Source organism: Kickxella alabastrina (genome assembly GCF_025024165.1).
Source record: "Kickxella alabastrina strain RSA 675 chromosome Unknown BX661scaffold_25, whole genome shotgun sequence".
NCBI lineage: Eukaryota > Fungi > Kickxellomycota > Kickxellomycetes > Kickxellales > Kickxellaceae > Kickxella > Kickxella alabastrina.
Genome location: NW_026251496.1, coordinates 1 through 133421, shown reverse-complemented (window position 1 = coordinate 133421; position 133421 = coordinate 1). Strand labels below are relative to the sequence as shown.

Sequence of the window (133421 nt, the reverse complement as noted above, 5' to 3'; positions counted from 1 at the left end):
TTGCGAACGCGCGCAGGCAGTGGGCCACCGGCGCAGCCTCAGCAGCCGATGGCCGCGCGGCATATGCGCGCACGCGTAGCTCCAGACACGTGCCGAGGGCGGCCATCAGGCGCGCGGCGATTTCGGCAGACTGCCTTCGGGCGTCCTCGAGAAAGGCGTGCTGCGCCAGCCCGGGTGTGTCCGAGGCTTTGGCCACGTAGTAGCGGATCTGCGCGTGGTCCGCCGCCGCCCTCTCCAGCGCGTCGACCTCGTTGCTCTCCTGCATTGCGCCCTTTGCGCGCCGGATCAGCTGCGCGATGTCCAGCAGCATCCGCAGGTGCGCGCGTTTTTCGCGAATGCGCGCGCGGTATGCGAGCTTGCGGTCAATCAGGGCGAGTCTGCGGGAGAGGTCGGAGTGGGTGTGGTGGATCGCCTGCGTGATTTGCTGCAGCTCCGGCTGTGTCTCCTGGGCTATCGTCGTGTCGATGCCGGTGAGCTGCGTGCTGAGGTTGAGGAAGTCCTTGTAGCGGCTGCTTATCAGCTGGTGCAGCTCCTGTTGGTTCTGCTTTTGCTGATGCGCTAGCTCGGAATGCACGTCCGAGAGCGTTTTGCTCTGCGAGTGCCGCGCCGCTGCGTATGAGTCGACGTCGAACGGCTGCGTCATTAAAGGAATCCAAACTTGATGAGTTAGCTTTTTTAAATGCGAATTGTTATTTTGTTGTGATGAGAAAGGAAAATGAAATGCGCCTCGACAAAAGATGCTTGAGCAGCAGAAAGCGGGGATAGGTTTGTGTGGCTGGGGAAGCTGCAAGTAAAGCTTGATCACGATTACAGAATTACCTGCCCGTTCAATCACACTGATGCTTATTCGTTTTCTGTGGTTTGTAATTTTAGCGATAAGCGAGCAGCAAGTTTGCCGCACAACGAACGGAATGCAATCTTCAATCAATCAATTTTATTTTCACTAATAATTTTTTTATTCCCCCTTTCGATTTGAATTCAAATTTACACTTTTTTTATTACAATTACAATGCTGGAGCCCATCGCCCGTGCCGTTCAGAGCAACTCTGCTTTCCGCGCTATCTGCCGCCCTCTCTCCTCCGCCTGGGTCAATCTTTCTGGTTACCGCCGCTACGGTAAGATTTGCCCATTCACACAAACATACAAACACAAAAACATACCAAAAAAACCTTTAATTTTGAAACTATGAGCATACATTTGTACTAAAAAAAAACCTCCCATTCCATTATAATTATTTTCTATCTTAGGTATGAGGTACGACGACCTTTTGCGCGAGGAAACCCCTATTATTCAGGAAGCCATCGCTCGTCTTAATCGTGACGAAACCGACGGCCGTGTGTATCGCCAGAAGCGCGCTTTCCAGTTGTCACTTTCGCACCAGGAATTGCCCCTTACCCAGTGGACTAAACCCCAGGATGACTACAAGTACTTGCAGCCATTGATTGAGGAGGTTCGTCTGGAACATGTTGAGCGTGATGCTTTTAACTCAATGACTTTTGTCAAAAAGTAGAATATATATATATATATATTTACTTTTCAAATTGTTTTTCTCTTTTTTCATTGGAATAAGTGAACAATAAATATTTATTTCATTTTATCCGTATAGAAACAACCCAAACTGAATACAAAATATAATAGCCTTTACATTAGGAATGATTTTAAATGAACAGGGTGACCATGGGGGCAATAGAAACCAAATAAATGTATAATATAAAATAAGCTGTGGAGGCAAGCAGGCGGCCAAGAATAAATAGAGAGCAACATGTTCTTTATTTTCTTTTTACTTGCTATGTCCAGAATAAAGTGACGTTCCATGTTTTTTTTCACGGTACCACTTTTATTTTTTGTGAAAATATCATTTGTTTTATACTGCTATTGTAAACCTGGCCAAATGGGGGCCAGTAAAGAGACGAGACAGACAACTACTAGTAAACGCTGTTATAATAAAGATAAAGTATATTAAAAAACAATGTTCTCGTCCTCACAGTAAGAGCGTCTTAGTATATATAAAAAGCAACCTACGATAGCTGCACGACATCTGTGCTGCACACATGTACATAAATATCAAAAGAAACGACAACAGCAAAATAAATGCTATTTTGATCCACCTCGAAATTCTATCAATTTCTACTATCGTTAGGATCTGGCAAAAACAGGTGCAATCATAAACACCAAATGGCTTTGCAATTGATGTGATTGGATCAGGGCATTGGGTGACATCCTTAAAACGTGACAAGATGATGAATTTTGTGGAAGACAATGTTAATTGAGAGGTGTTGAAAAGTTATAGCTGTTTATTTATCCAACTAATTTTCTAAAAGTGAATGTGGTTTTTTTAGAAGACAAGGAATCCAGCTCCTTATTTGTATCACCTGGAGAAAATGAATGTAGTTGAGTTTGCCATGGGCAGCAAGAACCATTGGTCACCAATTCTTGTAAGAGGATTGTTGACACCTGTATTTAGTCAGAACGTTTCTATTGAATACAATAAAATGAGCCGTTGATTTCCTGCCCATAAAGCACCAATGAAATCAGCAATGAAACCTGCAGCATAACAGTCCTGGATCTTTCTGATGCACCTGTATGCGCCTGTAGGTTTCAGCCCAGGTCACTGGCCTGATTCACAGCCCCCACCCCCCCCCTTCGAGGGGTTCTCAACATCAATAATAATATATTATTATACCATTGTCACCAATACAATACAATACAACATTACTATTGTTATTATTTTTAATTAATTACACAAACGAAAAAGTATGCGTCAATATATGTTTACCATCAATATTGTCATTGTTCATAAAAAATATGTCGCTCACTTTTTTAGGTTTGATATCCTTTGCAAACTTAATTAGCAAATCTACAATTTTTGTAGTTGGGTTATAAGCTATATCTCTTAGAAATTTGTGTTTTTTGCTCGGGTCATGATACATGCAAAGTGCATTTATAACACCATCAGCTTCGAGCTCCGTACAACGATTATATTTAGTTAAATAATTTCTAATAGCTACTAAAAAATCTTTAACTGTAGCTTCTGATGAAATACTTTGAATCATTACATTATTAGGATATTTTTTTACGTCTATACACGAATATATAAGTTGTACCTCGTACATTATTATGTATTATATGCTTTAAATGTTTTGAATTATAAATTAAATAAAATGAGATAAAATAAAATGCAAATAATAAAAATGGATACAATTACCTTTTCTTTTATACCTGTAAGATAAAGATATTTTATGAGTAAATAATAGTTTATACTTTATACATTTGAACTAATAAGATAAATAACAAATTTTAATGAAGTACTTTTGGATGCTTTTCTTCTATTATTAAACTTTTTTATTGTTTTGATGAAAGGAGCCGTACTTATACAAAGCTATTTACTTTCTTTAACGCTATTTCTATTTAACCCAATCCGTTTATTATTTGATAATTTGCGCGCCTGTGTATTTCTGTTTAATTTTAGCAATATTTACATTTTTAGCATCTATTTTTAGTTTGTAATGGTTGTTGGATTAGCTGATTGACCTGCCATTATTGTTGTTATTAATCTACAAGAGCTGAATGCAGCCAGGCATGATTACACCACATTGCTTATCCTTTTAGCCACACAGTAACACACATCACATAGTTGTTTCTTAACTTTCCAGTTCATAGCACCCATAGTATACGCTTTATTAAATACATAGTACCATATTATCTTTAGCCCGTTTATAGAACAATAACGTTTTAACAGGATTTCTTCAGACCTAGGTCTAATTGCCCAGTAGTGGAAGTGTCCACCATGGTGCCAATAAGCCTTTTAAACCTGCGCACTTGATCTGCCAGCTAGAGCACCAATCATGGCCAGATAGCTAGTGTGCATATCTGCCGTCTTCATAGCTGTTTGTCCGTGACCACTTTGGCAGGCCTTCACCTTTGTCTTGTCACGGATTTGGTATTTGGGATGTTTGTTGAGATTGGAGTTATCAACAATCGGCGTTTCTTAGGGATCAATGATCAATTTGTTTCCTGTTTAAGCTGAAGGCTGCACTGTTCCTTGTACCAATCATGCTGTTTTGTATGATCTCGTTTACAAACATTGTTGCTTGTTCTGTGCATCCCCTTGGAGTTTATTGACTAATGTTGTATGCCTGCGCTTTGTCAGCTCCTTCTAGGCGCACCTCATAGCTAAGTCCAGCTTCTTGTCATAGTAATGGGCGTCCACACGCTCCTCGAGTTCCTCCAAAATGACATTTGTGACATCAAAAATGGGGCTTTGTCACGTAACATTATAGACCCATGAAATATGTTTATGATATTTCATGTGAGCAGCGATTTCTGGATAGTAAGCTCTTCAGCTTTTTCAGTCTCATTTTATTAATATATATTATATAACCAGCTCCATTTCTATTACACATAGGCTGAGCTCCCACATCTGTCTGATGTATCTGTGTGTGCTGACAGGTCTCAGCCTGGGTCACTGTGTGACTTATTGTTTGTGTGGCTAAACAGCCAAGACTGGTTAATCAGTTGATCGCCATCAACTAATAAAGTTACACTTTGGTGTGGACAAAGCTATACCCAGGTAGTCAGTCAGCATGCATCATATATACATTGTTCCCATAAGGGGGTTAAATAAAATAGCTTTAGGAAAGCTGGCCTGGGTCAAGAGCCTCCTATAGTTTTCAACACCAGAGAAGAGCACACAATTTGTTTTCACAGCAGCGTTCATGCCAAAAAATACAACTGCCACTACCACATGAACTGTTTGTTTTAAATCATTTTTTGCTACATATTGGTTGTTGAATTACACAAATACACTAGACTAGCCACTTTGCTAGTTTGTCACCTGTCTAATTTCTGCTACTCTATTAAATAAAATAAATGTAAAAAATAATTGGCGAGAACTGTAGATTGAGCAGAAAAGGATTATATCGTTTTATATTGTTCTTGGGGGTTCTTGTAATAATATTGCAAAAATAAAGTTCAGAATGAATGGAAAGTATGCGCACATGAAAATATTTTTTAGAAAGCTGCTTTTTTTGTTTAACAATAATTTATACAACAAAAATAAAATAAAAAAGGGTGTAGGCAAACAAAGGTTGATTTTTAAAAATTGTGAGCAAAAAAATGTAAATACAAAGAAATACAAAGACAAGAATACTGCAAGAAATATTTTGTGTGTCACAAGTGAATGATGAATAAAAATGAGGTGACATTCCTTTTTTCTTTATTCCTTACGTGCTGCAAAAATATATAATTTATTAAAATATTTTGTAGCTGCTAAAAGTTACACATGTGCAGGTATATAAAGACTCAAATGGGGGATAGCGCCTTTTTTTCCAAAAAAAAGTATTATTATTATTTCTTCTCCCAACTGCTTGTTATTCCTCATCCAAACTCATAATTTAATACATGCGCGGTCGTATATAGTGCTTTAATAGAACAGAACAACACGTACACATATAAAACAATTTACACATATAATACATTTCTTTAATGTCAGACTCTGAAACGTATTTTTATTATTTAATTGCATGCTCAATTAACAAAAAAATTACATACAGTTGGGGAAAAACAAAAGAAACACATGAAATCAAAGCTATAATTACAAAAACAATAGAAGCTCTAAAAAAAATTAAGTTTATCAGTCAAGATACCGATGTCACTTGGGATACCTTGCAAAATACATTGTCCTTTAGCCAAAAACCCTGCAAGGGTTCTGCAAAAGCTATGAATAATAATGATTCCAAGTTTTTCAAAAAGAATGTAAAGTCCGGCGATATTCCACGGTTAATGGGATACCCTAAAGGTAAAACAACTGACTACCAGATTGTCAATGGAACACTTCAAGACCCACACTACTTTGTTATTCAATTTTACGATGAAGTCGCACTAGGGGCTTTGTTCAATAAAAACACACCAAATGGTGCAATGAACAATGGTAGAGCTGACACTGTGTTACACACTGATGAGCCCACACGAGCAAGACTATAGAACCTGTAGGCATACAGTTAAAAATGATTAGCATAGTAATTGCCGGCATGTCAGCACCGGCTATTATTTTTAAGAAATAATATACAAACAAAACAATTGTATCGGCTTAGTCAAGTTCATTCATCATCACCATTCTCTTTTTTGAACCGTTTTTTCAATACATTTTAATAATGTGCACTTCGTATACAGCCGAAAAGAAAAAATAAGTTATATTTGGCATGGTTTCCAAAATAAGCCTCAATCCATATTCAGTGTATCCTTTTTCATTTTTAATTGCTATTACCAAGCCACAATTTCTTGTATTTATTGTTGAATTTTCTATGTATAGTGTATATAATTATATTGTTGTTCAGGTCAGTGTTTTCTAATATACTTTTTATTTTTCTCAGAGCATGCTAATTGAGCGGAGAATAAATATTTTCTTTAAAAACCCATCAACTTTTACCACACATTTTTAATTACTGCTTATTCTTTCTGGAGAGCAGTTTCAACTTTGAAGGCCTAAGAAATAAAAGTGAAGGTGAGAAGTAAGCAACCATTCTCCCCCTTTTTTCTCTCCTCTATCCCTTCTTTTTTTATCACATTTTTCTATATTTAAAATACCTTGGGGCATAACAAAAAAAATAACAGGCGCATACAATAAAAAAAGCAAACCTACTCCAACAAAAAAGAACACGCGTTGCATTTCATTCTCCTTCATTCCTTTATCTTTTCATTTCATTATATTTTATTTTTATTTTTATTTTTATTTTATTTATATTTCTTAGCACAACATGGATGCCACTTTTATTCCAGCCAGTGCGCGACTTCCTACAGAACTTCTACTGGCCATTTTCAGCAGACTCACATCATACCAGGACGCACTCCACGCGTGCATCCTGACCTGCCGACGCTGGTCGCAAATAGCAATTCCGCTTCTCTGGAAACAACCGTATTTCTCTCGCATAAGCAAAGTATCACTATTCGCCTTTACTCTCGTATCCACATCCAGCGGGCAGACGCCGAGCCCATACGCCAAACTCATCAATACTTTGTCGTTCAGTGGGATGCCGGAATGTGACCGGAACAATCCGCGTTTGGGGTTACTTTTAGACACGATTATTAGCTGTATGGCAGTTCGACGCAGTGAGCAGCCGGGTTGTTTGTCTGGAAAAGGTTGGCAGGAGGCGGCAACGGCTCCAATGATTAAGAGGTCGCGCAGTCTGTCGAGAACCACGGAGAATACGGGTTGCACCAGGCCGCTGATAACGGCAGTAGATGTTGGAATACCAGGAGATTCCGCCGCGGTGGAGGCAGCGGCGGCGACCGTAGCAGGCAACCACACGGTGGCGCATCTGTCGCGGCTCGACGGGTTCCAGGAGGAGCCGCCAGCGCTTTCGCTCACAATGGACAGCGCGCAGCCAAGCTATGATCAGCACATGTCCACGTGTCCGTCCATTTTGCGGCTCGCATCCTCAACAGCAGACCACACATACATGTCATCCCTGCAGAATCTCGACCTGAGTTTTTGCAAGGGCACGCGTAACTATATGCTGCAGCGACTTGCGCCCAAACTGGCATCCTTGCAGGTACTCAATCTGGCGGGCGGGCAGCGCACGGACATTACAGTGTCAAAGCTCGCGCAGCATATGCCTGGCGTGCGTCGCGTGTCTATCGCTTGGACTATGAATTTGTCAGATTTTGGGGTCAGCGAGCTTGTGCAGAAGTGTCGTGCTGTGAGTGTTCTGGATCTGACGTATTGTACCCAGATTGAGGATACAGCGTTATTTTCGATTGCTCATTGCTTAAAGGATAGCTTGATGGCGTTGAGCGTGGCATATTGCGCGGGTGTGACAGATATTGGTGTAAGGGAGGTGGCGACGTCGTGTGGGCGGCTGGAGGTTTTGAATTTGGTAAAGTGCTTGAGGGTTACAGAGCGGATGCGGCGGTTCTTGGAAGGCATGAACGTGGTTACGCAGTGTGACACGCGTAAGCTATTTTCAATCAATTATGGTGTGTCCAATAAGCGCAAATGAAATACAAGGATATTATAATGGTGTATTTTTGTTGTTGTTTTATTGTTTTGTAAACAAGAAACATTAGAAAAATTAATTAATTTAAATGCTGTTATTAGGATCCGCACGTGGTTATAATTGTTTTTATCCCCATTAAACAAGTTTCTAAATGATAATCCCAGCCACGGCCACGGCGTACACGAAGGCAACCAGCAGATCACTCTGTAGATGCACGCCTTGCGAGTGATGGCTCATAACGGCGATACGTTCTTCCATCGAGCTATCCTCGGAACCGTCACTTTTTTCCGTATCACTCTCATCTTTGTCTGCGCTTTGCTCATCGGCACGTCCCAGAGCATAATGCTGGCCGGGTTTGTTGGGCGTGTACTTCTGGGGGGCGTAGAGTGTCGGCTGAGGTAAAGTGGCAGCAGCGGCCTGAATGTTGTTCTGAAGGTCGCTGCTGGCGTGGGCGAGTGAATGGTTGGCAATGAGCGCGGAAATGACCACGGTCAGAGAGAGGATGAAAACAGACGATTGCTTGAGGAACATTGGACACTGACGGTGAAAAATAAATAGAAAATATACTTGGTTGGTACGTGGGGTGAAATTTGAGAAGGGTGTTGGTTTTGCTGGTTCGTATCGCCACGTCTTGAGCCGAGTTTGTGCTATTTAAATTAATTTCAATTTCATAAAGAAAATAACTTATTATGCATGTTTTTTTGTTTTTTTGTTTCAGCCACTTGTTTTGTCATCAAATATTCATATTCATATGAATTAATTTTACAGGTGGATTGTGTTGGTTACGAATAACAATACAGCTAATTTGTTTTTGGATTGAATTGTCTATTCATTTTGTTGTTTTTGTTTTTGTTTTTATTTTCGGCTTTGGCTTTGGCTTTGGCATTTTGAAATTTTTTAGCACTATTGATTTTGACTATTTGAATTGTCACATGGCTCAAGCCCCTTAAGCTGAGTCACAATCAAACTAATACTGGCAAGCAAGAAAAGAAAATAGCTCTCAAGAAATACTTTTATATTTGGACAATCAAAATATCCAACCACCAATGCCACCTTAAAAATCTATATTTTTATTTACATTTTACATTATCAAAAATAAACAAAATGCTATTGTTCCGTAGTGCTTCATACTGCAAACAGGCGCATTTGCCAGCCATCTCCCATCTCCATTATATCCGACCCACAGGTTCTCGCATATTCCACAGCACCACCCAAAAGCAGCAGCAGCAGCAGCAACCACCCACCCCCTTACGTATTGTATTCTTTGGCACCAGCGATTTTGGCAAAAGCATCCTCAGCCACCTCCATGAATCCCAGCACCAGGGAACGCAAAACACACAGAAAACACAGTTAATCCGGGAACTCCTCGTAGTCTGTCCACCCAGCGCAATACCCCGAAACCCCCAATCCACTTATAAAAAAAAACACCAGCAACCCACCGTTGTTTGGGAGTCGCCAGTGGACGCATACGCGCGCGAATTTGATCTTCCTACAGAGCATGTGCAAAGCCGAAACCTCAACCGCTGGGTGTTTCCCTATACAGGGGGGCGGTTTGACCTCGCAGTGGTTGCCGGATACGACGCCGGGATTCCCCCTGCTCTCGCAGGGCAGTTTCCCAGGGGCGTGCTCAGCGTACACGCGTCGTTGCTGCCTAAATACAGGGGCGCAGAGCCAGTGGCAGCGGCAATTATGGCAGGGGACTCTGTGACTGGCGTCACGGTGTGCGAGTATGATTGTGCGCAGATGGACGGCGGCCAAGTACTGGCGCAAATCCCTCTGCCACTGTCGCCAACGATGACCCGGTCGGACATCCTGCGGGATCTCGGGCACTTGGGCGGCCAATTATTAGTCAAGTGCCTAGAGAACCTAGATTTTGTACGCGCGCATTCGGTTGAACAGGATCACAAGAGGGCTTCGTGGGCGCCGGTGTATGCGCGAGAGGAGGCAAGGGTGTGTTGGGAACGGATGGGCGCAGAGGAGATAGTGCGCCGGTACCGTGCGTTCCACGGACTATGGACAATGCATACGGTGCTGCGCAAAAAATCCCAGATGCGTGAGCTGTTCCTCCACAAGCTCTACCTGCCCGAAGAGCCGCCCGTGAAGCTACCAGTGGGCTCGTCCACCCCGATCAACCCACTGGAGCCCCTGGATCCCAAGTGGGCGAATTATCCGCCTGGGTCAATGTTTTACCGCCGCAAGATTCCGTATTTGGAAGTTCCCTGTGTGGATGGCCGAAGACTGCATGTGCGTATGCTGAAGGTCAAGGGCCGGACTATGATGACTGCGCTACAGTTTGTTAATGGGTATTTGAGAAAATCCGGCGCTATGCGTATGCTGTCGGAACCGGTTGGGTCGAAGATGCTAACGCCTGACTTTGTTTACCCTGTTGGCCATCCGAACTATGTGGATCCTGAGGACAGGGAGAGGAGGCGGAGGGAGCGGCTGAACCACAGGCGCGCGGAGAAGGCGTGCGATGGCCATGAGGACAACGAGAATGATGCCAAGGAGGATGGTGATGAGGAGGTGGACCATGACGACACGCATTTCGACGTGCTCGAAGAAATCGACGAAGACACGATCGACAGCGACAGCGACAATGGGCCAGTGGACCGCCCGCAGCCTGCAGCCCGCAAATGAAATAAACATACAGCAATATATCAATTGAAAATCAAATCAAATCAAGAAATCAAGGGTAATTTACGGCCTCAGAACTGCCAGCTCTTCGATTCCCTCTGGGTCCACACGCGCGCGCCACTGCACATTGGGCGGCGCCACTGGACTGCACAGTGCCACAGCCCAATTGGCCAGGCACGATCCCTTAGAATAAGGGCTAGCGGCGGCCAAAAAGTATGGTTTTCGGCTGCCCGTCATCGGTCTGCGCCCACCACCAGGGCCATCCTCCGTCTCGTGCGCCTGCGGCATCGCGTGCTTGGCCCCCAGCACCTCATGCGTAGTGATATTGCGACTAATCAAAATCGTATGGTACCCGAACAACCCGCCGACCATACTGAATGTCAAAAACACATATATAACCATTGCGAGCACCACAGGGTTATGCCTAACACTGTGTGCGAACGACTCGTACCCGGGCTGCTCCCTATGCACAGGCAAGATAAGCCGCACGAGACTGAAAGCAATAATGTACAGCGCAGTCACCGTTGTGGCAAACAAAAACGAGTAGAAGTAGCGGTAGTTACGGCGCCCAATGCAGTTGTTGAGCCAGATACAGTGATGGTCCTCGTTCTCCACACAGTTGTCGCAGAATCGGCAATGTGAGGACCGGGGCGGTCTGTAGATCCGGCAGGTCTCGCAGTACTTTAGTCGCACTTGGGTGTTGTTCACCGTCACCATTTTGGTCATTGGCGGGTACGCCAGGTATGGGTCGTTGGACGGGCGTTGGCCGGGGGCTGCCGGAGGATCGTAGATGCTCAAGGGTCCGCCAGTCTGACCAGGCGATCCCACCTGCACCCAGGGCGGCGGCAGCTTGTAGTGGTACTGCAGCGGCGGCTGGTCCTTCGCATGCTTGTGTCGCAGCGAGTCTCCCGCGTCATTATCAGCGCCAGCGCCGCCGCTGCTCACCAGCGTGCCAGGCTCAGCCTTCTCCGCCGCCTGGGCGCCGCCATTGGAATTCCCATTGTTGCTGCAGTTGCCACCGGCCACCACGTAGTTGTCGGGTGCCGTGATCGCGTCCAAGTTGCGTGGGATGATCCCAGGATCTGTAAACGACGACATCATCATTGAAGTATAGGTCAGCGCCGCCAAGTACGCAAACACAATAACCGCAGCCTTATGCACATGTACCCAGAGGTAGGGACACACCAGAGCAGCAAAAAGCGACACGGGCGCTGAAATGATCAGCACCGAGACGACAAACGGCGCTGGCCGACTGCCCGTGACTGACCGCCCACAGAACGGATGCCAGTTGTCGTGGTCGTACAGCTGGTAGATCGGCTCCTTCAATCGCTGGCCGTCGGTCGTGTATCTGCCGGGATGCTTCCGCCGAGTCTTCTCGTCCACCGGCTCGTAGAGCCCCACGGGCTGCGGGACGCGCCGCAGTGGTGTTTGGCTGGCTGTCAGGTCCGTGTCATTGCTGTTGCCGCGCCCATGCGGTGACGCGTCCTCATAGCTGATCTGAACCAAAGGAACGCGCTCATTCATTGACATGCGCATGACTGTTTGGCGCTGCGGACCCAGAAACCGGATGCTATTAGGCTGCTGGTGCTGGCTGCTACTACCGTTGTTGTTGGAGGAGGCCTGCTCCCGCCCCAGAACCTGTGCTGCTGTCCTTGATGGGCTGCCCGCAGAGTGCACACTGGTGGGTGACATTGGCGGCGACCTCCCTGAGAGACTCAGCTGAGAGTATGACTGGCTGGCCAGCAGCGGAGCCTGTTGAATCTGCATGGGCTTAAGCGGCGGCGAGAACTTGATACCAGCATCTCTCGGCGGGTAATCATGCGCATACCGCTTCTGCCCCCCACTACTACCTCCAGCTGCTGCTGATAAATCAGGGCTGAAATAGGGGGAGGTCTCGACCTTGTGCGTGCTGGGCGTCATTGAGTCGCGGCCCTGCTCCGGCCTCTGTACAATTTCTCCACCCTTAAATTGTCTTTGCTGTAGTATTTGCTGTTGCTGTGCCTGGTTGGGCTCGTACAGTGCCTGGGCAAAGGAAATGTTTGATGTGCTCGGTGTTTCTGAGTACCTTTTGGTGCTGCGTGCTGGTGAGGAGGGTGTCAGTTGGACTATTGTCGGCCGCCTTGGTCTCGCCTCATGGTGGCCTTGTGGTGACGGTAGTGGGTTGGTCATTTTATTTATTTATTTTCTGCTGCTGCTTTCTTTATATTGACAGAAAATAATAATATAAAAGTGTATATGAATTGAATAGAAAAATAAATGTACAAAAAAAATAATAAATAAAAAGAACTGAAGAATGAAGAATGAAGAATGAGGCGGGAGCACTATGGCCAATTAAGATAATATAATGTGGGTTGCAAGAAAAACTAGAACGCCCCCCATGAAAAAAGTATAAAAAAATAAATGTTAAAATTGAAAAAAGCGCAATAAAAAATAAAATAAAAAAGCTAAAGTGAAAGAAAAAAAGAGGTAAATTTAAATTCCTATAGAAAATAAAAATAAAAATAAAAATAAACAACAATCAACTTTTACTACGTGAAAAGAGAATGAAAGACAAAAATAAGGTCTTTTTTTTCTTTCTTTCAGAGAACAACGTATTTTTTTTTTTTGCTTTCTAAGCTAACCAAAATAGAAATATATATAAAAGAGGGATTGTCTTTCTTTTTCTTTTTCTTTGTGCCCCTCGTCTGCGCGAATGTACGTATTTTTTTAAAAGAGTGCTAAAGTGACAAAAATGAGGCGTCTTTCCACTGTTTTTTTTCCAGATGTCTGTTCCTCACTCACTCAGCATCTCCCACCTACTTGCCCCCTCCAATTCATGCATCTATTTGGTGGGTAAAGTTTTTTCATCATGTTTCTTTTTCAACAATTATTTCCAATGTGGCAATTTCTGAAATAGACAAAAAGACATTCGATATAGTGCTTAATGCAAGGAGCGATAGATGCAAGCAGCAATTTGTTTTATTGTAAATGAAAAAAGGGGAGAGTATACTGCAAGTAAATCATTCGTCTGTCTTTAATTTATTTATTTATATGTTGAGAAAAAAACATTCATAATCTATTCTAATCCTTACGTTCAATACGTACAACAAAAAACAAAGTTGATCGTACGAGACATAATATGTTTTTAAATTATTATTCCGATTAAGCTAAATAATGGTCATTTATAATTTTGCCATAACAATCCCAATTGTAATATCACCGCCGATTGAACTAAAACAGGTTTTTTTGGATTATTTGTTGTTATTTTGATTATGAATAGATTTAGTTTTTTTCTTCATCTGCTGCATTTACATTCCTCTTCCCTATCCACCCGCAACGTCTCGGCTTGTTTAAAGCAAGTTTAAGAGAATGAAATAAAATCATTACCTCATTTGTTTATTAACTTGTTTGTTTGTTTACGATAGACAGCCTCTTTCAATCAATTATTATATCTCTCATTCAATATTCACACTGCCAAATAAATGTACATATCCTATGCGCTCCGCCTACGCGCCCAGTCCCGCACCATATCAAAAGCCCTTCAGCAGCAGCCCAGGCGACACCAGACAACGCACACGCTGCGGCCGTACCAAAACGAATGCATCGACCAATGTCTTAGCAAGCTCAGCGCCGGCATACGGCGACAGGCAGTGTCACTCCCAGTGGGCAGCGGTAAAACTGTGATCTTTTCCAGCCTTCTCCAGCGCATTCCCAACCCAACCCCACAAGCGACAAAAACCCTCGTGCTCGCGCACCGCGAGGAGCTCCTCGTGCAGGCAGCGCAGCAAATCCATCGCGCAGCTCCACACCTCGTGGTGGAGATTGATCAGGGCGCAAGGGTAGCCAACCCTGCAGCGGACGTTATCATTGCCAGCGTGCCGACCCTGGGCCGGCGCGGGTCTGAGCGGCTGCAGAGGCATGATCCGCGGAGATTCAAGTGTGTGATTATTGATGAGGCCCACCATGCGGCGGCAGAGTCGTACGCGCGGATTGTCGAGTACTTCGACTGCACGGGTGATTTATTTGTCTGGGGGTGCTCAGCAACGCTGTATCGCGCGGACGGGCTGCGGCTAACAGGGGTGTTTGACGAGATCACCTTCCAGAGGCATTTTGTGCAGATGATCAAGGACCGGTGGCTGGCTAGCTTGCGGCTGGTTACGGTGCGCACCGGCGGTCGGCTGGAGGGCATCCGGTCGTATGCTGGGGACTTTGCCCCGGGCGCGCTGAGCTCCGCGGTGAACACCGAGGAGCGCAACGTGGCGGTGGTCAAGGCGCACCAGACGCTGGCAGCGGGCCGTCGCAGCACGTTGGTTTTCGCCGTTGATGTCAGGCATGCCAAGGACCTGGCGCTGGCGTTTGTGCACTTTGGCGTGCCGGCCGCTGCCGTCCTGGGCACGACGCCGGTGGCCGAGCGCGAGCGGCTTTTGGCCGAGTTCCGCGCCGGCACTTTGGGCGTCCTGGTCAACTGCGGAATTCTGACCGAGGGCACGGATATTCCAAACATCGACTGCATCATGATGGCCAGGCCGACGAAAAGCGCTGTGCTGTTCCAGCAGATGATCGGCCGCGGGATGCGCTTGTTTCCCGGGAAAGCAGACTGCCTTGTGGTAGACTTTGTCGACTCGTTCAAAAGGGATCTGACGCAAGTCACCGTGCCCACGCTGCTCGGGCTTGACCCTGCGCTGGTTCTTAAGGAGACTGACATTCTGGATGCAGATGCCTTGGACAAACAGAACCGCGACTTTGTGTTCCATGGCCTGGAGCCCGAGGCGATGAGCGAGGACGAGCGCGAGCTCAGTGGCATTATGGAGAATCAGCGGGTCTTTGAGCAAAATGAGGTGCACGCGACGGACGCCGGTGAGCCATTGGCCTTTGGCGGCGAGCTGCCGGACTCGCTGGAGGCCATTGGGTTTCGCGCCAAGGAGCAGCTCGACCCGTTGGGCTTCTTCACGCTCCAAGGCCAGATCCCAGACACAGCGCAAATGGACAGGTGCCAGCAGCTGGACGCGCTGTCCTGCGGTAGCCGCAACCTGCGCAGGCTCAGCTCGTTCTCGTGGGTATGTATCTCGTATGACCGCTACTTGCTGAGCCAGAGCAGCAACTTATTTTTTCTCACGCGCGACCCGAAAACCAGCCTCTGGCAGGGCACCAAGCGCAAGCGGCTGGTGATGGCTGGAGTTGAGAGCAGAAAGTTTATCTACAGTGTGGAAAAGCCGCTCGGCCTCATGTCGCCGACGCTCGACCATGCCGTTCATGGCGTTGACTCTATGGTGCGTGCTACTGTGCAGAGGTACCAGCTGGATACGCTCAAGTGGACTGCGGCTTGGCGCGCGTTGCCGCCGACTGAGGCGCAGATCGGTGCCCTGGCGAGGCTCGGATTGCGCGTGCCCAAGGGTGAATATAACAACGCCTTGCCCAGGTCGGTTGTGGGCAAGGTTGTGCAGCGGAAGAGCTTTGAGCCTCGGGAGAGTGGAGCAAGGGCTGGGGATGCGAAGCCTGCCTCTTCGTCTTCTTCTTTTTCTTCCTCGAGGACTGGGAATACCAAGCCTGCTTCTTCTTCTTTGCGGGCTGGTGGGTTTACGCGAGGGAGCGCGATGAATTTGATTTTGCGGCTGACTCACGGCGGCGGAAAAGTCTCGAGACACGCGGAGATGCTTGAGGAGCGCGTGAAGGCGGCGCGGGAAAAGGCAGACAACGAAACTGCTAAACGGGCACTTTGGCTACACATGCCAGACACTGATTAAAGATAAAGCTTAGTAGCGATGCTGTAAAGTATAAAACTTAGTAACAAAAATTGTTTTTCGTTTGGTCACAGGAGCCAAACCAAAGGAAGGGTCTGCTTCATTTTTTTGTAATTTGAATGGTAGCGATGGGCCTCGTCTGTTCTTTTTCCCACGCTTTTATATCCAGACAAATGGGAGCACAGAAATGAGCGGACTGAGTTGATGTCACATGGGATTGTTCTAAACAAAAAGCGAGAATACAGAATCATAATACAAAAGGGATCGCATGGGCGACCCAGTGCACAAAATGGCCGTGGGAACATTTGAAGTGGTCGCTTTTTTCCAAGCAAAAATGAGGCGCCATTTCAAAAAAAGCCATGTTTTGCTCACTTTGTTCGTTTTCGCCCCTGGGCTTACGTTGCCTGTTGGTAAGCGGTATTTATACTTTGGAGCTGGTCTCTTGCTTCTGCATTTACTTGTTTCCTCATCATTTTCATTATAGCTTGGCTTTTGTTACTATTTTTATTTTTATTTTTCTGTTTATTTTTCTTAAAACACTAAGTACATTAACGCCAATGTTTTCCCGCGCCCTTTCATCTCTCGCACGATCCAACGCAGCTGCCTCTGCCTCTGCCACGGCCGCTGCTCGTACAAACCTGTTAGCTGTAAGTCTCCGCACGTCTGCGCCGAGCCAAGTCCAATACAGTTCATTTGAGTCCGACCGCTTGCGAGTCCAAACCAAACCAATCCATATTGAATCACATCACATCACATCACATCACATCACATCACATCACATCACATCACATCACATCAATACAACTCAGAGCATTTTACCTATTAACCCAACCCTTAGAGAAATGCCCCGCAAGCCGCGCGGCTGAGCACGTACAATTCGGCCATCGCCGGGCTCACCGACGAGCAGGAGGAGTTCCGCTTAGCCGTGTCTGACTTTGCGCAGCGCGAGCTAGCTCCACGCGCCGGCCAAATCGACCGCGACAATGAGTTCCCCATGGACATGTGGAAAAAATTCGGAGACATGGGTCTTCTCGGTGTGACCGCTGGAGAGGCCCACGGGGGCGTTAACCTGGGCTACTTCATGCACACCATAGCCATGGAGGAGATCTCGCGCGCTTCGGGGTCGGTGGCATTGAGCTACGGCGCGCACTCCAACCTGTGCGTCAACCAAATCAACCGCCATGGAACGGATGCCCAAAGAGCAAAGTATCTGCCGCCGCTGATTTCCGGAGACCACGTTGGCGCCCTCGCTATGTCCGAGCCCGGCGCCGGTTCCGATGTCGTGTCAATGCGGCTGCGCGCGGAAAAGCGCGGAGACAAGTATGTGTTGAATGGAAACAAAATGTGGATCACCAATGGGCCCGATGCCCACACCCTAGTTGTGTACGCCAAGACAGATGTCGCGAAGAATAAGATCACCGCATTTATTGTTGAGCGCGGCTTTAAGGGGTTCAGTACCCACCAGAAGCTCGATAAGCTGGGCATGCGCGGGTCCAATACCTGCGAGCTGGTGTTTGAGGACTGCGAGGTTCCGGCGGAGAACGTTTTGGGCGCCGAAGGCGGCGGCGTCTACGTGCTGATGTCAGGGCTGGATCTCGAGCGCCTAGTGCTTTCGGGCGGACCTCTTGGCCTTATGCAGGCTGCTGTTGATACTGCAGCGCAGTATGTTCATGAGCGGCATCAGTTTGGCGTCCCCATTGGCACCTTTGAGCTGATGCAGGGGAAGCTGGCTGATATGTACACAAAGCTCAATGCGTCGCGCGCATACGTCTATGCGGTCGCCCGGGCGTGCGACCAGGGGAAGGTCAGCAATAAAGACTGCGCCGGCGTTATTCTTTACAGCGCTGAACGTGCCACCGAGGTTGCCCTCGATGCTATCCAGTGCTTGGGCGGTAACGGGTATATCAATGATTACCCCACTGGCCGTATCCTACGCGATGCTAAGCTTTACGAAATCGGCGCTGGAACAAGCGAGATCCGGAGAATGCTGATTGGCCGCGAGCTCAACAAACAATACATGGCTTAAAAAATTTTTCTAGAGAAATGATTTGTAAAACATGCAATTGTTGTATTCTAGCATGCATTGTCCTTTAATATTAATATTAATAGCAACGCTCTTTTTATTAATGTTTGTGCAACACCTGCATCGACCTTGCATTTCTGACTATACATAACAGCACAAGTTGATTTTTATTTTTTATTTCTGCACATGGTTTTATTCGCCAATCCTTTTTCTACTCTCATTATTTTCCTTCACGTTTTTCAATTACTTTTATTTCAAGAAAACCATGTTTGACTACAAAAAAAGCATCCTCTAAGCAGAAATCAACGAGCTGAAACAAAATTTAAGCTATCTAATAGCAAGTGAGACCAAGGAAAGATTTGCTCTCAGGCGCGCAGTGGTCACTGGCAATCTGCTCTTCCAGCTCAAGTTTGCAGATGATGATCCCAATACGCAGTCGTTAAAGCAACTTATTCAAACGCAAGAAGAAATAATGGAAAGTTACGATAGGAATAGGAGAACCTGGCAGAATATTGTTAGCCAACTCACGGTCAAGCTCGCAGGCCTGTGCAATATTGGGGAAAGAGGACTTAATTAATAAGGAGTCAGTGGTTCAGGCTAAAGAGGAGCTTGGCCGCACGTGGCTTTAGCATGGTAGACTCAATTTGGATTACCAGAATGCCAAAAAAAGACTACGAGGAGGCAGTGAACCAGTACTAGTCGCATATTGGCCTTGCTCAAAAAGTATATTTTCGGGCTAAGGCCCAGTATTTGGATATCTGGTAAAGTCACAATTAATCTATGCTCACCAAAATTAAACCAAAGTTTTAAACGCAAATAGTCTAAATTAATTTAAAAAAACCCATTTCTAATTACTAAATAAAATCAACATTATCAAATGAAAAAACGTATGCTGACAAGCTTATCTCCTACATATTCTTGATTCAAAAAAGTATATCGCTTATATTTTCAACTTTCCAACGCTTAATCATATCTCTAACATGCTCAATAATGGTAGTAATTTTTGGGTCTGTTGCGCAGACTGAAGACATGGAAGCAGATGTTGAGGTCGAGAACCGCGAAACAAGTTCCCACCTGCGCGCTGATCGATAGGACGCTAATTGGATAATGCAGGTGTAAATCAGGGAGGCATCACACTGATGCCCAAACATGCTCCCCATCCTGTAATGCACACGCATAAGCGTACACGCACGAAAACCACAACATTGGCTTGCCAAGATACTGGTCTACTCGCAGAAGATCCAGTTCTCACCAACAGAGCACACAATGGACAATGTGCACAACAAAGGCGACTGGGAACATATATAAGATGAGGCTGGCCCCTAGTAGTACTTTAGAAACATCAGTAATAAAACCTTTTATAAAATCACCCCTAACTTTTAACACTAGACAACTAGTGCTCCTCACACCCCCCTCTTACTATAACAGGTCATCTATTATTTTTTCATATTCTATATAATGCTTCTTGTCACACATAAAAAGTGCATACACAATACCGTCGGCTTCCAATCTTGTACATTTGTCACAAATTATTAAATCATTTTTAATAATATCTAAAAAACCATATGTTGTAGTTGCCAAAGGGATAGGAATAGCCTTTACTGTTTGGTGTTTATCTCTAGTACTGGTATAGAGTAGATTATATATATTAAGATTTGCCATATTTAAAAACATTATAGGTATATTGTTGTGATAATGTATGATTAAAATTGGTATTATAAAGTTTAGTAGTTCTAAGTTAGTGTAATTTTGTGCAGCCCAAAGGTATAAAAGTGGGTTTCAAGGCTGAGAATCGCGAAACAAGTTTCCATCTGTATGCCGGTTGATAGGACACTAATTGGATTATGCAGGCGTAAATTAGGGAGGAATTATAATGGTGTCCAGACATGCTCCCCATTTTGCTATGCACGCGCGTGAGTGCACACGTATACAAAAACCACAACATTGACTTGCCAAGATACCGGTCTGCTCATAGGAGAGCCAGTTCTCACCAACAGAGTACACAATGGGCAATGTGCACAACAAAGGCAACGAGACACATATATAAGATTAGGCTGGTACTAGTAGCACTTTAGAAACATTAGTAATAAAAACTCACTTTTCTAACACTACCACCATAGTGCTCACCTCCCTCTCTCATAACAATCTGTTGAAAAAATATGAAGATGAGCAATTCGTATAGATTTTTGCTATATAATTTTCTTGTACATTCCACTACTGTTTATTATAGTTCTATTAAGGGTTAGTCGAGTGGAGTATTCGAATAAAGTATTACAATAATTGTATGGACTCGTAGAAAGGTAAATAGAAGGGAGGGCTACCTTTAGCAGAATTAATGCTATGCAACCCAACAATACTTCCAATCCAAAAAGGTTTGCGCAAGACTATTTACAAAAATAGTGAATGAGTGCTTTTGTTGGGCACACACTTCCTTTGTAGCCTAACACCCATCAGTCGCCCTTTTCTTTGTGAGCACCAAGGCTCACAGTCATAAAAAAGGCAAAACAACAACATTTGTTAGTTCTATTGCTTCTCTTTTTTCCTAATTTTTGAAGATAGTTTTATGATTACATTAATTGGATTCACTCGTTAACAAGGGGTATAGAGACCTCTGATGGTATAGATTTTGCTTATTTGTCTAAAAAATAATAATATAGATCCGGGCCAATAATTGGGCTGCACGCTATCTTAATAAATAATATCTGCTAATCTTCAAATTCAACCAAATATGCATATTCATACCACATGCATATTTAGTCTCAACAGCTGCTTTCACTGCAAAAAATTGATTTTGGCTTTCTATAAAAAAAGTTGGCTATTTTACGCGGATGAGACATTCTAAAGGTCAGTTAAATAGTTTTTTGTTTCAATAAATTTTGTACATTACAAAATGTAAAAATTAAAAATGATAAAGGCTTGGGAAGAATTATAGAGCGTGGAAAATAATTATCCTTATATTATTATTTTTTATTTTCAACACTTGAAACAGATAAATACCAAGACTTAAAATAAAATTGTGTAAAATTTTGTAATAATAGATAATTGTCTACTATTTTGCTACAAATAAATTAGCTTTTTTTACAATTCTTGTGCACAGTTTTTGCTAGAGTGACACCAAATAATGCCAAGATATGGAGGGCGAATGAGCAGCCGAGCAGTTGAAAGAAACATATGGGAGTATAATATACTCCTTATTTTATTTTTTGTTGCAATAGATGCATAGATAAAATGCTTTTAAATAAGTTTATACAATTATAAGTCATTTAAAGTTTTTATTGGAAAATAAATTATAATGCCAAAATAATGTAAAAATAAAATATTATTAAAATGGGAGTAAAATAAAAAATTGGTTGGGTCTAATTTTTTTATCTGTGACCACCCATTTTTATTATTTTCTATTAGTATAAATATTTTTTAGACATTTTGTTTATCTATTAGGACAACAGGTATAAAAGGCAAGAGATAGGACAAGGCTATGCAATTTTTTATTCTCTATCTCACCAGACTCATCAACATTTACATTAGCACATCAGTTTTATATAGGTAATCCTAAGTATACATTATCAAATTTATCAATCAATTGGACATTATCAAATTACAAATGGCAGGCAAATCAACCAATTCGACTGAAGTATTTAAAGTAATTGATAAAAATAATGCTGAAAAAGATACTTTATTTTCCGCACATTTAATAGTGGGTAAAAAAGATAATATAATCATGGAGCGCATATCATCTAATCTTAGCTTTCATACTATAATGGATACTATGTTGAATCATTATAATGCTGAAGGATGTTTTCAGTTTGTTAATGAAAAACGTGTAGAATTTTTTAATGGATTACGTATTTATAACCTAGATGGTGATTCTATACTCTACAACAAAGCAATTGACAAGGGCGATACAAAATTATCTAAGCATTCAATTTCAATTAAAAATAAATTGTATAAGTTAGGAGAGTATAATTTTGTTAACAAAAATAAGGAATACACAATCAATGTAAGATTCATACCATTAGATAAAAAGGAGTCTTACAAAATATATAAGAAAATGTTGGTCAGACTAAAGAGCGAACCAAATGATAAATAATACCAAAGCTAACAAGAGCTTATGAAATGTAATCACATTTGGGAAAGAGCAAAATGAAATTCAAACTCTTGAATTATAAATTTCTTGCACGCATAACCAGTGACTATTATTTAATTTTTACTTGGGGGTGTGACTACAAATTATAATGAAATTAAGGCAAATCTAAAAAAAAATAGAAACAGCCCTTTTCAGTGCTGTTGAATCAGTTTTATTATTATTAAAGGTGCAGTCCAAGCTGTCAGTTCCAAGCAGCAATAGCACGCATGGTAGTATTTTATTGTTCTTTAAATTTAGTTTTTATTTTTTGCAAACATAATATTACCAATAAACGCCTATAATTATGACCATACACGCTAAAATTATAAATGAATTCAGTATATGTAAAGAATATGAACCAAAAAAAGCAAAAAAATACAAAACACTACAAGTATTTTTGTTAACCAACAAGCATATATTCATTTTCTTTTTTTCAATCCTCCTCATCCTCGTCCTCCTCATCTTCCTCCACATCATCCTCGACACTAGGTACTTCTCTTCTAGCATAAAACTCCTGAATAACCTTCTGCGGAATACGATTGAGCATTTCCTTTGGAAAAATCCGCAAAAGGCCCCAAGCCAAATCCAACGAATCATAAATCGTCCTATTCTCATAAGCGCCCTGAGCAATAAACGTGCGCTCAAATTTCTCCAAAAACTCAAGCGACAGCTTATCCTCCGGCGAAAGCGCCTCCTCGCCAACCACAGCCTTCATGGCAGCGGCATCGCGGCCAATAGCGTATTTGGCATAGAGCTGGTTAGACACATCGCCGTGGTCCTTACGCGTGAGTCCCTCGCCGATGGCGGATTTCATCAGACGCGAGAGCGAGGGGAGAACGTTGATTGGAGGGTAGATCTGGCGGTTATACAGCTGGCGGTCGACGTAGATCTGGCCCTCGGTAATGTATCCTGTGAGATCAGGGATCGGGTGGGTGATGTCGTCGTTAGGCATGGTCAGAATGGGGATCTGAGTGATCGACCCGTTGCGGCCTTCGACGCGCCCGGCGCGCTCGTAGATCGTCGACAGATCCGTGTACATATACCCGGGGTACCCGCGGCGGCCGGGCACCTCCTCGCGGGCGGCCGACACTTCGCGCAGCGCATCAGCGTACGAGCTCATGTCGGTCAGGATAACCAGCACGTGCTTCTCCAACTGGTAGGCGTAGTACTCGGCAGTGGTCAGGGCCAGGCGCGGCGTAATGATGCGCTCGATGGTCGGGTCATTGGCCAGGTTGAGGAACAGAGTGACGCGCTCGAGCGAGCCGTTCTCCTCAAAGTCCTGCTTGAAGAACCGCGCCGTCTCCATGTTGACGCCCATGGCGGCAAACACGACGGCAAAGTTGTCCTCGTGCGTATCGTGCACGTCCTTGGTGACCTGTGGCTTGACCAGGCCGGCCTGGCGCACGATCTGTGCGGCAATCTCGTTATGCGGCAAGCCGGCAGCCGAGAAAATAGGGATCTTTTGGCCACGCGCAATTGAATTCATCGTATCAATGGCGGACACACCCGTTTGGATCATCTCTTCCGGGTAGATGCGCGAGTAGGGGTTGATCGGCATGCCATTGATGTCCAGGTAGTCCTCAGCAAATACCTTGGGTCCGTTGTCAATGGGCTTACCGGATCCGTTGAAAATGCGCCCCAGCATGTCCTCGGACACGGGCATCTTGAGCGTGTCGCCAGTGAACTCGACGTGCGTGGACTTTGTGTCGACGCCCGACGTGCCCTCAAACACCTGCACGACGGCACGCTGGCCCTGCACCTCCAGCACCTGGCCCGCACGCTTGGTGCCGTCCGGGAGCGTGAGCGTAACGATTTCAGAGAACTTTGGGGACTTGACATTGTCGAGAATGACCAAGGGCCCGTTGACGCCGGAAACCGTTCTGTAGTCTAAAAAAGAAATGAATAAAGAAGGGGTTGGAGATGTATTAGGTCTGTGTATTGTATAATGAAGCGAAGTGTGGCCAGCTTCAAGCTGAGTTTGTCACAGTGTCCGCACATTACTACATTTGGTTATTTACCGATAGTGGGCTTGACGCGATAGTCCTGGACGATAGACGACGCATTGATGGCGGCGGCCGCATTGACTGCGAAAATGTCGCTAGATGACATGATGAGTGTTGTCGGAATTAACGAATTGAAGTGCTTATAATAAAATAGAACAAAAAACAGGAATGGGAATACGAGTAGGAGTAGGAATTGAGCACGAAAGTGGAGGAGAATTCAAAGCAATGCCAAAGCTCACTCCCAGCTAAAAAAGAGGTAAAAATAAAAAGCAAGCCTCGCCAAAAAGTGAAGCTATCCTTCATTTATTTATTTTGTTCATCGCACTTTACCAAATGGCCAATCACATTCTCGTGTGCATAGATTATGACGTATGCGTTTTTTTCGGTCCAAGATAGAGTGCAGGTTATGCTTTGGAGAAGGAAAGAAAAAATTATTTAATTAATTATTTGGATAAAGTTAACGATACCACTTTGAACAGGGAGAAAAACAAAGCGTTGGCAAAGAAGGCGCTGGTCTTGTTTTGCCCGCTCAGCCCGAGCACATCATGCATGCATCGCGGTTGTCAATAGAGCACTGCAGTCTGGCCAGCTCCTCCTCCTCCTCAGCAGTCAGCACCGGGGCCTCCTCCTTCTCGGCCGCCGCGTTCATCTTGGCCGTAACCTTAACAGCCTTGCTGATATTCTCGGCGTCAATAGTGAACTTGATGGCGTCCACAGCAGGCTTGGTTCTCAAATAGTACATGCCGGTCTTCAGGCCCTTCTTCCAGCCGTAGAAGTGCATGGACGTCAGCTTCTGGTAGTTAGGGCCATCCATGTGAATGTTCAGCGACTGGCTCTGGTCAATAAAGGCGCCGCGGTCAGCAGCCATGTCAATGATGACCTTCTGCTTGATCTCATAGACGGTCTTGTACAGCTCCTTCAAGTCGCTCGGCACATCGTCCAGGTGCATGACCGACCCGTTGGCGGCAATGAGCTTCTGGCGCATGCTGTCGTTCCACAGGTTGCGCTCGACCAGCTCGCGCAGAAGCCACGGGTTGACCACTTGGAACTCGCCGGCCAAAACACGGCGCGTGTAGAGGTTCGACGTGTACGGCTCAAAGCACTCGTTGAAGCCAAGGATCTGCGACGTCGACGCGGTGGGCATGGGCGCGACCAGAAGGGAGTTGCGCACGCCGTGGCGCGCAACGTTGGCGCGCAGCGTGGCCCAGTCCCAGCGGTCCGACGGCGTGACGCCCCAGAGGTCGGGCTGCATCTGGCCCTTGGACATCGGGCTGCCCTGGTAGGTCTCGTAGGGCCCGTGCTGCTGCGCCAGCTCGCAGGAGGACTCGAGCGCCGCGTGGTAGATGGTCTCGAAGATCGCGCGGTTGAGCTCGCGCGCCTCGGCGGACTCGAACGGCATGCGCATGGCCAGGAAGGCGTCGGCCAGGCCCTGCACGCCGACGCCGATGGGCCGGTGGCGCATGTTGCTGGTGCGCGTCTCGGGCACCGGGTAGAAGTTGATGTCGATGATCTTGTTGAGGTTCTTGGTGACCACCTTGGTCACGTCGTGCAGCTTCTGGAAGTCGTACTCGGTCGGCGACTTGACGAACGACGGCAGCGCAATGGACGCCAGGTTGCAGACGGCAACCTCGTCGGGGCTCGAGTACTCGACGATCTCCGTGCACAGGTTGGAGCACTTGATGGTGCCCAGGTTCTGCTGGTTGGACTTGCGGTTGCACGCGTCCTTGTACAGCATGAACGGGTTGCCGGTCTCGATCTGCGCATCCATGATGGCGTACCACAGCTTCTGCGCGTCGATGGTCTGGCGCGGCAGCCCAGGCGTGCGCTCGTACTTCTCGTACAGCGCCTCGAACTCGTCGCCCCAGACGTCCTGCATGCCGGGCGCCTCGTGGGGGCAGAACAGCGACCACTTGCCGCCGCCAATGACGCGCTTCATGAACAGGTCCGGGATCCACAGCGCGTAGAACAGGTCGCGCGCACGCACCTCCTCCTTGCCGTGGTTCTTGCGCAGGTCCAGGAACGCAAAGACGTCGGCGTGCCACGGCTCAAGGTAGATGGCAAAGGCGCCGGGCCGCTTGTTGCCGCCCTGGTCGACGTACCGCGCGGTGTTGTTGAAGACGCGCAGCATCGGCACAAGCCCGTTGGACGTGCCGTTGGTGCCGGCTATGTACGCGCCGGTCGCGCGGATGTTGCTCACGTGCAACCCAATGCCGCCGGCGTTCTTGGAGATCTGCGCGCACACCTTGAGCGTGTCGTAGATGCCCTCGATGCTGTCGTCGTGCATGGCAACGAGGAAGCACGATGAGAGCTGCGGCCGCGGCGTGCCCGAGTTGAACAGCGTCGGGCTGGCGTGCGTGAAGAACTTGCTCGACATCAGGCTGTACGTGTGCAGCGCCGAGTCGATGTCGGCGCCGTGGATGCCCAGCGACACGCGCATCAGCAGGTGCTGTGGCCGCTCGACAACGCGGCCGTTGACGCGCAGCAGGTACGAGCGCTCGAGCGTCTTGAACCCAAAGTAGTTGTAGTTGAAGTCGCGGGAGTAGTCGAGCGCCGCGTTGATCCGCTCCTCGTTGGCCAACACGGTGGCCAGCAGCTCGGCCGACACCATGGGCGAGTGCCTGTTGGTCTTGGGGTTGATGAACGCGTGCAGCTCCTTGACGACGTCCGAAAAATTGTCGTGCGTCTCCTTTTGCAGGTTCGAGATGGCAATGCGCGCTGCAAGGATGGCGTAGTCCGGGTGCTGTACTGTCATGTAGGCGGCGGTCTCGGCCGCCAGGTTGTCCAGCTCGACTGTGGTCACGCCCTGGTAGACGCCGCTGATCACCTTTTGCGCGACTGAGGCGGAGTCGACAAAGTTGGTGTCCAGCCCGTAGCTTAGCTTGTTGATGCGTGCGGTGATCTTGTCGAACTGCACCTTTTCGCTCTGGCCGTCTCTCTTGACAACAAACATTGGCGAATTTGGGGGAATTTGGGTAAAGGGGCGGGTGTGGCTGGAGGGGGGGAAGAGAATGCAATAGACCAATAATATAGGCGGATTAATAGAGAGAGTCGCGATAAAGTGGATAGAAAAAGAAGAAAGATAGAAAAGGGCAATAGTTGCTGCGTTAGTGATAGCTATGGGTGCTAAAGCAAGAGTTAAAAAACAGAGGAGTAGAAGAGAGAGGGGTGGCAAACGTTGGGCTCTTTTTATACCATCCAGGCGGTAAATGGGCACACCAGTCCGGATTTTTTTTATCTAGTCTTCCGCCTTTTTTTCTTCTGCTTTTTGTTTACTTCAAAAAACGGCGAGAAAAATTGTTGCTGAGCCGAAAAGAAAAATAAAAGCAGCCAACCAACCAACCACAAAGCAAGTCGGCTTGTTTAGCATTGCGCGTTCACCCCCCACTCAGAACAGAGACGCGAACACGAACGCGTTCATCTATTCCGTTCTGAACACGTATTTTTCGCGTTAGCCGATCAGATAATCATTGCCGCTTGATTTTTCTACCTTCTTCCACACACGCCATTCCAAAAAGATGACGACACCCAATACGAGCAAGCATGAAAAAGAAAATATGGAGAAATAAGAAAAATTCATAAAAGAAACATAAAATTAAAACGAAACGAAACGAAACAAGACAAAAAAGAAAAGAAAAACACAAACAAACCCATGCACACAGCAAGAGTAGGGTCTTTTAATGTTGTCAAAATACGCGTAAGAAGGAAGGAAGGAAGGAAAGATGGATGGATGGATGGATGGATGGAAATGGACGATATGCCGCCAAATACGCCCTACGCCATGGCTATGGCCAGCTTGCTTTCAGGCGAAGCGCCCGAGCGAGCCAGCCACATCTGCAGTCTATTCCTATTAACCTCAAGCCAGATGTCCGCAATAGGCCTCTTGATCAGCCCCTTGCGCACAATCTTCAAGTATGAGAAGAAGCTGCAAACAGCGACCATGCGGCCATGGCAATGGTGGCACAAAGGCTTGTTGTCCTCGTCGTTATCACTGAACCGCATCCTGTACATCTCGCAGCGCACATTTCTGCCCACCGTGTCGCCGCTCGACAAGGACAGCCGGTGGTCAGACAGCGACCCTGGCTTGGGCGTCAGCGGCCGGTTAATCGAGCACCCGCAGAGGTAGCAGCCCAGGGAAAGCACGCGGCCCATGCTTGTGCGCGGCGAAAACGACTCTAGCACCAGGGTGTTCTCTTGCACCCCGTGGAGCAGCCGACGGTGCCGGTGCCAGGACGACAGCGACGGCAGACCGGAGGCCACGTCGGCCATCAGAGTCGGGCCAATATCCTCACGCATACATCTCTGCATAAAAGTACTGCCTTGCACTTCCTTTTCCGAAACGACATTTAAAAAGTCCAGAAATTCAGTCAGCCTGATATCTGTCCTCGAAGCGTCGTTGCCGAAATACATCAGCCCAGAGATATGCGGCTCGCCCGCCATGTTTTCACACTCTCCAGACGCTGCAGACCCAGACCCAGACGCGGAAGATCCATTGGCAGCACCAGCACCAGCGGTAGAAGCAGAGGCAGTCGCATAAGGCGTGGTTTGTCGCTCAAAAGCCTGCATTCCACTGCGCATCCGCTCAGTCTCCATGCGTTCGCGATCCAAAGCCACCGTTGTGGACTCCAGGCTCTGTTTCAGCGCGCCCACCTGCGACCGTTCCATAACCAGCAGCTGATCAATCTCCGCGTGTCTCTTGGCCATCCTATCCAGCTCATCCCTATGCTCGCGGCGCTCCTGCGCAACAAGGTTTTGCGCCTCATATTGGATATTTGAGCTCAACTCTGCCAGCTCACACTCCATCAATGAGCACTTGGTTTCGGCCGCCGTGCGCAAATTGTACTCGACGCGGAGATTGCGCATGGCAGCGTCCACCTCCGCCTGCAGTCTCTGGATCTCGGCATTGCTGCTCTGTCGCAGGTAATCCAGTTGTATCTGGAGCTGGTTGGCCTCGGCCATGGCCTCGTCGCGCTGCTCTTGGGCGCGCAGCATTAGCTTTTCGTGGTGCTCAGTCATATGTGGCAGTGGTTGTTCCGGATATTGCGAGTGTCTTTCGTCTCTTTGCGATAAAAAGGAGGTGAGCGAGGCGTTGGTATTGGAGCGCATGGTTTGTCGCTTGAACCAGTTGGACTCTGCGGATGCCTGCCGCCCGTGCGTGTTGAGTATCGGGTGGGAGTTTTCGGCGGTAGCTGCAACCATCATTATTGTGGATATCGGACGACTGCTGCTGCTGCTGCTGGCTGAGATATCGGATTCTGGACTGCTACTGTGCTTGGATAAATCGGAATTATTTGCACGTGTAAAGCCACATTTGTCTGTATTTGAAATGTGCGCGATGGCGCAGTGCGCATCTTGACCCACCGTATCCGGCAATACCAAACAACCACTCTTGTCTTTGCTGCTACCTCCAGTGGTGATGTTGCTGCTGCAGGTAATGGACACAATCGAAGATGGTTGCGACCCATGCACAAAATCGCTGGCGTGCATCTGTGGCGAAGGCAACGAGCACGCCGCTGCCTCTGCTGCCGCTGCCGCTGCCGCCGCCGAATCTAACCGAACCATAGGCAAAGTATGAGTAGACAAATCCGATGGGTGAGTATTGGATGTAGGCAAGTGATTCAACTGGCGGCCACAATCAGAATTTGCTGTAGCCAAGTTGTTTTTGGTCAACGCCCGTCCCTTCTGCACGCCAGCTACTGCCTCTGCTGATCCGGAATATTCAGTATTGGAGACACCCTCCTTTTTTAAATGAATTTGGGGAGTCGGTGACTGCGACCTTGTCCTGTACAGTGTGTCGCCAGGCAATAACATTATTGAGACTCGGGCCGGAGATGGGGATGAGGGACCCGCAGACGAGCAGTAACTTGATGATCTCACATTACCCTCTGCTGCTGCTGCTGCTGCTGTTGTCGCCATTGGCACTTTGAGAGGCCGTCTGCGCCGCTGCGATGGGTGATCCTCAGAAGTTTCCGATTTTGGGGAAGACAGTAAGTCAGATTCGTTGGGTGCGTCAAAGGACCCGCTGCGCCGCATGCTGATTTCTGTTGGAGTGGCTAAAAAGGGCGACTGGGCCTGCGCCTCATTTGCTGTCTTTGAGGTATCTATGGGGCTGACAACTGGCTTGCGTCCTTTTCTCTCGCTGCTGCGGTATTTGTTGGAAATAATAACGCCCTGTCGCTTTGTCGCCGTGCCAGGACCGCTCGAGGCTTTTTCTGCTGAAGACACGTTGCCTGTACATGGCACCTCGGTCTGTGCTACTGCTGAGTCGGAATACAGAGGTTTGGCCACTGATTGATTGGGTGTCCACAGCTCTTTGTCTGTTATTGTCTTGGTCGAGTGGTGTAGCATTTTGGGAATACGCCGGTTATTGCGAGTAGGGTTTGTGTCTAGTATAAACTGGGTCAGGCGCTGCTCTTGTTGTTCTTGTTCTTGTTCTTGTTGTGGTGGTGGTGGTGGTGGTGGTTGTTTGGGGATATCTGGTGCGAGAAGGTCTTCCAAGTGAAGCTTATTGGCGATGTCGACAAATAGCGAGGCAAGCGAAATCGCGCCCGATGATCTTTTGTGTGGACGGCGCTCTCGCTTTGAGTGTACGGGTGTGGGGAACGCAGATTGGCCAATCTACAGATTGTGTGATAAAATAAAATGTTTTAGAGAATGTAAATACGCAAATATGTGTTTTTATGTGTGTTTGAAGGAGCAAAATATGAATAAAGCGTGATGTGGAAAAACAGAATATATAAGAGAAAGTAAGCTATAGGACGCAAAAAAATTGGCGATATCGAGTTACAAATATGAAAAAGAAAATAATAACTGGAGACAAAATACAAGTGTAATTTTTTTGTGGCCAGAGAAAAAATGATAGGGGCCATGGAGAGAGCAATAGCAAAAAATCAAGGCGTGGACATTAATGGCGGGGCGCCGAAAATAATATTAAAAACCTGCTCAAACTTGATGACACGTAAAAAATAGTAAGACAATCAGGAGCGAAAAAGACAAGTAAAAAAGAAAAAGAAAAAGACTGAAATTCTGAAATTCTGAAATGCCACCATATGCTCGTAATTGCAGAGCAGACGTAAATAAAATAAACCGTCATTGTACTATTTTTGGGTGCCGGATATTGTTTTATTTCTCTCTTTTTTTTATCCCGACAAAGTGGAACTCGTAGGATAAAATTAGCAATATTATGTGGCTTGAATGTGTATTGTATTGTTTTTGCGAGTATGTGCTCAAGAGCAGTCTGCAAAAAAAGGACCAAAGCAAAGGCCGAATTGAAAGGAAGAACGCTATTATGAGAGGATGGATATAATGGAAATCCAACCACTTTGAGATCATAATTGCACTCTCATGGAGGTTTCCGGTGTTTAGCATTCCTCAGGGCACAAAAAACGTATATATATGTGCTTGGCAAGCACACAATATATAAAATGACAGTTTAAAAAGCCATACACAAGCATACGGAAAATAATGTTTTTTTTGTGTACAATGTAAATGGTATAGTGCCAAGATAATGGATTGCGGTAAACGAAACAATAGGCAAGTCTATCGAGATATGTTGATATTGTTTATAATTTGCTCGGGTATAAATGGAAGAGGAGAAAAAGGAGGAATGTAATTCGAATATAAGCATCATCAAAACAAATATGGCTCAAAAATATAAATGGGAATTTAGAAAAAATATAGCCACCTCACTGATGAATTACGATTGAGCGATAAAGAAAAATAGTGAGAATAAAAGACAATTAGGATTTTTGTTCATATTATGTTGTTCAATGGATCGTACGATTTGACACTCGTATGTCTTTTATCATTGTAAAAATAGAGAATAAACAAGCGTCGACATTAGGCCAAACAGAGAATCTATTGAATTTCGACTAGGTATATTGGTCAAAGATTGAAGCAGAAAAATGGATGCATACCCGGTATTACGAATAAAAATATAAAAATTGTACAGTCAATAGTTATATAAAAATCGAGTGGAGACAAGGAAAAGGACGCGAGAATGTTCTGAGCAAAATTGTAATTTTGTCGACAAAGCATCGCATAAGAAAACGTTGGTTAATGAAAAGTAGTTTGCCAGGAAAAAAAGTGTTGTGTATGACGCAAAAGTAATTGTAAACAAAAGAATACCGTTGTGCCAAAACAGAGTTACTAAATATACTTATAAAATGGTTGGAAATCCTAGATATATCAAGCACTTGCAACTGGAACGTGCGGGGGCGTGTATTTGTATTTGTGTGATGGAGTTTTTTTTTAAACTAGGCCCTAGTTTTTATTTTGGTTATGAAACATTTGCCATGAAAATGTTACTGCATTACAATTTTATAAGGCTCAGAGCAATATTAATGGCCACTTGTGATGATTGAGGCGAGGAAAGTAGGCTATTAGCTAAACCAGAGCCAATATTAAAAAATGAATTAAAGAGGGAGCAGGCACAAAAATTCCCGGCGCAACTGCTAAATATATGGCTGGGATTGGGCAGAAAGCAGTATTTGCACTTTGTTCTTGGAAATGGGACTATGTTTTTGAGATCAAAATACTAGTTTAAAAAGTACTGCTCTTCGTGTTGGTCAATTATAAAAAATAAACTGGGGCAAGCACTGCACAGAAGCAGAAGATGTGGCTCCAAGGGCACAGATACTCGATAAGGGTAAAGAAAAGGAGCAACTAGCTACTCGCACAATTAAAAGGAAACGGAAATAAGGGATGTTGCGGAATTTAAACAATGGTGCATTATAGTCGTTTGAATACGACATTTGCGCATTGTATGATGAATCGGGGGAGTGAGAAAAATAAATAATGTAATAGTGAGAGAGAGATAAAAAGATAAATACTAATTTGAAGGCGTAAAGATATAATAAATGACAGGGAATATTAACTTACCGTACTGTTGTCAAACACCAATGTTGAAGAAGCCAAAGATGATGTGATCGAGGAGGATGTAGTTGAAGACAAGCTTAGGTCACTGCCGATGAGGCTCGACTCTACGAAGGGTTCCAAAGAGTTATTTGTATGCTGATTCTGCTGTTTCTGTTGCTGCTGCTGTTTCTGATGAGTAACCAATGGCGTAAGTAATATAAACGTCATTTTGTGCTTTCTCGTTAGTGTGGTTATTTACTGGTAACAAAAAGTGAATCAGGAGTAAAGTACTATAAGAATAAATAGAAATAGAAATAGAAATAATGAGAATGAGAATGAGAATGAGAACGAGTAAAGGTTGTAGAATATAGATTAGAGATTAAAAATAAATATGTAAATATAAAATATGTTGCAATGACAAAGGCAAAGGCAAAGGCAAAGGCAAAAAAGAAGGAAGCTTAAAAAACATTGGTGTTTCCTGAAATATCAATTTCGGACCGATAAAAAACCAACACAAGAATAATAGCAAATAAAGTATTGAAATATTTTTAATAAAAAATTGTGCGAGAAATTACAAAAGAAAAATGAAAACCTAGAGGGGCCGCGAACAATGAGATAACAAGAAGTCGGTCCCAAGCATAATGCAATTCAATGATTTGAGGGATCAAAAGTGGTCTGCTGTCAACAGGAGATATGAAAAGACAAGGGATGGGAATGAAAAAAGGTGTCAACAATCTATTATTCTTCCTGTTGACAAAGAAGACACCCGATACAAGCGACAGATTAAAGAAAATTTTCAAGGCTGGAAAGGAAACAAAAATAAAAGGGAGGCAAGGGATATTTGATGGAATAATATGATGGGTATGTAAAGCAGAGACGACATTTTGTGTTGAGTAAACAAAAAATGTTAAGAATACACAAACTTGTCGTTTAGGCTTAGAGTGAATTTTTTGCTGACTGAAAGGAGTAAACAAGTTTCCGACGTTTTTAGTTTTGCTCATTTCGTCTTTGATAATAAGAGCTATTCGACAAGTTGAATTTCTGTTTACTTTCTCTCACTGTGTCGCTGCGCTGGTTGTCCCCCCCCCGCCCCGAAATTTGTACCAACAAGCTGCGATAAAAAAGAACAAGAATGTGTGTGGCCGCTAGTCACACGGTCCTACTTTACATTAAAACAGGCAATTGCAGGGTAAACAGTTAATTGTTGAAAAATTAACAGAAAAAGTGTTACTTTGGGAAAAGTGTGCTGAAATGCAGTAAATGCAAAAACAGTTCAAATTTAAATGTACACATAGCCAAACGTAGTTATCGAGTTAACAGTCAACTGAAGCACGCGAGCTAATTCAGACTTGTAATCTAATTTCCATTAATATTGGTTACTTTGGCCCTACCAACGTTGAGTTGTGTTGTGTTGCGAGCAACGTTTTATTGCGCGTTATGACGATGAGAGCACGGTCTACTGCTATTACATAATGTAATCAGTGCGTATTTGCAATGCATTCTTCCAATTTTGTTCACATTGCTTTGCCTGGTGTTGCTCTGAGGAAACGAAATGACACTTTGCTTAAACAAACGCACAGCCACCTAACTTTTCTAATAACCGAAAACTCTGAAACACGTGTCGTGTGTTATTCTTGTAATGATTCTCCATTTTATATTTTATGTTAGAAAATAGTAATAATAACGGGAAAAATGAAAAGAAAAAGAAAAACCACAGGATTAAATATCTTCCATTATCAGGCGCGGCATAATATTCATTGCCTGCAGCTCCTGGAACAAGAGCTTGCAAGCATAGGGAATCTTGATTGGAACCATGTTCTTGCTCGAACGGCACATTTGGCACCAGCCCTTATACCCAATATACCCGCATGTTCCGCAAACATGCACCTCGAATACGTCCGACGAAATCATCAGGCGCTCGAGCAAAAGCATGGATGCGCCGTAGCCGATAAGGCAATCCTTCTCCATCTCTCCCAGACGCAGACCACCATCACGAGATCTGCCCTCTGTGGGCTGGCGCGTAAGACCAGCGCGCGGACCGCGGGCACGAGCGTGCATCTTGTCGGCCACCATATGCTTCAGACGCTGGTAGTACGTATTGCCATTGAAGATGTAAGCGCCGATGGGCTCACCAGTGATGCCCGACGTCACGTAGTCCTTGCCCGTGTAGCTGTATCCGTTCTCAATAAGAATGCGGCACATGTCCTCCATCTTGCTGCCGCCAAAGCAAGTGCCGTACTGGAGCTCGCCCTTGATGGCGCCGGCCTTGCTGGCAACAAACTCCATCAGCTTGCCGACGGTCATTCGCGACGGGAAACCGTGGGGGTTCATAATGATGTCGGGGTAGATGCCGCGGTCAGTGAACGGCATGTCCTCTTGCTGCACAATGATGCCGCACACACCCTTTTGTCCGTGTCGCGACGAGAACTTATCGCCGAGTTCAGGGCGGCGCGTCTGGCGCAGCAGAAACTTGATCAGCGTCTGGTCGGTCTCTGAAGTCGTGAGCATGACCTTGTCAACGTATCCGTGGTCTGGGTACTTGAACGACATGGGCGTCTGGCGGTACTCAACGGAGCCACTCGAGGCCGAGCCGGCCATTCCGGCGTTGATGTCGTTTCCGCCGTCAACGGGCGACTGCTTGTTCAGATAAATCTGGCCGTTCTCCAGACGCGACCCGGGGGGAGCCATGCCATCAGAGTCGACAAGAGCATAGCGGTCCTGGACGGTGCCATCGGGTAGCGTGGGCGGGCCGATGACGCGGTCGTAGGTACCGTTGGCGTACTTGCGCACGATGGCTGTAAACTTGCGCATGACCTGGCAGCGGCCGAAACCGCGGTCGAGCGACGACTTGTTCATGACCAGAGCATCCTCAATATCGTACCCAGAGTATGACATGACAAAGACGGAGCCATTCTGGCCGGCGGGCAGCTTGTCGTAGTTGATAAGCTCGATGGTCTTGGTCTTGACCATGGGCTGCTGCGGGTAGACCATTAGGTACAGCAGCGTATCAATGCGGTTGAGCTGGTTGTAGGCAATGGCGCCAATAGCCTGCTTTCCCATCGCAGACTGGTACGTGTTTCTGGGCGACTGGTTGTGGTGCGGGAACGGGATGAGGCCGGCGACAGCGCCCAACAGCGTAAAGGGCTCGATCTCCAAGTGTGTGGTGTAGGGCTTGATCTCGTGCTGGTAGATGGTAATTATGCAGTCATTCTCCTCATTGACATCGAGGTACTCGATCAGGCCGAGGCGCAAAAAGTCGTCAAATTGCAGCTTGCCTGCCATCAGCTCCTGGATGTGGATGTCCTTGACGCGGCTGACGCCCTTGTCGACGATGATCAGCGGGCGGCAGATACGGCCGCCGTCAGCCGAGATGTTGACGGAGGTGCGGTGGTCGTCGATGAAGATGCTGACAAAGGCTGGGATGCGACCACTGCGGCGCAGCACGCGGAACTGGCGCACAAAGCGCTGGGCGGCACGTGTGATGCCGAGAATCAGGCCGTTAAGGAACACAATGTGCGTGCCCGGCGCGTGCATCTCGGCACCGGTGATCAGCGCCGCGTCCTCGACGCCGAGCGCATAGGCCACGCGGCGGATGGGGTCCTCCTCGTCATCGGTCGTAATGTGTGTCATCAGCGCAAGGTTCTTGACCAGACCGCACAGCTCACCCTCGGGCGTATCGGCTGGGCACAACATGCCCCACTGCGATGGCTGCAGCGCGCGCGGGCCCGACACCTTGCGCGTCTTCTCGAACTGACTGCTGATTCGCGTCATCATTCCCAGCGCTGAGATGTACGACAGCCGTGACAGGATATGTGTGACACCGGCGCGGTCCATCTTGAAGCGCTTGAGCGACCAGTTTCCGGTGCTGATGGCGCGCGTAAGGCCCTGGGTGATCAGGTCGCCATGGCACATCAGCTGGTTGTGCGCATCAAAGGCCTGCGCCAGGTTGGGCTTCTTGAGTACCTTGTCGATGTTGAGCTTGAGGTCCGAGTTGAAGCGCTTGAATAGATCTTCGAACAGCAGCGCGACCAGCTGCCCGGCCAGCTCGAGTCGCTTGTTGCCCAGGTAATCCAGGTCGTCAACCATGTCCTCGCGCCCTGCGGCCTGCAGCACGCGCCGCGCCATCATGGCCACGTACACACACTTGGCGCGGAAGTCAGCGCCATTGACCGGCACGTGCGCCAGCACCATGTTGGCCAGCACGTCCAGCGCCTCCTCGTGTGGCTGGCGCTTGGGGCGCCGAACCGCCGAGACGAGCCCTTGCTCTTAGCGCCGATATTGTCAAGCGCCGCGCGCTGCGTGAACAGCTTGGAAGCTGCGCCCTCCTCCAGCGTTGGCGACAGCATGTCGAGGTACAGCGGGTCGAGCCCGGCGACCAGCTGCGCGATCTCCTTGTCTGAAGTCATGCCCATGGCGCGCATTGCGACGACCAGCGGCACATCCTCGCCAAGCATGTTGTGCTTAAGGTACAGGCGGCTGTTCTTGTACACGACGTACGTGTTGGACTTGACCTCATGCGTGCTGGACGTAACGTTGGCAGACATGAAGCCCTTATTGTCCGTCTTCACAATGATTCTGTTCTTGGACATCTGCTCTTGCACCAGAATGACCTTCTCTGTGCCGCGCACAACAAAGTAGCCTCCGGGATCCAGCGGGCACTCCTGCATTGCCGCCATCTCGGCCTCGTTGCGCCCCGTCAGCACGCACCGCGCCGACCGCAGCATTATGGGCATGCGTCCAATCACCACGCCCTTGCGGATCACTCGCGACCGCCCCCGTGTGTACTCAATATCCACTGCCACCGGCGCAGCGTACGTCATGTCGCGCAGCCGGCACTCGTGCGGTGTGATCGACCGGTTGGCTGCGTCCGGGTCCATACGCTCGGGCATCTGCACACGGATACCGTGTACTTGAGGTAGAACCCGGGTCGACATCCGATGTCACCATCTCGTTGGCCTTGACGATTTTCTTCAGATCAACCTCGATGAAGTAGTTGAACGAGTCGATGTGCTGTTTGACCAAGCCCTTCACCCGCAGGAACGCCGGCAGCAGCTGCCATTTGTCGTCGACCGTCGGGATTGGGCTGCTCAGCTCCTTTGCATCGAGCGGCTGGCCGTTTCTGCCGCTGAGCCCGAGAAGCGCCTCGACGTCCTCCTGTTGTGCGTGTGCTGACAGATGTTGGTGCTGGAGGTAGCTGCCCTCGACATTCATTCTGGAATTGGGGATGCGGCCTTTCTAGCTTGTCTAAAATAGAAGGAAAAAGAAATAAGAAAATTAAGAAACAAAGGGGGCCTGAATTCGAATCGAACGAAAAGAACGTTTGGATTGAAAATGAATTAAGGAGCGTTGAAAAAACGAATGAATAACACTTTTTTATTTGTGGGCCTCTGTTGCTTCACGTAAAATTTGTTGAGACGAACATTTTTCTTTGTGCTGTATTCAAGCCATGATCCGCAGATCAAATCATCATCAGCATCGTCTGGAAACCCGAAATGGTGATGATCAGGCCAACTCCAATAAACACCGCTGTTTTCCTCAAATGCAAAGCGGAGGCAGCTCCAAAATTTCAATTTTTTTATATTTTTCTCTAGACGCTGCGGCATTTCCATCTATTGGCGAATTAGGAAAGGGTTGGGCTGTAAATGAAAGGCGCGGTGTTCTTATTGCCATCTGAGAAGACAGTGAGTAAACAAAATGTTCAAAGTAAACAGCCTGCGTTCAGACATTTTGTCTTTTTTGTTTTCGTTTCTTTTTAAATTTCGAGTTTTAATCGTACGGCCAACTAGACCAGTCTCACGGCCAAGCTACTTTTCATTTTGACACGGATAGCAATTCATCTGTAAGCAAATCAATAACCTTTTAATTATTTTTGATTTTAGTCCGGAACTTATTTTTCATATCTGCTCAATATTACCATGTGTAGTTCAAACCCGCTCATCCAGCCATTGTATTTTTTATGTTCGCTCCAAATGTGCCTTTCAGGCACATCTTCCAGACAAACGGATATTTGTTGGAAATATAAAAAGGACTACATATTTGTGCGGGGGTATAAATATTACTCAATTTCATCATCTCCGCCTTTTTTTGCACACTTTTTTTCTCCAAAAATAGGCGTCTTTGCCTCTCCTCACCCCCCGCACACACACAGACATACAAGCATAAAAACACACTATTATTTCCCCCATTTATTTTATAATGAGTGTTTTAATCTCTAGTGGAATAGATACGCGAGCCAGCCTTGGTTCTAGATGCCAGTCGTATTAATAACCTACTTTGAATATTATATTGCCGATGACCGAGAATAGGGCCTCCATTATAACTCTGGAATCACATTTTTATTTGCCTGAATTTTTTTGCATATCAAAACGAAATACATAATTGAAGCGCGAAATTGATGATCAAACCATGCTCTTCAAAAAAATTTTTAGTTGGCAAGAACCATCCTTATATCCACATCATCTTGTCTTTCTCTAGACATTCTATTTCATATTGATAGGCTTTTAACACTATTATAATTATTTATTTAATTACCAATGAATAGTGGTGGCGACAACAACGACGAAAAAGAGAGAAACAGGCAGATCTGCCTGGACACCGAGTCGAGCATCTGTCTGCATTTGATAAGACGCTGTACCCGTCGCAGATGCTGGGCTCAATGGCGGACATCAAGTCCCTGGACCTAAGCATCGGCCAGGACATCATGATGATTCCAGCCGAGGTAGCCTCGTCCGACACACATTTTATCCCGCGCATCCATGAAGTCAACGGATCCAGCGACAGCCAGCAGCAATTCACTCACTTGCTGGGTGTGGGCAAAAAGCCCACTGCAGCTGGCAGCAGCAGCCTTGGCCAGAGCAGTAGGCATTGCAGCGTGGCGACTACCGATATGGCTTACGCGGGGGATACTGAGGACTACTTCCAGGGTGTCTCAGATGCAGATACAGAGATGGATCGGGAGCTGCAAGCGGCCATCGACACTGTTCTTGAAGGACGCATGCCAACCATCAATGGTGTGCCGTCTAAGCAGAACAGCCAACATGCTGTCTACAACCGCAACGGCATTCTGGGCAGCGCGCGCAAACTTACTGGGAAGCTGTTTAGGGCCAATGACAGCGCATTTGTGCCTGTTGATTTGGGTCAGCAGCCGCAGCCGCAGCCGCAGCAACAGCAGTCGGCCATGGTCTACCTCCGCTTAGCGAGGCGCTGGGGCCTGCGGATGTTCAGCCGCAGCGCCGCACTCTGGGCAAACTATTTAGCGCCGGTTTTCCAGACGCCGCGAAGAGACACCGTCGCTCTCAGACGGCCAAATGTCCATGTCATCGATGGAGAAAGAGTCCACCGAGAGAAAAATCGACAGTGTAATCCCCGATGACCAAAAGTCCATTGTGCGCGCTGCCTGCTGCCTGCCAGAGCCCGTTACAGGCCCGCCTCGTCGCGGCAACAAATTTTTGCGCCCAATCACAGAGTTTGTGCAGAAGCGCCCGCTGGCCAGCCTTGGCATTGCACTGGCCGGATTGGTGGTATTCCTGGTCATCATAATCATTCTGCTGATCTGCGCTGTCTTCCCGTTCCTGATGCGCTCAACACTCCAGGACGTTTCACTGGTCGTCACCTCGGTGCATGCCCTCCCGCCGGCGGAGGTGTCCCGCGCGCTGTCGATTGCTCGTGCAGACCGCGTGGATTCGCGCGATGGGTTTGGCAGAAATGCCCGATTGGGGTTGGAGCCTATTGGAATTCAGGCTGTGCACAATGCGCCAAAGGCATTGTGGGTTCGCGACATTCAGAGAGTGTGGCTCCAGTGCAACATCAGCAGAGCCAGCATCAGAGCCACCGGCATCATTTGGCTGTTTCCAGTGCTGTTCATAATGGTGGCTCTTCGCTGACTGCCTTGCGCAACGAGCCAATGACGGTCCGTGTATCTGCACATTCTTCCAGAGACACCAGAAGCTTGGAAATTCAGGTAAGTGCTTCAAGTGCACTACCACTACCAGCTCGCACGCGTCGCCGCAGGGATTCAAAAGAGTAGTTGAAGACGAAATAGTAACCCTCACCAGCATCTCCATAAGCACCGTACATATTCCGATGCAGAGATCGAACATGCTGCCCACTCACACTGCAACTTCCACATCGCTGACTCGGGCCACGTCTGTAGCCGAAGTTCATAGCGCGCCAGAGAGCAATATGGCGGGATCAATTACAGCTACCTCATACATGCTGCGGGTTGGTGGAAACTTGACTTCAGGCGGGCCGATCGGCGTGAATATCGAGTTTACCGAGCCCCTGCGCATGATATGGCGTGACATCGAGGTCGGCGTCATAGAGCGCCCGGAGAGCATCCACATACCGGGCAAAGGAACGGCGCAGTGGACATGGCCGGACTTTGAAGTCCTCATCCCCAATTCGAGCGGCGACAAGTCTGCTGTAGTTCAGCGCCGCATGCAAGACGGCAGCGCAGTGCTTGGCAGAGCATCCACAGACAACACGCGCGCTGACATTGATCAGGCTGGGTCTGCACACGAAGGCCTGACCAACTGGTTTGGTGCCATCAGTGCGCACCGCTCGTTCACCATGCTGTGGAAGTCGCGCGTCAGGGTTTCTGCTATTGGATTGCACACCGACAACATTACGTTTGAAAAGCTTGTGAATGTCGTTTGCGGCGAGTCTGGGAGCTGCACCATCGACGGCACATCATTTGTGAGCTAGGCCTTTTTTCAATTATTTTTAGTTATAATAGTTATCTTTATTTAATCTTGATAGTAAATTACATTTTGCCTACATATAATCTTTTAATATGCAGCCAACATTTTTTAATTGTACATGTTAGGGCTCAAAATGTGTGCAAAATATTGTTTTATTGGTCAATTTGCGTGTCTTGATCGCGATCAACATTTATTTTGATTACATCGATCATGCTTTTTTTTGTAGTCTTTTTTTTCTGCCCTCAACAGGACAAACATGTTCTGTTTTCACTGTTCGTTTTTACTCTTTCAATTCTCACTCAACTACATTACACTCTTGTTTTTTACACTAAAACACAATTCCTTATATAGAGAAATGCCTAAATCCCAGGACAACGGCGAGAGCTCAGGTCGCCAGGAGATCAACTCGCAAGAAAAGGAGTTCCAAAACTATCAAAAATCGTTGCAGAACAAACGCACAACGCCCTAAATCGCAATGCAAACACCGGCAGCAACAATTACAAGCAGAACAACAAACCCGACGCCAAAAAGAAGGACACTGAGCGCGACGAGCGGATTCCCAAGAGCGCGTCTAAATGCAAGAAGCAGGTGCGCGACATCAACCGGCTCCTCAACAGCAAACAACTGATGCCGTCGACGAAGCGTCTAGAGCTGGAGCGGCGAATCAAGGCACTGACGGTGATGCAGACACAACTGGCCGGCTCGCACAATGACAAGGCCAATGCGACCAGATATCATGGTGTCAAATTCATCGAGCGCAAAAAGGTGCTGCGCAAGCTTGAGCAGCTTGACAAAAAGATTATTGCCGCTGACAGGCACAGCGAAGAATTTGAGGGCCTCAGGACAGAGAAGCGCGAGCTTCTGATGGAGCTCAATTACACCACATACTACCCTGATGAGGTCAAGTACATCTCGCTGTTTCCGGCTGATCCTAAGAGCACCAGCGAGGACACCAAGGAGAGGCAGGCAAAGATTAAGGAGGCCATTCGGGCGGCGATGGGCAGGGGCGATTTGCCCAAGGATGCGAGAGAGGTGGCCGCTCGGGATCGCAAGGCCATCCGCCGGAGCAACAAATTCCTGCTGCGCTCGGTGTCGCTCGCTCACGGGCTGAAGGACACTGGCGGCAATAGCGAAAACGAGGACGACTCGGATGACAGCCAAGACGACGACAACGAGGGTGGTGCTGCTGCTTCTAGCGGTGCGGCGGACATTGAGAAGGACGAGTTTTTTGCGTAGGGCCATTTTTTGAGTATAAGAAAACAAATTTGCGTATTCAACAAACATTGGGAAATGGAAAATAAAAAGACGTTAATATAAGCTATATTTTACTGTAAACATGATTGGCATCTGCGCTGCTTCCAACGGTCGGGTGCCGCCTGACCAGGTCTTTGTATGTAGAGGTGGCGGCCGTCGAGTACGCCTGCGCCACGTCGCCAGCAGTGTCAACATCAAATGCTGGCGCGCTGTACTCCGTGTCGAACGATGAGCGAACCAGCCCCAATTCGGCATCCGCAATCCTTGCCTTTATTAGCATGGACTTCAGCGAGTCCATCCTCTGGTAGTGAGAGGAGCCACCATCCAGTGCATCCGCTCTGTCTACCATCGTCGACATACTTTCGCGACGACCTCCAAACAAGAGGGCGAGCAGGGACTTGCGCACTTCGCCATACGCCTTGACAAATGCGGGGTCGGTAATGAACACGATAAAGTTGGCAAATGCAATGGCTGGGATGGAGAACCAGGAAAGGCTGACCATGTACACCCACCTGTTGGCGTCCTCCTTGAACGTCATTGTGAGGTCGTACTGCAGCGCGTAAAACATGGTGTTGATGACCCACCAGGCAATGGGCGCACAGGGGTAGAGGGCAATGCGGATAGCCGCGCTGTTGAACTTGTGCATGATCCTGAAGCTGCGCTCCAACTGCCGCCTTGTTTCTTTGGCCTGTACGTCATATTTCGGAGTTCCAGACACAGAGGTGCTGACATCTGTCGGGCAATCACTGCTGCTGCTGCTACTGTTGCCATCGCTGCTGTGGATGAGGAACTCTCTGTTTGTCTCCGAGATTTCCTTCAGAGAGCAGCTAATCCTGCGCTGTTGCATGATGAGGCCGACGATCACACGCACAGATATGACAACATTGAACAGCAGGGCGAGAAAAGGAATGAGGAGCTGAACACCAACAACATATGCAATATACTGTGGGGTTCCGGTTGGCACTGGGTCAAACGCCGAGCAGTAGCCGTGTGTGGCGGCCCAAATAGTTGGCGGTACCCAGTGCAACAGTGATACGCCCAGCGGGACAGCAAAGTACAAATACTCGATGTACCTCGGCAGACTGGCCAGCCCGCCGCCGTGCAGAGTGATGTAGAGATTGACAGCAATAGATGTTGATGTGTAAACGCTGGCGTATCCAAAGAACACACTGAAGAACATATTTGTGCGGCAGGAGACGACTCCGGTTGTTTTTGCGACGGCTTGAATGAGGCACTCGATAAAATCATAGATACTAATAGCAAATATTAATCTCAGAGACACGCGGTTGACAATGGCGGGACGCCAGAAATGAACACAGGCAAGGAATATGACCATTGCACCACAGAGAGAACTGCCAAGTCCATTGGCCATGTGGGACCCCCATTGCTTGGTGCGGAGAATATCCATTGCGCGGTAAATAATCTCTGATGGGTCTTCAGGGCCCATTTCAAGTAGGCGCTTGACGATCATGGTAAAAGCAGAGATAATGAATAATAACGACGTAACTTGGGGCAGAGCAAAATAAAAGTAGAGTGTGGTTTCAATAAAGATAATAATGTATTGTCTACAAGTTTATATGATTAATAGCTTGGCCATTATAATTTGTTTTTAGCACTGGATAATGGCAGGATGAGAAAACCAAGCTACATTTAAACAAATCACGCAGGAGTTCAGCACATGTGCAGCATTGATTGTACATGTTTGTAACTAGTTGTTTGCGCTGTGTAATTTGACTATACGTCAATATATCTTTATCAAAAATTTAAATGTTTTTCAGATTGAGTGTTTTCAAGCAATATGCAAACATATTATCAATATAAGCACTTGTACATGGGCTTGTAAAATAGACACCGCTTAATCAGAAATCAATTATGTCGATGTTGTCAATCCTTAAAAGAAGGGCAATATGTATTCGCCACAAACAATAAACAATGGAAAGAGGCATTACACAATAGGAACCAAAGTTGAAAAACGTGACAGAGGATTAGTGGTAAATGAAAATGAGCGCATCTCGTTTCTGGTACATGTACTGCGGGTCATGTAAATCAAATAATACTAAATTATTACGCAAGCTGGTGCCAGGCACACATTAAAAATGGTGATGTTGTTTGCATACACTATGCGTGCAACTGGCGGCGGCATTCCCACGACGTATTGCTGAGTAGAATTCAAACTTTATTTTATTGTTTTCAAACTGAGTCTGATTGTAAAATGGTGTCAATTGAACAATCCTGCTGCCTGGGAGAAATACAAAACATTAGCAAAATAGAAGCTTGAAAAAACAAACACAAAATATTTTCTGGATTTCAAGCAAATGCAGCTGCATATAAACGGCGCTCAATGGCTTGTGTTCTATGTATTCCAAATCAAGCGCCGCTTACAATATACAAAAAAACGCAAGCATACATAATTAAATGCAGCCATGAGAAATATAAAATAAATTAATAGTATGTTTGTGGTGGTGTGCAATGGCGGGTGTAAAACAAAATAATTACCACAGATTTATTACATGGGTGCAGCGTCAATCGCAGAGATTTGCCAACATTAAATGTAAAAAATGGATCACCACGAAAAAATGCCATATAGCAACTTTGCTGGGCTTGTTTGAAAATTTGGAATCTGTACAAACAAGAAAACGTAGGGTTAGGAACAATTAATAATACACTAATCAGAAATTGTATACTAAACCATGTTCTTGGAGCCAATAGGAATGTCATTATCTATACTCTCTCAGTCATCCAAATGTATCTCAGACAAGTCATGAGGTACAAGTCCAAACATGACAATTCCAGCTATAAGCATTGAGACAATACAGCAAAAAGCGATATTATTTTGTGTGCTCACATACGCATCCTGAAAAATAGCTCGCTGGTCTACAGGCAATTCCAAAAAGTAAGTGATATTGTTTATCGCGCTGTTAATATCCACGCTCATGTTTAATTTACCCTCAAGCTTAGCCGGAAGCATATTTACCCAAACAGTTATTGAGGTGCCTTCACCAACGACACTTCCAAGACAAGCCACCATTCCATATAATGTAATGGCAATCGGCATGTCTACAGTTGATACGGATTCTTGCACTCCAATACCGACGCAGCTGGTGACAATGCCACCACCAATGCCTTGAACCAATTGCACAACCGCAATTTCTACATTATAAACACCATTTCCTTTGCTACCGCACGAGTGAACCATCATGCAACTGTTGACAAGCTATAGTGCCCAGCCGATCCACGACCAGCGGCGGTATCACTTGGAGTACTGAATTGCCCAACCGCCAAAAAACAGACCAATATAATACCCAGTTGTTCCCATCTGCAGTATCATAGCCATGCGCGATGTCATCTCGCTTGTGACCTGAGTGTACGGGTTAAAGTAGTACAGGGATATGCCTGATGAATAGTTGAAAAATACGTTGACAATGACTGCGCATGTAAATGTGCGCAACTTGAACAGCTTAAACGGCACTACGGAAAACGTGGCCAAGAAACGCTCGTAGTACACAAAGAGTATCAGGGGAAACACACCAATGAACAGGGGCGCAATAAATTGCACGCCCACCCACCCATATAAAATGTTGAGTTGCATTCCCATGGGTGCAAAAATAGAAATAATCCCACCGCTGAATAGAATTAGTCTGAGAATGTCTAGATCTGTCATAATGCTCAAAACCGGTGTGAATAAAGGGTTCTCCTTTACACCACTGTCATTTATTTTTCCCGTGGCAACACGAGCACACCTGTCCAAGACAAACAAGCAGTAGAATGCAGGCATCGAGCACAGGACAGCCAAAATAGCCAGGATTCCATAGACCCATTGCTACCTGTCAACCAAGCTATTACCAACCTCGACTCCCAAATAATAATTAACAATGCTGGGTACAGACACATATGCCGCAACAGAGGCACGCAAGTGGATGGGCAGAATGTCGGACAGAATACTAGTGATAAATGTTTTGAAGCCGACCTGCCCCAGTTCTGAAATGACAGTTCCGCCGAAAATGGCTGAAAAGTTTTTGGCGGTCGCACAAGTAACAAATTCTAGTACCTGCAAAACCACGGCTGCCATTAAAAGCTGCAAGTGACTGAATACATAAGAAAGCTTTGCAAATACAGGGAAAATTCCAGTGACAAGCAGACTGGTGACCGTGCCAATGAGACCAGCGCGCGACATGGCGTTAAAATCGCTGAGACCTCTGGGCTCAACTGTATTCGTAGCGCTAGAGTCCATTACTGTGAGGAAGTTAATAAAAATATACCAACAATAATTATGATTTTGTCGAAGCGATGCCATTTAGTATCCAATTTTGATATTGTGCTATTTGAAGCCATATCAAGAAGATCCTGTGACTTGGTCTCGGAACCAACAGTTGGAATACACAACCCACTTTGGTGTCCCGTGCTGTCAATTATACTGCTGCTGTAATTTACATTATCGGCTAATGACTGTAGATATCTCATGGCGAGTGTGCAAAACTGATTGTCTTTTTGACTATATTTTGGGTAATAAGGCGCAAGTTTATAGAAATTGACAAAGATAAAAAATCTATTATATGTATAGACTGAAAATAATTCTTTAATTGGATCACTCTGCTCAGCAATATATTACAAATATGATTTGCCAAGGTAAAAAATAAATATGTACAAATTGTGACCAGAAGACGCATGTTAATTATGACATGTCACTCATTAATAAATAAAGTTTTAATAAAATACATAACCAGTGCCGACGTAAGCTTATGTGCGCAGCTGTTACAAGATATACTTTTTTGTTGTCATAATTATCTAAACATCTACATCCAAACTAAAAATAATTGATTGTGTCTGCGACAATATGCAACTTTTTGAATATCCAGTGAAAAAATTAAGCTGCCAAAAATAATCCTGAATAGGGTTGAGGCTTTCATTGAAATACATCGGTTGTTGGCGACTTAAAGGGGACGTTGGTTTTTGGACAAGCATTCAACTCATTTGACATTGTCCGACAAGTTTGAAAATTTTTTTAAAAAACATTCTGCTTCGGAATTTGTTCGCTTGAAATTGTTTAGCAGCCAAATTTGGTTTGCTTGCATTATGGATAATTCCTACCACTCGCAATTGATTTTTCACTTTTATGTGATAAGGCATGTTGATCAACCTGATGATATGGAAGTGAATGTTAATGAAAACTCGTTTCACAGTTCTTAACCTCAACATGCCAATTAACAGGGCATTGATGGTACCATACACGATCAAATCAGGGGACACAATAATGGCACCCTGATATACCCCCAATTCCATAATGTATATGCTTGAACATGCATATACAAAGAGTATAGCCTTGACACGCCAAGACACCAGTCTGCCCGCAGAAGAACCAGTTCTCACCAATGGTATGACATCAATTATTGCAATGTCACGTGGCAATTACAATTTCTATTTTCACTGTCAATAATTTTGAATAGATAAGCGGAGCTCTTTAAGCTCCCTTATAGTGGATTTTGAATAATAAATATATTTTTGACAAACTATTCTTATTACAAATGGAGTGCACAATTGGCAAAGTGCACAATAAAGGCAACGATATATATATGAGGTCGGTCTCAGTTACGCTTTTGATTCCATTAATAATAAAACCTTTATAAACTAGCACCCCACCTTTTAACACTGCATTGTAGTGCTCTACACACACCCTCTTATTATAACAGGCTAAAATATTAAAATGGAAAATAATTAATGGGTTTTTGCACTTGCACTACTTGAAAAATGAATACTACCTTAATTGCGGTATGCATATGTCTGTCATCCGCTATCAACCTGTACACATGCTTTTCACCCCTCCATTTTAATGTGTTCCAATGCACGCACACGCGTCATACAGGCACAGCATATAACGTATACATATTCAAATTATAAGTAATTATTTGTTAATAATAAACAATCTAATAATATAATATAATAAAGTTATTATGTTGCTATTCCAATTTAAAAATAGGTATGGATAACGCAAGATGTGTGGCTAACTCAGATTTTTAATATAAATGTTGTCTTAATTAATTAAGTAAATAAGTTTATAGTTGCTGGACATGACATCCAAAATTCATCCTATATAGTGATGCTAATTGTAGAAATTGTATTGGTTGATGGTGATCAACTGATTAACCAGTCTTGGCTGTTTAGCAACACAAACAATAAGTCACACAGTGACCAAATCAATATGATCTCTACTCTTTACCTTTTACAATGCATAGCACTTATTTATTAAATATACTTTATATCATTATAATTTATCTACACGTTCATAGAACGTTCCTATATTCCAACAAATACTATACAACATATGGTTACAATTAGTTGTGTTTTTACGTACGCGTCTTGCACAATGCTCTGCTGGTTCATGGGAAAGCCAAAAAAGTAAGTGATGTTGTTTATCGCACTTTTGACATCTACATTGGAATTGAGCTTGCCCTCAAGCCTTTGTGGTAACAAATTGATCCAGATTGCTGTTGCACTAGCCTCACCCAAGATGCTCCCAAAGTATGTAAACGTGCTATACATTGTGGTAGCAATTGGCAAGTCCACAACAGGCACTGAAGCTTGAATTCCAATGCCTAAGCAGCTATTGATAATGCCGCTGCCAATACCCTACAGCAATTTCACAGCCACAGTCTTCCCATTAGTTATATTGTTGCTGCTACGCAAGTGTACCATTAAACCAGCAGTTAGAATCCACAGTGCCCAGCCAACCCATGTCCAGCGCCGATACCGCTTGGAGTACTGCATTGCCCAACCACTAACAAACAGACCAACGTAATACCTGGCAACTGCTATCTGCAGAAACATGGCCATGCGCAATGATACTCCACTTGTAACCTGCATGAATGGGTTAAAATAATATAGCGACATGTCCCACGAATAATTAAAAAATAGTTGCAATAATGGCGCAGGTAAATTTGCGCAACTTGAACAACCTAAAAGGAATAGTGGGAAACTTTGCCAATTGTTGCTCATGGTACACAAAAAATACCAACATCACCACACCCATGCCGAGGGGAGCAACGAATTGCACACTGCCCCATCCGTAAGTGATGTTCAACTTCATCCCCAGTGGTGCAAGTATGGCGACAATGCCACCACATAAAAGCATGAGTCCGGGATATTTAACTCTATGGTCACATCAAGGAAGCGTCTGAATAGTGGCCGCTTTTTAGTTTTAATTTTAGCGACTTTGCCTAAAACTGTACGGGCGCGCCTATCCAGGATAAATAAACTGGTGATTGCCGGAATAGAGCAGACGGCTGCCAAAATTGTTAGAATCCTATAGACCCACCGCCATTTTTCAATCAGACTGTGGTCAACCTCAACACCGAGGTAATAGTTTATGATGCTGGGCACAGACAAGCATGCAGTGATAGCAGCACGCAGATGGATGGGTAGAATGTCAGCCAGAATAATTGCAATCAAGGCTCTGTGTCCCGACCGTCCTATATTTAAAATAATAGATCCGCCAAAGATTGTCGAAAAGGTTTGAGCCACTGAAAATACAGCCAAACCTAACGCGTGCAGTACACCAGATATAATTAGCCCTTGCAAGTGGCCAAACACATTGTAGATCTTTGCAAATACTGGACGGGTACCTGTAACAAGAATATTTGAAATCATTCCAATGAGACCTGCACGCGTCATGGAATTGAAATCGCTGAGAACCCTAGGCTGTATCATGGCGGTAAAACTCATGTCCATGGCCATAATAAAGTTGATGAAAAAGATTCCACAATGACCATGAGCTTGTCGATGCGCTTAATTCAGTAACAATTTTTCTTGACGCTGTTTAAATTAGCAGTAAACTTGCTGTTGAGTTTGTCTTCTGAGTAAACTGGGGTGGTGCTGGAGACATCAAAAAAGTATGCATTTCCAACGCTGTTGTTGTTGCTGCTGGCGACAGGACTCGAAATGTTTAATATGATCCCATCGCAAATTTAAAAGGTAATGCTTGTTATAATTATATATGTATGAGGCAACGATAATATTTGTTTTTTATGTAGTAAATTTCTATAAAATTACAAATAATCTATATTTTCTACAATAATGGATTTTACTCAAACTTTGTATATGGTCAGCAGAAGCATGCTTATATACTTTATTATTACCCATGGGGCGGGGGCATCATCACATGTAACGCTTAAAAATAGTAAAATGTAAGTAAAAAATTAAAGCAGGATATCCACTGTATTTAACAAGGTCACTTAATGTTGCGTGCCTAACATAAATTTTAAAGGCATACGCCAACTTTTGAATAAGCATTGATGCCCAAAATGAGTTGTGATTTTATAATTAGTAAATAATTGAAGACAATAAAGTGGCTTTTATTCACTTTATTCTGCTAATAATAATTCCTGATTGAGCACATTCTAAATTGGTATTTTTAAGATAATATAAAATTCAGGTAGCCAAACATCATGCAATAGTATTGTAATGCAGGGTGAGAATGCTTCCATGACACTTTTATAAATATACCATTTTTGATATGTGCGCAGCATTCTATTTTTGAATTGAAGTATACATTTACTTATACTTTCAATACCAAAATAAAAAATAAAAAGCCGCTTGTGGCTACAGTATATTGGTTGAAGACAATTAACTGATTAACCAATTTTGACTATTCCAGCCAAACACAGTTATATGTTATTATCTTTGCTTTTCCCAGTGCATAGCACATATATTTAATACACTTCTACACATAATTTTTATTTTTCATGTTTACAAAACGTTTATATAATTTCCCAGATTTTAACAACTGTGGTAAAAAATACCATTCAAGTATAATTTTAAATTGAATTAAATTATTACTATTTGCTAAAAATAGTTCATTACATTGACCAACGCGCTAACAATTGGGGGACTAGAATATAATTTGTATTCAACCTATATTCCCGGTGTGTTTATATTTTTACACTTATTTACTCATCTTTATACACATGATGCTGTACTGCAAAAAATAAATCTACATATAGGTTCAATTAATAATAAGTGGTATGAGCATTATAATAATGCATATAAAATAAACTTTTCAAGCTAAAAATGCTGATATAATGTTTTATATAAGCTAACTTTTTTGTTCAACAAAATTACTAACAGTTATATTTTAATTAATATAGATTGTATCTACCCAAACTTATTTTTGAAGTTTTTCCACAAAGTCTAGGGAAATATCCGCAGACGAATCCTTTTGATCCAGCACATTCTCCTTATTAACTGGTTCATTATCTGCGCTGATTTCAGACAAGTCATGGGGTACAAGTCCAGACATAGCAATTCCAGCTATAAGCATCGAGACAATACAGCAAAAAGTAATATTCTTTTGTGTACTCACATACGCATCCTGCACAATGGCTCGCTGGTCCACAGGCAATCCTAAAAAGTAATTAATATTGTTGATCGCGCTGTCAATATCCACATCCATGCGCATGTGTCCCTTGAGCTTTGAGGGCAATGTGTTGACCCACACGGTTGTTGCTGTGGCTTCGCCCAGGACGTTTCCAAGACAAGCCACCATGCTATACAATGTTATGGCAATCGGCAAGTCTACAGTAGATACGGATGCTTGAATTCCAATACCGACGCAGCAGGTAACTATGCCATCGCCGATACCTTGCAGAAGCTGCACGATGGCAATCTCTGTAATGGCTACTCCATTTGCTTTTCCGCCGCGCGAGTGAACCATTATGCAAATATTGACAAGCCATAGTGCCCAGCCGATCCACGACCAGCGGCGGTACCGCTTGGAGTACTGCATTGCTAGGCCGCCAAGAAACATGCCAATGTAGAACCCAGTGGCTCCAAGCTGTAAAAACATGGCTGTCCTTGATGATACCTCGCTTGTGACCTGAGTGTAAGGGTTGAAGTAATATAGTGAGATCTTGGATGAGTAGTTGAAGAATATGTTGGCAATAATGGCGCAGGTGAATGTGCGCGACTTGAACAACCTGAAGGGCACCAGGGGGAATTTTGCCACAAAACGCTCATAGTACACGAATATGGTCAGGACAAGTGCACCGATGCAGAGGGGCGCAATGAATTGCACACTGCCCCATCCATACATAATGTTAAGCTCCATGCCAAGTGGCGCAAGTAAGGCCAAAAGGCCGCCGCTGATCAGGACAAGTCCGAAAATGTCAAGATCTACGAGCGCATTATTGATGCGCTTCAATATTGGACTCCTATTGTTTTCAGCCTTTAATTCTGAAATGCTGTTTAAAACAGCACGCGCACGTCTGTCCTGGATGTATAAGCTGCAGAGTGCCGGCATAGCGCAGGCAACAGCCAGAATGGCCAGAATTCCATAGACCCACTGCCATCTGTCAATCAAGCTATTACCGACCTCAACTCCTAGATAATAATTAACAATGTTTGGAACAGAAACGTAAGCTGCAACCGATGCTCGCATATGAATAGGCAGTATTTCGGCGAGAATAATTGCCACCAAGGTTTTATAGCCGGCTTGACCTAGCACCGAAATAGAAGTTCCGCCAAAAATAGTCGAAAAGTTATTGGAAAAGGAACATATTAACGAGCCCAGCACCTCAAACACCATGGCCAGCAGTAGGGCCTGAAAATGGCCAAATACGTCAGACATTTTGGCAAAAACAGGACGTATAACGGCAATCAGCACGTTAGATGTTGTTCCAATAAAACCGGCGCGCGACATGGCATTAAAGTCGCTGAGAACATTGGGCTGCACTGTAGTGGTGGAGCTTGTGTACATGGCAATAATAAAGTTTAAGAAAAAAAGTCCAATAATAATCAAAATTTTGTCGAAGCGGCGCCACTCAGTAACAACCTTTTTCTGAGCACCGCCCAGAGTTGTATTAAGTGCATCATTGTTTTTGTCTGCTTGTGAGTTGTTAAGTTTAGTGTCCAGCACACCGTACACTTCCGCTTCTTTAATGCTGATTTTACTTTTGCCGGCCCCAACATCAGGAAATATCTGCTGGGAATGCATAGCAAAAATAGAGCGTTGTTATTGTTTTCACTGAAATATGTCAAGGAATTGTGCGTATTTTCTTTGAATAAATAAATCAGTAAAATAAATATGGAAATAAAGATCAGGAATACTGTTATCTTGTTATCTTATTTATAAACAAAATGCATTATATGCGGAATATTTATTATATATGTGTGCAGATGTGTGCAGATGTGTGCAGTGGTTGGCCAAAAAAACAGGCAACATAAGATATTGCTTATTTCCACACAATTAATTGCGCGTGACATAGCCAGTATCCACATTGGTTTATGTAAAAACGTATGCCAATGGAGAAATCATTATGTATATATTTTCTTCAAAAATATGGAGAAAAGCAAACAATTTATAAAATGCGTCTTGAATTTCTTCGTTATAACTCGATTTGCAAATGGCCTGTGGATAATTAAAGATAATTGTAAATGCATTGATTGGCATTATTCAACTATTCAATAATTCTTGAAATTTTTTGAATTGATTGCCAGCTTTCAATATTGGTTTAGTACATCAATTTATTTTTAAAATTTTGAATAATGGGTATGTGATTTCTACAAATACATGATTAAATTGCATTAATGCAATATAAAGCGTTTTATTTGAGCGGGTAGTAAATTTACAAATTCAGTATAATTAAGCCTTACCATTAATAATTACCCAATATTTAAAGTTGTGTATTTCAAGTTTAGGGCATTATAAGTTTTTTTTGGTAAAATAGGCAATTTGGTTGCTTAAATCGACTAAAAAAGTTCAAAACGGAATTCCAATGGAAGAAAAGCCTTGCGCATTAGCAAATTTGGAGAGTGAGGCAGCATGCTCCATTAAAATATATTGCATAGATGCTAAATATATTTTCTATATAGAATATCAGCTGTGTGAGGCTTAAAAAAGTGGCGCAAGATTGTGGAATAACTATTTGTATTTTTGTAGAAAACTATTTTCAATTAAATCAAGGTGTAATTATAATAATTTAATATCGCCTTGATTTTGTACTTGATCGCATGTTTATTTAATTACCATTACCATTACCCATGTTTTATATTTAATTTTTCCAGAGGCAAGTTGTAATTGTGTGACAGCCAATTTGTAAATAATAAAAGTACAATATGCAAGGTGATATGTAAGTTCTGCACATGTAAGCAACTATGCAATGCATACGCAGCACATGTATTATTTTTCGTTTTCATTTGTGAATTATTATTGTAACAATAAGCTTTTGAATATAAAATTCCAATAACTTGTACTTCACATTTGATTTTTCTTTCTGATAGCACTAACAACAACAATAATAACATATATTTTGGAGAAATAAGCTTATATATTTATGCACAGCCAAGAAAATCAAATATGAATTGGAAAATTGAAAATAATATAATCACCAATTAAATCAGTAATGAACGATATAAATAAAGAAATAAAAAGATGAGGGTTGAGGTTAAGAAGGAAGATTAGTAGTAATAAAATTATAAAGCCTAAATGGTAAACGTAAGCCAATATTTTCTGTAAAACAAAGGCGTATTTTCAGAAAACAAAAAATACAATGTGTGTGTGGAAGAGTCAGCACATATCATAGAGAAACATACATGGAATTGTGTCTTATTCCAGTGTACTTGGTCTTGGGGTACCTCTCTCAGCTATTTTCTTTTGCTCATTTATTATATGTACTTGGTCAAACATGAGGTGGTCAAAGTACTGGTCCCAGCTGCTCATTGAGCATAAGCATATTGTACAGGTGGGCTCAACCGCCGGCTGGAGTGTTGCTGTGAAGGGGTTTACCCAATATCTCCGTAACTGCGCAGATGGGGAGACTGGATGAGTAAGTCCCTGCTGTTGCTGTTGCTGTTGCTGTTGCTGTTGCTGTTCTGTTGCTGTTGCTGTTGCTGTTGCTCATACTTGTTGTTTTGTGACTGCCGCTGTTGATTATTTTCTTCGTGGTTGCAGTGTCGATACACATAGTCCAAAGTAAGTATAGTAATAGTTAGAATAACTAAAAGTGAATGCACTGTAAGAGCGGGCAAATAATTATTTAATAATATTAAAATACACAGAGGAAAAAAGAGAAAGTGAGGTTCGGTAGTGGTAAAGGTAAAAGGGTATATAAATAAGTGGCTGCGTGGGATTACAAAAATAAAAATAGGCGATGAAGGGTGAAAAAAATAAGTGGGGGAAGAAAGAGCAGGCGGTTGACTGCAACAGGTACGCTTGATTGTCAGCAAATATAAAAAGAAACCTATTTTCTCATTAACCAAACCCAACCTCTTTTGAATAATGTAATTCAAAATAAAAAACATTCAAGCCAAGCAAAAAAAGAAAGAAAAGAAAGAATAGGCTTTGCGTGTAAACCATGTGAGACTTCTCCATCATACTCCGCCTCTCACCCACCCACCCGTCCCCGCGCTTTTTTCCCTTCCTTTATATGAATGGTTTGTAGGGGACTTTTAATAGAAAGGTAAAAAGAACAGACGATGCTAACAAATAAAAATTATGTAAAATAAAAATTGTGTTGCTAAAGAGTGTGTGATGGAACAATTGTAAAGTTGTTACAGCAGAATAATGGACATTGGGGATGGATGGGATGGATGGGATGGAGAGTAGACGAATGGACGAATGGTGAATGACTATCACAAGACATAGTCTTTTTTATTTTGAGTAGCGTGGTTGATGTTTGAAAAATAAATCGGAATGAAACAATAGATAAAGTGAGAGTAAATATACATGCAAGGTGAGGCGAGGCGAGGCGAGGCAAGGCGAGGGGACGTGAGGTGAGGAGAGGCGACGTGAGGTGAGAAGAGACGTATGGTGTGAAATCGGGTAATATACTCAAAAATAACAAAGGTTGTAGTATATTTATTTTTACTTGCAAATGATAAAAGCAACTATATTTTCTAAAAAGAGTTTGAAACATTATTGAGTTTTCTCTGCTTCGAGTAGGGCGGTAAACCTTGCATTGAGGTCAACTTGGAGCTGCTCGAGGCTGGTCACCAGGGTAGCTGTTCTGACAGTGGACGCAGTGGATGTAATGGCAAATGGCTCGTGGCGGCGGCTGCCATCAGTCGAGGCGTCGCAGTAGTATTCGGCAGATATGGCAGACATTTTGAATTTTTTATTTTGTAAAGGCTGGTGACGATTTAGAGGGGAAGTAAAATAATGGTGTGGTTTGGTGAAAATATATGGAGGGAGAGTGATTAGATAATTTAGATATTTGATCAAGGCGCGCCGTCGGATTTTGGGAATGCGATCAATTAGGCCTGACGTTGTATGCGCGCTATGTTATTATCCCTGCCCAACACTGTATGCGCGCTATGGATCCATTTTTTACGCGAAAAAGACGGGCGAGACTAACAAAACACAAATTCGCCTTTCTAATTCCTGTTCGTTCATTCCACTTTTCTTTACATACAACTAGAATAAATAACCCGAATCCATAAGCACACCCTTTCTATATCCTTAGCACACCGCACTGCATTACATTACTCTAGAATGCAGTACCAGTACGTCGTATCGGCACACAAGAGCAGCGCGGTGTCGGCCTGCGCCAGCGGCCGGTTCACATCACCACAGAACGACAACCTCATAGTGGCGCGCGGCAACCGGCTCGAAATCACATGTCTGGACAAGGCGGCCGGCGCGCTGGCGCCAATGGGCAGCGAGCATCGGCTCAACGGGCACATCGCACACCTCTTTGCACTGCAGCCAGCAGACCGCCCCACAGCACTTCTCCTGGCGCTCTCAGCGAAACAGCAGTATGCAGTTCTCTCGTGGGACGCGGCTAGCGGCCAGGTGGTGACGGAGGGCGCGGGCGAGATCAGCGAGCGCACCGGACGGCGGCGCGAGGGCCGCAGCCTGGCGGCGGTGGACGCACAGAGTCGCGCGTTTGCCGTGTGCGCGTACCAGGGAATAGTGCACGTGTTTGCGGTGGACGCGCGCGTGCGGCGCGGGGTGCGTGCGGCGCCGGCGCACTTCATCGACGAGGTGCGGGCGCTGGACATGTGCTTTTTGGCCGGCGACACGCTGGAGCTGGCGGTGCTCTCGGAGGACGCGGAGGGCGCGCGGCGCGTGCGCGTCTACGCTGTCGGCGCCGAGCGGATGGAGGAGCTGTGGGTGTGCGCGGTGGACGCGGCGGCGACGCACGTGGTGGCGCTGGGCGGCGGGCGGCTGCTGGTGGTGGGCGACGACGCCGTCTCGGTGGTGGGCAGCGGCGGCCGGGTGCGCGGCGTGGCGCGGCGCGCTGCGCGGGTGGCGGCGGTTGCGTGGGTTGAGCGCGGCGCGCGGCTGCTGGTGGCCGACAGCGACGGTTTGCTGTCGCTGGTGGTCGTGCGGCCAGCCGGCGTCTTTGTTGAGCGGCTGGGCGCGGTGCCAGTAGCGTCGGCGCTGGCGTACCTAGGCGACGGCTGTGTGTTCGTCGGGTCTGCGTGCGGCGACTCGCTGCTCGCGCGCCTGCGGTTGACGCCAATCCCCGAGCCGCAGCTACCCGCGGGCCTGGCGGACAGCGTGCTGGCGCAGCGCATGGCCACGGGCGACTCGTTCATCGAGCCGCTGGCGGCGTTCGCATGCCTGGCGCCGCTGGTCGACCTGTGCGTGGCCGGGCAGGGCGCCGGCAAAGGCGAAGGCGGCGGCGGCGGCGTGGCGGCTGGCAGCGTCGTCGCGTGCTCGGGCCATCGCACAACACCGTCCATCCGCGTCGTGCGCAACGGCGTCGGCGTCGAGCCTCTGGCACAGCTGGACTGCGACGGCGTGGCGCGCACATGGGCGCTGACGCTGGCCGGCAGCACAGACGCGGGCTGCACACAGCGCCGCGTGCTGGTGGTGGCCAGCCTGGCCGCGGCGTCGCGCGTGCTTGCGTGGACCGAGATGGCCGGCCACGCCGAGATGGCCGACCACGTCGAGATGGCCGAGCTGGCGCCGTGCGGGTGGGCGACCGACCGGCCGACGCTGGCCGCCGGCGCTACGGCGTCGGGCGCCTGTGCCGTGCAGGTGACGCGCGACCATGTCACTTTGCTCGACTTCGGCGGCCGCGCCGTCGCGCAGTGGCCGGCGGCGCCAGGGCAGCCGATTAGCGTCGCGGCTGTTAGCGGCGACGCGGTGGTCGTGGCCAGCGGCGCCCGCCTTGCGCTCCTGCACGTGCGCGGCGACGCCAGCGTGGTCTGCGTGTCGGAGCGCGTGCTGCCTAGCGCCGTTGCGTGCATCGGTGTGCAGATGCCGGATGCAGAGCACGTGGCTGTGGGGCTGTGGGACGGCGACGTGCAGGTGCTGACGCTGCCGGCGCTCGGCCGCGCGGCGCTGCGGGTGCCGGCGCTGGGCGCGCCCGCGCGGTCGCTGCTGCTGTGCACGCTGGGCAGCGCCTGCTACCTTCTGGTGGGCACGGGCGACGGGCGGCTGCACCAGCTGGCGCTGCTGGACTTGTTCCTGGGCGTGCGCGACCACCGGTGCGTGACTCTGGGCGTGCAGCCGCTGCTGCTGGCGCCGTTCTTCAACCGCGGCCAGCTCAACGTCTTTGCCGCATGCGACCACTCAGCGGTGCTGTTTGCTGCGCCGGCGCACCGCGGCCGCCTTATGTATGCCAACGTTGACGCGCCCGAGATCGCCTGTGCGGCCCCAGTCGTCGGCTCGGCAGAGTTCCCCGACGCGCTGTGTCTGGTGTCCGGTGGCCGCCTGTGGGTTGGCCGCCCGGACCCCGTGCAGCGCCTGCACGTGCGCGCCTGGCCGCTGCCGCCGTGGGCCGCGCCGCACCGCATTGCGTTTAACGGCGCCGTCTACGCGCTGGCGACCACGCACGAGGCAGTCGGCGATGCGGCGGGCGGCGATGGGCCTGGCGAGTTTGGGCGGCTGTCGGTACTGTCGGCGCAGTCGATGGGCGTGCTGGGCAGCGTTCTGCTGGAGCCGTTTGAGATGCCCGAGAGCCTGTGCGTGGCCGACGGGCTGGATGTGCAGCGCAGCGGCGTGTTTGCGATGGGGTCTTCCGTAGTGCTGCCGGGCGACGACGATGCGCGCAGTGGCCGCGTGCTGCTGGCGCAGTGGGACGCGCGCGCGCGCAGGCTGCTGGTGGTCGGCGAGCTGGCGGTGCTGGGCGCCGTGTACGCGCTGGCGCCGTTCCGCGGCATGCTGGTGGCCGCCGTCGGCAGCCGCCTGCTGCTGCTTGCCTGGCAGAAGCGCACGCAGCCGCTGGCGGCGCCAGCCTCCACGGACGCTATCGGCTGGGCGCTGGACGCGGACTGGGAGCTCGTTGTTGTGTGCTCGCAGCAGGCGCAGATTGCAGCGCTGAGCCTGTGCATTAGCGGCGACACCATTGTGGTGGGCGACGTGCTGGCGTCCGCCGCGGTGTTCCGCTACCGCGAGGACGGCGGGCGCCACCGGTTGGTGCCTGTGGCGCGCGATGCCGCTGGCGTGTGGACAACAGCCGTGGCTGCGCTGCCGCCACCGCTGCCGCAGAACCGCGCACTGCTGGCGCCGCCGCCCGTTGACATGGAGATGTCCGCCCGACTGCCGGTGTTCGACCAGGCGTTTGCCTCTGCTGAGTGCGTCCGCTTTGTGGTTGCCGACGCGCACCACAATATCATCCGCATAGCTGTGCCCGGTGCTGCTGCTGCTGCTGCTGCTGCTTCTGAGGACGCGGATGTTGAGGACCGCACGGCGGTGGAGGCGCGGTGGCACTTGGGCGACCAGATCAACGTCATCCGCGCAGGTGCGCTGGTGATGGACATTCCGGACCCGGAGTTCCCCGATTTCTTGCGGCCACATCTTCTCTTTGGCACGCTGCAGGGCGCGCTGGGCGTCATGGCGTCGGTGGAGAACGGCCATATTGGCCGCATCCTCGACCGTCTGCAGACCAACTTGGCTCACCTGGTGCCGACCCCCGGAATGTGGGATTATCAGAAGTGGCGCGCGTACAAGAGCGACCAGAGGGAGTGCATGGCTTTTGGTGTGTTGGACGGCGATTTGATCGAGACCTTTTTGGATTTACCCACAGAGATACAGCGCAAGGTGTTTACTGGTAACGAGACTGCCACTGCCACTGCCACTGCCACTGCCACTGCTGCAGGTGGTGATCCCAGTGATTCTGAGAGGGAGAGAAAGTTGGAGTATTGGTCGAGGTATGAGCGTGTTGAGGTTGAGAGTGCTTGCACTTGTTTGGCGGTCTTGGGTGTATCGAATATCGCTTTGAAAGAAAATGTCGACTTGGATTTTGTCATGCGATTGGTTGAGAGTTTGACTCGATTGCATTGAGCCACTCTTTTTATTTATTGGCTTATTTCTTTTATAAAATAGAGTATGTGTGCTTTCTTTTATTTTTCCTTTATTTTTTGTTTAGCGGTTTTTTTTGTTTTTGTTTAAAAGAAAATTTTCTTTTATTTTCTTTTTTGGCTTTGTAAAATACAAATTATTTTTTGATTGCTTGGCTTTTCTTTATTTTTGGTTTTTGGTTTTCTTATAAAAGGCAGCAACCTAACGTCTCATCCTCCTACCTTTTCTTTTTTATTATCAACATCAACATCAACATCAAAAGCATAGACATTTGTACACTTTACTTCAATTATTTAAAAAAAAACATTATTATTCTTCATAAATTAATTTTATATTTTTGTATCATCACAACCCTAAACATAATGTCCGTCAAGATTGCCAGATCCCCTGCTCAGTTCTCTCAGCTGCTTGCAGACTATCCTAAGCTTGTCATCTTCTTCTTCCGTCAGTCCTCTGTGCCGGCAGATATTCTCGCACGCTACGGCGACGTTGCCCGCCGCATCCCCTCGCACCAATTTGCATACATTGACGTTGAACGTAGCCCTGTGCTCTCCACCGTGGAGTACTTTGCATCGGCACAGCATGGGATCTCCGTGTTTTACAACCACGCTCATGTGAAGAACTTTGAGGGCCTGGAAATGAGTTTTACAACAAGATGGATTCTTTGGATGCTAAAATGCTCGAGGATATGGTCAGGGTTGTGAATACGGAGGGAAGCGCGGCAATGGTTGGCTTTTACTTGCAGAAGCTGGTTGATGAGCAGATTAGAGCTTTGAAGGCAGAGGGGGTACAGAAGAACATTACCTTTAATGTGTCTATTAACCTCAAGGTCGAGTGAGTGGTTTTTTTCAATTAGTTTATTTCGTCGTTTTTATATTATATTTATACAAATACCATATTTACTAACCTTCCAGCTTGATATTATTTTATTGAAAATTATATTATTAACCAGATACAATTGGTGGTCCCGGATTTGAATATCGCAAAATTGGCTACTCCTTAGATATCTCTGGAATTGCAGCTCTATATGTAAAACTAATTTCCTATCCAGAGCTGGTGGCTTTCATGCATGATGTACTCTTTTTTGCTACCAGACAGATATGAAAATACTTATTCACATTCCCATTTTCATTTTCATTGCCATTCCGCTCCTTTCTCTACTGGCAGATAAAATTAAATTAACCATAAATATTGTTGTACCTGGCGCATCACCGCTTTTGTCGCTTCCTTCAATTTCAACTCCCTGCGGCGCAGTATCTTTAGACTATTGGCTACTTTATGCGCTGTTCACCATTTTTTTTGCTTCTGGCGCGCATTGCTGGCGACTTTTTGACATTTACCAGTATTAACTTGATTACAGTCAATGTTGCGCCTTCAAGGGCAGATCTGGGCTTTATGAATGGTGCACAGCTTGATAGTCATATTGTTTACAAGATTTTTAAGCTCTGCTTGTTTTTGGAACTGCATGAAGTTGGTCAATTAGGCACTTTCTGCCATTCCTGTTTAACTCGCATTTTGTATGGATGCTGTGAACGCTATTAATGGCCATTGCTTCTAACATGTTCCATAATCTTCCGAGCTCTTTCAAAAATAAAAGTTGCCGCAGATATTAAAACTAGAAATAACCACATTAAAAATAGAAAGACAATGTCAGGACAAGGATTGAGTTAACGAGGGTACGTATTGGTTGATGGCGATCAACTGATTAACCAGTCTTGGCTGTTTAGCCACACAAACAATAAGTCACACAGTGACCAGAGCAATATGCTCTCTAGTCTTTACCTTTCGCAGTGCATAACACTTGTTATTAAATAAACTTCATAGCATTATACTTTATCTACACGTTCATAGAACGTCCTATATTCCAACAGTACGCAATTGCAATTAAACAACAAACTATTCTTATGTGAACTCAGCTTTTGAAGCGCACGTCTCTTTAGTTTACAAGTAATGTCGTAGAACCATAGCTTTTTTTGCTTTTTATATTTAAAAATATGTTAATCAATTTAGAATTATTGACACACCTTCATACAAAACGCTGCGGCCACTTTTTACAAAGCAGCTAGTGTAGTGTATTTGAAAGGCCCAGTACATTTTTTTTCGAAAAACAAAATAAATTGATAAATAAAAATACCCTTTTTTATAAAAAAAAAATTTCTTTCTTTCTCACTCTACATACTGAACTCATTATATATTTTTGCATTGACACCACCAGCCTATTACCCATTTTTATCCATTGCCATGACCAACGCCAACAAAGTTACTGTTGCTGCTAGCCGCATGGCGGAAGTAATTATCCGCGAAATACTCACTTACGTCGCCGACTGCTCGTTGGATATTACGAATTGGAAAAAGTGTCTTCCAATCCTAGCCGTTTGTCGCAATTGGAGAGAAGCTGCTTGTCCTATTGCGTATCGCACCGCGTATATTGAGTACAAAGGACATCGCCGATGCATTATACTGTGGCCAGAAAGCCTGTGTACTGCTGAGGCTTGGTCCAACAATATTCAATTGGCATATGTGACTGGAAACTTTAAGTACGTGAGGAGTTTTCATTTTGGATTATACACGCACTCAGTTATCGGGTGTTTTATTGATAATGCTCAGCAACTGCTGCAGCTGCAATATCTCGACTGGTCCAATGTTACGTCTCTGAGCTATAGAGGTTTATTGGATAATCCCTCGTTTGAAGAGACAGATACAGTTGACCATATGATTGAGCTGGTTGCATATCACTTGACTGGAATTGAACATTTAAATGTCAAATTATTTGGCGTATTCGCTGGTAAGCCCGTTGCTCAGCAAGTTTTAGTTGAAAAGTATGCAAGGCAGCTAATGACTCTCAAATGCAATACTATGGTTAAAGCGCCTGAATGCGGGTTTTCAAATAGGTTGACTGCGCTGTCTATCGGGCTACCTAAATACCACGCACAATTATTCTCGAGCATTGATACTCGAACTCTGAAAAGGCTGTGTTTAACTAATGTCCGAGAAACGTTTAAATGGATGTACACTGATAATCAAAATACAAATCGACTGGCAGAGTTTCCCAACCTGGAAAGCTTGGAAATGGGATTTAATGACCAGTATGAGAATGGCAACAATGCAAGTGATTTTGAGAGTGATTATGAGAGCGATTATGAGAGTGATTTTGAGAGTGATTCTAAGGGTGATGGTGATAGGTCTGCCACATACCATCATTCGTTTTTTATCGCAGAAAACCAAGCCGTCCAGTTTCCCAAGCTTGAAAATTTATTTTTAGCAAATTTGGTGATTACTTTGAAGGATTTACTTGCAGACAATGTTCAACATAAAATTCCCGTGTTTGAAGACCTACAAACATATGAAGGCATAGAATGGCTAAGTGAAAAACGCACCCAAAATACGAAAATACACATTACAAAGTGGTATTGTTCCAAGATGTCAAAAAAAGCAGGGTATGGTGGAAAATATGTTAACTATGGCAGTTACATTCGTGAAACTAATTTGGCACTAGATGAAGAGACGATGTGCAATATTGGAAATAGTATTGCAATGCAGCCAGGCAATATTGATTGCTCAAGCCTGTGCAAACTCTGCTTGCTCTATGACATGGGAATCAGTGAGATCATCGTGATTTTGCACCACCTGCCAAACCTTACGGAACTGGAGATATGTCACTTTGTATGCCAGGGCTATGTAGATCCCGAAGGCCATGGTATAAATAAGGATTTAGAAAGCCCAGTTCAATCTATTTGCAGCAGACTCAAGAAATTGATGATAAAAAAGCGCTGGCAAGTAAATGATCCACATTTGGCAAATGAGTTGGCCAATTTGTTTATTCGGATTAATTTGTTGAAATCAGTGTTTGTGCCGCCTGGTATTCTCAACATCATGGGCGGGCTCGCAGAAAAATACGGCAGGACATATCCTCATATGAAAACCCTGCAGTACAACGTGTATGACTCTGAATTCTGTTGACGTGAACTGCAACCAGAATGGGTGTGTTGGTATATTGGGATCGGCTGATCAACCAGCCTTCATAGCTGCTGTTGATCTACCAGAGCTGGATGCAGCCAGGCATGATTACACTACATTGTTTACCTTTTTAGTTACGCAGTGACACACACCACATATTTTTTCTCCCTCACCTCTCCAATGCATAGCACTAATAGTATTCATCTTATTTAATCATATTATATTCTTGTTGGAATATAGGAGTTTTCTATGAACGTGTAGATAAACTATAAGGATATAAAGTATATTTAATAAATAAGTGCTATGCACCGCGAAAGGTAAAGACTAGAGAGCATATTGCTCTGGTCACTATGTGACTTATTGTTTGTGTGGCTAAACAGCCAAGACTGGTTAATCAGTTGATCGCCATCAACCAATAATTCTTTTATACCCCGTTCACAGAGCGTACATACTTCAACGGGGTGACTAGTGTTAATAAAAATTAATACGCGCAATTATAAAGTATATTTTGTAAAAACGGATTGGGACAAACCAATTTGAACAGCACTTTTCTATGTCTTTGAATTTTTCTAATCTTCAGATTCGTATCGATATTTATTTTGTTCTCATACTAACCTCGTTCTCTGCCAATTTGCACATCAGTTACTATATTAAAACAGCATATTAATTGCCGTGCTTGTGTGTGGTTTGCTGATGTGCGCCAACTATTTATAAAACAATGGATGAAAATTGAATATTATTTTGGAACGAATTAAATGAAAAATTAGAACACACCGAACTATTTATAAAGCAATTGCCCCTAGTTTTTTTTTATCGAGTCTGCATGTTGTAGTAATAGTGGAGGCCAAAACGTGACGTGAGCAAAAATAAAATAAGTGCCTGCATATCCGACTTTTGATTTGCACATATTCTTGTCTTATCCCCTTGTTTTCTCTACCCTTCCTTGCATCATGTTATGTGCATCTCGAGGTCACCTGTCGGGGATTCGAAAGTCGGAAGACCCAAAAACAATGAAAAAGACGCCAAGCTTGCTTCTGCTCATTTTTTACAAGAAAAAAGAAGAGCAAGGGTGGGAAGCTGAGGAGAGGGAACAATTTAGTCTTTCCTCTCTTTCCATTTCCTTCCTTCCTTCTTTCTCTTTCTGCTATTCTTAAAATAATAAATCGCTCTACATTGCCCTTTTTTCTCTCGTGCGTCATCCAATTAATCCCTTTATACAATCCAAGGGCTTGGCAGTTTTTATACAGAAACACGCGCATACACGAATAAGCTACACACAAAGTGTAATTTTTTTTGAAGCAGGGCCATCTTTGTATCTTTTACTTCACATATACCTCTGCCATTTTAATCCTTTTCATTGTTATCGTTTCGTAAACCACACTCACTCACTCACAAATTCCAATGAACAATCAACCTCCGGTCAATCAGAATTCGGGGGAGAGACCGTTTTCGCCAACAAATCCATTCAGCAATGTGAACGACATAACCACGCGGGAGCAGCAACCACACCACCAGCAGCAGCAGAACTCGCAGCCGCAGCCACAGCCGATGCAAAGTCAGAGCGCGACTACCAACATATTTCCGCCGGCATCGGGCGCCATGCTTACACCGTCAATGGCTGCAATGTCGCAGTCACTTCCAAGAAACAACGAGATGGCTGACGCTGCAGCCAGGTTGGCCAACCTGCAACTCGGCGCGACAACGGCCGGAAACCAGGCACAGTCCCCACTATACCAGCAGCAGCAGCAGCAGCAGACGGGTGCCTATGCAGCAGGGTACGGCGGTGCGCACATGACAGCGGCACCTGTCACTGTCTCTGCCACTCCTCAGTTTAATTCTTTTTCTTCTTCTCAAGTGCGGTCAGCAAACCAAGGCTCGTTTGCGCCTGGCTACGGCCCGCCGCCCGTTGTTTCCACTTCGCCCGCCAATAACGCGCCCGCCATGTACGGCTCGGCATCGCCCGTCTACCAGCAAGGACAAGCGATGGACCCGCAGACCGTGGGTGGCGGCCGGCCGGTGCAGCAGTTTTACTCGAGCACCAATGGGCCGCAGCCGCTGGTCCTGCCGCCGCTGCTGGGCCCGCTGCTGCAGTTCATCGACGTCGACCTTGAAAGCGCGACTTGGCGCGGCTCCGTGCTGGTGCTGACCAACGAGTCCCTGCTGCCACACGCCGTGCGCCCGCCGACTGAAAATGCAGGCGCAGTCAACACACTGGGCTCGGCGATGCACGCGGGGCCGACGCCCGGGGCATCAACGCTGCAAGCGGCGAGCCTGCACGTGCCCATAGTCGAGGTATGGGACGACGGCGTGCACGGGCCGGGCACGGGCAAGCCCAAGACATTCACGGCGCGCGCGATCTACACCGAGCCGACGTTCAAGTACACGTTCTGGCGCGCCGACATCGCGCTGCCGCTGCCGCAGGAACGCGAAGTCGACGTCGTGTACCAGGTGTACTGGAGCGCCGACGAGCACGCGATCCAGTCGCCGTCGGCGCGGCCGTCGTTTGGGTTCCGGCTGCCGGCACAGGCGCTGCAGTGGCGCACGTGCGTGACCAGCAACGCGCAGTTTTCGCGGCGAACCGGCGAGGCGGCTCGCGCGGGGCTGCGCGGCTCGGGGCCGGTGTTCGGCGATCTGCTGGCCAAGCACCGCGCCAACCCGTTCCACGTGTGGCTCGGCACCGGCGGCCAGTTCTCTGGCGAGGGCGTCTGGGACGACTGCGAGCACGCGCTGCGGCCATTCCTCATGCACGGGCTAGACAACCAGCGGCGCTCGCACGTGCCATGGACCGCCGACATGGCGGCGGCCGTCGAGCGCTGGTACTTCCTGGAGTACCTGCGCCAATGGTTTGGCGTCGGCGCCGTGGCGGCGTCCGAAGCCGAGGGCCAGGCGTTCTTCCGCCAGGCTGCCGAGAGCATCCCATACTCGTTCACGCCCGACTGCGAGATCTTCCCCGAGTACGGGTCGTACACGCCGCTGCTTCACTTTGCGCCGGTGTTCGGCGGCGTGCGCCATGTCGGCGCCAAGTACTTCGCGCTGTTCCAGGCGCACACGACGCCGACGCTGGCGCACAACGAGCACGGGTTCCTGGCCGAGGGATTCAACTCGATCAAGAAGCTGGGCCCGCACACGGCGATCCTGACGCTGGACACACGCACAGAGCGGCAGCCGGCGGGCATCATCGACCGCCACAGCTACGACATGCTGTTTGGCGAGCTGGAGGCGCGTGTGCCTGCGACAGCGTCCAACCTGATTGTCGTGACGGCCAACCCGGTCATCTTCCCGCGCACAAAGAGCTTCGAGTCGATCCTGCGCAGCGCCAACAGCACTGGGCTGGCGTCAATCATCTCGTATGCGGTCAGCAACACGGGCAACAGGCAGGCGCGCAACGACTGGGTGGCCAAGGACCGCTTTGGCGAGCCCGTGGCCGTCACCAAGCTGAATGACTTTTGGACAGCGGCCACGCACAAATCCGAGCGCGCCTTCCTCGTGCACTCGCTGCAGGAGTTCTCGCGCCGCCGGTCGGTGCGCGTCACCTTTGCATCCGGCCACGTCAACTGCCTGTCGTCTGGCCACCTCCGCACGTACACTGACACCAAGTTTGACGCGCGCTGGTACCCCGAGCAGCGCGGCTTTGTTTCGGACTACCGGTCGATGATCCAGCTGACAGTGTCTGGTATCGTGCAGGAGCCTGCCGACAGCCTGACCCTGCGCGCGTACCACTTTGCCGGCAAGTCGGCGCCGTTCGACATGCACACTGAGGAGGCGCTGTACCGCACATTTAACGCCGACGTTAACCAGCTGGCGCCGCCCAACGGCAACCAGAAGCTGCTTGCGCGCCGCTCGTTTGGCATCATCATTGAGCATGACTTTGATAACGACCGCAGGCACCCTGGCTTGCTGTCCTTCTTCTACGTCGAGAACGAGACCTGCACGGGCACTGCGACCCCGTATATCATCAACATCCCACCACTGCGCTACCCGCAGCTGCCCTCGGCAGACATTGCCAGCTCTGGGGTGCAGCCGGCGCCCTTTCTCAGCAACAACGCGGGCCGTCCACAGCTCCGCCCCAGCGTGACTTATCGCAGCTACACTGCGGACGCAGCTAGCGCCGGCGGTTCCTTTGCAGCGCCAGCAGTCCTGATGGGTGCTGCAGCATCGGCTGCTGCAGCGGCTGGAGCTAACGCCGGAGCATCGGGATCCTGGCCTACCAACGAAGCCAATAGGAACGACGTGCTTGCCGACGACCCCTATGCCTACGATGTGCCTGGGTACGAGGGCGTTGCCACTGGGGGCGGCCGCCTGGACGCAAAGTCAATGTCGCCGCCGCCGTATACGCCGGTGCCGCCGATTGATATTGCGGCTCAGGGCGGGGATGCTTTGCCACCGCGTACTGATGGCACGTACTCGTCGTCGTATGAGCATACGGCGGCTTGGGTTCAGGGGAGCGCGTCGCATACGACTGGTGGCTCTGAGCCAGGCATTTCTGTTATGCATACGGGTGGGCAGCAGCAGCCACGGCTTGTTCAGAACTCGATACAGCAGCAGATGACGTACTCTCAGGCCGTGCCCCCTCAGGCCCAGGTTCAGGCCCAGGCCCAGGCTCAGGCTCAGGCTCAGGCTCAGGCCCAGCACCAGCAGTATGGCCAGCACCAGCAGCGCCCGCGTATTAGTATTAGCATCACGTTTTTATTCTATTTTTCTTCCTGTTTATCCGATTTGTCAATCATTTTCTACACTTTATCGCGGTGTCCTTTGGTAATCTGCTTTCATTTTGAGCATGTGGCAGCAAAACGGTCGAGGCGATAACGACATCCTCAAGAGTGGTAAAGGCGTGGGAACAGATGGTCTGTGGTAAAAAAAACCAGATTATTAAAGAAGAAATAAATAGATGCCTTATATTTTTTTCTTCTTCCGCACCTGTCCTACCCCTTCCTCTCTCCGATTAATTCCGCTCAACTTCGCCGATTTTCTCCCGTCCACTTGGTTTAAACACTTTCTTATCTTATCACAGAGCCACGCGAACAATGGTTCAGTCCTCCAATGTATACAGAAAATGAAATGGCAGGAGACCGTGCAAGTATTTTGATAACAAGCGAGAGCACATGCGCAAGCACAAGCACAAGCACGAGCACAAGCACAAGCACAAGCACAAGCACAAGCACAACCAAAGCACAAAACCGGCTCCACTCTTTCTTTCTTTTCTTCATCTTCCAATATATTCTTGCTTTTTTTATTATTTTTGCTCATCGATTTCTGTAATACTATTATACTTTTTGCTTATCCAAAAAACCCCTTTTCTCTTCTATACACGCTCTTTTATATTACTTTTTCTTTGTCTTTACAGAAAAAAGCAAAACGAGAATTAATAACAGGATAAACTAAAAAAAAGTTTTGCCAATGCTGAGCTCTAGACTTGTTACCCAGAGGCCTACGGTCTCGGCCCTCCTCCTCACCAAGGGTCTCACCAAGCGTGTTGCCATGGGCTTCAGCCCCCTCGCCTCCCGCCGCACCTACGCAACGGCGAATACCAAGAGCGCCGAAATCAAGGCACGCATCGACAACAAGCGCCAAGCATCCCTCTTAGGCGGCGGTATCGCCCGCATCAACGCGCAACACGCCAAGGGTAAGCTTACAGCACGCGAGCGCATCGAGCTCCTGGTCGATCCCGGAACCTTCCGCGAGTACGATGCCTTTGTCGAGCACCAGTGCACGGACTTTGGCATGGATGGCCAGAAGATTACCGGCGACGGTGTTGTCACCGGTGTTGGTAAGATTAACGGCCGTACGACGTATATTTTCTCGCAGGACTTTACCTCATTCGGTGGGTCGCTTTCCAAGACTTTTGCCGCCAAGGTGTGCAAGATTATGGACCGTGCCTTGCAGGTTGGAGCCCCCGTTGTTGGTCTGAATGACTCGGGAGGCGCGAGAATCCAGGAGGGTGTTGATTCGCTCGCTGGGTATGCGGAGATCTTCCAGCGCAATGTGCTGGCCTCCGGCGTCATCCCCCAGATCTCCCTGATTATGGGCCCTTGCGCCGGTGGTGCCGTGTATTCGCCGGCTCTGACTGACTTTACCTTTATGGTGAGGGGCACTTCGTACTTGTTTGTCACCGGCCCGGATGTCGTCAAGGCCGTGACCAACGAGACTGTCACGCAGGAGGAGCTGGGTGGTGCCGGCCCGCACACCAAGAAGTCCGGTGTTGCACACGACGCCTTTGACAACGATGTTGTTGCCCTGGCGCGCACTCGCGAGCTCCTCTCGTACCTCCCCCAGTCTAACCGCGCACCCGCCGCCCTGCGCTACACGGCTGATCCTTCGGACCGTGCTGATGCCGCTCTTAACACGCTGGTGCCGACGGACTCCCACCAGGCGTACGACATCAAGGATGTTGTCAGCCGTATTGTCGATGACGCCCGTTTCTTCGAGATCATGCCTGACTACGCGCGCAACATTATCATTGGATTCGCTCGTATCGGCGGCCGCAGCGTCGGTATTGTCGGCAACCAGCCCCTTGTGTCCTCCGGTGTCCTGGACATTGCTGCGTCGGTCAAGGCTGCGCGCTTTGTGCGTTTCTGCGACGCCTTCAATATCCCCTTGGTCACCTTCGTCGATGTCCCTGGGTTCTTGCCCGGTACGCAGCAGGAGCACAACGGTATTATTCGCGAGGGCGCTAAGCTGCTCTACGCGTACGCCGAGGCCACTGTGCCCAAGATCGCCATCACCACGAGAAAGGCGTATGGTGGTGCTCAGTGTGTTATGAGCTCGAAGCAGCTGCGCGGTGATGTTAACTTGGCTTGGCCTACGGCTGAGCTCGCTGTCATGGGTGCTAAGGGTGCTGTTGAGATCTTGTGGAGGAAGGATCCTGAGGGTCGTGTTAAGGCTGAGGAGGAGTACAACCGCTTGTTCGCTAACCCCCTGCCGGCTGCACAGCGCGGATACCTGGATGATATTATTGAGCCGTCGACTACTCGCCAGCGCATCATTGAGGAGCTCGAGATCCTGCAGCACAAGGAGCTTAAGAATCCCGTCAAGAAGCACGACAACATGCCTCTCTAATTTATAATTATAATTATTATTTTTTCTTTTCTCCTCACTCCTTTATTCAGTTCAAAAAATCAACGTCGTTTTTTTCATGTCACAACCACTTTGGTTTTTTATTATAAAAATTGAGAAAGTAAAGTGAAAAGATGGATAAAGGTTATAGTAGCATTATTCAAATGAACCCACCATTTGGGGAAAGGGAGGATAAAATGTATAACACTGCTTCACTTTGCAAGCAGTGACATGGCCGCAAGCAGAACAGAGATTGTCGGAAAGTAGCTCATCTGCGCCGCCGACACTGCAGCATTAGATCTAGCGTTATACGCGATTTGGTTGCCGTTACACGACGCCGCCAAGTCCTCGCGCTTAATGCCCGTGGTCTTTGCGATATAGTCCAGGTACGTAGCCACATGTGTGTAGAACCCGGCGCCATTAGTGGCTGCGCACACAGTATCGTCTGACAGCTCAGAGTTATCGCCGTAGCTGGTGATGCCCAGCTGCAACCAAGGGCCCTCCCCCATGGTCCCGCTTGAAGCCAAGTTACTGCTGCACCGACGCAGCAGTGGGCCGCCGCTATCCCCCGAGCAAGTGTCACGGCCATCAGGCGTGGTTACGCAAATATAGTTCCCATCGTTACTGTCAAATGTTGGACGAATGCGGTGGCACAGCGCCTGGTTGCCGATCTGCAGGTTAACAGCCTGCAGGACATCGGCTGTCACATGATGGTGCAAGCTAGTCATTCCCCATCCAATTCCCGTCACCGTCATCCCATCGCTTATCGACCCTGTGTCGATACGAATCGGCTGCACAGTGTCGCTGAATTTCAGCTTAGTCTTGAGTTTGAGCAGCGCAATGTCGTTGTCAAAGTAGTCTAGGTTGAGGTCAGGGTGCACGTGCACTTTGCTGACTTTATATGGAGAACTGTCTGCGTTGTAGACGTTTCCAACACCGACGACGATGTTTTTGGCGCTAACTGTATTGTACTTGCGACCTTGCAGTGATCTGCGGTTGGGCCATAGGTGGTTGCGCACGATGGTTGCGTTGTGCAATCCCTTGGTGCCTGCAATTAGCGGGATGCTGACATTGAGGCTGTTTCCCCCAGACGATGCGTCGACGACACAGTGGCCAGCAGTAAGGATCCATTGCTTGTCGATGATAGTTCCGCCACAGAACGCTGTTTGGTCGCCCTCGTCTACTATAAGGAATGCAGCAAAGGGGAACTCCCCCTGGGATGCGTCGCTGCCCCCGATCACCCGCCCGAGGTGCTCCTGGGCGGCTTGGCTAATAGACCGCTTGAATACAACCTTGGCAGCGCTGAAAATAGGCAGCACCAACAGAAGGCTGCTGATAAATGTACTGAGTTTTAAAAGCATGCTTGTTTTAATATTCTTTTTTGTGTCAAGAGCATGGATTTGTTAAATAAAATAAGTTTGTTTTTTGTGGTTGCAAAAAAAAATATATGAGGGAGCAATGGATAGCTTGGTTACAAAAAAAACCTGTCTATCGGGTGTCATGATATGGCAAGTTCAAAAAAAATAACTACTTTTATTCACCTTTTTGCTTATTCGCAAAGAACTATCAAAAATATTTACACTTCTATTTGCATCGTCCAGTGCACATTTCTATTTTACGCTCAGCATTAAATGTGAAACACTGCTGCTGAATTGCCTTTAATTCTTTGTACATCACTAAACATTTTTTTGCTGCATTGTGTTGACTGCATATCTTTTTTTACTTTTTTTAATTTGGTGGTAGAAGACCAGTCGAATGTTTCACAAAGAAATTCAAATATCATTTGCATTTTGAACCGCAAAATAAAAATATTTACTTCACTGCTGAGTAGCGAGGAGGCCGATCAGTTTGATCGGCGGGTGGAGAAAATGAAACAAAGTAACTCCCCACCGGCCTGGTAACTTGCAGATCACACATTCGCAAATTTTGATTGGCCATCGTTGCAAGCAGTAATTTAAATTAAATAACTTTTTTCTGGCTTTACTACTGTAACCAATGTGCACGCACGGCCTCGGCCACACGAATAAATAGTTGAATGCTTAGCCTAACAGCTAAATGGAGTAGTGGGCAATTGCCCTTTTCCCTGGGTTTCTGACCTTTATTTTTCCAAATTCAAAACCCCAATATCCAAGAGGCAGCTCTTACCCCTTGAAACCCCATACTGAAATGCTGAACGTCTTCTGCTTGGGCTGGGATGGGTGGGCACCCACTACTCCAGTTAACTGTCAGGCTAACCACCCAATTAATATTTATTTAATATGATGAATACTATGAGTGCTAATCATTGGAGGGGTAATAAAGAAGAAATAAGTGATGTGTGTGTCACAGTATGACTAAAAAAATACAAAATGTGATGTGATCATACCTGGCTGCATCCAACTCTAGTAGATCCATATTAACAGTAAAGCCTGGTTGATCATTTAAACTCATTCAACTAATAGTTTGCAGTGCAATATATTTAGCTTCAAAATAAACGGCAGCAAGGAGTGTTGTAGCAAAAAAACCAAGGCAACTTAAGAATAGGGCAAAAAATCCGAACGGCACGCAAAATACAAAGTAAAAAGAAGAAACATACAAAGGAATGGTAAAAGGAACTGCAAAATAATAGCAGAAGCAAAAAAATGAGAATGAAAATAAAAAAATAATAAAAGGGTTTGTTGTGATTTGAGGAGAGCGCTAGTTGTCTAGTGTTAAAATTATGTTTGGGTTTTGTTACGGTTTTTATTACTGATGTTTCTAAAATACTACCAGGGCCGGCCTCGTCTTATATATGTGTCTCGTCGCCTTTGTTGTTGTGAATATTGCCAATTCTGCGCTCCGTTGGTGAGAACTGGATCTTCTGCGAGCAGACCAGTATCTTGGCAAGTCAATGTTGTGGGTTTATGTGTGTGCACTTATGCATATGCATTGCAAAATGGGGAGCATATCTGGGCATCATTGTAATGCCTCTCTAATTTACTCCTGTATAATCCAATTAGTATCCTATCAATTGGCATGCAGATGGAAACTTATTTTACGATTCTCAACCTCGACATCCACTTCCATATCTTTGGGCTGCGCAATAAGTTATTGAAGAATACATTTAATGTAGGGCTCTTTTAACAAGGGAATACAAAAGCAATGAATAAGACACGTCAATTCTCACTTAATAAATCATTGTGCCAAATTATTTTGCTTTCTTTGCATAAAACGCATAGAAAACTGTTACCGTTAGAATATAGTTGGGCGCAAAATTGCAGAGCTCGTCATATATTTGTTTTTGTCTTTACAATTATTATTATTTTACACAATTTTCTTCTAACGCAATTTTTATACTTTTTTTAAAGATAAGCAGCAAAATACAACTATGGCAACTACGACAACGACTACACTACTTAAACATGCGCGCTACTAGATATTAATTTTAGGCTGTATTGAAATGGACAACATGGATAAACTAGCAACAGAATTGGCAATCCTGAACAATCTTACTGCCAAGGATTTCTTGGTGTATTTCAAGGAACATCTTATAAATAAATGTGAACGTGCCGAATTTGAAGCTGGCAAAATTGTAAAGTCTCTTATGGCTTATAGTGTTAAGAATCATGAAATGCAGTATTCAAAATTGGTTGAACAATATCCCAATAGGCCTTTTGCTGATGCTATGATTGCATGTTTAGAACAAATCAGTTCTGTTAAACCCACTGATGTATTTGTTGTTATATTATTATTAAAAAGAATAATCTAACAACCAACTATATTTTAGGCTTCAAGTAATTTTTGTTTTTTAATCAGTTACATTATATGCTATAATAATAATTAAATTAATGTAATATAAATCATATATATATACGTAATAATAATGCAACTACTGGAAGGGCCAGGCAGTTAGCAGGGCTTAAATCCACATTACTAAGCTAACCCATTTAACTTTTAAAAAAACTATACAAATGTGTGAACAACGCCTGGCTACATGCTATATCGTGTGCACTCTAAATTGTAATCAGCATGTTAGTTATGATACAGCTGGCTACGCTACATGTATCAATGCTTAACTATGTAACCATATTTTGTGGACGTTTGCCTAACCTTGTATTATTGCGCACACTTACAATACATGACCGATTAAAAATATAAAACTCGGGGAAATGGGGGAAATGGGGTTCTAACCGCATTTAATTTGTAGGTTCATGAAAATATTACGTATTAAAAACGGTATTTTCTATATGATCATGTTTGTAATGCGCTAGTAATGTCTACTATTTGAATTATTTGCCTTTACTAATTAAACAGCATTCATCTTCTTTTATGGACCAAATGAACCAAAACAAAGTGAATTATTGGATGGGTTGCTAGTCTGTTGTCAGCTACCCGTCAGTCCAAATATATTGTCTGCGTTTAATTGTTTCCTGCTTCTTTGGAATTTTCACATTGTGGCCCCGACATGACCACTTCTTTTTAGCATTTTTGAATATATACATATATATCAATCAAACTAAATAATTATTATTCATGCCTAACAGTAGACAATCCATCGCCCCAGGTAGTATGTGCGCAATGGTGTTGCCCAAGCAGAATAGTTGGCTTCAAGTAAAACAGCAGAAAAAAGCAGCAAAAGCCAAATTAAATGAATAAAAAAGCGGAATTTGTCAAAGGCGGCTTATAATAGTGACAAAGGGCGGTGAAAATATAAAGAAAAGATTGCGGATATTGCCATAAAGAAAATAATAAAAAGAAGAAAAGAGAAAAAAGAAAAGAAAATTTCTTTTACACCATTCATAATGCAGAGGTCTGTTGGATGAAATAATAAAAATGTGAATAAAATTTGTTTCTGCGACCAGTATACAAATACATTCTGGTTTTCAACTTAGAGATAGCTTAGGACGCAATAAACAGAATTTTCTGAAACTGAAAACCCCGTTTTGTATTTTGTTTTAGCTCCTATTTTTTATTAGCATTTATTAGTATAAAATTATATGCGTCAATACGTACCACAAAGAACGACAACAGCAACAACAAGAACAACAACAACAACAGCTAGTTAAGTATGGGAATCCCAGATAAATTTGAATTAATTTGCACTAAGGTGGGTGAACCACTTGGTAATCCAAAAAAGGTAGTTATTAAGCTTGGAGATACAATTGAAGAATTTCAAAATGCAATCCTACCTTATTTAAAAAAAGAATGCAACGGTAATGAATCAAAGGCTCGAGGTATTTTAAAGAACTCAAATTACACAGTACAATAGGCCGTCGAATAGATCTTCAAACATTGGCAAATTTTAAATTAAAAATGCCCATTGTTTATCTCATAGTTCTTACTTTGAATTATGTTCAGAAAAAGCTTGCAGATTCAAAATCTAAATTGATAGTAAAATCAACTGACGTGTATTTTTCAAACTTAGAAGCCCTCAAGATGAAAAAGGGAACCATCTATTCATTTGGATTTGTGAACTTGCCAACGCTTAGTGAGATTGAAATGATAAACAAAAATCATATACATTTTTCAAATTGTAATGACAAAACACAGTAAGAAAACTCAACTCAATATTCGACATGCCAATTTATTATTATAATATGCAAAGAAATTGCCACTGCTATCATTTTTTCTTTTCAATCGACAAATTCTAACCAACTATTTAGTGTTCTAGCCTTTTGCTCCAACATCCTCGGACTATACCCACACGCATCCACCAAAGCCCGAGAGACACTCAATTTAAATCCCAATACTTTTACCACCACAGGTACGCCATCCAAGTACTTTGCAAACAGGACGATTTCAACGTTTTCGCTTATTGCTATTTCGCACATATCCTCGTGCATCTCCAACATACAAATGCCGTTGATTGTCAGGATAAACATGTGGCATGGGCGGCGGGTGGCAAGTGGCAGCCATTTGATACTGCCCGGTTGCATTGCTTGCCACATTGTGTTTCTCCTAGTCTCGTGGTCCACGCTCATAAAGTGGACTGTCAGCAATGAATGGTTTTTAACGAGAACCATGTTTTTTGTCGTGCTTTTATAATATAGAATAAATAAAAAACTAAGTAGTGCGTGATACTAGAGACAAGAGACAAAAATGAAAATGAAAAGCCGAAAACCATCATTTAATTGTCCACATTTACATTTGTCAGGTGCGCTAGTTCAAGGGCCACCGCCATAAATTTAGCGTCAGAGTCAGAGTCAAATTCATTAACCAACATATCAAATTTGGGCCCATCATCCAAGAGCTGCCACAGCCACACATATGCCGAGTTCACTTATAGCTGTGCCACGAAGAGTGGTCCAGCTCGTCCAAGCTCTCCAGCCGCGCAATCTTGAGCAAATACCGAGCGAGCCTGAACAGCTCCGTATCAGAGCGAGGCTGCGTGTCCGCGCGCTTAAACGGGCGAATCTTCAGACCATTCTGGTAATTCAGCGCAAAATTCCGGCTAAGGTCGTCAATATGGATGGTGTTTTGGCTGCTGTAGTGCTGGGGAAACGCGACCAAATGAATTCCAGCGGCTTCACCTGGTGGGTCCCCAGCTCGCCATTGCGGATGGATTTTACAGTGAACATGGTTGATATGTCCAGCGCGGTTGTGATCCTGTACAGCGGGTGCGTGAGCATGCCCAGAAGCGTTATTTTGCTCTCCAGCACGTGCCACCTGGTCTGGCTCCACACTATCAGGTCGTAATGCGGATAAATGGCCGCCAAAAACTCGTGCAACCCCGGCCTTGCCATATCGGCAACATTGCCCGTGATGTTTTTGCAGTCAAACAGCGTGTAGTCCAGGTCCAATACTGCAAGCTTTTTGCCAGGCCGCGGCGCGTTGAGCACGCGCAGGCTGGCGTCGCTGACGATTTTGGCCAGGCTATGTTTCCAGTCGTCGGAAACAACCCGGCTCCGGCCATGGCCCCGCCGCAAACTGCCAGACGCACGGTCAACAGGGTCCGCTCCCGAGGATATACCAGTCACACCAGTGTCCTCAGGCTCTCCCCATGCGTTCTTTGCGTCAAACTTTAGCCGGTCAGCCATGCGCGTGCCCATCAGCCTGACCCTTGTGCCGTTCCTGACCCCCAAGCTAACGAGCGTGTCGCCGTCGCTGGGCAGTCTGCCCTTGACCAGGCCCAAAAGCTTCTGGCTATCGGCCTCGATTTCTGTCAGCTCCTCAATCAACACTTTTATCGAAAGTACGGTAGCGTATTTGGGGATGCGCATCTGGTACCGCTCGCTGCCCTTCCACAAAAGCTCTATTGAGATTGACTCGCGGACCATCTCGTCATCATCGAATTCGTCATCGGCATCGGCATCGGCATCGCACCGTCATCAGCACCGTCATCGTCATCATCATCATCATCATCATCCGCATCAGGATTTGCAGTGACCGGTTGCAGCTCAGTGTCGTCCTTGCAGATGTCCTTGCTGCCGACGCCGCCGCCACCGCTGTCACCACTGCCGGCACTGGTGCTGCCATTGCTGCTGCTGCAGAGAGTGTGCGCTTCATCGGTAAGCAGCTTCCGTCAGACATGCTCTTTAAAAAATTGGTTGTCGTGAAGCGGCGTCGAATTTAGAAGATACAAAAATATATGGAATTAAAAATGAAAAAGAACAGGAGTTCAGCGAATTTAACTGAACTGGACTTAAATGAATTGGAGCAAAAAGAAAGGCAAAAAGAAACCAAAAAGTGCAGAATACAAAAAATATGATTATTGGATATTGGATAAACAAAAGAGTAGAGCCAGTGAACGATAGATGAGGAGTGAAGTGAAGTGAAGAGAGGAGGAACGCATGGCCTTGTCCGCTCCATCGCCTCCCACACACCTCTCTCCTTCGGCTGATGCCCAAAAACTCGCCTCGTGTCTCTCGCTGTGCACAACAAGCACAGAAAAAAGACAATCAGTCAGTCGGATGGAAAGGCGGCCAGCTGGGAATAAACAACAATCATGTGATGCATATATTATAAAGGAACACCCCCGCCAGCCACACAAAAACAGCCTCTCGGGCCCTTTCTCAGACTTTACTCGCTCACTGGCCGCGCCGGGTACAAGCCGCATACGTTGCAGAAGCTGGTCCATCCTTGAGCCTGAACTTGCAGTCCGGACATGTGCCTGCCCATACCTGTGCATCTGCGCCATAACACGGGGCAGTCCACACAACTCTCCTGAACGAGCGGAAATACGCTAACCGCTCCTTATCACGAACCACAAATCGTATGCGCCAAGGCCTCGCGCGCTTCGCTCTCAAAGTCTGCATCTGAAATCAGCAGCTCCATCAGCGCTGGAATAACCGTGGTACCACTGCCGCACTCAATCGGCTCCTTCCTGCGCTCTGCTGATATCACTTCGGGAAACGCCTTGCGCAGAATAAGCTTGCCGTGGGTGGCTCCGGCAAACTCGCCAATCTTCAGCTACGCGCGCTGCCGCCATCATCCGAAACCGCATACTCTATGATGCGCGGGTCGAGATACGGCGACCAAGCCTCGAGGCCCAGCTCCTTGGCCAACGGGAACGCGCAGAACGACATGGTCTTGACCATGTTTCTCGTGTATTTGCGCAGAGCCGGGTCATCCATCCTGTGCATAAAGCTGTAGCCGGCAAATAGCTCATCAGCACCATCGCCAGTGCACACACGCGACAGCCTAACTTTTTCGCAAACATCAGTGAGCTGGCAATCACCACTGCGTTGCGCAGCTCCATGCCGTCGAAAGTGCGCAGGACTCTGACGCACAGTCCATCGTTGGCCCGTTGATGAGGTCGTCCAGGGAGGGCTCAATGACGTGGTGCTCGAGCCCAAGCTTTGCTGCTATTTTGCGAGCGTACAGGATGTCCTGTGGCTGCTGCGTGAACAGCCCGTTTGCTTGCGCCACTGTGTTGTTGTCCGGGTCGATTGTCAGCGTGATTCCGGTGCGCAGCTTGGACTCGTTTTTGTTGTCGATTATTGTCTTGAGCGCCTCGGAGGCTATTGACGTGTCCAGGCCGCCAGACAGCAAAATAGAGTCGCACGATAGGGCGTCCTCTGACGAAGAACATTGAGCACCAGGCTGCGTAGTCTTGCTGATTCGGCGTCCATTGTTACTGATAACTAGATAATCAAATAATCAAATAAATGTGCATGGAAATATATGCGTATCTCGCCCATCTGCGAGTCATCAGGATCAATGCCCAGATGATTGCCAGTGGTATCAGATCTTTATGGGCGGGAAAGCACACCTATAAATGAGAAAGCGCCATTTTTTCCTAACCACACAACTCCTACAATACTTCGTGATAGGAGGGCATGTATTCAGGTCTGCAATAGACCCGCAGTAGGCAAGGTGGCGTGGTAGACAATAGGCTCACTCAATTAGTATATTTTCCTTCTCTCTTCTCAACGACAAAGCGTCAGTTCACCAAAATACCCAAAGGTATATTAACAAAAAACGTTTAAATGTAAAACTACCGCGAGTGAATAAATGCTGATTTAAATGAAAGAAAAATATAACAATAAACTTAAAATAAAAAAGACAAAAGTTGTGAAAAGTTGTAAAAATATAAAGTAGCGTAAAAAAGGATTAAGAAAAAATAAATGGGTCTAATTATTTTCTTTTAATACCTGGGATATCGGAAGAATAATCGGATTCTGATGAACACTGCCATTATTGTGTGTCAGCTCAATATGGCTCGGGACGCCATTAACAATAACCAACGTAGTAGACATTTTATTTTGCCCTCCAATACCGTTAATACCGCCTGCACTCTGGGGAATAGGCAATGAGGATACTTGCGGTTGCGTCATAGAATACACCGGCGGCATCATATTCCCACCCTGTATATTGGACTTGACCGGCGACTGAGAATACACTTGATGGTTCTGTTGGTTCGACTGCATAGGCACCTGGTACTTGTCTATGCCAAACTGCAGTTGTGTCAGGTTACTTGTGGAATAAGATCCTGTCAATGAGCCATTCTGCGCCCTGGTTTGCTGGATATTGGGCGTGCGCGGAGCTGACTCATTCATGGTACCTTCGTCAGACCAGCTATTGGGGAGCTGGAACGTGAACCCTGACTGGTTACTGCCAAAATACCTTGCGATTCCGGTCCCGCTGTCACTGACGTCAATGCCGATGCCGAGGCATCGTGCGGAGCCCAGTACGATAGTCCATTGGGCGTGTACTGTTCATCGGATAGTGCGCGGGATAGCAACGACGGATACTGGTTGCTTTCTGGCGAGCCCAGAGTAAATGCCAGTGGAATATCCTGACCATTGCCGTGCTGGATACCTTTGTGAGACTGCATATCGGAGAATTTGGATTTGTTGTTGGCAAGCCGCTGCATCTTGATAGGCGTTGGGTCATGGGCAGGCGACGTCGAGTGATGGTTGTAGGTATCCGCAAATTGGCCGTTCTGCACTTGGTTCGTGCTATTTGCGCCGGTAGAGCTGTTGACTGAAAGATTGACAATGGCCTCGAGAAGGTCTGAGGGCGGCGTGCTGGAAATGGACTGCTGGTTTGCACTGGAGTCTGCATATCCCAGATTATCCGACGGGTACATGGCAGCCTGGAGGGCAACCGACGTAATGGGTGCGGATGCATTGGAGTCAAAGTTAATAAACTGGTTAAAATACTCGTCGTCGTGCTGCACCTGGTTGCTCTTATTGTTGTTCTGAGCAAACCCGTTATTGGCAAGCATAGACATATTTGCATAAGAGGATAGGTCGTAGAAGGAGGCATCCTGCTGGGCGTCGTGGCTTTGGGATGATTTGTCCGAAAACACGAGCGATTTTGACCGCTTTATCTGCGGGCGCATAACATCCTCATCGTAGTTATACTCACAGCTGTTGCCGTATGCTTGCGGGTAGCTGTGATTAGGACTTGTATCTCTTTTGTTGCTGCGTGGAATACCGCTGTTCAATGCAGTCTGCAGGTTGAAGCCTATTTTCAAATCAGCAGGCCGCTCGATTCTTTTGGCAAACATGGATGATTTTGTAGGCTTGTCGGCGTGGAAAGCTTGCATTTTTGTTTCTTGTGCGGACATGGGCATTTCCTTAGCGCTTGAAAGTCTGGACTTGCGCGCGGCCTTGGGCAGGGAGACGACTTCGTCGACCAAATTGCTGATTGTCGACGCCAGAACAGCCCTGGGAGTATCCGCAGTGTAAGCGTCGTGGGTAGATACCCAAACACCCTTTTCCTTGAGTTCCTGGATATATGTGTTGGCAATGTTGACGGTGCACTGGTCCATGAAGTGCACCATGATTTTGCCATGTCTTTTGATCATTGCCAGTGTCCAGCGCCCAGGCTCGGGCGTGTCCTCAGGCATTTCATCGGTTTTCTCCAAGTGGGCTAATGACTTGGGCGCAGGAATGCTGTCGGTCTCGTCGCACCAGAATAGGTGCCGGTGGGTGGTGTATTTAAGCAGAGCCTTGATAGCCGCCAGGTTTTTCTTTTCAATATTTGTGCGTTGCGGCACGGACTCACTTTTTTTGACCTCCATGGCTTTGGCTCCACGCTGGCCTTGGTTTTTATTAGGTAGCCGACCTCGTACAGAGACAGAAAGGGCACCGACCAGCGAGAGCGCGTATTAATGTGTTTGGTGTTAATTTGGCGCACAGTGTACTTGTTTCCGGCGGCATTTTGTAGTTTGCGGAGAAGCCCAAAGACGCGACGGCAGTTTTTGCCTGTATTGGACTCGTTGGCTTTTTCCAGCGCAGCGATGATTTCCTCATCGATGGCTTCGTTGCTCTTGGTTTTGTCGATTGAAAACTTGGCCTCCATTTTCTCTACAATGCTGATGTCTCGGGCATCGAGGTAGCGGTGGTTGAGCTCGAGCTTGCCGTTTTTAAACTCTGTATGTTTTGAGAGTACCCAGTGGAAGTTGTCCGTGTCTTCGGGGTTCCAAGTGCTTCTCTCGTTGACACTGTCTGCTTCGTCACTGTCAGTGCGCAGGGTGTTGAATTCGCTTCTTGAAGACTTTGTTTTCTTTGGCATAGCAGTTTCTCAATTTTCTTGTGCTAATAAGATGGGTTGAACAAGATGTGGGTGAGGGTGCTTGAAAAAACTGTCTAGTTGTTTTTTGTTCAGTTGGAAAAATAAATAAAAGTGCAAAACCGTGTCTTTTATGTGGAATATACGTAGTACCCGCAGATGTGTTGAAACAAAAAAAAATTGATGTTTAAAGACTGTAAAAAGAATTATACAAAAAATATGAATAAAAATGCAGGACAAGATGAAGAGAGAGCAAAGGCTATACAATTGAACAAGAGCTGTTATTTTTGCAACAGTTTTTTTTTTTTTTCAAAATACGAGCAGGCTCATTTTATATAATTAAAAAAGAGGAGCAGAGGGGGGCAGCATGTTTCTTTGCTGCTGTCTTTTTTCTTTTTGTGTACATTCTTTTTGTATATTTTCTTTTTATTTCTTCCCTTCTTTTTTATTGTAAATTTTAATTGACAGATGAGCACAGGAATACATCGGGACTATCTTTTTTTTTGCTCGCACCTTGTTATATTTACGCACATTTTTTATTTACAAAATTTTTTTAGAAGCTGGAAATACAAAGAAAATAAAACAAACTTTATATAATGTGTATAGCGCGCTCAAAAGTAAATGAAAATTAGAGAGTAGAATGAAAATAATGAGAAAATAGCATACATGTAGAAAAACATGGACTGATGATGTATTGGTGAAATTAAATTGTTGAACAAAAAATACCTTATACAATGAAAAATAGACAATGTGTGATATCATATTACCTGTGGCTCTTCCTCGCCCCCACCCCCCAAAAAACCACATTGGATGTATAATGAAATGGCATGTTTTGGTGAAAGATTGGGTATGTACATAGTCGTTTAGAAACAAAACCGAATTCAATTTTTTTGGCTGGCAAAACTTTGTACTCGGCAATTTTGACGCGAACAACATGTCATTAGTACCTTTTCCATTACACTATTATTTTAGCGAATGACGCGACCATTCAAACTGGGCTAAATTTGCACTTTACCTGTGCTGTTGCTGTTGTGCGTGCGTGCTCGAGCATGTGTTCTAATAAAGTAAAGAATAGAGAATAGTTATTTTAAATTTCATCAGCAGCCTCAGTACGCGTGGTTTTAAAAAATACTTAATATAATATCTTGTGGAATTTTTGTAAGCATGGTGAACGTTTGCTCACAAAATTTCCACACAAGCTGAATAAAATATATTGACAGGCAGGCAGACAAGCAGGCAGGGCAGGTGCGGGATTCACCTTGGCATTTTTCATATTAAAAAGGAGTGGCATGTGCACAGTTTTTGAGAATGACGTAATGTGTATTCCTCTACATCCAAATTATTTCTTCTTTACTGCTGGTTCATGAGCAGAACCAAAGAGAACAATGTGTGGAGAAGGGAAGGACCGATCCACCGATCACTGATTTTTAACCCAATTTTACTGATCAAGCAATTTATCATAAATCACTGTTAAACTTAGTGTTATCATTCACAGTATCCGTGATTGGATTTTCTTTTTTTTATTGAGTGTGATGAATGAAATCCAATCACAGTCCGCATACAAAAAAAACGGGTTGGCATGTATTTTTTTTGGAGAACAATGGAGGAAGAGGCGGAATGGAAAAAAATAACATTGTGCTTTCACCTCCCCTTTCCTGTTCCCATCATCACCAATTATTTGTTATATTCATTATTTATTTTTAATACCATTTTAACAAATATCACCAATGGCAGTATTTGATTATTTCGACACTACATACCACCCGCGCACTTTGCTGGTAGACAACTATGACTCTTACACGTTCAATCTCCTTCAGCTACTTCTTGAGCTAGGACAAACCGACGATCAAATCCTAATAATCCGCAACGACCAATATACATGGGAGCACGTGCGTGACCATATACTCCCTTTCATCGATAACATCATTATATCCCCGGGGCCGGGCAACCCGCTGTGCAAAAGTGATTTCGGGATCTGCCACGATCTCATACGTAGCAGCGGTAGCTTTGAAGGGCCGATTCTTGGTGTTTGCCTAGGTCATCAGGGAATTGCAGCGGCGTTTGGCGGATACATTAGGCAGTGTGTGGTTCCGGTGCATGGACAGATATGCACCGTTCGGGTGGAAGAGAAGAAGGATAAGTCTGGTTGTCCAGGCGGTATTGGGTTGTTCGATGGCGTGCCGCCGGTATTTAAGGTCGTCCGGTACCATTCATTGACAGTCAGCGAGGACGAGTTTCCGGAATCACTGGAGGTTTTGGCACGCGCCACGGGATCGGTGAAGACACTGGTGAATGGGCAGCTGGTTGACGTGCGGTCGTCGGAGATTATGGCGCTACGACACAAGCAGAGGAATATTTTTGGCGTGCAGTTTCATCCAGAGTCGGTGTGCTCGGAGTACGGCGCGCGGATCGTGGGCAATTTCCACCAAATCACAAGGCATAGCGGCCCCAAGTACATGGGGGCACAAAAAGTATTCCTAAAGATGTTTTGGCGATGTCATTGAGGGCGAGTGATAGTTGTGTATGGCAGCGGAAGGCGGTTAGTGAGCGCCAGATGCGGGTGGTGCAGAGGTCGGTTACACTGGCCAATTGTGGAAATAATAATGGTAGCGGAGATGTGGGCGGCGCGCTGTTCGAGCATCTGTACAGTGCCGACCCAATGCCTCTGTGGCTGGACAGCGCGCGGCCTGCGGACTCGGCAGCAGCCAAACTGTCAGTTATGGCATCGGCGGCAACACAGGACGGCGGCATCACTGTGCGCTACAGCGTGGCCGATCGCCGCGTGTCCATTGTAAAGTTCATCAGGGAAAATGACAATGCGCTGCTTTTGCTGCCCCAGGTGCGCCGAGAGTTGGTTGCAGAGATTGATTTGGCCTGCGGCGGCGGCGAAGAGTCCTTTTGGACGTGGATGCAGCGGATGGTTGACTGCACGCAGGCAGGCGAGGTGCCCGGAGTCGGGTTTGTCGGCGGGTGGCTTGGGTACTTCGGCTATGAGATGAAAGCGGAGTGCATGGCCGCAGCAGGGCCTGGTGATCGGCTGGGCAGTGGCAACGAGGCAGCGCCAATGCCGGATGCGCAGCTATCGTTTGTTGACCGGTGCATGGTCGTTGATCACAGCGTTAGCCCACCGGTTGCGCATGTGCTGGCGCTGGTAGCTGCCAACCGCCCACAGGCCAAACACAAGCAGCACCAGCAGCAGCAAGAGGGCAAAGAAGTGGAGGAGGAGGATGAGGAGGGTCTGCAGTGGATCAGTGAGTTGGGATTCGCTGAGCCGCGGCTGGCGGCCGAATGGGCCGACCAGCAAGCAGCGAGGATTGCCGCCTGGACCCAAGCACCGTTGAGGATCCTTTGGCGGCGCCCTGCGCAGGCAACTCGGATAAATCAACGCCAGTGGATCTGCAAGCAGATCTCGGGTGCACTGCGTACCTCGGCGCCATTGCGCGAGCACAAGAGCTGATCGCGCAAGGCGAAACATATGAGGTCTGCCTAACGACGCAATTCCGGGCTTCCACATTAGGCCCTCAGACATCGCAGCAAATGCAGCAGCTATACCGACACATGCGGCTCGTGAATCCAGCGCCCTTTGGGGCACTGTTATGGTACGGCGACATCTCCGTGGGCATAGCATCATGCAGCCCGGAGCGTTTCCTCTCTGTATCCAGCGGCCGCATTGTCGAAATGAAGCCAATCAAGGGGACCTGCGCTCGCGCCCCAGAGCCAAAGCCAACGAAGGCCCCTAACCCAATGCTGCTGCGGGCGCAATGGCTGGAGGACGACCGGCAGCGAGCACAGGACCTGCGAATGAACGCAAAGGAGCGTGCGGAAAACCTAATGATCGTTGATCTGATCCGCCATGATCTCAACTGGATCGCGCCTGGTCGCGTCAAAGTCACGCGGCTAATGGACATTGAGTCATACGCGTCCGTGCACCAGATGGTCACGACTGTGCGCGCGCAGCTGGACAAACATGTGGGCGCTGTGGCGGCATTGGCGCATTGCTTTCCGCCGGGCTCAATGACTGGCGCGCCCAAGCTGCGCACGACGCAGATTCTGGACTCACTGGAGCCTGGGTCGCGCGGCGTGTACTCTGGCTGCTTGGGGTACTTTTCGGTGTGCGGCCGCGCTGATTGGAGCGTGGTTATTCGCACAGCGGTCGTGCAGTGCGGCGAGCTGAGCGTTGGCGCTGGCGGCGCACTGACTATCTTGTCGAATGCCCAGGATGAGTGGGCCGAGGTCGAGACCAAGCTGCAGGCCGTTCTGCCTGGCATCCAGCGGTACATCAATGAAATAGACTCTATTTGATTACAATAAAAATTAAAACCACACAACCTACCAAATTCATTCATTTAGTCTATATCTGCTGTTTTGAGAACTGCGGCAGGAGAACGTCGGTCAGCTCGGTGTCCTGTTTGATATCGCTGGCGTCGACGAACAGCCGGCACAGCGCAGGCGACAGGCCCTGCGTGGCCAACAAGTACCGCTTCCACAGCAGCAGTCTGCGCGCACTGCGTGCCAGTTGCGCCTCTGGCGGCGGCGGCTCGGGGATGTCGTACGAGGAACCAATGACGAATGAGCCCTGGGGAGCCAGTGTTCCACCAGGGGTGTTGTATCCGCTGCCGCTGCGGCTGGAAGCGTTAGGCCTCGGCGGGCTGCCGCTGCTCCTGTTGGCTGGTGTGTTGAGATCTATAGTTGCTGCCGGGCTCATCGCATTGGACGTGTTCTCGGCATTCGCCTGCTGCATCTGCATCTGCATTTGCTGCTGTTGTTGCTGCTGCTGCATCTGCATCTGCTGCTGTTGCTGCTGCATCTGCATCTGCTGCTGTTGCTGCTGCATTTGCATTTGCTGCTGCTGGTAGTGCTGGTGGAACTCGGTCGGCACGGCCTCATAATCGATAATCTTCATATTCTGCTCAACAGTCGGCATAAATATGTGGGCATATCGGAGATAACTGCGTGTGGGCGCAACATAAAACTGCTGCGCATAGAATGCCATCCACTCCTGCGCCTGCTCACGCAGCTGGTTGATTTTCGCCTCAATGCGCTCAGCTGTATTCAGTGGCACAGAGTCAGATGCTGAATCACTTTCTTCCTGTGGGGTATTCGCTAGCTGGCCACTTGGTGTCCAGCCTCCAGGCATTCCGTTGGCCGTGACAGCTGCTGCTGCTGCTGCTGGCAGTGGTCTGCGAGGCAAGGCTGGCGCAGATGTGCCGGAGGCTGTGGCAATGTAGGGCGCCTGGGCAAGGGACGTTTTGCGTGGTGGTTTTGGCGGCGCCGATACCGCCGCGCTGTCATACGTCGGACCCATAGCCGGGAACAAGTTAGATGGCCGCGACATACTGGGCCCATTACCACCATTACTAACACTGCTGCCGCCGCTGCTGCTGCTCAGGTGCATTGGCTTGGGCGGTACCGGCGGCGGAATACCCGGCACCAGCGGAAGCACCTTGTTTCTGGGATGTGCTCCTTCCAGATAATTGAACTGGCGAAGCTCTTCATTAAGCTGGATCAAATCCTGCTCCTCTAGTTCCTCAGTCGCGCCCTGTTGTCTCGACATCGACGGCCGCACGATACCGTATGGGATCAAGCCATTAGCCACGTTGTTTCCGGCAACATCCGTGTCTGTGGTCACCGCAGCCACGCCCATCGGCGCAAACACGTCGCGGATATAGATCCGCAGTACGCGGTCCGGGTATCTGCGCGCCAGATCCGTGTATGTCTCCAGGTCCTGCTCGCCACAGTCGCCGACAAGAACGTACTTGCGCTTGGGGAATGTGCGGAAGAGCAGCTCAATGGTGTCTCGCTTGAGCTGCGGCGTACCTGTGTAGTTCTTGATCGACAATAGGTCGTTGGGGTCGAATGACCGCAGGTGGGCGCTGCCGGGCGGAAAGCGGTTGCGGTGGAAGAACTCGTCCAGCGAAGGGTATAGCTGCCAGGGGCTGTTGCTAACATAATGAAACTCCACGCCCTTCTCGTACCACTGCTGGTAGAGCGCCGCCATGCCGGGCACAGCCTGCATTGGTTTGGCGAAGACTGTTTCGAGGACTATGCGCTTTTCGGCCGTGATGTTGGACGCCTTGATTGTGTCGTCGATGTCAGACACCACTGAGACGCCCTGTGGCTCAACGAGGTGCGCCAATCCGGTGACGATGGCTGAGTCCGCCCATGAGAACAGGCGTCCGCGGAGCTCGACTAGTCGCCGGCTGCCGTCGCTGTGGCCCATGCGCGACGCCTTGTAGCTCTGCACGAGCCATTCGAGCTCGTTGAAGCCCAGCAGAATCTCGCCCTCAAACAGACCCTCCTCAATGACCAGGTTCTGCCATGCAAACGCGTCGATCTGCAGCGCCTTCTGGATGATCGTCGGCTGGATGCCTGCGAGCTGCCAACTGCCGCCAGCCGCGGTGCTGCTGCTCTCCTGGTCCGCAAACGGGTTCCCTGACGCCTGGGACACTTTTTTGCACTGGTCGCCGTCCTGTGGGTCAAACTGCGACGTCAGCACAATGGGCGCATCCAGCAGGCTGACGGGCGCCTGTGACGACTGCATTGATGCGGATCTCGGCGGCTTCGGTGGCCCCCCAGTGTCGCGCAGCCTGGGCGACTCATTGTGCCCAGGCGTCATGTGCAGCTCAAAGGGCGCCGGCTCAGCAATTCCGGCCATGGCCACCTTGACCATGTCGCTGCTGGCCGGCTGGCCGGCGAAAAGATACGAGACGCGGTCCAGCAGCATCTGGTCGGAGTCACCACCTTGTGGGATTCGGATGAATCTCCGCATCAGTGACGCCGCCAGCCGCACTCGCCTTGTGTTGGGGTTACGGCAGTATGCCCAGCCTCGGACTTGGACGCGCCAGACCATGAGCCGCTCGTCGCGGTAGGCATAGGTTGGGAAGAGGAGAAGCTCTTCGACTGGCTCAATGGTGTCTGTGTCCCGCTGGCTGCTGCCTCCTGCGCTGTCCGATGTGCTACTGCCGCTGCTGTACTGGGCCCAGAGGCCTTTGAGCTTGGACTTTACGCTGTCAATGTCTCGCTGGCTCATTTGTGGGAGAAAAAAATAAAAAAGGAAAGGGGCCTTTGAATGCCGAAATAACAAAGATTGGAAATTGAATTTTGAAACAAAAAATACACTAGACCCTTCCTTTGTTTTTTTATCGTGTATATATAAGGCTGGGGGAAATAGCTGTAGAATAAATATAGAAGCGGGAAACTTTTTGGCAGAGTAGAAAGGGGCTTTTTTGGTATTCAAGCACAGCGCGTGTGGCAATGAAAAAACAAAGCGTGCTCACGGATTAAATTTGTTTGCCCTTTCCTTTTTTTACCCGACTGAGACATAACATGAACGAGAGAAAAAATAAGGTGATCATCGGACTGCCCTAACAAAAAGGGTATTTCTTCTAAACAGGGAGGTGTAGTTAGTTGCACATGGCAAAGAAGAAAGCCAAAGCGCAGCGTGGGGCTGCGGGGCAGCCATCCAAAAGCGTGCAAAACAACGAAATAAAGACATTGCTTTATTACTTTTCATTTCATTTTCTTTTATTTTCAGCTCGTGTTCGCTTTGCGGCACGCTTTAATGGTCATGAATTCCAAGTCTTTTTTCGAACAGCCGACATATACTAAATACAAAATACAAATTAAAAAACCAACTTTTTTTTTGACTGCTCGTGTAATGCGATTTGGACTAGCTAGAATATATATTAATAGAAATGAGACTACGGAAAGAGCTAAAGAGCTCACTATTCAGAATTCGCCGTACGCGTAAAATATCATAAACATATTTTACGCGTCTGCGCTGTCACGTGACTCGGCCCCCATTTCTGATGTCACATTCGCCCCTACTTAAGATCAGACTCCGTCGGTCTTGGCGATAGCGCGCGCGGTTAAATATCGTTCATATGCTTCTGTCTCATCCACGCTACTCTTGTCCTCCCATGTTCGTCCTTCTATTCCATATCCTTCCCACTGCACCAGGTATTGGCGTTTTCGCCTCCACACACGGTCGTCAACAATCTTTTCGACCTGATACTCGAGGTGTCCTGCAACTTCTACAGGTGGTGGTTCAGAGCGGAGTGCGGCACGGTGATCGTCGGCAGCATGGTATTTTTTTAGGTGTGACCACGAAATGACCGGGTGAATGCGCATGTCGAGTGGGAGTTTGAGGCGGAATGCATTTCGGCCGATCTGTTCTTCGACCTTGTAGGGCCCAGCCCATTTATGTTGCAGTGAGTTGCTGGACCGGTTACGCAGGTAAGGTGGCGTTGTAAAGTTCGTCGAGATCATTACTTCATCGCCTGGCACAATGTCGGGTGAGGTTATCTTCTTGTCGTGGTTTCTGATCATGCGTAGCTGTGCGAATTCGATGTTTTCCTTGACTATTTCGCTAATCTGTTTAATCTTCAGGATTGTATCGTCGGCGTCGGTATTGGGCTCAGCAGTTTCCATGTTGAAGGCGATGGTGGCGGCGTTCAATGGTTGGAAGCTATAATTTGCATAGAATGGGCTGTGCTGTGTCGAGCTGTTGCTGCGACTATTATAGGCGAACTCTGCATGCACTATGTGTTGGTTCCAGTCGTTTTGGTAATTGTTGCACGTCGCACGCAGCATTGACTCCAGTATCTGGTTCACACGCTCAGTCTGTCCATCAGTTTGTGCATGGCCGGCAGTGGACATGTTGAGTTGCGTTCCAGTTTGCTTCCACAGTGCCATCCAGAATGCAGAGCGGAATTTCGGATCACGGTCTGATATTATGGACTCGGGCAGGCCATGTTGGCGGTAGATGGTCTTGAAATACAGGTCGGCGGTTGTCTGGGCGGTTGCGGCATTGTGTGTTGGTACAAAGTGTGCCATCTTGGACAGGCGGTCAACGACGACCATGATTGCATCATATCCGTCCTTTGTCTTAGGTAGGCTGACAATGAAGTCCATGCTCACACTTGACCAGTTGCGTCGCGGGATCTGTAGCGGCTGTAGCGGTCCATCGCTTGGCCTGTTGCTGCCTTTGACTCTTTGGCACAGGTCACACGTTGTGACATAATTCTCGCAATCCACATACATGCCTGGCCAATAGAATAGTTCACTCAGCTTGTCGTATGTTGCTTTTATACCCGGGTGTATTGCAGCATCATGGAACTCGGCCAGCAGTAGTGATCTGTCTTGCTTTGTTCCGACGCAGCGGCGTCCTTTCTTGAACAGGACACCACCCTGTGCATGGAATTTGTTTGTAATGTCGCGCTCGGCTCTGGATGTTGGTTCTTCGCCACTACTAATCCTCTCCATAATTTTCTCCAACTTGCTGTCGCCCTTGTAGGAGTTCTCAGGGTTCGCGCTCGTCTTCAGCGTTAGCGCTTTGACAGCAGCCATGCGGACTGCTATCCTCCCCCCTTTTCCTGAAGAGCCGAACCCGTTGGCTCCACCGGCTGTCTCCTCAAAGGACTTGACCTCAGTGATGTGTGAGTGTGCGATCTTGGTTGGAATCAACTGTGCTATGCGGTCATGTGCAGCGAACGGAATCTCTATATTGCCTGTGTTGAACAGGAGTACTGAAATCTCACCGCGGTAGCCCCCGTCGACTATTCCTCCGAGCACCACAACACCCTTGGCAGCCAGGCTACTGTGTGGGGCAATGCGCAGGTATGTGCCTATTGGCGCCTTGGCGGCGATGCCTAATGGGACAAGGTGTTGGGCCTTGGGCTCGAGCACAAACTTGGTTATACAGTATACATCAAATCCAGCGTCATCTGGATATGCCTTGCAAGGCATCGTCGCATCGTCGTGTAGCAGCTGAACCTCCATGCTGTTGGCAGTTGTGCGTGGCACAAACAGTGCGCACAGTTTCCATTTTTCAAATTGGTCTATCAGGTCGTCGTTGTGCGTATTGTCCTTTGGCTGGTCAGTCTCCATGGTTGCACTCGTCGTTTCTGCAGCCACTGTCTCTTGTGTTCGTTTGGCTTCTGTTTCGGCTTCAGCGCGACATCCGCGTTGGTAGTTCTTGTAGTGCAGCGACTTGCGCACATATTCAGCACGGTTTAGTTCTCTGCGCTCATCGGCAGTCAAATATGTTCTGTCGACCACGGCTGGCGTTGGCGGAAAATTCGTTGTCTGTGCAGCTGGAGTGGTTGTCTTGATATTGGGCATGGGTATGGGCATAGGTATAGGTACGGATGTGTGTGCGGCGTCATCGTTTTTACTCGTGTTGTTCAGCGGGGCATCATTTAGTGGTATAGCTGGTGCAGTCAGTCCTGTCGGTGGCGTCAGTGCCATGTGTGGCACCTTGCCTGAATGTGACGCTGCGTATACTATGTTGTCGGGTTGCGATTCGAGTGAGCGTGACAAGCCGTCAGCAACTGCATTTTGAGCGCCCTTGCGGTAAATGATTTTCATGTCGAATTCCTGCCAGATATCCAGCCAGCGAGCCTGGCGCGGGGATATGTTGTTTTGCGTCTTAAGGAACTCGATTGATTTGTGGTCTGTAATCACTTCAAACTTGATGCCATGTAGGTAATGCCGCCAGAGGACCAGTGCACGAATGATTGCAAGAAGTTCTTGCTCGTGGACTGCATAGTTGCGCTGTGCTGGTCCCAGCTTTGCCGAATAGAATGCCACTGGGCACCACACCTTGTCATGTCGTTGGTGTAGGACACCGCCAATTGCAGAGCCGGATGCATCTGTCTCGACTCTCGTTTCGCAAGTTGGATCATACTGATGGAGTATTGGTGCTGTGGATAGTTGCTGCTTCAGCTCGGTGAAAGCCCTGTCAGCCTGGTCGTTCCACGAAAAGTCGGTATTGCATAGCAAATCGGTCAGCGGTAGTGCTATTCTAGCATAGTTTTTAATAAACCGGCGGTAGTAGCCGCTTAATCCAAGGAATGCGCGGATGTCTGTAATTGTCTCTGGCGTGCGCCACTCTTTAACGGCATCTACTTTGCGTGGGTCAGTCGCAATACCCTTGCCTGAAATGACAAACCCAAGGAAGTCGACTGTGTCTTTGAAGAATGCACATTTTTCGGGTTTTGTGTGCAGGTTGTGCTCCTTGAGGCAGGCGAGTACATCCTCGAGATCTTTTGCATGGTCGGCGTCATTCTTTGAAAAGACTAAGATGTCGTCTAGGTACACGATGCACGTTTTGCCAAGTAGGTTGCGCAGCGCATGGTTCATGACACGTTGGAAGACGGCAGGGGCATTTGTCAGCCCGAAAGGTACAACTGTGAATTCAAATGACCCTTGTTTTGTGCGGAAGGCAGTTTTGGCGATGTCTGCATTGCAAATTCGCACCTGGTGGTAAGCCTGTACCAAATCGATTTTCGAGAAAACTTTTGCGCCACGGGTGTCGTCAAGCAAATCGTCTATACGCGGCATTGGGAATGCATCTTTTATCGTCACTGCGTTCAGGCCACGGTAGTCAACACACAGGCGCATTGATCCATCCTTTTTCTTGACAAAGAGGACTGGTGCACCCCATGGGGAAGATGACGGGCGGATATACCCCTTTGCAAGTAAGTCAGTCACTTGTCGGTCTAGTTCATCCATCTCTGCATGTGACAGGCGGTATGGTGCCTTGGTCACAGGTGCTGTGCCCTCATGTACATGGATTTCCATCTCAGGGCCGCCTGGTGGTGGTCGTTTGGAGGGCGGCTGATCAAGGACTTGGGTGTATCTGGCATGTAGCTCCTGTAGCGCCCTGTCTTGTGTCGTCGTGGTTGCTGCCACATGGATTGCTGGATTGGTATCGTTGTCAGGGAATGTAATTCGTAGCCATCCCCATTCCTCAATTTGGTCGTTTGCACGTGCAGTTTTCAGTGCACTGATTGACATAGGCTTCAGCTGGTCCTCGTCGGTCCGAGGCTCTGCATTACCCCGGATGGACCAGCTTTTCCCGCCATAGTCAAATGTCACCTTGTCAAGGTGGCTGTGGATCGTGGCCTTGTGTTTTTTTAGCCAATTATTTCCTAATATTATATCTTCGGAAACTGGGAGAACAAGGCAATGTACTGTAATTGTTAGGTTGCTCAGGAGGCGCAGCGTTACTGTGCACGACTCGGTGCAGTCCTTGTAGTGTGCGCCATTGGCCAGTTGTATTGGTTGGCTGTGTTGTAGTCGTTCGGATTTCAGTTTAAGTCGGTCGCGGGTCTGTTCGTTGATGATGGTAATTTGTGATCCATTGTCGATGAGCACACGGATGGCTTTGGTGTCTATAGTTGCATTTAAAATCAGTTGGGGCTCAGGTGAGGTTTGTCTGTTAATAGCGGTTTTATTTGGGGGGCAAACGGCAATTTCAGAGATGATAAGGGCAGAGGACTCACATCCACTCATGCCCTTCTTGCTTTTGGGTGTGTATTCTTAGGGCAGCGATGCCACTTGTGTTCATCACTGCCACACCCAAGGCACACGTTGTTGGCAGCCCACTTCTCAAACATCTCCTTGGTACAGCCCGACTGCTTGGAGACACTTGCAAATGGCGGCAGGCCACTGCGTCTCCTTTCTGTCTGCACTGCATTCACCATTATTGCATCCACATTCATAGCTGTATTATCATGACGGCCATGAATGCGCAGGAAGGCTCTGGCACGGGAAGTCAGTGCATCAATCTCGTATACTGTCGAGCTTGTCGATTCGCTCAGAATCTGCTGGTTGAGCATTGGTGGTAGCTTCATGAGGAAGGTCGTGGTCACATGCCTGTCTGAGAGTTTGAATTCCAGAATTTCCGCGAGGTACTTGAATTGCACCACAAACTCCTCTAAGGTCTCTAATGTCCCAGGCTGTTGTAGGTGGTAGTATTTGTGCAGTGTGTCATAGTATGACACTGTACGCGAGTATGTAGTTGTCAGGAACTCCTTGAACGTTCCCCAGTCGCGGTGGTCCTTGTTGTGTTCTGTACAGTGTCTGCGGTACTCGTTTTTCTTGTCTGTTGGGATCTTGTGTGAGGCTACAAATACCCACTCACTCTCGTCTAGCTTTGCGTGGATAAAGTGTTCCTCAGTATCTCTCACCCAGGGTCCAACGGCAATTGCCACCTTCTCTGCGTTGTCCTCGTCTGGTGCCAGTGTCGGGCTGAATCTCATTGCCGATTCGTATGGCGACATTCCAGTCATGGTTACTGTTTTTTTTTTTTTTTGTTTTTTTGTTTTTTTGTTTTTATATATATATATTAACCAGTTTGTCTGTCGGTCAGTCAGTCGTTGATGAGGAAGCGCGGGTTTTCGAACTTGAGGTGCTACCAAATGTAATGCGATTTGGACTAGCTAGAATATATATTAATAGAAATGAGACTACGGAAAGAGCTAAAGAGCTCACTATTCAGAATTCGCCGTACGCGTAAAATATCATAAACATATTTTACGCGTCTGCGCTGTCACGTGACTCGGCCCCCATTTCTGATGTCACAGCTCGGGTTGTGAGGTCATTTGCATTGTGCCGACTTTATTTTTTACTTCTTGCGATTGTCTCCTTGAAGAAACGGACCCCAACAAATATATAACCGGTTTTCAATTTATTTATTGTAAATGACATTGTCGTGGCTAGAGGCTGAGGGTAATAGCTATATATATTTTAAAGAAATTAAAGAAAGAACCACTGCTAGGGCTTGTCGATGCCTTGTGTCGAAAATATTGTCACCGGTCGAACTCGCCGCTAGCCGCTCGCGATTCGTTAGTCCACATCCATCTATGATCAGGCAGGGGATGCGGCTGTATCAATATCATCTGCGGATTTCGTTGCAGCGAGTTGGAGCCCCAGCCAATTAACAATCAAATCAAATCAAATAACATCACATATGCATTTATTGTATCATCGAAAATTGAAAATAAACAGTAGCAGAATCATCATCAACATGCCGGAATGTGCGTTGACAGCTGCGCTTGCAGCATCTGACTTTTGCACCGCAACCTATCACAACAAAATCAAAACAAATATAAAAAAGAATCGTAGTAGTTACAAATGACAATTATCTCATCTTTACAAAAAACAATGCGCCTCAGTAACCTCCCCTCCTGCAAAAAAAAAAATCAAAAACTTAGTCACTTTACCTGTCGGTCTAGAATCACAGGCTGTTCAAGCTGCTGTCTAGTCATCCCTGTAACGTTAGTCAAAAATGCCTCGTAATGGCCAATATGCGTGCTAAACCCAAATCCATTAGGATCCCCGCATGCGGGCCTCACATCATGATTGATATTATCTCCATATGAAGTCAACGCGACCAGCCGCACATCGCCGCCCATCCCCGCACGCAACCCCGCCCTCATCCGCACACCCTTCCGCAGCGCCCTCCCATTATCAAACGTCACCACCGCAGGCGACCCGCTATCGCCATTGCACTCGTCTCTGCCGCCGGGCATTGTGCCAGTGCATATGAATGGCCCGTTGCTCGATGTGAACGTTCCATCGACATTCATGCACTTGTTGGTAGGCGCAACCGTGAGGTCAACGCGGTGCATTATCGGGACGGTCTTGGCCCCAGGGTTATTAGACGTAATGCCCCAGCCCATCGTGGTCACCGTGAGACCCGGTTCAACAGGGCCAAAGTACACCGGAATCCGGTGGGCCACCTCCGTTGACTTGATGGGCTCGGCCAGTTCGATTATGGCGATATCGTTGAAAAGCGTTCGCGGGTTAAAAAGCGGATGAATGGTGTATTTCAATGGTTTGGTGGTTATTTGCTTGTTCGTGTGTGTGTGGCCGTAGCCGACTTTGATTGATTGCGCGGAGGGTGCGTGGTAGAGGCAATGTCCAGCGGTGACGATGTGCTTGGGCGAAAGCAGCGTGCCGCCGCAGACTGCGTGCCAACTCGGCTGCGTCTCTATGCTGAGGTAGACGGCGAACGGGTAGTCGTGGTTTTCGACCGGTTGGCCGCCGATTATCGGCCTTTGCTGGCTGAATGACATGGGAAAGAAACGGTAAAAATAGGAATAGAAGTGGAAATTGTTAGTATATTTCGAAGAAAATGAATGCAGAAAGAGTGAAAAAGGAATATCAACGCATTCCGGATTATAGCAGTTGAACCAATGTCTTATATTTCACTGCGAATTGGCCAGAACTCGGTATATTTATTTATATACAAAAAATTCATTAACGTAAATAAAGTGTTTTTTTGTGAGGGCCCAAAAAATTATTGTCGAATAAAGGCATATTTAATACAATCATGGTTATTAAACTTGTTCTGGAACATATGTCTACAGCCAAATCCACGCATAATAAATAAAAAGTATATTGCTTGCGCAATATCGTTAGCGTCTTTTACAGATAAATGAAAGAAATATAATAAAAATATGTATATGTTTACTTGCTCTCGACAGCAGCAGAAGCAGAAGCATCAACTCTTTGATCACTGATTGTCTCAGGGAAGTTGGACAACTGCAAAGGAGTGTCAATAGGCTTGACAGCTAGCTCGTCGGACTTTACATCAATGGGTTTGTCAGCCATAGCCTCCGGCATGACAGTATCACTGACCGTGATGGCTTCATTTTTCTCGACCGACTCGACGGACTCAACCGGTTCCTCGGCCAGGGCAGGCTCAACCGACACCCCTTCTGAGCCAGACACCTCCATGTTTGCAGACAACGGCGGCAACGACGCCGACTCGGCATCAGCAAACACCTGCACACTCTCCACACTATCCGCAGACGGCGACCTGGCACTGGGCGACAACCCCGGCGACAAAATCCTCGGCGGCAAATCCGGAGCCAACTCGTTCATCGGCGACTTGACCCTAGGCGGCAAAGCAGGTGACTTGACCCTGGGTGGCAAAGTGGGAGACTTGGGTCTTGGCGGCAATGCTGGCGACGGGGATTTCAACCCAATAATTTCGCCCGTATTCATGCGATCAGCTATCCTGATGACCTCCATTGCGGGATCCACTACCTGCCCCGCTTGGCCGCCCAGGATAAGCCCTATTTCGCGCCTAAACACCTTGTCGTACATCTGCACCATGATCTGCACAACCGACCCAACAGTCGGCGCAGCCGGACCAGCCACGCACATGGTGACGTCCAGAACGGGATTCGATGACCTGGCCAAATTAGGCGCCCACACAATAGCTAAATTATACGCAGTCATCCGGTTCGTTTTCTCATTCCGGGCAACCATCTGGAGAAGCCCAAAAGTGAAGCAAAGCAACAGGCGGTATTCGGGTTTCAGCGACGGCAGAATGACTTCTTCAACGTAGCGTGCGCGCACATGGTCCATTTGCTTGGCAATTTCCACGGTTTCGCTGCTAGGGTCCTGCGATGCTGTGGCTGCCGCCAATGGGATGGATGCCGGGAGTGCGCGCACCAGGCTGTAGTTGTGGTTGCTAAATACGGGCTCGGGCAGCTCGCGGAAAAACAGTTTGAGCAAGACTGCGGCTACGTGTACTCCGGCCAGCGAGAGGTCGACGGCCTGATCGTGGTTGTAGCTGTCCTTGGCCGACCGCAGCGCTGTTGATGGCGGCGAACGTCTGAACAGCCCTTCTGTCGATAATCCGTGTGGCCGATGAACACCAGGCATTCGCGGATGGGGCGAGGCAGCACGCGGCGGCCCTGTTGGTTCATCAGGTGCTCTAGCGACATGCCGTAGACTTGGGTGACTGGCGACTCGCCAAAGTCCTGCTGCTGTTGCTGCGACCGCTGATGGGGGTAGTGGTTCCTGTGGGCGCCGAGCCCCTCTGATGGCAGGGTGATGGATTGCTCGACCTTCATGTTGTATCTAAATAAGAAATGAAGCATTTGTGTGAAGCAAGGAAGAATGAGAATGATGTGTGCAAGTGTATGTGTATGTGTATGTGTATGTGTATGTGTATGTGTATGTGTATGTATATGTGCAATTGGAGGTGTGCTGGAAATATAGTACAACTACGAATGAATAAAAAATAAAGAAACAAATGCAAACGATTCTGATTTTGCTGGCTGTACAAGCAATAAAGTGTAAAAAGAGAAAAGAAAGAGTGAAAAAAAACTGGACAAAGTAAAATATATGAACAAGATATATCAAATGTGTACAAGTATAGCGAGCAGCAATGTTAAAAAGTAACAGCAAGAAAACTTGCCGATACACGATAAGAAAAGTAGCGAGATAATAACGCAAGTGTATATCAAATAATAAAGAGTCAATTTGAACAATAAGAAAGGAAAAAGGAGCAACTTTGGCTTTTATTTTCATGTCCTTTCTTATTGCACTTCACATTATCATGCCTCTCTTTATTCACTTTTTTTATCCAAGACAAAAATAATTTTGTGACGACAGACAAAAGAACCCGACATCCTTCCCATGTCTTTTTGCGTCGCCACTATAGCAGATATAATGAAGACGAAAGGGCCAGCCAAAAAGAGAGAGAGACATGCGGCCTTATAGCCATGCCCAATGGAAAAGAAAAAAGGAATGCATAAAGGTAAAAAAAGAACACATGAACATTTAAAATAGCAAATCGATTGGGTTTCCCCTCTTTTTGGGGGCCTAATCGTCTCAGCAGACATAACAAGATGGCACGTGCAGACAGCACGCCAAGCAAATGGAGAAGTAAAAACAAGGTACACATCACACGGACATTGATACTTACTCGTACACCGGCTGAGGAATGTTGATTTGGTTCATCGGAACCAGCGTGGCCAGCTGCGAAAGCGTGTCGACCCAAGTGACTTTGGCAAAGAACTTTGGACTACCCAGCAGCCGTCCGCGTTTCGTTTTCACAGGCAGTTCACGCATCGATTGCGACCCAATGGCCAGGTCCGAAGATCCATCAGAAGATGATGATGACGCGGAGGAAAACGACAAAGGCGGTGGCGGTGGCGGCGATTCGCGGTGGTAGGTTGATTTGTTGGCCGACCGACGAGCCGAAAAATTCGGATCCAGCGAGTGGCGCGACGACAGCGTTGTTTTCGGTTTTGAGGTTGAGGTTGAGGTTGAGGTTGAGGTTGGATTTGTGAACAGCGTTGATTTTTCGTCAAGTGCGGATTTCAATGGGCGCGTGTCGTCGAAGGAAAGCGTGCCGCGTCCAAAGCGTTGCAGAAACAAAGGTATGATCGCCATGATTTTTTGGATTCGATTTTAAAAAAGTTGCGTTGAGAGCGGGCGACAGTATTAATCGAATGCGAGATGGAAAAAATAATAATAAAATATATGATTACAAGTGATTTAGTACAGAAGATGAAGATGTGTGGCCACTTTAATCAAGCTTGTTTCGCTCGCTTAAACTATATATACGCACAAAGCAGAGTGGAGCAGAATGGAGCGGAGTGGAGTAGAAAAGCAAAAAACGTGTGCACGCTGACAAAGGCAAAAAAGATAGAGCGCTGAAATAAGGCAAAGTTAAACAAATAGCAGTAACCGCAGATAAAAAGCTTATGAAAGAGAGTAGAGGGCATATGAAGATGAAATACAAGGCATAGCCTGGGATGAGAGAAAAACAATCACAGCGCCAAAAACTGGGTCTTTACAAAACGCCTCGGAATCATGCTGCTGCCATGTCTACTTTTGTATACTTTGTCTACTAGTGCGCAATTGTCTCTTTTCTGCTCGGGCTTGTCGCATGTGTACGTGTGGGTACAAATAAACAAGCGAATGAACGAGCGGATGGAGGTAAAGTGTGAACAAAGCAGCGACGAAAAGAAAAAAGTAATCATTTTTCACACAAGTAACCGCATAAAACACCGAGACAATAGACAAGCAAACAAAAAAGCCCACCCAGCTCGCGCTTTACTACGAAATCATGAATAAAAATCAATCACGAAATAGAGAAGCCAAGCCAACCCAAGGCAGCCACCGGCCGCCAGCATAATGGTTCTGGACTCTCAGAAACAACCAGGCGAAAAAGACAGGCGCAAACAATACAAGTGAGCATAATTGTGGCACATAAGCATAAATGGTGGCCCACTTCTCTCTTTTTCTCTCTTGCTCATCTAATGCAACATCAAAGAGACAATCGAAAGACGTACCTGACAATCTTGCCAAAAATCTGAAACACCAGCTTTGACCACATCGACGGGTGAACGACATAAACATTCTTGACGTTCTTCCGATACTTGCGATCCAGCCTACGATACGCCTTGGTCATCCAATTCCACCCCGGATTATGCTGCGCACCACTAGTAAACATGACCACTGTGTAATCGCTCTCGACAAACTCGTCCAGTCGAAAGATGATTAGATTAAGCAGCCTGTCGTAGTCAACTTCGCGCGGGCTCGGCAGGCTGCAGGCGCAGAAAACCACAATGGGCTTACTCTCAAAATCCACTCCCGCTTGGAAAATCACGTTGGCGTTGACGTAGTTGAGCAGCCGTCCGCCGTCGTCCCCTTGCATTACGGATGCCTTGAAGTCATCGTACGTTAGTCGGCTCTCGAACGCTGCCAGGCCTTGTGTCGATATGCGATCGCCGGAACCGCCGCCTGTATATGCCAAGGCGCGCTCTTCGATGGCATTGCGTCGCCACTGTCGGTACTGCTCTTCCATTTGATTGTGATTGCGAGTGTTTTTCTGAAAACTTTTTGGACTGTGGCCTGTATAAATGCGTGTAAATTAATAAAATTCGACAAAGAAGAGAAAAATAGAATTTCAACAAAACGCACTTTACTCATTTGGCGTCCACAAACTTACAAAACGAATTGCACTGCAGGATGAGGGCTCAACCAATTTGCTTAAGGCACAACCGTAGTCACACATTTAACCCACAACCTCGATTTTTAAACATTTTGTGATTGCAAAAATCAAAACCAAGCAGTTTATTCCGCCCCCTGGTACACGCATAGCTTGGAAGCCGCTGTTTAATGCCTAGTATACACCCCCCATTCCCATTACTTTTCTTGACTAAAAGAAGATAACTTTAATTTTACATTTATTTATACTTATATTTGCACACGCAGTGGCATTTAACAAAATATGTCGGCCAAACCAACAACCACGCCCACAGAAAAACAAGGCGCTAAGCCAGCAGAGAAGACGAGTGCCAAGCCTGCTCGCATGCTCGGTCAGGCGTTTGCCGAAGAAGAGAACTCGGACGAAGACCTTGACGCGCTGCGTTGGACTGAGCGCAGCCGGCGGCGACTAAAAGAGCAGGCAGCTGAGCAAGCGAAGCAGGCAAAAAAGAAACTTAAAACAGCACCCAAGACGCAGTACTCGGCCGCCAACCTTGCTGGCATCAAGGTTGCCCACAGCTTGGCTGACTTTTCCGCTGCTGGAAACGACGAAGAACATGTGTTGACTTTGCAAGACAAAAACATTGATGACCTGGATGACGACAGCATTGAGCTGCAGAGCACGGCGCTGGTTGACGCTGAGAGGGGAAGAAAGAACGCTGAGGCACGCAAAACACAGATGCAGCGGATGGGTGGTGTGCAGACAACGAGTGCATTGGATATTAATAGCGATGACAACGACAAGCCGAGCGCCTTTTTTACTATAAGTGCTGGCGGCGTCATTGATGAAACCCCCCAGGAGAAAGAACAGCGCGAGCTCAGGCTGCAGAGAGGCCAAGTGGCTGTCTCGCTTGACGCAGACAATATTGGTATGGGCGCAGCCGTAGTCAGCGATTTCTACACCGCGGCCGAGGCAGCGACCATGTTCCGCAAGCCCCGCAAGAGCAAAAAATCAAAGAGCTCGAGTAAACGCACGACGGATAACAACGATTTTGCCGAAATTGTCGATGCTGAGCGCGTGAACTCGCTACTCACGAGAAAGGCCGCTGTCGATGACTCGCAGTTTATTGACGACGACGAGGATTTGCAAAGGACCATTGCCAATGTGCGCCGGGTGTCCACCCGCAAAAAGAGTGCCAAGGGCGCGCTGACAGCAGAGGAGATTTCCAGGCAGGTTCGCGTGGAGGCACAAGCACAGATGGACGTTGCTCAGGCACAAGTCTCGGACGACTCTTCGAATCTAGTGCTATCAAGCACCATCGAGTTTGTCCAGGCGCTCAAGGCTGCGTCTGCTAGTGCAAAGAGTGCTATCGCTCCAGCGCCCATACCAGTGGATATTGCCATAAAGGAAACCAGCGAATATGTCCAGGCTATAGCCGAGACAGACGCCAACGAGGATGGCGAAGAGGAAGCAGCAGAGAGCGAGGCCCGAATAGTCAAGGGTGGCAGCTCCCGGAGTGTTGTTGCCGCGCCTATTGCTGCGACCAACAAGCGTGCAGGACTTATTGCTGCAAGCTCCAATAATGCGACAAAGCCAGTTGAACCAGCAGATCTGCTGACTCTCAACGAGCCCGAACCGATCGTGGGCTCTGGCCTTTTTGCCACGCTCAGCCTCCTGCGCCAGCGCAACATGATTGACCGGCTGAGCGAGGAGCAAAAGCAGCGCGAACGCCAACAGCGCAGCCGTGACGAGTGGATTGCCGAACAGCGGCGCAAAGAATCTGCACTTCAGCTCGAGCGCCAGCGCATCAAGCAGATGGGCCGCCAGCCCACAGACACACAGACGACTGCACCGGTGAAGGGCGGGCGCCGTGGAAAGGCCGATGAGATGACTCAAAAGGAGCTTGACGAAATCAAGGTGCGCGAGCAAGAGATGCTCGACCGCAAGTGGGCGCGCGAGTATGAAGAGCGCATGAAGGACTACAAGCCAGAGGTCAAGCTTGAGTATGTTGATGAGGCCGGTCGCGAGCTGACGACCAAGGAGGCGTACAAACAGCTGTCACACGCGTTCCACGGACACTACAGTGGCAAGAACAAAGTCGACCGCGTCAACCGCCAGCGCGAGCGGGAGCATAAGCAACAGGAGCATAACTCAAGCACAAGCACGCATCAGCAGGCAGCCATTATCGAGAACGCTCATCGCAAGATGGGTACGCCTGGCATTGATTTGACGCAGATAATGAAGCAGAATCCCCCGCAATCATCTTCCAAAAAGTAGTTGAATTATAAAATATTATTTAATTGTATGTTTAAACCCCTTGTTATCTTTTGCTTAGAATGGTCGGATTCGTTGTCGAGTGGCCTCAACATTTATAATTGAAACTTCGTATACATAACGTTCTATACGTGGTAACTTTTGCCAATGTCTCATGTGAGATTGGCACACGGGTGCAAAATTGTAGGCAATGCTTTATTGTACTTTTGATTTTGTCGAGTTGATCGTTTTAAAGTCAACAAAAATATACAAGGCGTAAGCAAAAGTGCGCGAGATACCGAATCTTTTGGTTTCGACCACAGCATTGTGTGAGTACTGTGCCTTCAAAATGTTCTTACCAAATGCATTTGAAAGCATCTCGCTTTCCTTTTTCCGAGATACAAATACCAGCAAAATTTATTCATCTTGCTTTCTACTTTATTATTGTATTGTTGAGCAGCCTGATAATATGGAAGTGGATTTTGATAAAGACTCGTTTCACGATTCTTAACCTCAACACATTGCTTAACAGGGGATAGATGGCACCATGCAGGATTGAATCAGGGGACACAATAATGACACCCTAATATACCCCCAATTTCATAATATATATGCTTGAATGCTCATATGCAAAGATCATAGTCTTGAAACGCCAAGACACTAGTCTGCCTGCAGAAGAACCAGCTCTCGCTAGCGGAGTGCAAAATCGGTGAAGTCTACAATAAAGGCAACAGGGTATATATATAAGGTGAGGTCGGCCTTAATTACGCTTTTGATTCCATTGATAATAAAAACTTTCATAACAACCAAACTTCTAACACTAGGCGACTAGTGCTTCAGCCAAATCACTACCCTCTTATTATAACAGTACATTGCACCTTATATTTACCTGTGAACTGGTCCTCCCGCCTCTACATATAATATTTTTTAATATATTAAAGGGCAAAGCAAAAAAGTATATGCAAACTTAAATTATCAAGAACTGTCACTTTGAAATAATGGAAGATGGAAAGGACAGATATGACACTATTGTTCCAAAGCAAAAATCGAACCCATTCAACTTGGTGCTATAATATGTGGACAATGAATCAGTCAAGACTATCGAGCGTATTACAAGGATAAAACTGGTCGGCAAAAACCTGATAAATGACTAGCTTTTAGAAAACTTTCTAGGTGTTGATGATAATAATACCTCGCCGTCTCTTCTGCTATGCCCCCCCATTTTACCCGAGAAATAAACAGTTTTTATAGATTAAGTCTGGAGCACAATATTGTTTTAGTTACACTTTATAATAATACAATGCTGAGAAACAAAGGCAAACAAACATCAGCTAGGAAAACAGTGTATTATAATTGCAAAAATAGACAATAGATGTAAGTATACGTGTCAATTTTTTTGTCTATCTGTGGTTATACAAATCTTTATTAAATAATTTTTTCCAGCAGAATTGCCCATCCAACTTCATCTTGGCAAGCAGGGCTTTATACGTGCCTCATTTTATTTTGTAGAAAAAAGCAAATGATCTGGCGGTCATGTACTCCATTGCGCATTCGCTGGCCAAATAAAATGTTTTCTTCACGGCAGTTGGATTGTTTTTCGTATAAAATGCACCATGTGGGTCTCTATTAAAACAAGTTATCGCAAAGCAAGACTTGACTTTATTTAAACAGGTAAAGATATATTAGCCAATGAATATGGGCACGCACGCTTATTTTGCTTGTTCGGCAACTGTAGCCGAATAATTCATTGCGACAGACATGTATGAAAAAAAGAAAATTTAATGGCATATGTAATATTTCAAAGCTCACGTGTTTAAATTTAATGTCCATTCCAGTGCTACGCAGTCCGAGGATATGGAGGTAGACACTGAGGGCAAGAATCACGAGACAGATTCCTGCCAGCTTGCTGATGGATTTGATATTAATCAACTTACAGGGGACTACACCAGACGCCACTGTTGACATCCAGATATACTGTTTGTCTCAAAATAGACGTGCTGAGCACACGAATACAGATACACCGATAATTCCATAGCAGAGCTCCGGGTTACTTTCATAAGTATCAGTTCTCGCAAACGGAGCACACAACTGCCAGTGTGTGCCACAAAGACATTGAGACACATATATAAAATGAGGTCGACGATAATAGTACTTTAGAAATACTAGTAATAAAACTTTATAGTTTAACACCTATCCTTCTAACACTATTACAATAGTGCTGCCTACACCCCCTTTTACATAACAATATTGACTAAAAACAAACTGTCTGGGATATATATAAAAGGTGGCCGTTTCCTCGTTATTTTTTATTTTACAACCATCATCAACATTTAGCTTTCCACTTTTACTCTTGCATAGCCTTTTTAGCACAAAATAGCTTTTCACTCGGCTACTGACAACCAAACAACCATATTTAAATTAAATTACTCAACCATGCTTATTATAGATTACGAGAATACTGCTGCAAAGGAAAATGACAAACTGGCTACTGTAACCGATAATGGCACGAGTACTATTCAAGATTTGTATGCTTGTTTGGAATAGCATTACAAATATAAAAAATTACGTTGTGCTATTTAATAGCCAATTATGAACACACTACTGGTAAGTTTGATGAAGCTAACATATCAGAAATAATTAATCAACCCCATTATTCTTATTGTAATCTTCAAACATTGCTTAATACTACAGAGTTAAAAATCATCAAAATAAATTTATATTGTATTCAAGGTGAACCTCCAAAAATATTAAACAAAAATTCGTAAATATTTTACAAATGGGAAAATAAGACAGAAAACCCCTAAAGAAGGAGTTTCGAAAGAAAAATTGAAAAATATGAAATGCGTTTCATTTGAAATTGATATGATTAACAAAACAATTACATTGGTGGCCAAAACCACAAGCTATATCCAACAAGGTTTTTATAGCTGTACAAGTCAGAGTTTTTACTAACGTAAACGTCTATATTTTTAGGTGTAAGCTATATTTTTTGTCTGGTTTATACGATTATCAAGTTTAAACACCTTGTTTTTCAGTCACTTATCTTACGAAATAAACAATTTTTAAACAGCTACACAAAAAATATTTTTCCATATTAATGTTAATATTAATGTATTGGTCAAGCAATCAAATAAGTTGTGTTGGAGGACACGCCCCAATCATGCACAACACCCATAATAAAAATGAGTAATCAGGCGCGAGTGGATTCTGAGCACATAAGCCGGCTTTGCTTGCCGCTCGCTCGCATTTTATTTCAATCTATCCACTCAACCAAGCTTTATTTATTTTATACCTTTTATTTTCAACAGTTTGCCTTTAATTCACACAAATTCACCTTTGCAATGGCCAACCGGACCGTCAACACTGCTACCACTATCCATGGGACCAACCCCAGAACCTGATCGACAAAGAGTATAGACAGCGCATCTACGACTCACTGTACTGGAAGGAGCACTGTTTGCACTTACAGTCACTGGCGTCATGGATAAGGCTGTCAACCTCACATGTATTGGCGGCTGCTTTGGCGACAACAAGCGCCCGACTGAATTCATGTGCTTGGTGCTCAAGCTACTGCAGTTACAGCCGACCGACAGATGGTTGACGCTCTGATTGATCAAAACGATTTTAAATACATGCGCGCGCTGGCACTGATGTACTTTCGTCTCACTGAGCGCCCTGTGGACGTTTACACAAAACTTGAGTTATTGTACAACGACTATAGCAAGCTCCGCCGCCGCATCTACGATGGCACTTACGTGCTTATGCATATGGACGAGTTGGTTGATGATTTGTTGAGGAGCAGCGCGTGTGCTCGATAGCTCTACCGCGCATTACAGACCGTCGCAAACTTGAGGACGTAGGCGAGCTGCCGCCGCGCATTAGCCCGCTGGACCAAAATGACAGCGACTCTGATTCCGAATCGGAGTCTTCAAGTGGCAGCGTAATGACGAAAGCGATAGTTAGTATTTGCAAATAAAAAATTACAAAAATAATGATCGTCAGCAGCAGGGTTTGAACCTGCGCGGGCAGCGCCCAACAGATTTCAAGTCTGTCGCCTTAACCACTCGGCCATACTGACTTGAATAACTTTGTTTAAACAAGTGACTACAATTTCTAACTCAGATCATTGAACAATATATTTCTAGTTAACAATATTAATAGCCGTAACAGCGGGGCACTTGGCGCGCGCAAAGCGCTTTTTGGCGTTGCATTTATTGCAAGTGTTTCCATTGACAGCATAACAATTGCTGTAAAAATAAAGTATTTCTTGGCGTTTCCACTTGCGTGCGCTTGTGTGCACTATTTCGCCTATTTTGCGTAGATAAAAATTTCAGTTCATCCTCATTATTCTTTTATTTTATTTTTAAAAAAATAGCAGCCATAACTTTATCTAAATCATAAGTGGTTGTGTCCGACTCATTCTATAACTATAAATTAATTAACTACACGTAATATGTTATAGTTTAATAAATATATCTTTTTTATATGTTGAAAACGAGGTTTATACGAAAAGAAGGGAATTTAATTTTACAGGACATTCTTGGTCCGAATCGCTCAAGCTGGTTCGGCAGCTACTCACGCCAGTTGATTCTGGGAACAAACCACATACTCGTTAAACACCACGGTTCTGCGGTCAACAGGGGAATTACTTGCGGTGCTGCTATTATTCAAAGACTGAAGTAGCCGTCCTCGAGCTCGTAGAAGACGCAATTGCTGTCTTTGAGGTTTAACTGGATGAGCAAATTTTGGTAGTCTCCGTGTGACAAAATGTAGTAGTCTGAGGCGGTCACTTCGCCGCGCGGGATAACAAAGGCAATAGCTTGTGCTGGTCTGCGGGAGTGCGCTTTCGCCAGACTGAGCGGACGGTTTCTCGGAGCTCGTCGTAGTCAATCTACATATTTAATTAATACAGCTGACACAAGTTCATATTGAGCAATCTGTTAGTTGAATGTGTATGATAATGTACACATGTTGACATAGTTCAATAATGCATTTATACATGCATTGTACTTACGGAAACCCGGTGAACGTCAGCTCAGGGTACTCTTCCACTCTGCTTTCTTTGTATGTTCTCCCCCGGCGAATTAACCCTCCAATTTTTCCGAGCATGCGCTTTTGTTTAAAGTTGAGCGGGTTGCGGAAGAGTGTCATGACAGGCATAATAATACAGTATATTTTGCGTACTTGCTTCTTAGTTGCTGGCTTCTTTATATGTAATAATGACAATGCGTGTGTAGTACGTGGGCTGTAGGTATATTTAAATATAAAAGTATGAAATAATGGTTAACACATTAAAAATAAAACAATAAAATACAAACACAAGAAACAAAAAAAGCAAGGAATGAGAAGTTGCTAGAAAAATGTCAACCATTAGATGAGACTTTACGAGCGGGATGTATGTGTAAGGGGTTTGGGCATGAGAAACCAAATTCTTTTTTTTGTGCAGCAAGGTATGTATAATAAAATAAGAACAGCTGATAATGCTGGTACACATTTTTCTCTTTATATTAAAACAAAATGAGATGGTCACGTATTTGTTTTGTATAATGAGCGTGCCGCTGTCTTTTATCTACAAGATGGGCAGGCGGCGGGAAGGACAGCTTGATGGTCAATTTACAAGGCTTGGTTTTTATTTGCTTTTTTTGCAGGGCCGTCAACAAAGCGGCAAATATAGGAAAGAAATACTTGATAAAAAAGAGGTGTTTCCGATTATTTACTGTTATTTATACATGTTTTGTTTGTTTTAATAGCAACTAATGTGAGATAGTGTGGCTACACCATTTTGTTTTATTTTGACCCAGAGGGTTTTTGTTAATTATATTGGCAATTGACCCATGCGTAGCTTCAACCCAGGGTTTAAAAAACGTGAGAAAAGCTCAATAATTTGCATAGTGTGTCCTACAAAAATGCATATATTCCACAATTTTTTATTTGTAGTAATAGAAATTGTGATATAAAGCGAATTGTTAATAAACGAACGAATAAAAAATAAAACCAGTATAAATAAACTTGTTTCGTAAAAGAAAAAAAGAAGCGCTCAGCGCATATTGTATCTCTTAATTTTACGATAATCCGAAAACACATGCACCAATCCAACCAGCGCAATGATAAACCATACCGAAATTAAAGCCATCATCAACGGAATCTGGCGCTTCAAAGAAGCCACATAACTATCGCACAAGTTGCCAACAAGACCACCCGTGTATCCGCCATATTTTTGCGCAGACACAATTTCCTCTTTAGTCAGTGAGTTGGGCAAAGTATCATAGTCGTAGCTATATAGTGAGCTTTCATCCTCTAAATCTCCAAGCTCACCGTCACTTCCCCGCGACATAGACTTTGAAGCACTATGGGTGGGCAGTAATGTGGATGATAGCGGCTTGGATGAGATGGATGAAATAAGGGATGAAGAGTCAGGAAGGCTTGAGATGGTCGGGATGTCGGCTGCGGTTTCCATATCGGATACTGGCTGCAGAACAACTTGCCGCTTTAATAGTATGTTTGTACCACCATTAATGCTGCTGCTGTCTAGCGAGGCGGATATGGCAGGCGATGTACCAGTACCAGTATCAGTCTCTAATCCAAATTCGCCGCCTGATTCAGATAGCAGTGCAGACATCTCTGACATTTCCAAAAGCTTTGAAACAAGTGCCTCGCTCTCCTCACTCTCCTCACTCAGCCGGGACTCTTGCAAAATCGACTGCACACTAATCCTAGACTCGCGTACTTCCGACCTCGAGCTAACCTTTAAGTCATTTCTTGTGGGAAACCGCTCGGCATCAATAAGTGTGGCATTTGGGATAAACTCGCCAACAGCAAATTTGCGCAATGCCGTAACGGTCTTATTAACGGGGCTCATTAGTTTCAAAGCCGGAGTGTACAAGACATTTTCGCTGATTCTAGGCAGATCCACGCCGCTAGCGTACTCGTCAATAAAGGAAAGGATTTTTTGCAGAGAGCGGATGTTCTTGGTCAGCGTGCAGTTAACCAGGCCCTCAACGGGGTACTGGAGGACAGTACCGCCAAAGACCGAGCGAATACCGTTAATATACGTGCCGACGAAATCATTGAGCGTGTTGTTGAGGGAGTCTGTGCCGTCGTTGATGGGGCCGAAGAGCGTGCGGTTAAGGTTATACTCGGAGCCATTAATGCCATTGTTAATGTCATAGGCTAGCTCGTGCGAGTCATTGCGCACGCTGCCGAGAACCTGGTTGCTGATAAAGTCGTACTGGAAGGCGTCAAAGTCTTGGGCCAGTCGGGGAACGTACTCGGCGCGCAGGGCGTCAATGGCTCTGACCTGCATAAAAATACAGGCTAGGCCGATGGCGCCGGCAATGAGGCAGGCAAAGGCTGGCGGGTACCAGACATAATCCATCCACCAGCGCCAAGCGGCAGTGCGCTCAGAGTTGCCAAAGCTACCAATTTGCCAGCGTGTGAGCTTGTTGAGAATCGGGTTGCCAGGCAGCTTGAAGAGGTCCATTTCTTCGCGGGTCACGGGCACTGTGGATATTGTTTCTTTGCTGGGGATGACTGGCGGAATGTACTCAACGAGGTCTTGGCGGAACTCCTGCATGCGTAGTTGTTCTTTATTGTATGAGCGCAGAACCATGATGATCTGGAAGATGATAAGGGCACCGGCGGCGGCAATGACAGCGAGACCACCGATAAAGTAGATCATGGCAACGGCATCTCCAATATCCTTGATGGTGTCTTGGCCAACAGGGTTGTCACACATAGTCATGTTCTTCTCGTCGGGGAACTTGATGCCGTCAACAAAGTTAAGGTCAATGTCGTTGAACCCCTTCATTGCGATATTGCGCAGCATGTTGAACGGGATGTCGAGCAGCTCCGTGATGTTACCGAAAATATCATCCTCCGTCGGAATTTTGTCAGCTAGTCCAGAGATGCTGCTAATCCAGTCCGTAGGAATCTTGACGTCAAGCTGCTGGCGGATATCGTCTATATGGAAGTCAACGGCATTGTTGTTGCTGCCACCTGTGAAAAACCCAACAATACCATTAGCAGCGTCCTGTATGCCACTGGCTACGGTCGCAGCAACATTCTGCAAGTTGCTTACGACGGCATCAACGGCGACATTCAAAAGGTCGGTAATAATCTTGCTCACTTCTTCGGCAACCATCAGGGCTGTGCGAATAATGACCTCGGCAATGCAAATGTATGTGCCAAAGTACATTTTCAGCACCCAGACAATAAGCGTCTGCAGCATGGTGAAGATCTTGAGGATGGAGCGACCAGTCAAGTCAATGATGCTCTGAGCAGCAGTCTGGACCATGGTTAGACTGGAGATAGCGGCAGTGCGTGGGGAGTTGATGACGGCCTCAGAGGCGGTTTGAACGGACAGGCAGCCGCTGTTAATGGCCTGCATGGAGTCCTGGGCCTTTTCGCGCGCGCCGTCGGCCATCATGAGAAAACCGACGCCCATGAAAACAAGCAGGATAACAGAGTAGGATGCCCAGGTGCGCGAAATCCGGCCCCACTTACCAACATAGGCGCTGATTTCGTGACGGCCATAATTCTTCTCATTCCGCAGAGGCTTTCCCATGTAATTCCCCTTGGGCTCGTCTTTGTAAACGCGCCGCGAGTCGGAGTAGTCATTGTATCCACTGGTGTACCTGCTGTCATATCTGCTATCGTGGTTGTTTTTGCGCGGAGTCACAATGGCTGTGGCAGCGGCAACTGCGGAAGCAGAAGGGGTGGGCTTAACGTAGTCATTCTTGCGAGAATTGTAGTTGCTCCTGGGCTCGTTGTAGTAGTCGCTTTGGGCGTCATAGTTGACACTCAAGGTCTCGTGCTTTGGCTTTGGGGCGTCGTAGTACTGGTCGTTGTATTTTTTTGAAGTCGCCGGCATTGGAGGAACAGGAGGCGCCGCGGGGACGTCCGCGTGGGTTGCTTTTCCTTTGCCTTTGCCCTTGCTAGAGGATTTTGCGACTGGTGAGCCAATATAGTCGCTGGTGTAATCGTAATCATAGTTGTCGTTTTCCTTATCATATGGGGCAAAATCTGTAAAACCCTTTGTTGAATCCACGTAGGTGTTTGGGTAGGGGTCGCGCTTAATATTTCCGGAGGAGTTTTCGACATAGTCGACCAAGTTTTTCTCCTTTGAGCTAGAGGGTTTGTTTGAGGGATAATCACGATCATAAGCGGGTGATTTTTTGCTGCTGCTGGTGGATGGCTTGTAATCGTTGTTTGACTTTTCTGAGTATGTGGGTTTGCCAGAGGGGTAGTCGTAGGCGGGCGCCTTACTGGTGGATGGCGGGTTGAAGGCATAGGTATTAGCAGTGAGTGGGTCTTGCTGGATCCGCGAGTAGCGGTCGTATTCCGACATGTCGTCGTATTCTGAGGCAGCGTCGTTATATTTTTTATCATTTGGGTAGTTGCTGTAGCCAGCGCCTTTGTCGTCGTTAAGACGGTTGTAGGGGTTATCCTTGGCCATTTTATGTTCAAGGAGGGGGTTAAATAAATATGCAAAGTAATGTAATGATGACCAACAAATATAAATAATAAATTGTATGTATAAGAATATATTGTTGGAAGTATAATAATGAAAATGTGTAAATGCAAAACAAAGAATGGTGAAGGTGGAAGAGGCCAAGGAGCATAAGGGAGAAAGTAAAAGTGTAAAAAAAAAACAAGAGGAATTATAGGCAGTGCCCAAAAACCCCTGAGTATTTCCTTTTCTTTTTCTTTAGTTTCTTTAGGGCGTAGAGGGTGGATTTGATAAAGAGAGTATGTGTAGCATTTTTAGTTTAAAAATATATAATACTCGCGGTCATACATGAGCTCGTTTTTATATTCTTTTTATTATTTGTATTGTCAAAGAAAAATTTTAAAAAGAAAAGGGAATGTAAAAGAAAAATAATTGGCATAAAGCTTTTTGGCATATTTTCTTTTATTATTTTTCTTTCCCTTATTGTATTAGTGTCGCTTTTCTTTCTTTTTATTTGAGTGTAAAGAAAACTCGTGCATACTTTGCACAAAATAAAAAACCAACACCGCTTTCTTGTTTTTCACTTTGACAGAAACCAATGACGGAATTCTTCACAATAAATAAAAAAATTGAAATATTTACTGTTAGTATTACACGTGTCACTTTTTTTATTTAACCACATAGCTTATCATATATATATATATTTAACGAAATGTAACTGAGGTCTAAATGAACATATAAAACATTTCGCATGTTTAGAAGAAAAAAATAAAAATATGAATCAATACATTTGACATGATAAAGCCTCAGCCTTTTTATTATTAAAAATTTGAATTGATGATTGAGGTATTTCATTTTAATAGCAATAGGGTAAAAAAAATAGGGATGAGAAGGAGAGCGATGCACACATTGTGTTGCGTTGCACTGCACTGAACTAAGCTAAACTGAGCTAAACTGCATTGAACTGCAGTGCACTGATCGAGTGTTATTTGTGATGGGTTGGTTTGTGTTTTTGGGAATTTTTTTTGGGTATTTGGCTGAGTATAAAAAAAAGAAAATTTGACGATATGAAGAAATAAGAAGAAAACATGTAAAGAAAGAAGAGAAAAGGAAAACAAAAAAACGAATAACCAAAAAACTAGTAACTTTAAAAAAAGAAAAAGAGAACATATACCATTTGTTTTCAAGTAACGATACACAGTTTAGTTTCCGTTGATATTGGAAGGGTGAGGGGGCAGCGTCAATGGAGCAGCAGCAGCAGCACCGCCACTGGATGCGATGTTCTGGGCGGCATGCTGCTGCTGCTGGTGGTGGTGATCGGCATTGGGCGACACGGGATTCGACTGGTCGTCGTCTTCCTCGGCGCTGTCTGCCGTGTACTGCGTTCCAGTACTCGGCGGCGTGCCAACATCGCTGTACGCAGGGCTATCGGGAGCAGCCGGCGCACCGGCAGCAACCGATCCCGACGGCACCACAGCGGCAGCAGCAGCAGCGGCAGCGGCAGCACCAGCAGCAACAGCAGAAGCCGGTGGCAACAGCCCCGCGCTATCAGCAGCAGCCGGGTGGGTTGGCGGCAATCCCAGCAGCGCAATGGCCTCGGCGTTCTCCTCTGGCGTGGGCTTGACCAAATGCTGGTTGAGCAGCTTATTCATGGTGTACATGTACAGGCGATCGACCTCAAAGAGCGTTTTAAGCTGCGTGTCGCACAGAATGTACCGCTTATCAGCCGGGTCCTGCAGATCCTTCTCCTTGATGTACTTCCACAGGTTCTTGACAACATCCGTGCGCGCACAGTATTTCTGGCCCAAGAAGGCGCCCAGGTCGGCCGACAGCTTCATTGGTTTGGACAGGCCGGTCTGGCGCTTGGGCTTGTCGGGGTCGACGACGCGCTTCTTGCGCTGCTGCTTCTTCTCGTTCTCGGGCTTCCTCGGCCGCCCACGCTTCCTCGGCGCCGCGTCTTCGGCAGCCGGTGGCGGCGGTTGGGCTGAGGCCTGGGCGGCTGCGGAGCCGTGCACCATGGCTGGCGGCATGCTCGGCGGCAGGTGCACGTTGGCGTAGCCGTTGGGCGGCATCTGCAGGCCAGGGAGGCCGCCGGGTGCGCCGACGCCGTAAACGCCCATTTGGCCTTGCTGCTGCGCGTACTGGTGCGCGTACTGCTGTTGGGCCTGCTGGCGCTGCTGGTTCTCGCTGTGGATCTGCTGGAACTGGTGCTTGATGATTTCGTCGATTTCACCCTTGTACGCGTCCAGCGTCGCGTTCATCTCGTGCTCCAGCTGTCGCCGCACCTTCTTGGCCGACACGGTCGACAGGTCCGAGATTTGCAGGATTTCCCGAATGCGGGGCGCCAATGTGTTGACGTCCATTGGCAAAAAAGTTAAATTAAAATTAAAAGTGACGCGTTCAAAAAGGGAGAAAGGAAAAATAAAAATAAAGTAAAGGAAAAAAGAAAGGGTGAAATAGCGAGAAAGAGAGCAAAAAAGCGCGACACAAAGAAGAAAAAAAAGAAAGATGAAGTGGGTTGGAAAATAAGAGATAAAACTTGATAAAATAAGAGGAAAAAATCTTTTTTTCTTCTTTTTTCTCTTTTTCTACGCGCATGCATACATACACACGTAAGGAGAGAAAAAAGATTTTGTGGATGGGGGCAGAAGGCGGGCGGGACGGCAAAAAAAAAGGCCTCTCTTTTTTCCGTTCTTCAAAAAAAAGGCATCTTTTTTCGTTCTTCAAAGCACGCAAGAAAATGCCATGAAATGAACAAAGGGCAGAAAATGCTACTGACACTCGCTCGAAAATTGCGCTTGCGTTCGCATACGCTCTGGCTCGAAAGTAATGAGGAGGGGGGCATTCCATTGGCCGGCTGCTATCTCCAACGTCGAAAAAAGTGGTCTTGCTTGAGGCCAATTCAATTTCCTTCATTATTTTCGCTCGTCTCCCCCTCCTCCCTATTTTTCCTCTTTGCACCAGTTGCCCGCGGCTGATTGGCCAGACCACATTCCCATTGAAAAAGAGGGGGAAAAGATCCATTGAACAAAAAAGAAAGCCCCAGAAATCACCGTCCGGCCTCACTGCAGTGCGGCGTTGGGTGACACGCCGGTCCAGGCGCAGCTCTTCTGCCACAGGTCAGCAGCCTTGTCCTTGCTGTTGAGCCAGAAGCTGGGCGTGGCGGCGGCGCAGTCGGCGAAGTACCCGCCGGACACGAGCCGCGGCTCGGTCGCGCAGAACAGCGACGTGCGCGCGCCGCGCCCAGGGTCCTGCGTCACCGACGCGATGCAGCGCTGCGCCCAGGCAGGGAAGCCGGCCCAGAAGCCCGACGCCGTGCTGCCAGGGTGGACGGCGTAGGCGACGGCCTTGGCCGGGTCGAGGCGCGCGGCCAGCTGGCCGACGAAGGCGTTGACGCACAGCTTGGACTCGCCGTAGCGCAGCGAGAAGAAGCCGCCGCCGGGCGACCGCAGGTAGTGCTCATCCGTGGGCAGGCCCAGCGTGTACAGGTGAGCCGACGAGCTGACGCAGACGATGCGTGCCGGCTCCGAGCCGGCGGCGCACAGGAAGGGCAGCAGCAGCCGCGTCAGAAGGAACATCGACAGGTAGTTGATCTGGAAGCACATCTCGAAGCCGTCGGGCGACAGGCCTGGCATGCCAGCAATGCCGGCGTTGTTGATCAGCCCATGCAGCGCGCGCTCGGCCGCTGGCCTCTGCTCCCACGAGCGCGCGAAGCTACGCACGCTGTCGAGCGACCGCAGGTCCAGCGGCATGTAGCTGAGCTGGTCGCGCGCGCAGCCGGTGGCCAGCGCAACGTGGTCCATGGCCGCTGCAAAAAGGTCACTGCTCTCGTGGCCAGCCAGCACCACGTGCGCGCCCAGCGCCGCCAGCCCGGTTGCGGTGGCCAGCCCGATGCCGCGGTTGGCGCCGGTCACGACGAAGCGCCGCCCGTCTTGGCGTTGCGTCGGCACCCATTCGGGCGCGGAGGAGTCGACTAGAGAAAAGCCCATTTGAAGCTGAGTGGGGTGTGGATGAGATGGAGATTGGAGCCAGGAATTGCAGAGCGAAAGAGCGTTGCATTGCCCTGGGCGGCCGCAGAAGAGCGCCCTACATGTGTATTTGCTTAATTGTTTGTTTGTTGTGAAGTCCTGTGTTTTTTGCACTATTAGGCCGGCCGGCCGGCCTAATTGGAGTCTCCGGCTGATCAAATCATGCAATTGGAGTTCCTGGCCGATCAAATCATGCAACTGGAGTTCCCGGCTGATCAGATCATGCAATTGCGGCTCCTGCATGATCAGCCCGTCTTTTGTGTGTGTATGCGTGCAAGCACATTTACTGCGTTTTTACGATCCCTTATAATGCCCAATTCAGGCACTATATCGCGTCCACCGTCGTCGTTGCCGTTGCCATCGTCGTTGTTGTTTTTGTATTTGCACTCGCCGCGCAGACTTTGCGCTGAGTGCTGAGTGCCGATGCCTCATGCCTCATGCCTCATGCCTCATGCCTCATGCCTCGGAGTGCCCGTCTATTTTTAAACCCTCCGCTTCCTCTGTCATCATCAACGGATGCCCAAAAATAAACGACCATTGCGTGTCACTCGATGCCATCCAGCCAACAAAAAATGACTTCTCAATAGTACAGAACTGAGCGAGCGAGCCTATATGGCATCAGCCATTCAGCAGCCGAAATAGTACTGATGCGCGCACTAAAAATACTGCTCTTTTTCCCACTGCAGCTTGCAACTGCAACTGTAAAAAGTGACTAGCCAAAACCACAAGCACATTGCTTTGCTTTGCTCCCTTTTCTTTTTTCTTTGTTGGAATCAAAAAGACGTGGCACAAAAAGCCCAAGGTTTTTGGCTCAAAAGCCAAGACCAGAGCCAATATTAGAGCCAACGCCAAACAAATAAAATAGAATAGAGCCAGTATTAGAGCCAACACCAAATAAATAAAATAAAAAACTGCCAAAAGCCAAAAGCCAAAATCATTGTTTGTTGCGCTTGCTACTGCCACTGCCAGCTACTTGTACTTCAAAAGAAAGAAGACTCAAAAAGACAACCACAACCCCGTCGTAAGCGCGTTCGTGCGTGCGTGGATGAGTGAGCAAGTGCGTGCGTACGGGCCCGTCGCTAAACGGAAACAACACACAAAGAAACTGAACAAAAATAAAAGCTGAAAAATTGATGTGGTCAGCAGCCTCATTTCTATTTTTCTTGTTTTTTTTTCTGTCGCCTCCTCTCCCTCCTTTTTTATATTGTTTTGCTGCAAGTTTTTTCTCTCTCCCACCGGGCACAAACATCACAACCACCACCGCCACCACCACCAAAAAAAACCAAACCAAACAACTTGTTCATATTTTTTATATCTCTTTTATATATTTTTATTCGTGGTTTTTCATTTTCAATTAAACACCTTTATATATATATTTTTTTTACTCAGCACGCTTTTAATTTCATATACCAATTTTTGTTAAATGGCGTCGACCACCGTGGCCGACTGCTCGGCCCAGCCATACTGCACGGCGCCCGGACAGAAGCTAGCCTACAAAAACCAGTTTGTCGTCCAATGGAATAACCAGCTGCCGCCTCTCACTACCGAATCGCTAGTCACCGTCGCTGTGTACAGTATCTACGACCCAAATACCCCCATATACCAGACTACCGGTGTCTCCAACCTCAATGGCCAAATTACTTTAAAGCCCGACGCATCGTGGTTCTCGCGCTACACCGGCAACAACAATGCCACTGGCGAGGACCAGCCCATATTTTTTGCCGCCTATCTGCAAGGAAACGACCCACCACCGCTCAGCTCCATGCTGCGCCTGCAGTTGACTGCCACGCCCGAGCAGTATCGCGAAATACAGGCTGTGCTCAACCCTGTTACCACACTGTCTAATATTTCGCCTGAGATATTACCTTCGTCCGCGCCGTCTACTGCATCGACCATGGCCAGCAGCAGCAGCAGCACAAACAGCAATAGTAACAGCAACATCAGCAATATTAACAGCAGCAGCAGCAGCAATAACAGCATTATCAATATCAGTTTGTCCAAAGGCGAAGAGTCTGCATTCACAGGCACAATGGTTAGCGACGTCGACACATCGAGCGCCAACGACAGCATGTCGACAAACGTCGACCCGTTCACATCAACAACAACATCTATGGTAACAACATCAGTCACCGTGTCGACGCAAAGCACGCTCACAGCAACTCCAACCGAACCAGCTGACGCCAACGCCCGCGGCCGCCACGGGCTCTCTGGAGGCGCCATCGCCGGCATCGTCATCGGCAGCCTCATCGGCTTGCTTCTCATTCTGCTTTTGCTTCTGCTGCCGCTCTACCGCCGGCGACAGCGGCGGCAGCACCTCCTCGCAAAGTCTGATGAGATGTCGGCCGCTGGCACCAGTACGTCAATGTCGGCCTTTGCCGGCAACGGCCGCGAGTCCGCCGCTACGTCTCCGCTCGCCCTGGCTGCTGGCGCAACCGGAGCCGCTGCGACGCTTGGCTTCAACGAGAAGCGCATTTCGCCGAGCGACCTTCCGCTGCTGCTGGCCGGCAAGCCCAATAACAGCTTCACGTCGCACGACAGCTCGCTCGCTGATCAGAACGCCAACCAGGTTTCCACCACAGCCTACCAGCCGCTGACCCTGGAGTCGCCCCGAATCCTGATGAACATGCCGCAGTCGACGCGCTCACGCCCGCTGGAGCCGTCGCCGCTGCGGTCGCCCGACCCAATCCTCAGCTCCGACGATGCGCGCCAGATCGGTGACAGCTTCCGCGACGCTCTGCGCAAGCCGCCGTCCTCCGAGGACGACAGCGAGGAGCCGCGCGGCCGCGACAGCATGCTGCAGGAGCTCGACGATGAGCTCGGCGAGGAGGAGGACCCAGGATGGCGCGAACGCGTGGCCAGCGCCCGCATGCACAGGGAGCTTGAGCAGGAGGCCTCGGTCATCCGCAGTGTCGCCATGCGCGCCCACGGCAGCGACTACTCGCAGTCGCGCCCCGCCACGTCGCAGTCTGAAGACTCGGCACCATCGCCACTGTCACCAAACTAATACTAGATGTTCAAAGAAAGCCACACCCAATTGATAGTTTTATATGTCTAATATTTTGCTGATTTATTGAACGAGTAAGCAATCAACCCAACAGCGACGGGCGTATGCGAGCTATTTATGGAATATTTTGTCTCGGGCAGCACCAGCGCATACAGCAGCAATTTATTTATTCAATCTCTAACCAGCGCATACAGCACACCACATGCAGCCAGAGCTTCGCTGGCAGCTGCACTCGTTGGCCTAGTTGGTCATCATACATATATAAAATAGACTCGCTCACTTGGGCATATATTAACATTTAAACCATTCTAAATCCAATAATCAAATCGTGCCCATACGAAAGCACAGCTGCCACCAGCTCAGAGCTTCTTCTCGCTGTTGGCCCACTCGGCGCTCAGAATCAGGTTGTCAAATCCATAGCCGTTGAGCTTGGCGATGGCCTTCTTGGCCGCGTCCTCCTCATGGAACGACACAAACGCGTAGCCCTTGCAGGCGCCAGTATTGCGGTCAATTGCGACGAACGCGCGCGACACAGAGCCAAACGGTTTGCACAGTTGCCTGACGTCCTCCTCCTGCGTGTCCTCAGACAAGTTGGTGATTCTGATTCTGGCAAGTCATCGCGACCGCCGCGACCGCTGTCGCCAGCCGCCGGCCGGACAGCACCAGCGCGCAGATGGGGCGGCACATACGAGTTCCCGCCCGCAGCAGCGCCAGCACCAGCACTGGCACCAGCGTCGGTGGCAGCAGCGGCCGCACCGGTAATCTCCTCGAGTGGAACCAGCGTGTCCTTGTACGGGCACAGCGCCGTGAAATGAAGGCCGCGGCACGTGCGGCAGCGAATCTGTGAGCTCTTGACCGCTGCCTTCTTCTCCGCCTCCATAACGTCCAGCTCCTGCTGCTTCTGCTGCGCTGCGTACTGCGAGAGCTTGAGCCAGACGACCTCACCGACGTTGGTTGTTGCAATTTGGGCCCCGGCGCGGAGTTCTTCTCGGCTCCGAACTTGGCCCACTTCTTGCGCTCAGCCACCGCGCGGTTAACCTTCTCTTGCACGACGCGGCCTTGCATGCGGCGCGTCACCTTGACTTTCTTGCCGTCCTCGTTCAGATGGTACTCAATCACAGTGCGCGTGCCATCGTCGTTCTGAATCACCTCGGCCTGGGGAAGCTCCTGCTCATCAAGCTCGTCATCTGCCCAGTTGGTTGTGGTTGGCTGTTGGCTCGACATTTTAAATGTGCAAGATTGCTGTTTACTATTCTAAAACGATCTAATTTACCGCGATTGGTGCGTTTGATACTTCAAAATTTAAAGGATATAGATTAAACCAAAGCGAATCTAAAAAACATGAATTATTATCCAAAGAAATAAAGGTTGAGAATTGGTTATCATAAGTCTGGCGCATCCACCCGCTCCCCCATTTAATTTATTGTGCATTTCTCTTTCAGCTTTTTGGCAGGAAAAACCAAAGCAGAAAATTATTATTTTTGCCTTGATCTTGATCAAACTAAATCAGTAAAAAATAAAGGGAGAATATCTAAAGTATAATTTTTAAAAAATGTATCTTGTAGGCACTTTTTTATCCCCATCAATTTTAAATATTTTATTTTCTGTCTAATCAGAGCCGCACTTCTCATCCATCAAACCTGCACGTATGATTTCTAGCCTTTATTTGGCATGCGCTGAGAGAAAGAGAGAGAATAGATACATTGTGCGAAATATAGAAAAGTAATAGACAAAAACTAGTTAGTGATTAAGACTGATCGTCAGCTACACCACCCCGTCCATCTTGGGGTCTGTTGCAGAACCTGGTTACTTGCCCCTATAATAAAAGTTATTCTAGGGGCACCGTAATTGGGGTTTCTCCAGACCTGAGTCTAATTGCCTGGTGGTGGAAGTGCCCGCCAGGATGTTAGTATAATTAAACATAGGCACTCGATCTGCCAGCTAGAGCATCAATTGCGGCCAGATAGCTAGTGTGCATATCTGCCATTCTCATTGCTGTTTGTCTGCGGCCACTTCGGCAGGCCATCGTTTTCATCTTGTCGCAGGTTTGATATTCAGAATGTTTGTTGAGATTGGAGTTCCCATCAACAATCGGCGTTTCTCAGGCGTCAAGGATTCCTTCATTTCCCGTTCGATCTGGAGGTCATACCATCCCTTGTACCAGCTATGCTGTTTATCTATAATCTTGTTTACAAACACTGTTGCTTGTTTTTGCGCACTCCCTTTGGAGTTTCTTGACCAGCATTGTGCACCTATCCTCTGTCAGCTCCTAATGAATGAAACTTGAATATTATTTTGGAATGAATTAAATGAAAAAATTAGAAAGCACTAAACACATACCAAATAACGCTCCTTGTGGGTGACCAATTATACTAGAGGTTTTGAATTCTATGGTTTGATAAAATGACAAAAGTTCTCTGTCAGCTCCTTCCAGCCGCGTCTCATATCCAAGGTCCAGCTTATTTCTCCTGGTAGTGGGCATCCACATGCTTTTTGATTTTCTCCAATATGTTATCTATCGCGATGTTCGATACACCCGGAGTTTGTTAACCATTTCAGCTGTTATGCAGCCCGAGGATATGGAGGTAGACGCTGAGGGCGAAAATCATGAGACAGACTCTCGTCAGCTAACAGATGGATCTGATATGGGCCAAATTACAGGGATCAAATTAGGCGCCACAACTGACATCCGGACATACTGCCTGTCCCGAAATGGATGTGCTGGGCGCAAGAATACAGACATGCCAATTATGCCACATCAGAAACCCGGGTTGCTTTCACAAGGACCAGTTCTCGCGAACGGAGCACACAACTGCCAGTGAGTGCCACAAGGACAAGGAGATATATATAAGGCGAGGCCGGCGATAATAACACTTTAGAAACACTAGTAATAAAATCCTTTATAATTTGACACCCATTCTTTTAACACTATTACAGTAGTGCTCCCCACCCCCCTCTTACATAACACAGCCAAGTGGTCTTGCAGCTGGGTCTTAAAGATCACAGTGAAAGTTCTCATATTCAGAATTTTATGCTCCGTCGTGGACACATGAAACATGTGGCTCTGTGTCTTAATTGGTCTGACAGCCAGGCGATGGAGCATAGACGCATCTCCGGTTCAGTGTACGCGTCAGGGAAGCATATATTTTTTACAGCAGTGAATGGCAGGGCCACTATGCTCCCAAAAGAAATAATATAAGCTCAAAATCAATGCACAAGGAAAAAGAACAATGCCGATTGGAAATTAATCCGTAAATATAATTATTTCTTGTTTCCATACTTCAACCAACCAAATGCAAGCATGAGAAGCTCAAGGTTTTTTGTTTATATTAAAAAGTTGTTTTTGTTTTTGGCGCAATCTATCACAACAATTTTTCACCTTTGCAACTTTCCACCTTTGCTTCTACTTCTAATATTTGCTTTCTTTCTCAATTCGTACCATTTCGTTCGTTTATTATTTTCTTCACTTTTTATTACTTTTACCATACCTCAGTGCTTATCACACACACACACACACACACACACACACACTCTCTCTCTCTCTCAATGATGTCTGAGCTAGCTCCTCTGAATAAGACTCCACCAAGTCAAATAGGCGTAAGTACTTGAATAAAAACGAGTTATTATGATATTGATGAATTGTTTGTTGTTTATTTTGCGTGCATATAAAACTAATTCGGTCACTAATTTAAACATTTTTTTTTTTTATTAGAACAGCAAGACAGGCGGCACTATCCAAACGCCCCAGAAATCAAAAAAGGAGGAACTGCCGCCCGGGGAATCGGAGCCCCCCGAAGTACGCGATAAGCGCCGTCAGCGGCTGCTGAAATGCTCGGCGATAACATAAAACACAACTATCTGTTCAATGCCTTTGTTGAATCGCTGGGTGTGAAGGAGCGGTATGAACGCTTCATCAAGGATTGGCCTGATCTCTTCCTCAGCATAGCCAGGGGTCGCCAGTGGCTGATAGCAAAGGCATCGTAGCCAATACAGATCGCCCTGTTGAAGAGTTCGGCGATTTCCCCATTGCTGATGTGTTCAAAAGCAACTCGGGGAAATTGATCGGGTTGGCTAAGGAAGCTCGCTTGGTCAAATATTTTATCCTCTCTTCAACGCGATGGCAATGCAGTTGTGTCGCAAATAAGATATTCCAGCAGGCGGAACTCCAATCCCAGACTGCGGGTTAGTCTGAGGACCATCAGAGTGATGCTATACTAGGCACTCCGCACAAGCCAGATATCGCGTTTTATCACACTACAAGAGACAGGACATTCATTCCGTCCATGCTATACTCGAGGCCAAGATGGATCCAAACCCCATTAGAACCCCAGAGGATACTTGTGGCCAGCTCGCAGATTACGGCCATGTGCTTAATGATCAGCAGGCAACCCGCACGTTTGCGCCTGTCTTCTACCTCCATGGGCACATCCTGACGCTTCACGCATATTATCGTGACAACTGTATATCATCGAGCTCGGCCAGCTATGCTTTGATACGAATTATTGGACGTCTGATGGAGCTAAAAGAATTCAGTCATGCCTCATGCAGTTCTGGTTCCTGCTGACTCTTGAGTCGGACATTTTCGGGCATTTCTGCGATGTCTCAGAGGAATCTGACTCTTTCTTTTTTCGGCAGGAAGTCGATGTGGAGAGCAAGGGCGATTCGAAGATCGAAGTCTTATACTCGGTTCCAAGATGTCAAGAATGTCAAGGATGTCAAGGATGGGCTGCTCTGTTTTGTATCAAGGAGACAATAGCGCGTTATTCATACATGATTGGGCGCCATGTCCATTTATTCAGGGGGACTTGCAAAGGTCGTGATGCTGTGCTGAAGCTTTCCTGGACCCCAGTCAATCGTTTGCCCGAGGGTGCCGCATACGCCATCCTCAACAAAGACCAGTCGATGTATTCCCAAGATCTTTTCGAGTGGCCTGCTCATCAGCGACCTTAATGGATACCGGCTGGAGTTCGTGCTCATGGAGTACTGCGGCCAGTCAATGGCCGAGTATCTGAAAGTCAAGACTGACAATCAGAAGGCGAGCTGGTTCCTGGCTTTGTCGAGCAGCTGACCCTGTGTCTTGCCCAGGCAAATGACACTGGTGTCCTGCACAGGGACATCTCGCAGGGAATGTGTGCGTCAAAACAACAAGGTGTATGTCATTGACTGGGGCTGTGCCAAGGTCATTGGCTGGGGCACTGCTGAGGATGCTGCCAGGGACACTGACCCAACCCAACTCAAACACATTGATGTTGCCGAACAGTGGGGGTTCAATGCAACAACAGTGGGACAGGTGGAGGTGGCCAAGGACCCATTTACAGGGACGCCGCTTTTCATGGGAATTCCCATGCTCAGCAGCAGCCCCATCCGGGGAATCCTTGACGACATGGAGAGTGTTTTCTATGTCGTTATGGATGCAGTGCGCCAGCTGACACTAAGAGGATGACGTTCAGGGTTCAAATTTCTGGACAGTCAAAGCCTGGCTTTGAGTCGGTACAGCATCATGATGGTTGAGGAAAAGTATCTGGAGTTGTTTGGGATAGGAAATCCAAGCAAGATATTCAGGGATCTATTCCACTCAATGCGCCGGTTCTTATTTGAACCGGGAAACCAGTACATTAGCCACCAGCTCTGGTGGGACAGTACATTTAAACGACAGGCTAACTGGGATGCTGCTCCCAGGTTTATGCATCTCCAGGCAATTGAGCTCCTCAAAGAGGATAGTGGCCAGCTTAAGCGACCAGCTGAGGACGAGATCAATGCTGGGTCATTCAAGAAGCTAGCACTTTAGGTTTTTTTGTTTTTAATAAATCTCTTTACGACCCAAAAAATCAACTGCAAAAATTAAAATTTTATTAAACTTGAAGAAAATATGAGTAAAATATAAATATTTTAACTCTTGTCTGTACCTCTTGTTTACAGATTCACCGATCCACCGATCACTTTAACTGTAAACAACAAATACTTTTAAACTCGCACATTGACCAATTTTACTGAAGGTTGATTGCATCCATAATTTTCGATTTCTGCTATTTTGCCAAATGATTTCAATTTAACGTTATTCTTTCTTATTTCTTAATTTACTTTATATTTTTTCTTTCCTTTCCAATTCACAGTTTGCATTTTACAATTTAGTATTTTTTACACACTTTCAATATTCTTTTGCTAGCATAGATGATAGCCGGTATTACCTCGCAATTAGCGTCGGAACAGCACTCGGCACATACCGGGTACTTTTGCATCTGCTGGACCAATTGCAGTACGGGTTAGATTTATGCTACGCACACCGACAAAAGAAGAAATGGCAACACACCTGCTATGCTGGGACTAATCCTGACGGGAGTGCAGACAGTGAGGCGGCGTTGGACATTCAGATGCCCGAAATGGTTAATTCCTTGGCACAATTGGCGCTGAAGTCGCACAACTTTAAGCTGCAGGATATTGCGTCTGAGCTGGTGCTCGATACGGCTATACAGTGAGAGATGCTGCAGCTGATAGTCGCACAGGCTCTGGGTAGTTCAGCAGTAGAGGGGGGCCGGTTGAGGATAGTTGTATTTCTGTAAGTGCCGGTGATGACGCCGCAACGGGTCGGCAGGGTGGTTTGGATCGGTAGCGTTGAGGTGCTGGTGGATGCTATGCGCGCGCCCAGGGAAAAGGAGGCAGCAACGCGGGCAGTCGCTGGAGCTGGGCGCTGTTGATGTCATCCCCGCGTGTGTCTGCAAGGATGACCAGGTTCAAATGGGTGTTACAGTTCAGGAGCTATTGGGGCAACCATTTTAATAAGCATTCGCATAATTTGTGCATTACACACTCTCGGCTCTTGTTAGAAAAATAGTTTTATGACACTCGCATCTACTCCCTCCTCTTGGCTTAGAATGAATGGACATATTTACAGCCATTTATTTATTTCTAATATGTATTCTTTACTTCATTGGTTTTATTTATTCTGTTCTATTTTGTTCTGCCCAACTTGGCTTTTATTGAAACAACCTTTTTAGCCTTTACACACAATGTTGCACAGCCAAATAACATGGATGTGAATGTTGGGATTGAGATTCAAGTGACTGCTTTTATTTTGCATGCCAACTGATAGAAGGCAAAGAAGATTATAGAGTATTAGATCAGGGATTCAATAATATTATCCAAATATGATCGCCCTTTTATAACATGCACGCATGCACAAAGATTGCAACACCAAAACACTCAATATTTGAGCTGCTTGCAGAAAAGTCAGTACTCGGCATTAGTGATTATAACGGCTAGTGTGTAAGACAGGGCAGGGTCGAGGATGGCATACACACACACATATGCGTGTGCCAAACCCGACCTTAATTATACTTTTGATTTCTTTTGTAATAATGCTATGTAAGAGGGGGTGTGAAAAGCACTAGTTGTCTAGTGTTAGAAAAGTAGGGGTGATTTTACAAAGAGTTTTATTACTAACTTTTATAAAATGTTGCTAGCGCCCGCCTTGTCCTGTATATGTGCCTTGTCGCCTTTGCTGTGCACATTGCCAATTGTGCACTCCGTTGGCAAAAACTAATTCTTCTGCAAGACCGGTATTTTGGCAAGTCAGTGTTGTGGTTTTCGTGTATGTGCACTCACGCGTGTGCATTGCAAAATGGGGAGCATGTCTAGACATCATTATTATGCCTCCCTAATTTACGCCTGCATGATCCAATTAGTATCCTATCAACCGGCATGCAGATGGAACCTTGTTTTACGATCCTCAACCTCGACATCTACTTCCATGTCTTCAGGCTGTGCAGCATTACATTAACGTTGCTATTTTTGAGCTGCACTAGATGTGGTTTTGCAAAACAGGCTGTATAAATGGGGCCATAGATTATCTACACAACGAATATGCCCATCTCGATCCTAACGAATAACTCCTAATTGAATGTATCATTAGCTGTACACTCTCCAATATCTCCTGTTTTTTCTTAACAAAAAGCTGAAGCATTTTTTTGCTGCGATAGCCTTTTGCTGCAATGGTCTCCAATACCAATCGCAATCCCAAGCGAATGTCAATACAGCCACATTGTTTGTATGCTTGCTGTCATCCTTATTTTATTTTTATTTTTACCAACGCTTTCTTATCAACTAAACAGCAAATTAAGCACAACGCAGATTAAGCTGGACAGGTGCCCAATAGTTGTACATGTATTCGTGTTCGATGGCTGTTGCACATGATCAACTAAAACACAGACTAAATCAGCGGCTGCAAAAGTGCATGCAAACTACAATTATGCAATTTATTATTCTAATATTATCTGATTTTTTCGAGCGATATTTACAAAATTCATTCTCTTGGCTTTTTCAGTCTAATTTTTGTAATTGTACTTTTCAATGGGATTTTGGGTGTGGTATGTACAGTGGTTTTATTTTCTGCCATGATGAGCGGCAAAGACAAAAATTAGCACAGTTAAAAGTAAAGCGCCATTTAAAATCATCACCGCGCAAATGATAGCTGTTTGGAGCTCATAGAGCTTCGAGTGCAAAATGTCGTTGGACGCTCAGAGATATTTGCAACTGGTTGTCATGTCTTTGGGTTTGGTACATGCGCTACTCTTTCTAGCCATGCCCATGTTGTGATTTTATGAGGAGCCCATCCAGACGCTGGCAATCTGGAGAAGGTATATGGGTAAACCCCGCCCTTCTCCTATTCTGCTGCCTCTGATTTCAGGTCTTAGGCGTATCACCAGCCGGATACCTATTGAACAAATGTTCTGTGGGCCCCCGTATATACCACAGTTACAGGTCTTACGGAATGGAACCGGCCCGATTTTTATTATAAGGGTGTTCTTTAGGTCCCCTTATATACCCAGACATCCCAGACATGACATTGATGAGACCAGTTGCAGATATCTTACCAAGTGTTTACTAGACACATTATTTTTTGTGATGTGCGAATGAGCGTGGCTGTGGTAGACGGCGGATATAATATATGGGCTGGTGTAGTGCAATGGATGACGCTGTGCAAAAACTGTTGTATGTGTCTGATCCCCTCCCACAAAAGTTGTGTATTGTGAACCGATAATCCATGTTGAAGTCAAAGCTGATGCTGCTGCGTGTGCGCGCGTGTACTGTAGTCGTGATGCCCTAATATTAGGAAAATATGTGTGTATTAGAAAAAAGGTGGTAGTATTTTAGAGGAAGTGGTGGTTGTTGGGAGGGAGATAGGGAACCAAAAAATATTTTGGAAAGTGAGCGCCTTTTTTATAGGAAATGAGACATGCAAATAGATGGAAAAGGGCAGCAAAAAAGCCCTGCCAGTTGAAAAAAGAGATGGAAAAATAAAAACGCAGTGGGTTTCTTTGTGTTCTGCCAGCCTGAAATATTTTTTGCACTCTTTTTGTGCACCAAGAGGGTTGCTTTGGGTAATGACACACTCCAAACCTGTCAAAAATGGCATCTGCACAGGCGTCAGCACACACGACAGCAGTGGCAGCAACAGCAATCAGGGCAAGAGTGGTGAATTAGAAGAGCTGCATGTTGAAAATGATGGTTGCTGGTAAATAAAATAAAGATGTTTGCAGTTGTGAGTAAAAAAGGAGCAAGAGTGTCTAAATAACTACCAACTGAATATTCGAGAAACCATGTCTTATTTATACATGGGATTTTAGCAATAATGGAAGCAGCATCCTGTACATGTCATTGCTGGAAATTATTCATTTTGTGAACATGCCTTTAAAGCACTGACATCCAATGCTATACAAATCAGTTTGTGAATTGACTCCAATGATATGCCACAGTTAAGGCACATGGCTTTGCATGTTGCCTTACTGAGATTAATTGATTACGTGCATGGCAAGTAAGCAATGGTGTAGGTTTTATTATAGTTTATTTACATGCCAGGGAGAGCATATAAGGAATGGCTATTAGGCAGCCAAGAATTGTTCTTGGAAGAAATAAATATCCTTTTGATTAATATCATTGGTTGATGGCGATCAACTGATTAATCAGCCTTGGCTGTTTAGCCACACAAACAATAAGTCACACAGTGACCAAAGCAATATGCTCTCTTTTCTTTACCTTTACACAGTGCATAGCACTTATTTACTAAATATACATGTAAATATTCAGAACAAAATTTGCCCTCCCCCAAAAAAAGATATCATTGCTTAGCTTGTGAAAATGGCCGAATGCATGTTTGTATATTTGAAAGTATCAAAATCATTTTCACTTTATTTCACAGCACAAATGATGCAATGTTAACGTTTTTTCAAGCAGGTGGAGATATATCTTGCTGCTATTTTTGGCAGTTTGGGCTTATTATATTGCCCAGATATAGGCCTCTTGGTGCAAAAAAAGTGGGAAAATTATTTTAGGCTGGCACAAAACAAAGAACTCACTGTATTTTTTATTTTCCATCCATTTCCAAATGATAGCTCTGTTTTAGCTGCCTTTCTCGCCCGTCCATTTGAATGCCAGATTTCATATAAATAGTGTCCACTTCCCAAGACATTTCTTTGGTTTCTCATCCCAACCACAATTTCTTACAACACTACTTACCAATTACACTTTATGCACCATGTTTTTATATGGAATATACCACCAGCGACCATGGATACCACTTACCTCCTCTTGACTTTTCAATAACCAACCCTTTGCTCGCAAAAACCCCAGTCCATATTTTCACTTTCAAAACACAACTTATGCCAGGGGATGTTTGAACACACACCTATTGGCTTTC

The 133421-nt window shown here is 46.7% G+C and overlaps 39 protein-coding genes and 1 non-coding gene across 40 annotated transcripts in view; 20 read left to right on the top strand and 20 right to left on the bottom strand.

Moving 5' to 3' along the window:
- The window catches only part of BX661DRAFT_187424 (oligomeric golgi complex component, COG2-domain-containing protein), a 2148-nt gene extending 1448 nt beyond the window's left edge, over positions 1–700 (bottom strand). The window contains exon 1 of the mRNA XM_051537210.1: positions 1–700. This exon is cut by the window's left edge and continues 1448 nt beyond it. Within this exon, the coding sequence (XP_051389371.1) occupies positions 1–643 (643 nt within the window). The 5' untranslated portion in view covers positions 644–700.
- A 201-nt stretch (positions 701–901) lies between these two features.
- Positions 902–1597, top strand: BX661DRAFT_187422 (cytochrome b-c1 complex subunit 7). The gene is made up of 2 exons (XM_051537209.1): positions 902–1115; positions 1248–1597. Exons 1-2 carry the CDS (start codon positions 1010–1012, stop codon positions 1508–1510), a joined length of 369 nt encoding a protein of 122 aa, XP_051389370.1. The 5' UTR covers positions 902–1009; the 3' UTR covers positions 1511–1597.
- A 5069-nt stretch (positions 1598–6666) lies between these two features.
- Positions 6667–8023, top strand: BX661DRAFT_187418 (uncharacterized protein). Its single transcript, XM_051537208.1, has one exon. The coding sequence runs from the start codon at positions 6756–6758 to the stop codon at positions 7995–7997; it is 1242 nt and encodes a 413-aa protein (XP_051389369.1). The 5' UTR covers positions 6667–6755; the 3' UTR covers positions 7998–8023.
- A 5-nt stretch (positions 8024–8028) lies between these two features.
- Positions 8029–8712, bottom strand: BX661DRAFT_187417 (uncharacterized protein). The gene has a single exon (XM_051537207.1). The coding sequence runs from the start codon at positions 8523–8525 to the stop codon at positions 8142–8144; it is 384 nt and encodes a 127-aa protein (XP_051389368.1). The 5' UTR covers positions 8526–8712; the 3' UTR covers positions 8029–8141.
- A 310-nt stretch (positions 8713–9022) lies between these two features.
- Positions 9023–10661, top strand: BX661DRAFT_59225 (formyl transferase). Its single transcript, XM_051539295.1, has one exon. It carries the CDS (start codon positions 9099–9101, stop codon positions 10629–10631), a length of 1533 nt encoding a protein of 510 aa, XP_051389367.1. The 5' UTR covers positions 9023–9098; the 3' UTR covers positions 10632–10661.
- Positions 10662–10931: 270 nt separating this feature from the next.
- Positions 10932–11900, bottom strand: BX661DRAFT_124392 (DHHC palmitoyltransferase-domain-containing protein; the record flags this gene model as incomplete). The annotated part of the gene is made up of 3 exons (XM_051532429.1): positions 10932–11001; positions 11170–11401; positions 11648–11900. Coding segments are annotated over 3 exons (555 nt in total), but the record flags the coding sequence as incomplete, so codon positions are not given.
- A 2285-nt stretch (positions 11901–14185) lies between these two features.
- BX661DRAFT_131323 (P-loop containing nucleoside triphosphate hydrolase protein) lies at positions 14186–15286 on the top strand (the record flags this gene model as incomplete). Its single annotated transcript, XM_051532562.1, has 1 exon — positions 14186–15286. A coding segment is annotated over one exon (1101 nt), but the record flags the coding sequence as incomplete, so codon positions are not given.
- A 1619-nt stretch (positions 15287–16905) lies between these two features.
- BX661DRAFT_200378 (acyl-CoA dehydrogenase/oxidase) lies at positions 16906–18374 on the top strand (the record flags this gene model as incomplete). Its single annotated transcript, XM_051538403.1, has 3 exons — positions 16906–16978; positions 17022–17061; positions 17216–18374. The coding sequence occupies 3 exons, from the start codon at positions 16906–16908 to the stop codon at positions 18372–18374; spliced, it is 1272 nt and encodes a 423-aa protein (XP_051389364.1).
- A 4553-nt stretch (positions 18375–22927) lies between these two features.
- Positions 22928–24603, bottom strand: BX661DRAFT_145898 (P-loop containing nucleoside triphosphate hydrolase protein; the record flags this gene model as incomplete). The annotated part of the gene is made up of 2 exons (XM_051533141.1): positions 22928–24381; positions 24513–24603. 2 exons carry the CDS (start codon positions 24601–24603, stop codon positions 22928–22930), a joined length of 1545 nt encoding a protein of 514 aa, XP_051389363.1.
- A 157-nt stretch (positions 24604–24760) lies between these two features.
- BX661DRAFT_187405 (ribonucleotide reductase) lies at positions 24761–27639 on the bottom strand. The gene has a single exon (XM_051537206.1). The coding sequence runs from the start codon at positions 27445–27447 to the stop codon at positions 25027–25029; it is 2421 nt and encodes an 806-aa protein (XP_051389362.1). The 5' UTR covers positions 27448–27639; the 3' UTR covers positions 24761–25026.
- Positions 27640–28169: 530 nt separating this feature from the next.
- Positions 28170–30005, bottom strand: BX661DRAFT_187404 (uncharacterized protein). The gene has a single exon (XM_051537205.1). It carries the CDS (start codon positions 29979–29981, stop codon positions 28269–28271), a length of 1713 nt encoding a protein of 570 aa, XP_051389361.1. The 5' UTR covers positions 29982–30005; the 3' UTR covers positions 28170–28268.
- A 9722-nt stretch (positions 30006–39727) lies between these two features.
- On the top strand, positions 39728–40846 carry BX661DRAFT_59125 (uncharacterized protein). The gene has a single exon (XM_051539293.1). It carries the CDS (start codon positions 39994–39996, stop codon positions 40720–40722), a length of 729 nt encoding a protein of 242 aa, XP_051389360.1. The 5' UTR covers positions 39728–39993; the 3' UTR covers positions 40723–40846.
- Positions 40847–41324: 478 nt separating this feature from the next.
- BX661DRAFT_59127 (uncharacterized protein) lies at positions 41325–42122 on the top strand. Its single transcript, XM_051539294.1, has one exon. It carries the CDS (start codon positions 41433–41435, stop codon positions 42051–42053), a length of 621 nt encoding a protein of 206 aa, XP_051389359.1. The 5' UTR covers positions 41325–41432; the 3' UTR covers positions 42054–42122.
- Positions 42123–42622: 500 nt separating this feature from the next.
- Positions 42623–43072, top strand: BX661DRAFT_128535 (uncharacterized protein; the record flags this gene model as incomplete). Its single annotated transcript, XM_051532510.1, has 1 exon — positions 42623–43072. A coding segment is annotated over one exon (450 nt), but the record flags the coding sequence as incomplete, so codon positions are not given.
- Positions 43073–43388: 316 nt separating this feature from the next.
- On the top strand, positions 43389–43923 carry BX661DRAFT_187396 (uncharacterized protein). The gene has a single exon (XM_051537204.1). It carries the CDS (start codon positions 43502–43504, stop codon positions 43724–43726), a length of 225 nt encoding a protein of 74 aa, XP_051389357.1. The 5' UTR covers positions 43389–43501; the 3' UTR covers positions 43727–43923.
- A 2111-nt stretch (positions 43924–46034) lies between these two features.
- Positions 46035–47534, bottom strand: BX661DRAFT_173012 (uncharacterized protein; the record flags this gene model as incomplete). Its single annotated transcript, XM_051533830.1, has 4 exons — positions 46035–46096; positions 46250–46453; positions 46595–47043; positions 47128–47534. The coding sequence occupies 4 exons, from the start codon at positions 47532–47534 to the stop codon at positions 46035–46037; spliced, it is 1122 nt and encodes a 373-aa protein (XP_051389356.1).
- A 4807-nt stretch (positions 47535–52341) lies between these two features.
- BX661DRAFT_187395 (uncharacterized protein) lies at positions 52342–54167 on the bottom strand. The gene has a single exon (XM_051537203.1). It carries the CDS (start codon positions 54045–54047, stop codon positions 52458–52460), a length of 1590 nt encoding a protein of 529 aa, XP_051389355.1. The 5' UTR covers positions 54048–54167; the 3' UTR covers positions 52342–52457.
- A 3409-nt stretch (positions 54168–57576) lies between these two features.
- BX661DRAFT_226406 (mono-functional DNA-alkylating methyl methanesulfonate N-term-domain-containing protein) lies at positions 57577–62519 on the top strand. The gene is made up of 3 exons (XM_051538969.1): positions 57577–61406; positions 61946–62155; positions 62185–62519. The coding sequence occupies exons 1-3, from the start codon at positions 57780–57782 to the stop codon at positions 62377–62379; spliced, it is 4032 nt and encodes a 1343-aa protein (XP_051389354.1). The 5' UTR covers positions 57577–57779; the 3' UTR covers positions 62380–62519.
- A 29-nt stretch (positions 62520–62548) lies between these two features.
- Positions 62549–62909, top strand: BX661DRAFT_187387 (uncharacterized protein). Its single transcript, XM_051537202.1, has one exon. The coding sequence runs from the start codon at positions 62642–62644 to the stop codon at positions 62888–62890; it is 249 nt and encodes an 82-aa protein (XP_051389353.1). The 5' UTR covers positions 62549–62641; the 3' UTR covers positions 62891–62909.
- Positions 62910–63705: 796 nt separating this feature from the next.
- On the top strand, positions 63706–65651 carry BX661DRAFT_59069 (uncharacterized protein). Its single transcript, XM_051539292.1, has one exon. The coding sequence runs from the start codon at positions 63783–63785 to the stop codon at positions 65499–65501; it is 1719 nt and encodes a 572-aa protein (XP_051389352.1). The 5' UTR covers positions 63706–63782; the 3' UTR covers positions 65502–65651.
- A 1500-nt stretch (positions 65652–67151) lies between these two features.
- Positions 67152–70353, top strand: BX661DRAFT_173006 (uncharacterized protein; the record flags this gene model as incomplete). Its single annotated transcript, XM_051533829.1, has 2 exons — positions 67152–70079; positions 70285–70353. 2 exons carry the CDS (start codon positions 67152–67154, stop codon positions 70351–70353), a joined length of 2997 nt encoding a protein of 998 aa, XP_051389351.1.
- A 256-nt stretch (positions 70354–70609) lies between these two features.
- On the top strand, positions 70610–72636 carry BX661DRAFT_187381 (carboxyl transferase). The gene is given in 2 exon segments (XM_051537201.1): positions 70610–70648; positions 70666–72636. 1 exon segment carries the CDS (start codon positions 70896–70898, stop codon positions 72552–72554), a length of 1659 nt encoding a protein of 552 aa, XP_051389350.1. The 5' UTR covers positions 70610–70648; positions 70666–70895; the 3' UTR covers positions 72555–72636.
- A 16-nt stretch (positions 72637–72652) lies between these two features.
- BX661DRAFT_187380 (trypsin-like cysteine/serine peptidase domain-containing protein) lies at positions 72653–74035 on the bottom strand. The gene has a single exon (XM_051537200.1). The coding sequence runs from the start codon at positions 73910–73912 to the stop codon at positions 72764–72766; it is 1149 nt and encodes a 382-aa protein (XP_051389349.1). The 5' UTR covers positions 73913–74035; the 3' UTR covers positions 72653–72763.
- A 4750-nt stretch (positions 74036–78785) lies between these two features.
- On the bottom strand, positions 78786–80216 carry BX661DRAFT_210671 (ubiquitin-like domain-containing CTD phosphatase 1-like protein; the record flags this gene model as incomplete). Its single annotated transcript, XM_051538721.1, has 2 exons — positions 79040–80216; positions 78786–79001 (listed from the first exon to the last, which is right to left on the bottom strand). Exons 1-2 carry the CDS (start codon positions 79784–79786, stop codon positions 78786–78788), a joined length of 963 nt encoding a protein of 320 aa, XP_051389348.1. The 5' UTR covers positions 79787–80216.
- Positions 80217–80567: 351 nt separating this feature from the next.
- Positions 80568–82044, bottom strand: BX661DRAFT_187376 (uncharacterized protein; the record flags this gene model as incomplete). The annotated part of the gene is given in 6 exon segments (XM_051537199.1): positions 80568–80691; positions 80714–80918; positions 80948–81112; positions 81142–81227; positions 81239–81524; positions 81539–82044. Coding segments are annotated over 6 exon segments (908 nt in total), but the record flags the coding sequence as incomplete, so codon positions are not given.
- Positions 82045–84713, bottom strand: BX661DRAFT_187375 (uncharacterized protein). Its single transcript, XM_051537198.1, is given in 10 exon segments — positions 82045–82551; positions 82575–82978; positions 82991–83046; positions 83059–83100; positions 83131–83283; positions 83299–83449; positions 83462–83599; positions 83612–83718; positions 83737–83994; positions 84024–84713. The coding sequence occupies 10 exon segments, from the start codon at positions 84471–84473 to the stop codon at positions 82082–82084; spliced, it is 2229 nt and encodes a 742-aa protein (XP_051389346.1). The 5' UTR covers positions 84474–84713; the 3' UTR covers positions 82045–82081.
- Positions 84714–86197: 1484 nt separating this feature from the next.
- BX661DRAFT_165274 (ADC synthase) lies at positions 86198–88772 on the top strand (the record flags this gene model as incomplete). The annotated part of the gene is made up of 5 exons (XM_051533344.1): positions 86198–86758; positions 86795–86922; positions 86943–87261; positions 87364–87684; positions 87783–88772. The coding sequence occupies 5 exons, from the start codon at positions 86198–86200 to the stop codon at positions 88770–88772; spliced, it is 2319 nt and encodes a 772-aa protein (XP_051389345.1).
- Positions 88761–91782, bottom strand: BX661DRAFT_187372 (uncharacterized protein). The gene is given in 3 exon segments (XM_051537197.1): positions 88761–89217; positions 89245–89275; positions 89294–91782. 3 exon segments carry the CDS (start codon positions 91498–91500, stop codon positions 88822–88824), a joined length of 2634 nt encoding a protein of 877 aa, XP_051389344.1. The 5' UTR covers positions 91501–91782; the 3' UTR covers positions 88761–88821.
- A 6559-nt stretch (positions 91783–98341) lies between these two features.
- Positions 98342–99417, bottom strand: BX661DRAFT_187353 (trypsin-like cysteine/serine peptidase domain-containing protein). Its single transcript, XM_051537196.1, has one exon. It carries the CDS (start codon positions 99332–99334, stop codon positions 98471–98473), a length of 864 nt encoding a protein of 287 aa, XP_051389343.1. The 5' UTR covers positions 99335–99417; the 3' UTR covers positions 98342–98470.
- A 37-nt stretch (positions 99418–99454) lies between these two features.
- BX661DRAFT_187352 (uncharacterized protein) lies at positions 99455–99651 on the top strand (the record flags this gene model as incomplete). The annotated part of the gene is made up of 1 exon (XM_051537195.1): positions 99455–99651. A coding segment is annotated over one exon (197 nt), but the record flags the coding sequence as incomplete, so codon positions are not given.
- Positions 99652–99662: 11 nt separating this feature from the next.
- On the bottom strand, positions 99663–103988 carry BX661DRAFT_187348 (divergent CRAL/TRIO domain-containing protein). The gene is made up of 4 exons (XM_051537194.1): positions 103358–103988; positions 101983–102081; positions 100926–101132; positions 99663–100884 (listed from the first exon to the last, which is right to left on the bottom strand). Exons 1-4 carry the CDS (start codon positions 103870–103872, stop codon positions 99729–99731), a joined length of 1977 nt encoding a protein of 658 aa, XP_051389341.1. The 5' UTR covers positions 103873–103988; the 3' UTR covers positions 99663–99728.
- Positions 103989–104176: 188 nt separating this feature from the next.
- On the top strand, positions 104177–106312 carry BX661DRAFT_187346 (SART-1 protein). Its single transcript, XM_051537193.1, has 2 exons — positions 104177–104749; positions 104800–106312. Exons 1-2 carry the CDS (start codon positions 104642–104644, stop codon positions 106270–106272), a joined length of 1581 nt encoding a protein of 526 aa, XP_051389340.1. The 5' UTR covers positions 104177–104641; the 3' UTR covers positions 106273–106312.
- Positions 106313–109508: 3196 nt separating this feature from the next.
- On the top strand, positions 109509–110325 carry BX661DRAFT_187344 (PRP38 family-domain-containing protein; the record flags this gene model as incomplete). Its single annotated transcript, XM_051537192.1, is given in 6 exon segments — positions 109509–109604; positions 109643–109703; positions 109718–109806; positions 109842–110027; positions 110045–110188; positions 110251–110325. The coding sequence occupies 6 exon segments, from the start codon at positions 109590–109592 to the stop codon at positions 110323–110325; spliced, it is 570 nt and encodes a 189-aa protein (XP_051389339.1). The 5' UTR covers positions 109509–109589.
- On the bottom strand, positions 110245–110326 carry BX661DRAFT_t116. The gene has a single exon. It is a non-coding gene; the product is annotated as a tRNA-Ser (tRNA).
- A 6180-nt stretch (positions 110327–116506) lies between these two features.
- Positions 116507–118408, bottom strand: BX661DRAFT_58879 (uncharacterized protein). The gene has a single exon (XM_051539291.1). The coding sequence runs from the start codon at positions 118057–118059 to the stop codon at positions 116899–116901; it is 1161 nt and encodes a 386-aa protein (XP_051389338.1). The 5' UTR covers positions 118060–118408; the 3' UTR covers positions 116507–116898.
- On the bottom strand, positions 118409–120060 carry BX661DRAFT_58878 (uncharacterized protein). Its single transcript, XM_051539290.1, has one exon. It carries the CDS (start codon positions 119965–119967, stop codon positions 118759–118761), a length of 1209 nt encoding a protein of 402 aa, XP_051389337.1. The 5' UTR covers positions 119968–120060; the 3' UTR covers positions 118409–118758.
- A 1087-nt stretch (positions 120061–121147) lies between these two features.
- BX661DRAFT_172993 (uncharacterized protein) lies at positions 121148–122728 on the top strand (the record flags this gene model as incomplete). Its single annotated transcript, XM_051533828.1, has 1 exon — positions 121148–122728. The coding sequence occupies one exon, from the start codon at positions 121148–121150 to the stop codon at positions 122726–122728; it is 1581 nt and encodes a 526-aa protein (XP_051389336.1).
- A 359-nt stretch (positions 122729–123087) lies between these two features.
- BX661DRAFT_194524 (eukaryotic translation initiation factor 3 subunit G-domain-containing protein) lies at positions 123088–123952 on the bottom strand (the record flags this gene model as incomplete). The annotated part of the gene is made up of 3 exons (XM_051537887.1): positions 123088–123334; positions 123418–123653; positions 123674–123952. The coding sequence occupies 3 exons, from the start codon at positions 123950–123952 to the stop codon at positions 123088–123090; spliced, it is 762 nt and encodes a 253-aa protein (XP_051389335.1).
- Positions 123953–127951: 3999 nt separating this feature from the next.
- On the top strand, positions 127952–128556 carry BX661DRAFT_187288 (uncharacterized protein). The gene is made up of 2 exons (XM_051537191.1): positions 127952–128118; positions 128179–128556. The coding sequence occupies exons 1-2, from the start codon at positions 128061–128063 to the stop codon at positions 128514–128516; spliced, it is 396 nt and encodes a 131-aa protein (XP_051389334.1). The 5' UTR covers positions 127952–128060; the 3' UTR covers positions 128517–128556.
- A 647-nt stretch (positions 128557–129203) lies between these two features.
- BX661DRAFT_187284 (uncharacterized protein) lies at positions 129204–129606 on the bottom strand. The gene has a single exon (XM_051537190.1). The coding sequence runs from the start codon at positions 129427–129429 to the stop codon at positions 129244–129246; it is 186 nt and encodes a 61-aa protein (XP_051389333.1). The 5' UTR covers positions 129430–129606; the 3' UTR covers positions 129204–129243.
- Positions 129607–133421: the final 3815 nt, after the last annotated feature.

Bases quoted from the DNA above. Each gene is read 5' to 3' on its own strand.
- BX661DRAFT_187422 (XM_051537209.1), top strand. From the start codon at position 1,010: ATGCTGGAGCCCATCGCCCGTGCCGTTCAGAGCAACTCTGCTTTCCGC. The intron at 1,116-1,247 runs GTAAGATTTGCC...TTTCTATCTTAG, and splicing joins TTCTGGTTACCGCCGCTACG to GTATGAGGTACGACGACCTT.
- BX661DRAFT_187418 (XM_051537208.1), top strand. From the start codon at position 6,756: ATGGATGCCACTTTTATTCCAGCCAGTGCGCGACTTCCTACAGAACTT.
- BX661DRAFT_187417 (XM_051537207.1), bottom strand. From the start codon at position 8,525: ATGTTCCTCAAGCAATCGTCTGTTTTCATCCTCTCTCTGACCGTGGTC.
- BX661DRAFT_59225 (XM_051539295.1), top strand. From the start codon at position 9,099: ATGCTATTGTTCCGTAGTGCTTCATACTGCAAACAGGCGCATTTGCCA.
- BX661DRAFT_187405 (XM_051537206.1), bottom strand. From the start codon at position 27,447: ATGTTTGTTGTCAAGAGAGACGGCCAGAGCGAAAAGGTGCAGTTCGAC.
- BX661DRAFT_187404 (XM_051537205.1), bottom strand. From the start codon at position 29,981: ATGCACGCCAGCGATTTTGTGCATGGGTCGCAACCATCTTCGATTGTG.
- BX661DRAFT_59125 (XM_051539293.1), top strand. From the start codon at position 39,994: ATGCTGGGCTCAATGGCGGACATCAAGTCCCTGGACCTAAGCATCGGC.
- BX661DRAFT_59127 (XM_051539294.1), top strand. From the start codon at position 41,433: ATGCAGAGATCGAACATGCTGCCCACTCACACTGCAACTTCCACATCG.
- BX661DRAFT_187396 (XM_051537204.1), top strand. From the start codon at position 43,502: ATGCTGGCGCGCTGTACTCCGTGTCGAACGATGAGCGAACCAGCCCCA.
- BX661DRAFT_187395 (XM_051537203.1), bottom strand. From the start codon at position 54,047: ATGTACACAAGCTCCACCACTACAGTGCAGCCCAATGTTCTCAGCGAC.
- BX661DRAFT_226406 (XM_051538969.1), top strand. From the start codon at position 57,780: ATGCAGTACCAGTACGTCGTATCGGCACACAAGAGCAGCGCGGTGTCG. The intron at 61,407-61,945 runs GTTGAGAGTGCT...CAGTTCTCTCAG, and splicing joins CGAGGTATGAGCGTGTTGAG to CTGCTTGCAGACTATCCTAA. The intron at 62,156-62,184 runs GTGAAGAACTTT...CCTGGAAATGAG, and splicing joins TGTTTTACAACCACGCTCAT to TTTTACAACAAGATGGATTC.
- BX661DRAFT_187387 (XM_051537202.1), top strand. From the start codon at position 62,642: ATGAAAATACTTATTCACATTCCCATTTTCATTTTCATTGCCATTCCG.
- BX661DRAFT_59069 (XM_051539292.1), top strand. From the start codon at position 63,783: ATGACCAACGCCAACAAAGTTACTGTTGCTGCTAGCCGCATGGCGGAA.
- BX661DRAFT_187381 (XM_051537201.1), top strand. From the start codon at position 70,896: ATGCTGAGCTCTAGACTTGTTACCCAGAGGCCTACGGTCTCGGCCCTC.
- BX661DRAFT_187380 (XM_051537200.1), bottom strand. From the start codon at position 73,912: ATGCTTTTAAAACTCAGTACATTTATCAGCAGCCTTCTGTTGGTGCTG.
- BX661DRAFT_187375 (XM_051537198.1), bottom strand. From the start codon at position 84,473: ATGCCAAAGAAAACAAAGTCTTCAAGAAGCGAATTCAACACCCTGCGC. The intron at 83,995-84,023 runs GTCGGCTACCTA...AACCAAGGCCAG, and splicing joins CCTTTCTGTCTCTGTACGAG to CGTGGAGCCAAAGCCATGGA. The intron at 83,101-83,130 runs GTGCAGCACGAC...TATTTTAACCAG, and splicing joins ACAACAATAAGAGCAACCAG to TTTATTAACTTTGACTCCAA.
- BX661DRAFT_187372 (XM_051537197.1), bottom strand. From the start codon at position 91,500: ATGAGCCAGCGAGACATTGACAGCGTAAAGTCCAAGCTCAAAGGCCTC. The intron at 89,218-89,244 runs CAGCAGCAACAA...CAGCAAATGCAG, and splicing joins AGCAGCAGATGCAGATGCAG to ATGCAGATGCAGCAGGCGAA.
- BX661DRAFT_187353 (XM_051537196.1), bottom strand. From the start codon at position 99,334: ATGTCATTCAGCCAGCAAAGGCCGATAATCGGCGGCCAACCGGTCGAA.
- BX661DRAFT_187348 (XM_051537194.1), bottom strand. From the start codon at position 103,872: ATGGAAGAGCAGTACCGACAGTGGCGACGCAATGCCATCGAAGAGCGC. The intron at 102,082-103,357 runs GTACGTCTTTCG...GCTGCTGGGTAG, and splicing joins ATTTTTGGCAAGATTGTCAG to TCCAAAGTTCTTTGCCAAAG. The intron at 100,885-100,925 runs GTTCATCGGCCA...AGGGCTGTTCAG, and splicing joins CCCATCCGCGAATGCCTGGT to ACGTTCGCCGCCATCAACAG.
- BX661DRAFT_187346 (XM_051537193.1), top strand. From the start codon at position 104,642: ATGACCTGGATGACGACAGCATTGAGCTGCAGAGCACGGCGCTGGTTG. The intron at 104,750-104,799 runs GTGTGCAGACAA...GACAACGACAAG, and splicing joins ACAGATGCAGCGGATGGGTG to CCGAGCGCCTTTTTTACTAT.
- BX661DRAFT_58879 (XM_051539291.1), bottom strand. From the start codon at position 118,059: ATGGACGTCAACACATTGGCGCCCCGCATTCGGGAAATCCTGCAAATC.
- BX661DRAFT_58878 (XM_051539290.1), bottom strand. From the start codon at position 119,967: ATGCAGGAGCCGCAATTGCATGATCTGATCAGCCGGGAACTCCAGTTG.
- BX661DRAFT_187288 (XM_051537191.1), top strand. From the start codon at position 128,061: ATGGGAATTCCCATGCTCAGCAGCAGCCCCATCCGGGGAATCCTTGAC. The intron at 128,119-128,178 runs GTGTTTTCTATG...GATGACGTTCAG, and splicing joins AATCCTTGACGACATGGAGA to GGTTCAAATTTCTGGACAGT.
- BX661DRAFT_187284 (XM_051537190.1), bottom strand. From the start codon at position 129,429: ATGACATCAACAGCGCCCAGCTCCAGCGACTGCCCGCGTTGCTGCCTC.